Here is a 140,523-nt window from a genome sequence, read left to right as displayed (position 1 = left end):
CCCATGGTTCCCTACACGAGCTTTTACACTCCAGGTACTAGCCTCATGAATCGATCCCCACATACATACATACGTACGTACGTACATAAATACATGCGTATATACATACATACGTACGCGGTACGCACATACATACATAGTTGCTTTGACTTTTTAACGATCACATTATTTAGTCATGCTGTACGTAATACTACTATGGTGTCATAGATATTATTTTCACACAAATGTATGGATTATTATGATACATGCGATTAAGAAAATTAAATGTAGGAATAATAAAAGACTGAAATCTCATATTCAGCTTGTTGTTCCAACTAGCTTTAATTATTGTTGTTTGAGTAAAATATCGGACGATCCATAAACTTGTGCGGCGGTGCCACCTAGATCCTTGAAGTCTAAATCGTAGTTTTAGGCACCTAAACTTTTGAACTAGTTCGCGAGATGTCCAAACCAGGCTAGTCAGCATCCACATGCCTGTGTGGCATGCTGACTATGTGACAATATATATGAAACAAGTCCACATGTCGGTTCTCATTTAGCTGATGTTATTATTTTTAATATTTGTGGTTTTTTTTTCTGCAGCACTGGAAGCAGTCTTCAAGGTGTGAGACCAGTCGGTAATGCTTCAAGTGCTTGAAAGACTCAAGTTGCTGATGCAAGGTCTTTGGCCTTGAAGCTTTCTGCAGCAATCTTTGGTATAAGCAATAGCTAGTCTCTTAGCTCTATAATTAGTAGCTTCCTAGTTAGTGTAAATCTTTCTTGGGCTTGTCGGTAAGATGGTAACCGCAGTGCTATCCTACTCTCCGGCCGTGTGCTTTTCCGAACTTCAGCTTGCAATGGGATCTGGGAATGAATATGTTTCCTCTCGTCTGAAATCACTGGTGCTCAGGATAAGGAGAATACGAAATTGAAACTAAAACATTGCGATTTGAAACGCGCCATTTACTCCAATAGTTTGCTTCACTTTCCTGTGGCCTCAAATTGGTTGGATTACTACTGAAACTTATTTATTGAATCCGCACTGTGTTGCGGAAATTTTATCAACTTCGTGTACTTTTAGCATAAGTTACTAGTTTTTTTTGTCACATTTGTATTGTATATATCTATCTATCCTTTTCTGACCAATGAATCCGTGTGAGTAAGCTTCAGGCTCTGTTTGGATAGGTTGTGGCTTCGGAGCATCTGACTAGTTAAGGAAGTGACTGTAACTGTTGAATTTTAGTTGTTGGTTTTTATAATAAACTTTTAGCTTCTCAGCACACCAAAAGCCAGAAAAGCTTATCTTAGCCTGCTTCTCAGCTTTTAGTTTATTTCAACCACAACTGCTTTCTCAGTTAGTCAAAAGCCACCAGAAACCAGAGCTAAAAGCCAGCCGCTTAGATAGCTTCCGACTTTTTTCAGAGAAAAGCCAATTTTAAGCCTATCCAAACGGGGTCAGTATCATTTCTAGAACATTTACTGTCGAATTTCTCAGTATTCATAAAGTATGAGACTCCACAAGTTCAGTCAGAATTTGAGCAAAACTCTCTAGCTCCTTGCATTCGCTCACCTAAGAGGAGGAAGAAAGCAGTTGTCGTGGGTTAATCACAGACAATGATTTTAGGGTGTACCGGAAAACGGGCTCGTGATCAACGTCTTAGACGGGTGTGTATCTGCTAGAATTCAAGAACACCAGGGGTTATCCAGGTTTAGACCTCCCGAAGGATAATAGCCCTATGTCATGTGTATTTTGTTATGAGTGTTTGTGAACTGATTACAGATGAGCTTCTGTCGACATCCACCACTCCCTCCCCCCTGTTCCCCTCTTCTCTCCTCGCGTTATATACTAGACTAGAAAGAAGGAGAACCTACAAATGGGCTCAAAAGCAATAGCCCCATGCCTAGTTAAACCTTCTACCCATATGCTATTATAACGGATGGTGCAATCACCCCTCTTGCCCTAATGACCCTGCCGAGCCCGTCCCATCCGTTGGATTCCTTCACGCTTACCTCACCCCGGTCAGTCGGTCTGCCCTGTCCTATCACCGGTCTCGCACGCGCGCTTGTGAAGCAGCCTGACACGTCTGCGAGCCCATCTCGTAGCATTTAATGCTATGTGACGAGACATGACACCTCTGCGCTGGCCATAACCTGACCGTCGGGGAGGAGTGAGTGTCCCACGACCAGCGAAGGCTGGTCGCAGGATTTCCTTATGTGGTAAGGATCCTGGTCGCAAAGGCGTAGAGTGGTCGCGTGGTGGGACCCTGGTCTGGGAAAAAATCTTCTGCCAACTGGTATTGATCGGTGTGGGCCCTCCGAACAAGGGACCCCCTATTCTATACACTGACAGCAGTAGAAACCACAACTGAGCTCAACATTGTGGTTGCATCTAATAATTCTGCACCAACAATGACTTTTTCACCAAGGTAATTGCATACGCTACTTTGGGTTTACCTTTTCTTGCATTGAGTCTAACTACTTATCACCATCACACAGCATTGGCACTTCTCCTAAGTCAAAGAAAAGGGAGTCACAGAGAACTTAGATTCTGCTAGAACAGTGAGGAACTTATATTTTGCACTGTCCATGCATGCAGTACAACAGAATTGGTCATTCACGCTAGGACATCAGTGCTGACTAGATTAGAACCGGTACTAGTGAAGTATCAGTACCGGTTCGTAACATCCCGCGCTTGATCAATGATTGAGTTGGAGTGAACCAACACTGACACTTAGTATTAGTGCCAGCTCTTGGAAAAAACCGGCATTGATACTTCAGTGCCAGCTAGTAATCTTGTATCGGACCCAAAAATTAATTTTACTCTAATTTTGGCTCATGTTTGAGGTCCGGCTCCATCCATCTCTCCCTTATCCATTCCGCACCGTTCCTCTCTCTCTCTTATCTCCTCCACACCTTATCTAAGTATAGGATGAGCTGGGAAAGTATCCAGCATTCTAACAGGATTTTCGGAGGCTTGAGCCATCGGTGTCATCATGCTTGCGGAGCCTAGCTTGCCACTCTTCTTCAATGAGAAGTAGGCATCCGTTGGCATCCACTCGGCCACCAGCGCTGGAGTTCGAGTTGAGCTTATACTGCTGCTCTACTACGCGAAGCTGTACGATGACTTCTTCGATACTGAACGTGTTCAGGTCGAGTAAAGTTTCAATGGAGATTTCCACATGTGAGAGACGATCGGTGATGACCTGCAAAAGCTTCTTGATGATCTTGGTGTCAGAGATGTTATCGCCGAGAATGCGAAGATTGTTTACGAGGCTTGAGATCCTGATCGATTGACTCACTATCCTTGAACGCGATCTCGTTGAGCTAGTGTCGGAGTTGCTGAGCGTTTGCCTCTCGGACATGCTCGACGCCGACACGTATAGTTTTGATAGCGTCCCAAGTAGCCTTGCTGGTATCTTTGATGCCAAGGGATGATAACATGTTTGGCGGCATGGCGTGAAGGATGGCGTCCAGTGCCAACAGATCATCACGAAAGTCCCCATCGTCGTGCTGGATGGCCTCCCAGAGCCCTTGTGCCTGCAAGTTAACGCATCCCCGTCTGTGTAGACTACGAAGCTTGCCGCCTCCTTGATGACGCATTGCACAACTAATTCATGACCACCATCATCACGGTGTCACGGAGGTGACGACGATCCGCGGCGGCCATGGTGTGGCGACCTCCTTGAGTGCGTGCCCGTTGGAACCGAGGTCATTTCAGATTCGACAACAAAGCTCTGATGCCAAATGTTGGATCTCAGCTATCACTAGATGAACTCACATTTTCACTCGATCTCATGATTTTAATCTGACAGAGGTACAAACTTAGGCGCTCAACTCACCCTCTCTATCTAAACTGACGGAAATTAGGATTTTGTTGGACAGGCTCCAGTCGAATGACAGAGTTCAGAAATTGAACTTCAGCAGGGACTTTGTGTTTTTTGGTGTCACTGCTATTGCGACTTTTCCATTTATTTGAGCAGCTATTTAAAGACGAATACAAGCTAACTACCAGGCCATGATGGCCGAACAAAATGTAGCATGAAGGATGATCGTGTGCCATCCCACATGGCCATTAGCTCCTGTCATGCCACCACTAACTAACTGAACTACCTAAACATGTGCTAAATTGAAGTAACAACCTAACTAACACGGCCTCTAGCTAACAGAACGGGCCCAACTTCTGAACACGCAGGAATTATTCAACAGATTCCGGTGTACTTGGAAGACCTTCATAGCTGGAACGCAGTGGTGCTCTGCGCCAGCAGTAGCGATGCCTGTGGCCACATCTCGACTTCCTCGTTATCATCGTAGGCAACAACCATATTGAGATTTCATCAGAGGCTGGTGTGTGGAGTGTGCCGACTTCTATTCTTCTTCCTCAGCAATACTTCGTGTTATGGATAGGATCCTCAAGTACGATTTGGGCACACAGCAGATGTGTGTGTGCGACTTGCCTACCAAAGGAATGCTTCGATGAACGCATTATTTTCATGACTATGGAGGGCCGTGGACTGGGATTCACCACTGTCGTGGACTCTAGATTATACCTGTGTGAGAAATCAAGTTAAAATGTATCTTAATTTTCTTGTGATGAGTGATTGATATTGTCATTTATTTAGTTTGATGATCTTCGGTTTTGCATGAGCTTTGATATGATTTGAATTGATTTGAGATTTAATTTGAGCATATTGATTATGGACTAATTGGAATTGGAGTTGGAGATATGTGTTTGCTTGTTTCATGGTGTGCAGGTGATGGATGCAACTTGGCTGTCAATGGCGGGATGATCGGGGTCAAGCGGAGTGCTTGGTGCCAGACGATGAAGGGAATCGGGCGGAGTCAAGGGTGATCCTAGCTGAAAACGTGGAGGTCAAGCAAAACATTGAAGGCGGATAGAGACGGCGTGTTGATAAAGTCAAGCGAAGGGGATGCAGGTGCAAGTGATAAGGCGGTCCGAGAGATCAGGAGCGGGAGAGACTTACCAGTGGTCAGGATCGCATGACGGAGTACACGCGTCGACATCGAAGCGCTTGCTTAAGGTGTAAGCAAGGCGGTGAGTCACGCTTTGAGAAGCGTGCAGTTGGTTTCGCGATTTGGCCTCAAAACCGTAGGAGGACTGGTGTGGCACCATCGCGAAGCTTGTATCGAGGCGAAGCTAAGTCATGAAGGCGCCATGGCCGTCCGATGAATAGAGGAGAAAATGGACCAAAATACCCTCGGTGGTAGGTAGAAGTGCACTACAAGAGAGGAGTATTTTGGAGAAAAGCTAGGAAACTTAAGGGCCAAGTTTCCTAGGCCTATAAATAGAGGGGTAGGGCTAGAGAGAGATTTAAACCAGCCATTTAAGCCCCCTTGTGTCACCATTTTGAGAGCCTTAGAGCTAAGATTTTAGATGAGAGAAGGATGAGTACTTAGCCTATGTAATAGGTGAGAGTTTTGAGAGATAAATCTTTGTAATCCGTTTAAAATAGGGCTGACCTCTTTGAGTAATTTAGTTTATGTTTTTGCATGTGCTTGAATTCCCCTCCTTCTAATTTCCCTCTATTGGTTCTCTTGCAAGTTCGTAAGTTTTTCGGTTTTTGGTTTTGATTGTCGTTTTGGTTTTTGGGCTGAAATTTTAGCACCTTGTGAGATCATTCTTCTTGTTGCTAGAGGCATAAAAACTCATATACGAGTGTATGCTCATGGGTCTTGAGTACCCTTACCTCTAGATCATCAACTTGGAGAGTGTGAGGAACCGTCCAAATAGTATTCTAATTAATCATCAGGAGGATCATTATTCATAATCACAACCTCGACGATTAACCAGAATACCATTCCGGTAGTCCCGGCACGTGTTTTGTGCCCAGGATCGGAACACATGCCTTCCAACTCAAATATCACAACACAGTTTAATAGAGAGCAAATAAGTAAACTGGATTACCATTATTAAACATGCAACTGCTTCCACAATTTACAACAAAAGAGGAACAACAACAACTATGCAGCGGAAGAAAAACCTATACAACAAAAGAGTATGGAGCCGTATGCCCTTAGGCTCCATACCAAAAGCGCCGGAGTTCGGAGTAGAAGGTGCTACTCCTGCCCGCCACCCTGATCGGCAGGCACAAAGTAGCCGAACACCGCCTCTAACTCGCCAACCTGCGGACCTGAAAACAACTTAAGGGCAGCACCCTTAGTACGAAGGTACTAGCAAGTCTTACACAGTATGAGTATATATATTCTCGACTCCAAGGATCATGCATTTAAAGCTGTAGCAAGGATTAAGACATGTTTAAGTTCATTAAGCGGTAAGCAACCTAGACTCTAGGTGTAAGCAACTGACTTAACCAACCACCGACTCAAACCCTGCCAACCAACTGATCAAAACAGATATATAACAACAAGTGTATAAAAGCAAACCATTCCCACCAAACCACCAACCACATACCGACCAAGCCACCCCAATCCAACCATGCCACAACCCACATCGAAACTCTACGACCAAAACATGGTCGCTCGGTGGAGATAAGCGATAGCGATGCTCATGACCGAGAGCGCGGCAGTTCGAACTGATTATACACCCTGCAGGGGATACTCCTGGACCCACACGACACAGGGACCATACGGCTTGTGCCACCCGCTAAGATGCGCACAAGGGGGTACCCGTGACAACCTTTCCCAACCAGGCCCAACCATGTGGATCAACCATAGCTCGGCGAGGCGGTATTAGAACTACTCCCCGAGCAAACTAATACCGCTAAAAGCCCGGACTCAAACCGGACTCACACCGTCTATGACGAGGCCCACATGACCACGTCTGCGAAGGTAATCAGCTCGCCTACCATTATATCAGCATGTGGTGAGTAAGGTATGTGCTAAAGCCGACTACACCGATGATCGGTGCTTAACCGGTGCAAGCGGTCTACGGTGTCCGGGTTCCCTCCCCGAACTGCCTGAGGACTCCTCGTGAGCAGATGACACCCCTAACACCGCCCACACCTCGTCTCAACTCACCACTCACCAAACCGACTCATCATCAACACAACCATAAGTGTGAACAAGTAATAAATCCTAGGCTCGCAACAACGGTGGACGCCGTCGTCGACTTCTACCGAAAAGCTTAAGTACCACTAAGCATAGCGAACTAAAATTAGACCTCGATGACACCACTAGGCTCCTAGGAACAACACATGACATGTGACCGAAATGGGATAATGCATCGGCATAGGTTCTACCCAACTCAGTACCCGACACATGCAATGTATACATAAGCGTAGATAACATATTAAATTTTCAAGTAGACACGGTGCAATATGAACGATGCTTGCCTTGCTGCCCTTAATCAGAAAGGTGGGACGCCTCACGATCGCCCACGGCCTCCGGGATCGACGGATCGGCATTCACTACAGAGAGCAACGCGTGCAATGTAATGAGCATGTATGAAATGCGATCATGTAAGAAAAATATGCTCCACAATACATGACAACATTATTCCAAGATCGTACTGTCCAAACCAGAATTTTTCAAGTGGTCTCAAAAAGTTTGGAGTTCCTACGAATTAACTACGAATTTTACAAACTATCAGCTATCAGGAAAGCCTGATAAACCGTGCTCGGGGTGCCCGGGATGAACAGTACTCACGGGGTACCGGGGGTGAACAGTACCCGTGGTGCTCGGGGTGAACAGTACCGGGAGTCGTCGGGTGAACAGTACCCCGGGGTGCTCGGGGTGAACTTTACTCGTGCTCGGGTGAACAGTACCGGGTGCTCGGGTGAACAGTATCCGGGGGTCGTCAGGGTGACTGCGTGAACAGTACCCGGGGTGCTCGGGAGTGCTCGGGGTGACTGCGCTCGTGCTCGGGTGAACAGTACCCGGGGGTCGTCGGGTGAACAGTACCCGGGGTGCTCGGGAGTGCTCGGGGTGACTGCGCTCGTGCTCGGGTGAACAGTGCCCGGGGTGCTCGGATGAACAGTACTCGGCGCTACAGTAAAATCAGCCTCGCGTAGCTCCAGAACAGCAGCCATTACGAAGGGAAAAACTGGGCTAAACTAACCTGGGAGTCTCTCTAAATCAAAAGTAAAAATGCCTAGAAGGGTGTACAGGGTCTAGACTTTGCTCAACCGCCTAGCAACATGATTCCTAACTCAAATCCACATAAATCCTCATTTGTTCCCAGACTGCAGAACTTTAAGAACTTTGCAACCCTAGTCCAGATTTAAGATCTATCCAACCAAAAATGGGCATACTTACCATGGGAGCCTAGCAGACTCACCCAAGGTCCTTTGCTGAGATTGGTGACCGCCAGTTGAAGGAGGAAACGACGGAAAATGGCTTGGAGAAGAGTGGAAAAACTGCTGCTTCCTTGCTTCACCCAAAGAACACCAAACAAGTTCAGAACCAGCTCGAATTCCTTCGGGGAAACTGAAAATGAATCGGATGGACGAGTAGTCCCTGAGCTGGTGGTCACGTGAGTACCACATACGTACCTTGATCTTGCTCCCAGAGGTAGGGATCTAAAAGGGGAAAAAGGGAGCCTAAGAGAGAGAGTGAGAGACAGCCAACTCCAACTTGCTTCCTCAAAAAGCCTTATCTGGTGGAGTGGGTGAGTAGTACGTATGGGCAAGCTTTTTAGGGGGAGAGAGAGTGTTGTTGCCCACCTATAGAGAGATATTTTCCACCCAAGTGGGCCCCATTTACCTAGAGGAAAGTCCAGACTTGCTTCTAGCTCTTTTATTTCTCTTAGTTTTTCCTTCTCCCACCTCATTGATTCAAAGTGAGGTGCTCCAGTGACCCAAACTGGAACATGAAGCTGAAATTGCATGTTTTAGGATTAAAACACACAATTACGGATTTTAGGACGTGACAGAGAGGTTCCTTGCCTGTAGATCTTTTCTTTGAGCTGCAGTTTTTCACCTTTGCAGGATTGTTTTTCTTGATGCTAGTGGCTTAAACACTCACATACTCATGTATTTGAGTGGGTCTTGAGTCCCCTTGCCACTAGACTATCATCTTGGAGGATAACCTTGTCCGGTGTCCATCTTATCTAGTTTCTTTGGAAGTTACGAGTTTTTGTGCACAAAGACATATGAAATGATCTTGAATTGAACATATAGTTCATATTTCATCTGTGGAGTCATGTTGCCATGGAAGTAATCTTCTTGCTTTTTCTCTCTAATTCTTTTGCTTCCACTTGAACGTTTTGAAGTGCGTTGGGTGAAAAATAGGAAAAGATCATCTATTCTGAAAGAAATTTGTTGAGACACCTATTCATCTCCCTCTAATCACTATTTTCGTTCCTATACTGTGTTCGAGGGATGGAGTTGTAGGATGGGTACAATGCAGATCCCTGTTGGTGACGACTCAACCTCACTTGATGTGGTTGGATATGCGGATGGTATATTGGTGTCATTTTTGTGCACACGAATGATGGGCTCTTTTCCATTGATAAAGTCCGGCCGGGTCAGTAATGTATGCTTCGACAATGGCCTCTCCAGCATTTTTCCCTACACGAGCTTCTGCATTCCAGGTACTAGCCTCATGGCTCCTACATATCTTTAACCAGTACAACTATGTTTTTTTTATTTGCCCATGTTCAGATTGAGTACTAACACTACTACAGAAAATACTTTTACTATCAGCTCTAATACCAAATTCACTACCGGTTTTAGAGCCGGCAGTGAGAAACGAGAAGTGATAGTCCCTAATTATCTCTACCGGTCTCTGGACCGGTAGTGAAGTGGGATTATCACTGCTGGCTGTAGGCTTCAGCTGGTAGTGATAGTCGGTTCCCGATCAATATTTTTTGACTCGAAAAAAGCGAATTTTTTTGCCCCGACCAGGCACCTTGTGCCCACGTCGTCGCAAGTCACGCGATTTTTCACGCAAAATACTCATGCGTGCGGTTTGTGACACTCAAACTCGGGACCTCTCAGCTCACGCGATACGTCATTATCATCCCACCATAGAAGTACTAGTAATAACAATAACATATGCAATCCTTTTGATCTCTTCTGTCTGAAACTTTAAACGATTATTTTTAAATCTAAATTACTTCAAATGAAAATGTTTTCGATAACACAGTTGTAGATCTCGTCAAGGGATATAATTTTCATATAAAGTTTGTTCTTATCTGACTTGGTATGAAAAAATTATAATTTTTTTAAGATAAACTGTTATCCATTATCATTGCCAGTTCGTAACATGAACCGGTAGTGATATTTGATGAACTATCACTGTCAGCTCGTGGCTAGAGCCGGCAGTAATAGTCAAGCTATCACTGTCGGTCGTTAGCTTCAACCGGCAGTGAAGATAGAGCTGGACATCACTGCTGGCTCAAACCATCAGCCGGTAGTGATGATCCTTATCATTGCCGGTTCATAAACTATATTGGCTGATTCTTCCTGCGTGGCTTATGAAACGGCAGTGATACCCTATCACTACCGGTCCATTAGAAACCGACAGTGATGGGCCATCATATAAAGTTGTTTCTATAGTAGTGTAATTCAGTTAGTGACATGAAACTATAAGACGATGGTGTATATCCTCAAGAACAATGGATTTATGAAAAATGGAATGCCCCAATTTCATATAAAATTGTGATACTCCTATGTGAGTAATTTTTCTTATCTTGTGACATAAAAGTATGGATGATGGTATATGTGCTTGAGAAATGTGACTTTATGTAAGTGGAATATCGCAATCCCATGTAAAACTGCGTAAGTCCCGTTTATCATTAACTCAGTACAATTTTGCTTATTTGTGATTAAGAACAATGAGTTTATGAGAGTGGAATATGACAATCTAATAAAATAAACTGGCTAGGTGTTTCACCTGTTATATATGGACAGATGTTGGGGTCTTTTAAACAGATCTAAATTTAGGCTGGGTCAGTAAGGTAATGAACAGCAGAGAAATAATTAAAAAAAAAAGACCATGACCTACATGAGCTTATACACTTCAGTTGGCGCTGCAGATCAAGGAGGAGTTGATCTTATGGAGATTGGGGGCTGCAGGTTGCCTACTAATTTACTTTCAGTAGTCCTGGTAGTGGCTGTGCTAGTTTCCTATGTAATAACGCCCCCAAGAACTGGTTGTGTTTGTAATTCTAATTTCTTCGCTTAATGTATTGTTATGCATAGCTTATGCGTATCCTAGAAAATAAATCCACAAATCATATTTTCATGGTGATATATATTTAAGGGTCCTTCTAAATGTCTGTTTTTTTTATTTCTTGCTAAAAAAATCAGTTGAATTTCAGACCGTTGGGTTGAGATCCAAGAGCCTAGATTAACCTCGTATATCTATTTATAGACGCCTTCATCAACTGCGATCCATTTATTCACCATCCGCGCCGCCAGCGTCCTCCCCTTCCCCATCCCCACGCCGTCACCTACCTCCTCTCCTCCGACTCGAGCAGGTGCCCACCGCCGACCTTCCCCTTGTTGTTGCCATTTTCCCCACCTTCTCCATCTCTAGCTCCGGTGTCGTGGCGCTGCCCTCCTCCTTCGTGTCCGATGGCTTTCCTTTACGCCCAGGAGCTCCCCACCCTGAACTCTAACCCTCAGATCTGAACCCTAACCCCAATCTTAAACCTCACCGGAGAAGACTGGCCTGTCGGAGAAAAAGGGAGTACGACATTGAGGGTATGAAATTCAACTGATTCCCCTACCCCTCCTCTCCATAAAAAATCAAGTCACAATTATATAGCAAAATTCTATATTTAATCTACTATTTATGAATTGTAGATGAACTTTGTGTTGATATAGGAATTTGAGCCGCAGCAAGAGAAGTAAAATGGCGAGGAAGGAGATTTGCCCATCCATCGGGGGAAAAAATGGAAAAAGGAGATTCGCCTGAGTCACGCTGGTTCCCTGGCCCCACCTGGCAGAGCCGCACCTTAATCTGCTTCAATTGATAGATGGCGCCACCGCCATGCCAGCAGCCGGTGCTAATGGATGAGCTCATCGAGCAGTTCCTCCTCCGTCTCCCACCGGCTGAGCCCACGAACCTCGTCTGCGCCGCCCTCGTCTGCAAGCGTTGGTGCCGCCTCGTATCCGACCACGGCTTTCGCCGCAGATTCCGCGAGTTCCACCGCACGCCCCCCATGCTCGGCTTCCTCTGCAACCTCATCGACTGCAGCAGCGGCTTCATCGCGCGCTTCGTTCCCACATCCTCGTCCTGCACGCCCCACACCGACCACCGCGGCTGGCGAGCACGTGACTCTCGCCACGGCCGCGTCCTCCTCCACACCTACCCAACGGGGCACGTCTACGCATCCTTTCGCCTCGTCGTCTGGGACCCTACCACGGGCGAGTGGCTGGAGCTACCCAAGCCGCCGCGGGACCCATGCAGCTGGACCGCCGCCGTGCTCTGTGCTGCCGTCGGCGCATGCGACCACCTCAACTGTCACCGCGGACCCTTCGTCGTTGTTCTCGTGGGAACCGACGACAAGGAGATGTTCGCCTGCGTCTACTCGTCGGAGTCCGGCGCCTGGAGCGAGCCGACCTCTGCAAAGCACCCCGGCGATCGTGTCAGCTGGGCGCGCAGCGCCCTTGTGGGGAATGCACTCTACTTCGTGTTTGAGATGAACGATAGAATTCTTGAGTATGATTTGGGCACGCGGGAAATGCCTGTGATGCAATTACCTGCTGCCATCACAAGCCTAGTATCTACACCCTATGGTCCAATTGAGCTCATGGCTATGGAGGACGGTCGTCTGGGATTCGCAAGAGTGCAGGAGTCCAGACTTTGCATATGGTCCAAGGATGTTGAAGATGCGGGATGGACACTAAGCAAAGACATTGAGCTCGAGAAGCTGCTCCCCCTCAATAATGGCTCCCCGACCGCCGCGCATGATTTGGTTGGCTTTGCGGATGGCATTGGTCTCGTTTTCGTCAAGGTGGAAGATGGGATCTTTACTGTAGATCTGAAGTCTGGCCGGACGAGGAAGGTGTGTGAGGGCTCATACATCACCAGCGTGGTTCCCTATGTGAACTTCTGCACTCCAGGTACTAGTCTCTCTCAGACGTCTTGACAATAATGTTTAATTATCCCAGAACAACTTTTCTCTTGCTACTGTGCTCAACAACGTACGTTTGAAGACACACCATCACAGTTTCATAAAAATCTGTGTTATCCCTACCTGAAAGTGGTTTTGTTTTGGAACATTTTTTGATGTCGCTAGATATGCATGGGTTATTCATTACTTACTCCTCTTATGGACGGATGTCGTTGGGGTCGACAACCGATCTAAATTTGGGGCAATTGATCGAGAACGTAACACCCAATACATGTGGCAACTTCTTCTAGAAAGAAATTCACGTGGCAATTTAGGATTTGCCTCCCAATGTCTCGTTGATATGTAGCCCCTCAGGTTTGAGTGACAATATATAAATTATGTTTCTAAATTTAGGCTGGGATAGAATATGGCTTCTCTTTCATTGAGTAGCAAATGCACTACCTACATCAGCCTCTACAGTTCAAAAAACATCAACCTCATGCCTATCTGAAACCCTTCCCTTAGCTATGATTTGCTTATGATATGTCAATGTCACTTAACAACATAGAAATATGGATGATCATATCTATGCAAAACAAAGGATTGTGTTTCTCTAGAGTTATGAGTCCATCTTCTCTTATTGATCAAGTGTGTGGTTGTTACCTTTTAGATCCGTGATATGTTAATTACCTTTTTGGCTAGCCATTAGCGGCAACTTGCCGATCCTTGTGGTTGGTTAGAAACAAATGTTCAATTTGGGCAAGTCGATTCCTCATCCAGTTGATGTCACTTTCAAATTTTGTGTATTTCTGCAGTGTTGAGAGCTCCCTCTACAGATGATGAACCAAGAGTGGGTGCCTCAAGTGCTTGACAAACTAAGGGGGCTCATGCGCAGGCAACGGTTTTCTCAGTCAAGGTGAAATAGTGTAGTAGTGACTCTGATGAATGTCATGTGGTTTATACTGGGACAACTCTTTAGCATCAGTGCGATTGGTGCATGCTGGTTAATTTCAGTTTGTTTTCCTTTAGTGTTTCTGTGGTTTTTTTAGGGCCCGTTTCTTTTAAACTCTTAAGCTCGAGCAGTGGTGTCATACTGTCATGTTCTATTAGGCTTGTCTGTAAGCTGGTAAGCTCTGCAATAGCCTACTCGACATGTATTCCCGTACTCAAGATTGCAAGGAAAGCGTATGAAAAGAAAACATTGCCATTTCATATGCTCCGGTTTTACAGCTTAGTAAGTTTATATATTTGCAGAACTGCGCAGCCAATCAATTACTGTTAGAGCACCCACAGTGTGGGGCTGAACCGATGCCTGAAACCTATTTTCAGCTTTTGGCATCCGTGTTGGCTGCTGTGCCATGCGATGCCTAGGAAAAGATTCCTATCATCGATGTAAGTCTAAGCTTCGGTGCCTACTGATAAAGATGAGATGTAAGCTCACAAATAAGTGTAATAAGAGGGGGAGAACATGATGGAAAATAAAAAGATGATATTTAATTTAATTGTGGATCCTGATTAAGAAAGTAAGAGTGATGCCAAACATTATAGGAAAAAAAATCTATCACCGGTGTGATAGAGATGGCTAAATGAGCCGTGCTTATTGGGTCGGCCCGAAGCCCGGTACTATAGGCACGATCATATTTTGTATTTTTTATATATTTTTAAATTTTGCAGCTATTTTTATCTATTTTCTATATTTTATCTTATGTTTATCTATTTTCTATATATTTTTTAAATTTTATAGCTATTTTTTATTTTTATTTTTTCGGACCGCCAGTAGCACCGTGCCCGTCTTGCCCACCGGACCGACCGTACCGTCAGACCGCAATAGTATCCAAACCGACCAGTATGGCACGATATATGACAAGCTATACCATGAACCGAGACGCGACACCCGAACTGACATAGCACCACCTGTTACACTAACCAAATCTATAGGACCGTACCTAACCGAGCCGTATCTAACTGGATCCGTGTCGAACCGGCCGACTAAGCTATTTAGCCATCTCTACGGTGTGATGCAGAGTGACATGAATTTTCAAACTTCATCCACACTGTGGCTGAGTGCAAATTTATCTGCTCAATCCAGTGGGTCACCAGTTTGTTAGACTGATCTCTCACTAATTAAGCCCAACGGCTTAATTAGAACCTTGACCCGCGCCCTGATCGGGGGCGTCCAGCCCATTATGGCTGGTGGGCCCCCGTCGCCAGCGCTATAAAAAGAGGTGGAGGCCGGGGCGCTCGGTACGAGGTTCATCGCGCCGCTAGTCACCCCACCGACACCTAAACCCTAACCGATCTAGAGGAGGGGGCGCTGTGCCGACGGGAAGCTCCACCTGGCCCTCTGCGTCACGCCCTGGACTACGTGCGCCTACGTCACCATCGTCGGACGCCGGCGAGCCCTTCTGCCCCGACCGTCGCTGCCCTAGCGCAGAGCTCCACCGACGAAGCAGAGATGGCGGGTTCTAGCAACCTTACTCCAACCACTGGAGTCTCAGGTATGAACCCATCCATCTCCCCCCTCTCTCCCTTCTACTCTCGGTAGTGCGGTCATCAGATTGTTGAAGATGAACATCACATGTTTTAACAATGGCATCAGAGCCCACAACCAAACCCTAACCCTAACAGTTCATCTTCGACTCAGGGGGGGGGATCTCTCACCTCTTCTGGCCGTAGATCACCGCCGTGGGCGGCAGAGAACTCGCACCGCCGCTCGACGGCGTGCGGCACAGAGCCGAGCCCCGAGCGCCTCCTCCGCGGGCTCAAGGGGTCAGGCACCACCGTGAAGCCACTCGACGGCGGCGCGCTCACCCCTAGGGGAGCGCGCACGCCGGCGAGGAGCCTCGCGGCGGCACCGTCTCTCCTCTCCGGCGCCGGTCGCCGCGGAGCGCCCCGGCCACCGTGTCGCCGCTCGGTCTCGCGAGAGAGAGAGAGGAGATTGAATAGGTTAGGGTTAGGGCGAGGGGCGCGGCGACGTCGGGTTTTGTTCGGCCGAGATCGCCGCTGCGCCGTCCGATCCAAATGAATGGCTGAGATCGACGCGGGCGGGCGGGGGGGCGCGCTGATGGGCCGAATTGGCGACCCAGGCCCAGGTTGCGGCCTGGGCGCGCGTCGGCCGTCGCGGGCGCGTCCGCCGCGGGCCGCTAGCGGGCCAAATCTCCGGCTGGGCCCAACAGTACCGGGCCGAAAGTGAAATGGATGGGCTGTCAAGGCCGAAATGGCGTTTTCAACAGTATAAAAGTATCTATACTGTTTAGCATTTTCCAGAAAGTATTTAAATTGAATTATTGGTGTGATTTTTATGCAAAAAAAATTATCCAACGATAATTTTGCCCAGAAAATTATAAAGTCTAGAAATAATTCTGGAAAAATAGTATAAAGTATTTAAAATTGTTTTCCGCTGCGTATTTTCATTATTAAATTCAAACCAACGGGAGAATTTAATTCTGGAAATGAAAATGATGATTATTATTATAATTTTGTTATTATTCTGACCAACGTTGATTAATAGCAATATTATAATAATATTAATGTATAATCTCATGTATTAATTCTATTTTGCCCAACGGTGATATAGAATTAGTGCAGGGAACAGTTGTATGTTTTGATTTTAACCAACGTTGCAATCAAGGCATGCAATTGTGGTGTCATTTCATGTTCTCACATTATTTGAATTGTATTTTCAGGAGGGTACAACTTGATGGGTTGTATCAATGAGATTCCAACTCTGAAAGGTGACAACTATTCAGAGTGGAAAAAGAAAATCGACCTAGCCTTCATCTTGGCTGAGGTTGATTGGGTAGTCACCACACCGTGTCCTACAGATCCTGTGGCACCGGTGAGGGAGACAAACGAGGCTGATGCCGCTTGGGCAACCAGAGATAGGGATTATCAATCCCAAAAGATGGCCTATGACCTTGAGCATAGGAAGTGGGTCACTGCCAACAAGAAATGTTTGGCAGTGATAAAGAACACGATTGAGCCTGCTATTGTGGGTTCGATCTCAGAGTGTGACACTGTCACTGAGTACCTGAACAGAATAAAGAGTCAGTTTACTGGCTCTTCAAAGACTTATGCTACCCAGCTGATAAAGCAGCTGGTAACAGAAAGATACTCAGGTGGAGGCAGTGGCATAAGAGAGCACATACTGAGGATGAGCAACTTGGCATCCAAGCTCAAACCAATGGATCTGGCTCTAAAGGATGAGTTCCTTATCCATTTGATTTTTGCTTCTTTGCCAAAAGAGTTTGATACATTTGTTGTAAACTACAACATACAGCCCGAGAAGTGGGATTTAGAGAAGCTCATTGCTATGTGTGTGCAAGAAGAGGAAAGGATAAAAGCTTCACATGGTGGTTTCATCAACTATGTGAAAGAGAATAACAAGAAAAAGAATTTCGATGCCAACTCTCCAAAGGGCAAGGGCAAAGGCCCCATGCAGCATCAACAAAAGAAATTCACAGTGGAGAAAGATCAGTGTCTTCATTGCAAGAAGACGGGGCATTACAAGAAAGACTGTCCTGAATTCTTGAAAATGATAATGGCAAAGAAAGGTGAGAACATTATTACGTTCATAAATGAAATCCTGTATGTGAGTTATTCGAAATCTACATGGTGGATTGACTCAGGAGCAACTGTTCATGTTGCAAACTCATTACAGGGATTCCGTTCGACGAGGACTACGCAAAGAAGCGAAAGACACGTTAAAGTCGCAAATGGAGTCCAAGCAGATGTTGAAGCCATTGGCGACCTTCCTCTGGAGCTTGCTGATGGATTCACATTAATTCTTAGAGATGTGCTTTATGTTCCCTCTTTACAGAGGAATTTGATTAGTGTTTCATGTTTGGACAATGATGGATATGATTGCCATTTTGGAAATGGCAAATGTAAGATAACATTCAATAATGCATGTGTTGGGATTGCTATCTTACAAAATGAGTTATATTTGTTATCACTACGTGATGAAGTAAATGTTATATGTGATAGTGAAAACGTATCCTCGTCTGCGGATGTAAACAGAAAACGAAAGCGAACTCAAGATGCGTCGTCGAAATTATGGCACTGTCGTTTAGGCCATATTTCGAGGGGGAGAATAGAGAGACTAGTAAAGAATGATATTCTTCCTCCATTAGAGTTCGCAGACTTAGAGCAATGCAGAGATTGCATAAAAGGAAAATATGTAAAGAAAATTAAGAAAAATGCCAAACGAAGCACAGGAATATTAGAAATAATCCACACAGACATATGTGGTCCATTTCCTGTGAAAAGTGTGGATGGTTTTGACTCGTTCATAACATTCACAGATGATTACTCCCGTTTTGGCTATATTTATCCAATTAAAGAAAGAACAGAAGTATTGGATAAATTTAAGATATTCAAAGCAGAAGTTGAGAACCAACACAGTTTAAAGATTAAGATAGTCAGATCTGACCGTGGAGGGGAGTACTACGGTCGTCATACCCCGTATGGACAGATTCCTGGACCTTTTGCAAGGTTCTTACAAGAAAATGGAATAGTAGCCCAGTATTCGACACCGGGCGAGCCTCAGCAAAATGGAGTAGCTGAAAGGCGTAACCGTACCCTGATGGATATGGTGCGTAGTATGATGAGTTACTCATCCCTACCATTGGGTCTATGGATAGAAGCATTAAAGACAGCAATCCATATTCTCAATAGAGTACCAAGTAAATCGGTGCCCAAGACACCGTATGAGTTGTGGACAGGGAGAGTACCCTCACTAAAGCATTTACGTGTGTGGGGGAGCCCAGCTGAGGCCAAGGTGTTTAACCCAAACATTGGGAAGCTAGATCCCAAAACAGTTAGTTGCCATTTCATTGGCTATCCTGAAAGATCGAAAGGTTATCGTTTCTACTGCCCTGAAAGACATACAAAGTTTGTGGAAACGAGACACGCAATCTTCCTAGAAGATGAGATGATGAGGGGGAGCGTGGTAGCTCGAGAGTTTGACCTTGAGGAGAAGCGGGAATATGTGCCCACTCCGTTGACTCATGAGCCATTCTTCTCACTACCCGTTGTAGCTGCACCGACAGTGGAAGACACTGTGATGCAAGCACCTGTGGTTGTCCCTCCTGTGGCAACAACGAATGAAGATGTGGAACCTGTGCTTCAGGAACCCATGGAAGCTATTGCCACAGATCAAGGGGAGCAACAACAGCCTCAACTTGAAAATGTTCCAAATGTAGAGGCTCCTAGAAGGTCTCAAAGAGTGAGAAGATCAGCTATCCCTGACGATTATAAAGTGTATAACATTGAAGAGTTTCAAATGGAAGGTGATCCTACCTCGTTTGAAGAAGCCATGAGAAGCGAACACTCATCCAAGTGGCTTGAGGCCATGGAAGATGAGATAAGATCAATGAGTGCCAACGAGGTTTGGGACTTAGAGGTAATTCCTAAAGGAGCCAAAACAGTGGGCTGCAAATGGGTCTACAAAATAAAATATGACTCCCAAGGGAATATAGAAAAGTATAAAGCGCGACTTGTGGCAAAAGGCTTTACGCAAAGAGAAGGGATTGATTACAATGAGACATTTTCTCCAGTCTCATGTAAAGATTCCTTCAGAATCATAATGGCGCTGGTAGCCCACTATGATTTAGACTTGCATCAAATGGATGTAAAGACAGCATTCCTTAACGGGGATTTAGACGAGAGTGTCTATATGGCACAACCGAAAGGCTTTGTCGTAAAAGGAAAAGAACGTCTGGGATGCCGCTTAAAGAAATCCATTTATGGGTTGAAACAGGCTTCAAGGCAGTGGTACTTGAAGTTTGATAAGACAATAAGACAGTTTGGGTTCAAAGAAAATGTAGAGGACAATTGTGTATATTCAAAGTTTAAAAGTGGAAAGTATATCTTTCTGATCTTATATGTGGATGACATCTTGCTTGCGAGTAGTGATGTCAGCCTAATGAAAGAAACAAAGAAGTTCTTGTCCTCGAACTTTGATATGAAAGATCTCGGTGAAGCTGCATATGTTCTGGGAATTGAGATACACCGAGATAGAAGCAAAGGGGTATTAGGACTGTCACAAAAGGCATACATAGAAAAGGTCTTGAAAAAGTTCAGTATGCATAAGTGTAGTGCCTCACCTGCACCCATAGTCAAGGGCGATAGATATGGGGATTTTCAATGCCCAAAGAATCAATACGAGATCGATCAAATGAAAGTGGTACCATATGCTTCAGCTGTCGGGAGCTTACAGTATGCGCAAGTTTGTACACGCCCTGACATAGCTTTTGTCACCGGGTTACTTGGTAGATTTCAAAGTAATCCAGGACCAGAACACTGGAAATTGGTAAAGAAGGTCTTGCGTTATTTGCAAGGCACAAAAGGCCTCATGCTAACGTACAGAAAATCAGATTCCTTGCACATAGTAGGGTACTCGGATTCTGATTATGCGGGAGATGATAGAAAGTCCACGTCAGGGTACGTGTTTACTCTCGCAGGAGGAGCAATATCATGGAAAAGCTCCAAACAAACCGTCACTACATCGTCCACAATGTATGCCGAGTTTGTAGCATGTTACGAGGCAACGGGGCAGGTGAACTGGCTAAAGAAGTTCGTACCCGGTTTAAAGGTGGTTGACGACATCAATAGACCACTAAAGTTATACTGCGATAATTATCCGGCAGTACAGTACGCTCACAACAATAAGTCAAGTGGTGCTGCCAAACACATTGACATAAAGTATTACGTTGTGAAGGATAAAGTCCGGGATCAAATCATAAGTCTCGAGCATATAAGTACAGCAAGGATGCTCGCGGATCCGCTAACGAAAGGCTTACCACCCAACGTGTTCAAGGAACATGTAGCCGGCATGGGGTTAAGGGATAGCCTGTGATTCCTGGACTTCTAGGGCCCAAAAGTCAAAGAATCTGTTTCAAAACAGAGACGTGCTTGTAGCTACCAAATCTATCGGCGATTGACCGTGACGATGAAGTATGCTCTATGCAACTATCTGTGATGGAATGGGATAAAAGTAAAAGTTTAAAAGTAAAAGTGTAGAGTGAGATCAAGGGGGAGAATGTTAGACTGATCTCTCACTAATTAAGCCCAACGGCTTAATTAGAACCTTGACCCGCGCCCTGATCGGGGGCGTCCAGCCCATTATGGCTGGTGGGCCCCCGTCGCCAGCGCTATAAAAAGAGGTGGAGGCCGGGGCGCTCGGTACGAGGTTCATCGCGCCGCTAGTCACCCCACCGACACCTAAACCCTAACCGATCTAGAGGAGGGGGCGCTGTGCCGACGGGAAGCTCCACCTGGCCCTCTGCGTCACGCCCTGGACTACGTGCGCCTACGTCACCATCGTCGGACGCCGGCGAGCCCTTCTGCCCCGACCGTCGCTGCCCTAGCGCAGAGCTCCACCGACGAAGCAGAGATGGCGGGTTCTAGCAACCTTACTCCAACCACTGGAGTCTCAGGTATGAACCCATCCATCTCCCCCCTCTCTCCCTTCTACTCTCGGTAGTGCGGTCATCAGATTGTTGAAGATGAACATCACATGTTTTAACACAGTTGGCACTAGTACTGAAGTCATGTTTGTAGATATCGAAAATACCCTAGTCCCAAGGACGGTAGCTACGCACTCGGAGGACAACGTCAGATCAGAGCCATCAAGATATGCGCTAATCAGACACAGGCAAAGGGAACAAGAGGCTACTCCTGCAAAATCAACTGCAAAAACTCTACGATACAAGTCAGTTGTCAGGATCATGCCAGCACTGGATACGACATTTTTTATCTAATGGAGTAAAATATCCCAGCCGCCACAGCAACGGATGCGACATGTTGCGTTGTATTTGGTGATCGAATCACATGTGAATTTGGTTTACTCAAGAGTTTTGGCGGACGCTATTTGGTTCACAAGCGCATGAAGCTACGTACTGTGTTCAGCTGATGCATTTGGCCAGGCTTTGGCATGACGCGATTCCTTTAACTCACAACACGGGTCCTTTCTTATTGCCTGCAAGTCTGCAACAATAATACAATTGGACTGTTCTTTTTTGGTTGTCGACTGTATATTGATACATCTAGACTAGATACATCTCCTTGGACTCAGAGACATCACATCTCATCCCATTCCACCACAGCTGCATTATCTTCCTGAGGAGACAGTCCCCAAATGGAGATGCTCCTTTCTGCAGTTCTGGGTGAGCTGACCGCTCGATCCATAAATTTCTTCATCAGCAAAAACTCCAAACCAATGGCGCTGGACGTGGAGGACCGCCTCCGCAGGGTCCTAGTCCAGGAGCAGATCACCGTGGACGAGGCCATGGGGCGGCGCATCACAAACCAGGCTATGCTCCAGCAGCTGGATATGCTGAGAGACTCCATGCACCGAGGCTATTACACGCTCGACACCTTCAGGTGCCAATCTCACGATGAGGAGGACGCCAAAGATCACGTCGCGAGTCACTCTTCGTCTATGTCCAAAGTAAATTCTCTGAAAGGCTTCTGCTTCTCCAGTAGAAACACGCACATTTTGAAACAACTGCAAGAGGCAATTGACGATTTGAGCTCCATGATCCATGATGCGAAAGAGTTGGTCGTGTTCTTGACAAGGTACCCTCCTGTACCGCCAACCTTATAGCATGCATCTCCTGCTGGGAAACTGCATGTTTGGTGTCAGGGACTTGAGCGGTTCTGTTCAGCTGGCGGAAGGTCTGCGCGGGAGGCGTCGAGTGGTTGAGCTTTTTTTTTTATATATATTTTCTAACATAAATATTTAATAAATAGAGCCCAGAAGGATGAGTTGGAGACAGGGTTCACGTTACCGACCGGAGGTCGGTTACCGACCTTCGGCGGTAACCGCGATTACCGGTCAAAAATTTAAAAAAATCAGAGAAAATTCATTCGGCAAATTTTGAATTTTTGCGAAAAAATCGTGTTTTTGCCCTCTCGGTAACCGAGCGGTTTGGGTCGGTTACCAAGCGGTTTGGGTCGGTTACCGAGCGATTTTCTCGCATTTTTTATTTGGTCGGTTACCGAGCGGTTTGGGTCGGTAACCGCTCGATTTTCTCGATTTATCGAGCGGTTTTATCGAATTTCAGCGCAGTTCAACAAAAAACCTAAAAAAGGGTTCAATCTTGTAAAATCAATAACTAATTCATCTGAGCTTCAAATCAAGTGAAACCAATTTTGTTGGCTTTCTTGTAACATGATCTACATGATAAAAGTATTTATACTCATAAAAAAGTTCAAAATTTGCTGTGAGAAATTTTATTTGTTAAACCAAGGTAAATGCATAGTTTACTCTTTGCTAATCCAAAAATCATGAAACTAATTTTGTTAGTCTTATTACATGATCATATATCTTTTAAAAATATATAAACTCATGAATTAGTTATTGTAACATGCATGATTGTGTAAATGTGTTGCGACTAAATTAATTCATAACTGACCCATCACACCTCAAAAATTAGTGAAACCACTTTCATTAGCTTATTTATATTATGATTTACGTAGAAAAAATAATATTAGACATGAAAAAGTTAATTACAGTGATGTTTCTTAACATATTCACTTTAAGCTTGTGAACTTTGTAAAAATCATAGAGAATTTAATAAAACTCTAAATAAAGTGAAATCAATTTTAAAGATTCTCTTAAAATACGTTTTATACAAGAAAAATATGTGTTTGCATGTTACACTTTTTCTTAACGTGAGTTAATAATTGAGCCGCACGCTTCAATTTTTTTCAAACTTTATCCCTATAGAATATGATGCAAACGACATTATTTTTGAAATTTTTTTCACAGAAGGTCTTAGAATTGTGTCTAGTTTTTTTAAAGATTTTTTCTGTTTTTTTTAATTTTTTTATTTTTTCGAATTTTTTGAATTCAAATTTCGGTTACCGTTCGGTTTTTGAAACCGGACCGGACCGGGAAGGTCGGTAACCCCGATTTTTGGACGGTTACCGACGGTTTTTTGAACCCTGGTTGGAGATAGACAAGAATGAACATTCGAACACTACTCTGTATCTTCTTCCTCTTCAATTCTCTCTCCCACGACGCTCTTCTCCTCCAATTCTTCTCCGTATCGCCAGAATCGGTCTTACCGGCGAGGTTGGCCGTCGGTCACGTGACATTTGGCAGCCAGATGGAAGCAGAACTTGTCATCAACTTCCTGTTGCGCACACAACATCATGGACCTGAAGAATTGGAGGTCCTGCCAATTGTTGGTCCCGGCAAAATCGACAAGAGCACCCTTGTCACTAATGTTTGCAATGATGAAAGAGTCTGTGATCATTTCTCAGAAATCTTATTCTTGCATGGCTATGATTTTATAGATGATGAGCTAGATACTTTCAGAGAATGATGTATAAAGAAACATCAAAATCATGTGTCCAACTCGAACAAAGACGGTAGAATGCTAGTTATTGTTGAGTTAGAACCTATTCCATGCATCTTCACTGAGATCCCTAACTAAAATATATGTGTTGGGATAGGTTCATGGAATAGGTTGTGTTCTGCACGTAAATGGTGTGTTCCAAGCAGTCATAAAATCATAGTCACAAGCCGATCCGACAAGATCGTAAAGCTTGGTACAACGTGGGCAGTAACACTAAAATATCTGTCCCATGAAGCGTACTGGTAGAAACCAAAATATCCTATATATCCATCACTGTCCGCTGATCGGGACCTAAATGCGACCTCGATGCACCTCGCCCCCAACCTCAGAGCCGATCAGCCATGGTGGTCGTGGAGCTTCGACGCCGATTCAAACAGCGCCACATACTTCGCAAGGGCGAAGCTTGAGCAGCGAGATATCCTCAGATCTCTCCAGCAACCGGGACCGCTGCCTCCAAAACCAAAGTGGTTGATCGACGAGGAGAGAAAAGCCATGGCGTTCGAAATCCATGTTCGCCTCAAGGTCCAAGGAGGACGATTCTGAATCCATGGAGAGCGATCTCGTGCAGTGTCGGGAGGCGCCCCCTTCCTCTCCGACTCAGGCGGCGCCGCCACGGCGATCATTGGGGACGAGTTCCCCAGCAATTTCAAAAATCACCCAGACGAACAGTGCTCTGGACATAGGTTGGTTCGGGCCTAGAATTGGCCCACGGGATGGGGACGAGCCAAAGCCCAATCTCAACACGAAGGGCATGTGGGACTCTGGCTTATCCATCAAAAATATCTACGACCACTCAACCCGGTCGATTCCTGAGCCATGGGTCTGGATCTCTAAGCACAGCGTGTTGCTTGGGGTTGGATTCCTGACGATGCGGTGGAGATTCGGAGGCTTAGTTCGAGGGCGTGGCGAGTGAAGAAGCTTGGTGAGCCACCCCCACTTGAGAAAATCTTCGTGCAAGTGGTCCTGCAGGGCGCGATGAGCCGGAAGAACGTCATCGGCCAACACAACCCCCACGGGGAGAAGAGAAGAAAGGAGGAAGATTGGATGGAGGAGGATGATTTGCTGGAGCTGGACCTCAGGCGCGAACAAGATCTCCGAGCTAAGCTACAACGAGGCTTCAATCGATCCGGAGATCGCTCCTTCCGTCCGCTATCGCTCAGATCTGGAGGCCAAGGAGGCTGGCACTAGCTCCCAAATCAAGGTGGCGACCGCGCCGGCCAAGGGAGCCGTGGGAGTGGTCCCACCAGTCAAGGTGGCCGTGGCGGCGATCCATCTGGATAGAGCGGCCGTGGACGAGGCGACCTGCTCGGGCAAGGAGGCCATGGCGGAATGCTCGCTGGTCAAGGAGGCCAGGGGCTGGTCAACCGGACCGTGGCAGCATAAGGCAAATAGCTCGGCGGCAAGTGATCCCAGGTGCTTCACGGGAAGGGTGGACCAATTAGGCAGAGAACGAACCCCTGCCCCCCCCCCCCCCCCCCGCCAAGACAACAAAGGTAAATCCACCAAACCTATCACTCCTGAAGAAGACATGCTATGTTTTCGATGTCAAATAGTGGGTCACCATCAGTTACACTGCAACAACTAGCCTGTGTGTTACAAATGCAAAAAGCCCGGACATATGGCTGTTGATTGCCTAAAAAACAATAGAAAGCTCAAAATGTTTGGCTTTGGAGTTGAGCAAGGCTTCTACTCCATCAAAATTGGGAAGGATAAGAAGGGCGTCATCTTTAACTCTAGCTTGGTCATGGTACTTCAAGGGGGAAGCTACAGTGAACAAATTAGAGGAGGAACTGAAAGTTGTGATTGATTCCAAATGGGATTGGAACGTTAGGAAGTTGGACACAAGTGATTATGTGGTCGTGTTTCCCAGCAAAGATGCTTTGAACACAATGACTAGAATGAACTCTATGGAATTGAGGTCTCTAAAGGTTAAATTCTCGAAATATGATAAAGATCTCGCCGTGGTAAACATGCTACAGACAGTGTGGATTAAGGTCTATGGAATACCTACATGTACGAAGGAAGAAGATGTGGTCAAGGAGATCACTTCAATTGTGGTTGAACCGCTGGTGGTTGATGAATTGAGTCTAATTAGGAAGGATCTTGCCCGTGTCAAAGTGAATTGTCTAGACCCCCACAAAATTTGACACTTTGTCAGGGTGTACTTTGATAGGGACGGTCACGACATCAGATTTGTCACCGAGGGCTTGTTTGGGAAAGGACCCAAGGAGGGGCCTAAACCAGACGGACCCAAAGATGAGGATTTCGATGATGATGAAAACGAGTTTGATGACTCTTCTAACTGGGAAGGTGCTGAGGCTGGCATAAACAAGACTCCCAAGAAAGCTACCAAACAGAAGGAACACAAACGAATGGAAAAGAAGGACAACCAGGAAGCAATTCAAGCAATGCATCTAGCCATGTTTGACCCTATGGTGGGGATCACTATTTCTTGGGAATGTCAGGGGCCTCTTGAAAACAAAAACATGTCAGATCTTGCTATCAAAGAGAACTCTACTTCTTTGTACAACTTGAACCTGATGGGAGGTGGTGACGACCTACTGCCCTTCGTAGAGGAAATCAACACTACCTTATGCACTATACCTACTCCGAGCAGTAGGCCCCAAGATGAGCTTCTTGATCCTACCTCTGCGATGTTGGTGCTCGACATGGTGGAAGATAATCCTGCGAAGAATGTTAGCGTATCTATAGTGGGCAAGGAACCCCCCTTAGACTCTCTTCTCCATCCTGCCACACCACAGTCAGGGGATGAGTCTACTCAGGGAAAGGAAGCTGAACAGGAGACATAGAAGGTGCCAGCTGGTCATATGTTGGTGCACGGCAGTGAGGGGCCTTACTGTATGGAGACCAATAGGTGGCCAGCACTGCTAAACCCTGAAGAAAGAAACAATTCTGGGGATAATGTTCTAGCTATCCGCGACAGGGAGGGCAGCAAAGCAGATGCCTCCATGGAGGAGGCTCTCCTTGACAATTATGATAAAGGCACAGGCCAGGCCTTGTTCTCTGAATCTGAAAAAGATGATGAACTAGGGCCCGAGGGGGTAGACTAACTATTGCCACCAGATTCAGCAAGAGGGTCCCTAGAGATGGGATCCCCATTAAAGAGAAGGCCATGAATAGAATTAGGGTTAAGAACTTGGAGGAAAAAGGTAATTCCTCTACTAACCCCTTTACCATTCTGCATAATGCTTCTGATATCTATATATTTGAGGTCATTAATAATCTTGACTTAGAAGTAGATAATCCGAAAGAATTGATTTCAGCTTTCAAAGTTGAGGAAATAGCAAGAGCAGCTATAGCGGAAGCTAATTACCAGGAGTATTTAGCCAAGCTAGTGGATAAGACCTCCCCTCATGGTGAAGGGGACTCCTCAGTTGAGTCTATGGAGGTGATCGATAACAATGCTAGAGGCTACGAGAAGCTTTGGGACAAAGCATCCCAGTCGGGTAAGCAAGCCCCTAAAGCCTGCACTAGATAGGAAGAAAGATGAGGACCTTATTCTGGAATGTCAGGGGGTTGGGTAACCCATCTAGAAGAAAACAAATTAGAGAATTTATTTCCCAAGAGCATTTGGATGCAGTGGGACTGCAAGAGACCATCAAGAAGGATTTCTCTAGCAAGGAGCTAGCTGAAATCTCAGGACACACCCCTTTTTCTCTGGCAATGGCTGCCGGCAAAGGGGCACTCCTGGGGCATCCTCATGGGTGTGAGGGATGAAACTATTGAGATTGAGGACTCCCATATTGGCAATTACTCCATCGAGTTACTTCTGAGGAACAAAGATACTAACTTGAGGTGGAACCTAGTTACTGTGCATGGGCCAATAGATCATAGTTGGCTGGATCACTTCCTCCAGGAACTAAGTTCTTACTGTGAAAATGAGCCCCTGCCCATTGTTATGGGGGGTGACTTCAACTTTATTAGGTCCGCTAAAGATAAGAACAACGAAAACGTGAATTATCACTTGATGAAAATGTTTAACGCCATCATCGGTAACGAGCAGCTAAGGGAGATACACAGATCTGGGGTCCAATTTACTATGACTAATAAACAAGAAACCCCCGTGATGGCTAACCTTGACAGAATTCTGATCACCACGGATTGGGAAGAAAGATTCCTGCTCTGTAGTGCATGGAGTACTACCAGGGTTGGTTCAGAACATAGTCCTATCATCTTGGACTCAGGGGAGCCCAAAGTGAAAGGCTCCAAATATTTCTTCTTTGAGAAGCAATGGATGCTACAACCTGGTTTTAAGGACATGTTTGAAGGAAAATGAGCTTCCTTTAAAGAAAGAATGCCTGAGGCTATCTACTCCCTAGACTCCTGGCATGGGTGCTTGGTTAGAAGCAGGAAATTCCTTGTTGGCTGGAGTAGATAGATACATGGCACTAATAAAACTCAGAAGAATCTCCTCATTCAAGAACTGTAGGCCCTTGATTTCAAAGCAGATAGAGAAGGTCTGGGTGCTGGTGAATGGAAGAACAGATACCAAATTGAGCGAGACTTGAAAAATCAACACCTCATGGAAGAGATATATTGGCAAAGGAGAGGTGGGCAAGACTGGATTCTCCACGGCAATTCTAATGCAAAATTCTTCCACCTTTGTGCTAACGGAAGAAAAAGGAAAAACCAAATCAGACATTTGGAGACTGAATCAGGGGTAATAAAGTAACAAGTGGAGATCATGAAACACATTGTAGAGTTCTACAAAGACCTTTTTGGCTCACAACCAGAGGCATGCATCTAAAACAAAACTTCTAGAACTAGGGTGAGCAGTTGTCCCTTCTTGATAAAGAATCTCTGGAAAATCCTTTCGAGGGTGAGGAGTTAGACATGGCAATCCAAACCATGGAGGCGGATTGTGCTCCTGGGCCTAATGGGTTCAGTGTCTCCTTCTTTCAGAATTTTTGGCATATTACCATGGGGGATATGTATGCCATGTTGAAAGACTTTAATATAGGTAATTTGGATATCAAGAGAATTAACTATGGAGTTATTACTTTGATTCCAAAGACAAAGGAGACTAACAATATTAAACAATATAGACTCATATGTCTGTTAAATGTGGATTACAAAGCCTTCACAAAGATGATGACAGACAGAGTAAGTCCAGTGGCAGGCCGGACTATCGATGAGTGTCAGTTAGCTTTTATCAAGGGGAGAAACATCCTGAAAGGGGTGGTGATTGTTCATGAAACTATTCACGAACTAAGACACTCTAAGCAGGATCTCCTCCTCAAGATTGACTTTGAAAAGGCGTATGATAAAGTTAGATGGGGGTTTCTCAAGGAAGCCATGACTACGAAAGGCTACCCCAAGAGGTGGGTTAACTGGGTGATGCAAACCGTCCAAGGAGGACATGTGTGCATCAATGTGAATGGCCAAAGGGGCTCTTATTTCAGAACTTACCAAGGACTAAGACAGGGGGACCCTTTGTCCCTCATTCTATTCAATATTGTGGCAGAGACTTTGGGTGCAATGATGAACAAAGCTAAGGATAGAGGCCTAGTTAAAGGTTTGATGGATCATCTCATCCCAGGGGGATCACCCATGTGCAGTATGCTGATGATACAGTGATCATGATTGATTGCTCCGAGTCCAGCATTCTAAACTTGAAGATCATTATGTATAGTTTTGAATGGTTATCCGAGCTTAAAATCAATTTCAACAAAAGCGAGACTTTTGTTTTTGGGATGGATCAAGCCTCTAAAGAGAAGTGTGCCAACATGCTCAACTGCAAATTTAGGGTCCTCCCCATTAAGTACCTTGGCATTCCCATTGATGATCAGTGCCTTGGTCTGGCTGCTTTTGTTCCTCTAGTTCAGAAAAGGTTGGACCCTTGGAAAGGGAAAAATATGTCTTCAGGGGGAAGACTAGTTTTGACCAATACCTATTTAAGCAGCCTCCCCATATATATTATGGGCTTTTATCTCCTTCATGCTGGCACCCACGATAAGATGGACACTATCCGGTCCAAATTCTTCTGGAGAAGGACCCAGGATAAATTTAAATATCACATGATTAAATGGGATGCCAAAAGACCAAGGAGGTCTTGGGATTATTAACACACTAATTATGAATCAATGCCTAATGGTGAAGTGGATTTGGAAAATCCTTAAGGATGAGGATGCTCTGTGGTGCAAGCTCCTAAAAGCAAAGTACATGAGAGATGGGGATTTTTTTGGCTCTAAGTCCAAAGTCAAGCATCTTTTTCAATGGGGAGTTGTCTACAAGGTTCACAATGGAAAATGGGTTAGGTTTTGGACTAACACCTGGATATAGAATACCCCCCTTAAGATTCAATTCCCGTAGCTTTTCAAAATGGTTTCTAATACCTCGGCCAAGGTGGCTGATTGTTTCAAGGGCGGCGCTTTCGAAATCAACTTCAAAAGAGTCCTAATTCCCTCAGAGCTAGGGAGCTACGAGGAACTGAAGTCTTTGATGATTCCCGTTAATCTATACAACTTTGCCGATGAAGCTCATTGGGCCCTGGAGCTATCCAAGAATTTCACCACCAAATCTCTCTATCGCTTTATTATGGATGGAGGGATAAGAAGTAAGATTAGTGGAAACATTTGGAAATGCAAGATCCCTCAGAAAATTAAGGTCTTTCTATGGCAAATGTTCAATGATAGACTTCAAACGGCAATTTCTCTAAAACGGAGAGGCTGGAAGGGTAGCGAATTATGTTGTCTTTGCGGTAAACAGGAAACCGTTGATCACATTTTCTTCCAGTGTGTCCTAGCTAACTTCACTTGGAGTGTTATTAGAGAGTGCTTTGGTTGGGTGGGCCAACCCAGGAACCTAGAGGATCTTGCTCTTGGATGGGTGAAACAAAACCTAAATATGCTTGTGAAATTGTGTCTCTTCTTTTTTGCACGACTCAGCTAAGCTATATGGTGTAATCGCAAAAAGATGGCGATTGAAAAGGTCTTTCCCAGAAAGCCGATTGCCAATCTTCTTAAAGGCCTTTCTTATTTGCAGAACTGAAAAATCTTGCTTAAGGAGGGCGACAAGTAGTTGATTGACCCGGCTATGGACCAACTTGCGGAGCGGTGCAACAATTTTCAGTCAAGTCTGCGTGCTGTGTCTGATGTTGTGGAGCTGTAAAATGCGTGATGGTACTTGTTTAGCTAGCTTGGCGTCCGTGACTTTGGTACCTCCCTCATATGTGCTGTTTTGTGGAGCTGTAAAATGCCTGATGCTGTTCCGATGTATATTACTGTCATGCATGTTCCTTTCAATAGAATCAGAGATCGTTTCTCCTGTCAAAAAAAAAAAATGAAGCGTACTGGTATTTCTTCAAGACACTCACATTTGGAATCACGGATCCCAAGATGCACCCGAGGCTTGCATACTTGACCATGGAGATAGCCTGGGCGCTGAACGGGACCCTCATTAGTGCAACCATCACCGCCTGTTTGATGAGGTATAACTTTGACATCCACTTTTGGTGCAAGCTTCTGGCCTTCTTGAAGCACCTCTCCAGATTTGATGAGCCTCCATTTGATCTTGTGGACAAAAATAGGCCTACACATCTTGGGAGAATGGCTACACGTTCTGAAGATTTGGTGGCTTATCATCAGTATCAACGCTCTTCAGAAGAAGAAGTCCCGAAGATAAGAATCCAAGATGTGTTGTATGGAAGTGCTAAGCCTCATGGTAAATTTGAAGTCCTAGCATGGAGGTCTCAGATACCGCCCTTCTATAGCTATGGCTATACCTGTGAGATTCGGGAGCTAAAATATACAGCTGCGAAGAGGAAGCATTCTATGAAAAGCGAAGTCACATTTTGTTAATTTTGTAATTATCAGGCTTAAGTAGGAGGATATCTGAACATCTTTGATAGAGTGTCTTATAGCATAGTCATTTTAGGATATCAAAAGTTACAACATTGTGAAACTGTACTACTACCTTGTCATGTGTAAAGTGTTTACTATTAACAGAATAATGCGTGATCATTGCGGCATAGATTTTCATGAGATGTAACGAATTGCCTGTCATTGGTTTTACTCCAGATAACAGCCCCAGAATCTGGGTTTTGAGACTTGCATTTTCTTTATGTTTTCAAGTGCCTGGTTTGCTTCAAGATGATGCTTTCTCTGTTGTCATGTGTATACTTGCATGAAAGCACTGGGATTTTATGGACTTCGTTCATCTGAAGTGTAATTTCACTGTCTTCGTTTTCACAGCCAACAGATGCTATATCACAGTAATCTAAAGGTATGCATTGCAAGATGCTAAATTTAATAATTACAAGTGTGAATTTCCCAGTGTTAATTTTAAGTATGTGCAACTTTCTCTGGAATGATTATATCCACCCTTATTCAATCATAATAGTTGAATTGTTACAGCAGAATTAGATGATCTGCTCTGTTGGGAGTATGATCCACTGTAGTCAACTTCTTTTAAAAGAGAGTTTGGCAACTCAACTGAATTACCCTTTTATGGCGGAGATAATTGAAGAGTAATGGTCAATCTTGTAATTCGGCATGCCAGGCCGCTTAGTTAATTAGGCAGCATGTTCAGGACTCAGATTTTCCAAACGTGTGTTAGGGAGTACCTAGTATGTTGGGGGTCGTCATCGAGGACCCCATCACCTCTTGATTCCGCCCTCTTAAGACCGAAGACTATCAAACTCAAGACTCCTTCGAAGCCCGGAGTGGTCCCGGCGACCCAAACCTTCGGAGCTTGGAGGCCTGGAGGTTACTAACCACTGGAAACTTGGAGAAGGGTGAGGGCCCCTCAGTGAGGCCAGCAGGGTCGGGCTCAACAACCACGTGGTATCTTCTGTGATATGACTGGCATTTAATGCCCGTCAAGTGACGGCCGACTTGACACACCGGTGCAAGTTGTGACCGCCCTAACACACTGGTGCAAGTGGCGGCCGCCTTGATACGCCGGACAAGACTGACGCCGTATTTGGCGATTGACCAAGCACAATGGTTGCTCACCGCGGCCGTGACTGCCACGGTCGAGTGATGTCATCAACGTGTCGATATTTTGACCTCTGGCCTGAATGATCTAGTACAAAACTGGCCATGTAACCCGGTTGTACTAGTAGTATCTCGTGTCTCTACCACTGAGGGGGTATGTTTGTAACCTTACTCTCAGAGAAGCAATATAAATACTGATTAGGGGCACATAGTGCCAGAGACGAAATTTTTTGAGAACTATTATAGGTATCCTCATTCTCTACTACTTCTTCAAGCTTGAGCTGCTCTAGTAAAAATGATTCTCACCGCATCTTGTTTGTGAAAGACAGTTTCTTTCACAATATAGTACACTTGTCTACGTATGATAATGTACATGTGCATCTACCTTGTAATTTCGAAAGATTATGCAGTACCCAACTAGGTCAAATGGTCCTGCAAGTAGTTTTCGTAAAGAAAAGGGGGAAACGGCGCAGATCGGGTCGAAGTATTATAAAAAATGAATGAGGGAAATGTTCTTGAATAAAAATTGTGTTTGAATATATATTAATATCTTCATTCTTTCGTGATATGAAAGAATGAGTCTGGACAAAATTAGGACCGGCAATTTTGACTTCGATGGCAGCACACCACAATGGTCCTTGTCAAACTCAACGCCCTTTACCAACAAAATCAAATAAGACTGTCTGTCGTCCTGCTGAGCCAGCAATTCTGGCTTCTTCTTGCAAGTATTTTGTACACATGCATTGCTCCTCTGAACAAGCTGCCTATATGTGTTGTAGCTCCATCTCCCATCATCACACAAACACTTCACCACTCTCGAGAGCAGCTACTACTCACTACTACTGCTCTTGCTTGCTTGGCTCTACACACAGCTCGTGCTGCACAACAGATAGTAAGGTGAACCATGGCGTCCCAGGCCATTGAGAGCCACCGCTCCGCCGCGGAGGTTGTCACCGGAGACGCCATCTGCAGGAAGAAGTCCATCGAGTTGCTCGAAGAGCTCAGCCTCCCCAAGGGCCTCCTGCCGCTCGAGGATATCGAGGAGTTCGGGTACAACCGCTCCACGGGGTTCATGTGGCTGGTGCAGAGGAAGAAGAAGGTCGAGCACACCTTCAAAAAGATCAAGCAGACCGTGTCCTACGGCAGCGAGGTGACGGCGTTTGCTGAGAAGGGCAAGCTGAGGAAGATCACTGGCGTCAAGACCAAGGAACTATGCTATGGCTTAGCGTCGTGGAGGTGTATGTTCCTGAGGCCTCACCGGAGAAGGTCACGTTCAAGACTGGCACCGGCCTCTCCGATAGCTTCGATGCCACCACCTTTGCGCTCGGAGAGTAATTAAGGAGTCACCAATAAGTTGATTAGCCAGAAATGATGCCTAGTGCATGCTTTATCTATCGCACTATATGTTAAGGCCCTTCATATAGTATCAATATTGTGTATTATAACATGCATGTACGGTTTTTTTATTATTTATCGGGATCACCGATAAACAAGATATATCGGATTTAAACAAATAAAAAAATTTAAAAATTCAAAAGGGGTGTCTAGTAGAACTCGCGGAATCTGCTGTGGAAGCCGAGGCCGGAGACGATGTGGCACCAGCGCTTGCAGACCAGGGCGGCGCGGAGGAGGCTTGCGGGGTCATCGTTGCGGGAACCGGAGGAGGATCTCTTCGACGAGCTCGTCCATCAGCTGTGGCAGACAGCGGCGCCATGACAATTGCTAGCTTGGTCGGACCTCTGGCGGCGGAGCGAGGGTTTGGTTACGTCGGAGGAAGAGAAGAGGTGACGTCGTGGCGATCTGCATCTGCTTGCCTTGCTTCATGAGGGGCTGCTCTGCCAGGTAGGGCCAGGGAAGCAGCCAGAATCGAAGATGGCCATACATGCAGACGTATTGTAATGCCTTAAAATTCAAATAGTTATTTTCCGAGTGATAGTTTTGTTTTTCAATTTTTTAAGCGAATCATGGAAAATAAAAATATCTTGATAAAATATTTAAAATAGAAACAAATAATATTTAGACTAGTTGACCCCTTTTTCCTATTTAAACCCAACCTAAATCCAAAACCGCTGCCCCACTTTAGGCTGAAGACCCAAACCAATCTCTTTTTCCTATGTTGTCTCTCCCTCCCTCCCTCCCAACCTGGCCAACACATCTGCTACAGTACTTGTAACCGCAAGGTATAGTACTTCTGCGCTCCGGTGCTACAGTATCGACAAGGAAGTGAGGAGGATTAGAGGGGAAGGAGGAGGTGGAAGATTAGAGAGAGGAGTTTCTCGTCTCTAATTTGCTGTCTAGGTCTTTGGGAAATCCAAGGTAAGATGAAATTCAATTTTTCTCCTGCAATTAGATATTTTGTGATGGTTTTAAGTCGTCGAGATTAGAGGATTTGTGTGGAGAAACCTCGTTAGAGTTTGATTGTTGAGTTCCAGAGATTTCAAATTGTGCAGTCGTGGTTGAAGCCTATGTTAGACGACCTTAACAATTTCTTTTCTGAAAAAATAAAACTAGAAAGTTGTATAGGATTTAGAGATCTATCTACTATAAACGTTTCATAAATTTTGGCTGTGTGACTTATGAGCAATGGATGTCCAAAGTCGATTGTTTTGCAGACTCTATCAGTTTTAGCAGCAGATGATCAAGTCTTTATATGTGCACCTTCAAAGAAAAACCACATTTAACCACTGCATAGGTTCTTGTAGAGATCGTCAATATCTTTCCATAAAGGCTTAGTTTCAATATTTTTTGGCCAAGTGGTTTATCAGATATCATCCTCTAAATTTTATTATTTGAAATTTTAGGAAAATTCTTATGTGAGTTTTTAACTGCCAATTAGCCCTATTTAACATCAAGAATAAAATAGTGTGTCTGCATGAAAGTAGTAGGTCTCGTTTTTTAGTTTCCATAAGTGCTATTGTTTGTTATCATAGCTTATGTATTTTAAAAGATACGAAAAAGACAAGTAATGTTGTTGCGTTTAAGCGAACAAGTTGCTTACTGTTTTATTTGTTCAATGGGTTGCCGAGCGTAGGACCGCGTTCGATTCTATTCGTATATTGTTTGGTGTGTAGTGGTGCTAATGTATGAGTGCTTGAGCAGGTGGTGTTGCGCCAAGGTGTGTATATCTTGTCTTCGTCTTCGGTAAAGGTAAGTGAATGTAGCGGTTGTTGCTATAACTTTAACTTATTATTTTTACTATCTCCACTCATAAATGCAGTATATATATTTGGACTTAATAATATGAAAGATGAATTTAAGTGATGTTTTAATTGTGTTAAGATGGTTGAGTATGTTCTATATGGTTATTTTCTATATGATGGCTTTTGTGGTTCAGATCGTGGTTGATTTTTATTATACACATACATGGCATATGCATATGTAGATTATTTTTTGATATGGCCTACTTTTGTTATATTTATGAAGATGACATAATAATATTTATTAGTTATATAGATGGTGGAATTTAATGTAGGGGCAATAATACTTATTTGTGAGTTTTAGTCATTTTAGAACATCCATACATTATGTCTTTCAATGGCTAGAATACGTGATGATAATAATATGGGTTATGCATAAGCTTACAGAAGTGGTTATACTATGACTTTTAATAGGGTAGTGAAATAGGTTAAAAAACCATACTAAATGGAAGATAAAATGGACATACTGTCTCACTCGTATCTAAATAAAGGTTGTACATGTGTCCTTAAAGCATGAAGGTAAGTGTCCAAGTGAAGTTCATGACTTGGATTGTTTTATATGGCCATAAGTAGTATTGATAATATAGTCTTACTGTTTTATATATGATGTAAAAGATGGAATGGGTGAATCATGAGTTAGCATAAGTGTAGTACTTATCTTGTTGATGTTTTTTATAGAAATAAATTTTTTTATATGAGATCTTGCAGTGGAGTAGTCTATTGACCAATTTTGAAGTCTGTTATATCTATGTTGCTACATATAAAAAATCATAACTTATGTTATTTACCTTTATGTATGCTTTATATGTCGATATATGGAGGATGTTGAACTATGTGGTTATCTTTTTTGCAATTGTAATATATCATCTACATCGCATTACGTTTGAGTTAGGTTAGTGAGAAAGTCATATAACTATTCCAGAGTGCATAAGATAAGTCGTTGAGAAAGTTATATGACTATTTTGAAGTACTCTTAAAGTTATGTCATGATCTTATGGTTGCGACCGTACCGATACAATATCGTATATTGTTGTAATACGATGCAGCTTCATACCTTGTTCAGTATGAAGGCAGTGGACATATGCATTGAACTGCATACATGTGCATTTTATTTACAATCATTGAAGATTATTCATGTGAAAGTCCTATGGAAATGAATATGGGAAGTAATGCTTCTCATAAGTTTATATGCAATGTAGTTTAAATTGTGGATTTGAAAATAATGTGAAGTTATATGTTGATCTGCATTGCATAGCATTCACATGCACCATACTATACTGTAGAAGCTTTTACATTGATTTTGGTTGTGATGGATCGTATACATTTATTTAAGTAATACTATTACTTGTGGATAGTATGGGGTTATAAGTGGATGATCTTTATGGAGTTGGTATACATTGTTCCATATGATATTAATTTTTTTTTATGATGTCCTTGCTAGGTGATCCTTACGTCATACTTATTTAAGTCTTAGAAGTTTGAATTTTCATTTATGTGGTTCATACCATATCATATGTCATGAGTGCTACTTCTAGTATATTATATTGTAGTTGTTTTACTATAATCACCTAATGCTTATATACGACGAAGTACTCCTTTACACTTATATAGAATGAACCTACTAAATAATGTAAATAATGATCATATCATGTATTATCTTGTATACTTGCTAAAATATTAAATTAATATTTTAATAATTATGATTTAAATACATGTTAAAGTAGTTCACTTGCTGAGATTTTTCAATCTTACTCTTGCAATCCCCCCCCCCCCCCGGTGTTCTTCTTGAAGCTAGCATGAAGGGAAAGAATTAGCAGCATTTCATTCACTTTTATATTACCCCAAATCCTTTAATGTTGTGTTATACTGAAAACTTAGATGATAAAGTCATTTGTTTAATAGGATCATAGTGATGTTAAACATATGGTTTTGTTGTTTAATTTGACTTACTCGTATCATTCAACTTGAACAATATTATGTTCTTAACATATTTTTATGTTGTTACTTCTGTGTTGTTTTGTATATATGCTGCTGAAATTTTATAGTTCGGCTTCTTAGTTTAGTGCTATCATAGGATTTTATAGTTACTCGGGTGTTACACGTACTAACCAAGTTCAGTTCAGCTTCTGATGAAATGTGCACATGACACAACAAGTTCTGATCATGCCACACCACAGTACGTATTGGCTGGGCAGCCAGAGAATCCACACAACGGCAACCTTAGAACTGGGCAGCCAGAGATGACCGGCCGGCCTTCTTGACCAGCCAGCCAGCCAGCACTGCTCCGGCACCACTCACCGAAACCAAGTCAAAAGTTTCAGGCATTTCCTTGCGGTACCTGTATGACTGTATCTCATGGAGTTGTAAGTTTCAATCCGCATCGATCGACCATTACAAATCTGCCGCGACTCAGGTTCTTTGTGGTGCAACGACAGTCCTCACAAGTGTCTGCGCTACCTCGGCGTGTTCCAGAAACTCGTTGGGGAAGGCTCTGCTCTGGATGTAGCTCAAATCCTGAATCAACAGAGAATAATAATTCAGTGTAGGTGAGATAAAAATCCCTGAATCAAACCTCCTAATCAATGCTTGGAAAAGTACATGTTTGAACAGATGCATCAGGCTACTGATTCTTTTCTTTTGCAGTTTAAGCCACAGATTAAAGCTCCAGAACAATCACGGTGCTCAGTGTTCATGTTTCCAATGTGCTGACACAGGGGCTCCTCAGTTCTTCTTGATGCTACAGCAATCATCCACATGGCACAGTGTTCTAATGTCAATTGTTAGACCCGTTTTCTGAGTTCTCACCTGCCGCGTGTATCAGTCCTCGGATCTTAGTAATCGATACGCATATATTATAATAAAATAATATCATAGTCGTACTTTAGGCAAAATATATTACATGAATAAAATAATACACACGTCTCACAGCTTAGGATTCTAGGATTCCTGGCATACATAGCTAACCAATCAAACAAATGAGAAAGTCTATTTGTCCACTAAAGAAGAAATCCAGTTGTTTATCTTTCCACAACATAACAATTTGTAGGTGACCTTGCAGGATCAAAGTCTATTCGTCTACTGAAGAGAAAATCCACAAGATCAAACAAATGAGAAAGTGTGACTAGCACGCAATTGCGCAAGACAAATTGTTTATCTACTAACCATGTGAACAATGGCAAAAAAAGCAATTACGGAAGGAAAAGCGTTTACAGAAGGAAGATAGAGAGACTCAAGATTCATACATAATTGTATTAGCGTTAACATAGTATAGTTATGCGCCTGGCATTATTTCTATCCTGCTCGGTGACTCCTTACTCCCCGAGAGCAAATGCAGTGGCATCGAAGCTATCGGAGAGGCCAGTGCCGGTTTTGAAGGTGACCTTCTCCGGTGAGGACTCGGCAATATAGACCTCGACAACACTAAGCCACAGCATCAACTCCTTGGTCTTGACGCCGGCGATCTTCTTCAGCTTACCCTTCTCGACGAACGCCGTCACCTCATTGGCGTATGACACGGTCTGCTTGATCTTCTTGAAGGTGTGCTCGACCTTCTTCTTCCTCTGCACCAGCCACATGAACCCCGTCGCGCGGTTGTACCCGAACTCCTCGATATCCTCGAGCGGCAGGAGGCCCTTGGGGAGGCCTAGCACTTCCAGCAGCTCGACAGACTTCTTCCTGCAGATGGCGTCTCCGTTGACGACCTCTGCGCCGACGCGGTGGCTTTCAATTTGGGATGCCATTGGATTCTACTTTGCTACCAAAGTAGTGTTAATCTGGGAACGTGTTGAGTGCAAATGAACTGGGCTTGTTGTGATGGGACATGAGATACGAGGCCAGAATTATATAGACGTCTGAAGGCATGTTCATGCGTTAGTTGGTCCTGACAGTGACTAGAATTCAAAGGCAAAGGTCATGGACTCATGACCACGGTAGCACAGCCGCACAGGTAGCCATGCCTGACTTTCTAGCCATGCATGCATATTCTGACGCACGAAGTCATTGACCAAGTCCTTGATGCACAAGTAGTTCTTGTTTTGTTGTTCAGCGTCTCAGAGTGCAAGTGACAGAAAAAGGTCTCAGACTCTCAGTGTGCATGATCAGTTAGCCCGACAAAATTGAAAACCTTGATTATACGGCCAGCCAGAGATGACTTGGTTGCCTGACCAACCAGTTTCTCTGAAACCGAGTCAGAAGTTTCACACTCATGCACTGGGCTGGCTCCCTAAGTTTCACTGGTCAGGCAACAGCAGCTCGATCTCTGAAACCAAGTCGAAAGTTTCAGACTTGTTCGTGTGCTGTGTCCTCTGGAAGTGCAAATTCCTCAATACTAGACTATCCATTTCAAGCATTACGCCCTGTATTTTCCCTAAAAAACAGGTTCCCTGTCTGAATCATCCATTGTAAATTAGCAGCAACTGGCTGCAGAATGGATTTAGCTCAAAAGGAATATTAATATTTCCTGATAAAGAATTAAAATGCTCCCGCTTCCAGAAGCTGTTCCTTGTCACAATATATGCATGAATAACAGGGCAGCTTTACAGCATTTAGATCATATCTGACTCCCAGAAATTTTTGAAGTATTATTCAGTTCATTCACCACATGAGCAACCTGGTCTCGTAAAATTTTGAACCTGAACTAAACTTGAATGCTTCCAGTTCCAAGTGCGTGCCTGAAAAGGCTGAACCTAGCGCAGGGCAACTGTTCAAGTAATTGCAATATTTTTCAGTTACTAGAGTATGCCTGAAAAAGGCTTAAACCAGTAATCTGAAAATATTTTTCAAGTGTCCAATATAATTTCGTCTCCAATTGGACGTGCCAAGCATGATCTGAACAGTAACTCCAATAAGCCGAAGCGTAAACCTGAAACATAGTCCATGATTAAGATTAAAACGAATTTTACGCGAAGAACCATAATTAACAACGATGAATTACATCTCGAGCAACCTGGTTAATCTCTGACAGAAAATGAACCTGTGTACCATACTGAATTATTGATCCATTTTTCAGGAAAGAGAAACAAAGAGATATATTCGGTTCCAAGTGGCTGTGTTAATCATGAGCTGGAAAATAACTTGGGACGAAATATTAAACAGAACTATAGTTTCTGATACAAGATCACGTCGAATTCGACAGGAAGAAGGATAATTTGACCAGCATAAGTATTGTTCTTACTTAAACTGCCCGACATAAAGTAACCCCATGACGCATTTGTTCAGCTGATATCGCTATTCACATGTCAAAAAATTATTCAGTTTATGCAGCACTTGAGCAAAACATGTGCACACAAACTGAAACTCTTACAGCATAACTGTTCAAGAGAGAATTCTTATCTACTGTTCTGTGTGTAGGTTTGGGAGAGGAAAATTGTAACATAACTAGCAATGAATGGCAGAGATGCATCCATCTTCCACTAACAAAGCAATTCCCACCCCCACCTCTCCCGATGGATTTAAAATGGAGGGAGTTAGCCTCCCAAATTCCCTTGTTCATCCCATTGAAATTCCCATATCTACAAACCGATCAAGAGATTTAAAGTTCCCATCTCTAAACGCTCATTCCCTTCTATCAATTTCCTCCAACAAAATGCATGTGTACTGGTAGGAATATAAGTTAAAACTACATGGGAGGGAGGCGCTAGCTCGGCCAACTACTAAAAATGATCTATAGCTCCCACTGGATCCTATGTTTGATGAAGACGTAACGTTGGGACTTGTGATTAACTATCCGGAGCCCGTCTAGTTTATTATCACCGCCGCCATCGCTGGTAACCAGCTCGACGCCGGTGAGCCCATGTGTGTATATTTGTTAAATAATGTTTGCTTGTTGGTACTCTCATGGAAGGCAACATACCACCATATAGTATTTTTGTTCCTTTCTTTAGAAAAAAACTGACATGATTGTAAAGATGAAACAAAGTAACATGAGGAAAGCCGTTTGGCTTGATTTGTGTCCTTGAAAAATTCTGCTCTGTCTGTCTCTGGTATCTACTTGTTTATCTGTCTATTTCTCTTTTGAGAAAATGCGACTAGCATCTTAATTACACATGATAGCTTATTGGCTACTTCTTCTTTAATAATAACAGTATCAATGTGAATTGAATTGACTATCAAGATGCAAAACACTCGGATGAGCAGAGCCAAACAAGCAATTACAGAAAGTATTTCTACAAAGATAGATATACCCACTAGATAATTAAGCGCAATATAGTAATGCGCATGGCATCATTTCATTCAGTGACTCCTTGTTACTCTCCGAGAGCAAAGGCAACAGCATCGAAGCTGTCAGAGAGGCCAGTGCCCGTCTTGAAGGTGACCTTCTCTGGCGAGGCCTCGGCGACGTAGACCTCAACGACGTTGAGCCAGAGCATCAACTCCTTGGTCTTGACACCAGTGATCTTTTTCAGCTTGCCCTTCTCAACGAATGCCGTCACCCCGCTGGCATACGACACGGTCTGCTTGATCTTCTTGAAGGTGTGCTCCACCTTCTTCTTCCCCTGCACCAACCACATGAACCCCGTGGCTCGGTTGTACCGAACTCCTGGATGTCCTCGAGCAGAGATCTCGGAGGTGATGGTAATCTTTTATGTTCTGTTCAACAGGAAGATCGACCCATCTCATGTAGCGGCAGTTGTCATCATCGAAGTCAGAGTCCTGCAAATATGTACAAATTTATTACTAATTTGTTTTAAAATATGATCTTGAAATTGTTAGAGCTCTCACCCTCCCAAGAGGATATCGGAAGAATGGATGCCATCTGTTGATGCTACCATCATACATCTGGATAATGCAATCATATCTATGGGAGCACTTGGACCACTTCTCATTCGGCTGGTCATTAATTCTAAGATGAAGTGGTGGGCGAAACTCACTCTTTCCCTGCAAAGGAAAGTTATCAAGTGGCGTGTCATAGGCACTATGACCAAAGGAAACCGGCCATCTCACCAGTGCCCTCCCCAAAGCCCTTGACCTTCTGTCTCTCCCACCTCTAGTCATCATTGAATCTGGCTTCGGTAGGAAGTGAGGGGAGGCTTTTATAGATGCATGGGGAGGGAGAGCTCTGTCCCAGTGAAAAGATAAATCATACATGGTACGCTAATCCTAACCAAGCGGCATGGTGATGATTCCATCAACTAGAAGCGGACGAGAGGAGAGAGGCTGAATGCAAACGCATACAGGAGGAGGAGCAAAAGCTAAGAGAGGAGGTGACCCGCCGAAAAGAGGAGGCACGTGAGGCGGAGAGGGAGATGAAGCACGAGAGAGCACGGCGGGCGTGTTAAGCAGTACCAGAGGTTGTGAGGAAGGGAAAGTACTCTCGCTGCACTCAATAGCATAATGGTAGTAATTGGCTTGTTTACATTCCCTAAGGCAGGTTAAGTTTAGCGGCGGTACATGACTAAGTTAGTATGAAAGTGTACTATATATGTCATCGTGTCTATTGTTTGTGTGAACACAAATGTCATATTCAACTGTTCTTGTTGGGTGATTCCACTTCAAATTGTTTTCTCCTCGACTAAATCCTTTTGTCTTGTGGGTATGTATGAAAACTCCTCTTGCATTCAAAATAGTCTAGAATGCTTTACCGAGGAAGGAGTATCTAAAGAATACAAGCGCCGTTGGACATAACTTTGTTGCGAGTACTTGAATGAGAGCTCTTCATTTTGTAAGAAAGGGAACCAGGAAGAAAAAAACATCAAAGTTCCGGGAACACTACCACGCCTGTAGGAGAACAATGAAAAAAAGAACATCAAGTTGTTAAAAAAGTCAATGTGTCTAAAAAGGTTGTTAAAAAAAGTAAAAAAACAAAGAATTTTCAGCATGTGGTTTGCCGACCGGAATCTATCGGCATGGCAGACAAGCTTGTCAGTCCAGCAAATGCATGCCAACAAGTCATGTCGGTAAGAGCCCATACCGACAAAAGGTTTAATCGGTATGCATGGTACCAGTCGGCATTTCGGTTGCCGACAAGGTGCTATTTTGGCAATTATCTATAGATATTGTTTTTTAATTTTTTTAATAAAATAATATTATTTAAAAAGGACCGACGGCAACTGGCAAAGTGGCAAAGGGCGCGGGCCATCTTGTTCGAAAGTGAAATCGACCCAGGCCGGCCTGGCCCGGCCCAGCCCGGCGCATCGCCGCCTGGAAAGACGGGGGTTGGGGCAGGGAGACTGGAGGAGCGGCGGGAGGATACGGCCGAGTGGGGGATGGGAGGCAGGGGCCGCCGGGTGCGACGGCGTGGAAGAGGAGGAGGGCGACTGGCCGGAGATGTGGGCCGAGGCGCCGCCCATTCCCACCAGTCTACCCCGCGCAGGCGCAGTCGAGGTACGCTGGATGTAGATCCCTGTCTCATAAACCGTGTTGCAGTCGAGGTACGCTGGACATCACTTTTTTCTTCTTTAGTTGTCATCTTGCCTCGCAAAGTTAACCTCCAAGATTTATGTATACTCAGGAAGTCAGGATAGCTGTTCACCACTTCCATTCAATTCAATCCAGGGTGGATTCTTACAGCTGGTTGTAAGAATCAAAATCTTTGCTTGTGATCCAAAATTGCTTCGTTCAAATTCAGTTCAGCAGGTTGATATTTCTCATCCACTAGTACTTTCAAGGTGTGTATCTTTCATGTGGCGAACGCAGAGACTTCTCTGACTTCTGAGTTCCTTGTACAGTGCTGCATTGATGAAAGATCGTGCCATTTTGCTCTCCGGTCTTTGAAAGTTACAACACCACCTTCCGTATGATTTCTCACGCTACTTAACCTCTTTAACTTTTCACCACTTGATTCATGCTGTATATATTCAGACACGTAATTAGGTCAAATAATCCTTCTCGAGTCAACATTTTGCCCTTGTGGAGATCAATTCTTCCACACCCCTCTCTATCAGTCTTGGACCCCAGACCCCTCCATGTTAGTGACCTGTCTGCCTCTTTTTGCCCCCACAGTCTTCGGCCACGTTATCTTCTTCGTAAATTCTCATCTTACTTCACAGTTCAATTTTAACATCCACAATATATCTCTATATACACAGGATGGCTGTCCACAGTTTTCATGCAATTCGGTCGAGGCTAAGCTAAATCGTTGCTTGTGATCCAAAGTTCATATATCTAATCTCTTATGCATACTGTGTTATATATTGGTTTTGCTGAGCAGGGACGGGATGCTACAGATGCTTGAATCCTAATGGCGGAGATGGTCAGTTCTGCAGTTGTCCAGGAGACAGTTAGCCAAATCCTATCTGGTCTGGTTCAAAAATATGAGGAGAAAGAGGAATCAAATGCGAACAGGAACTTGGAGAGGCTAGAGATGGCGAACATCAAGTTAGAGGCTGCTCTCGAAACATCTGAAAAGTGGCAGATCACTGATGCATCCTTGCTGCGTTGGCGCAGGAAGCTGAAGCGTGCTGCGCTTTTTTTCAGGAAATATTTTTGCAGGAAAGAAGCTACAACATAAAATTGATCAGGGAAACGAGTGCACTTTTTTTCTACTGGTACCCTTCAGTACTGCAGAGCATGGAATAGAGGCTAGCCTATTCTTTATCCAGAAAGGTGGTAATGCACCAAAAGATAATTTTTACTTTAGTGTCATGCTACAACTTTCAGAGAGTACGGACATACTTGGAATTGCAATTAAGTGTTTGCAGTTGTTTACCCCTCTTTTCAAGTCTACAGTTGAAATTATTAGGAACAAACTTATCCAACTGCCTACACAAGACCTCTCATGGGTGCCACATGTTGATTCCCGCCAGAAAGAACATTGGGACAATCTTCACAGCTTTCGCACTCAATGGTTTCGCCCAAACCCATTATGTTGCAAGCATCTTGATCAGCATGAGCTTCGTTGTAGTAGCAACATAGACACATCAAAATTACCAGATGTTTCTCTAGAACCAGTCATTGAAGTGAATTTGCAGTGCCATGTCTCACTGTCAGGAGGCAATATTTCTGCGCAAGGTTCTAAACATCTGATAGCTGGACTCCTCTTTATGCCCCATGGCTCTTCAGAGGATCTGCTGCCTGCAGATAAAAGTTCTGCAATAGCGGTGATTGACGGTGAGGAGAAACGATGCTTGCATACAGTCATTACCTTGGAACAGCTGGAAGAGATCATGCTACGAAAGGCAATTGATCACTTCCGCCAGAACGCCGAAGCGACAGTCTACCAGATGCTTTGGAAGTCTAAACATAATACTGCATACATTCAGGTTGAGAAGGCAAGCACAAAGATGCAAAGCACAGGAAAATTGATTCGGGGAGCTAGGAACGGAAATATGTCGCGACAATATGTTCAAGCATGTGTGATCCCTCACTTCCTCAACATGTGGGTTGCACAGGCACCCATCTGGCTGCAAGGTTCGATTGTAAAGTGGGTTCAGAGAGAAGCGCCTGAAATTCTAGATCATCATGTAACATGGATCAATGATGGAAAGAGGGAGAAATAGAAGAACGGAAATGGAATTTTCTAGGGAATAAATCGAATATCGGGAGTTACTCTTCGTAACTGAGGACAGACCAGTCAAAACATGAAAGTACACACAGTCTCAGAGCTAAAATTAGGACTAAATGCTCCAAATGCAGGGTCAAGACTCGAAACTCAAGAGGAGCAATGCTGTCGTCACAAAGGTTGTCGAGTTGCTTATTACTAACAATCAGTGTTCTGTTGGTCCTAGCTAATAAGAATGTTCTACTCTAGGAACTTATGTAAGTGCCGTGCTGTGCGTCACTCGTTTTGAGGTTCGAAATGTACGTTTCATATGGTGTTGTTTGCTTCTCACCAGCCACCTCATCACATGCTGGGAACTACATACATCGAAGTGCAACGCATTTGCATGTGTAGACTGCAGTTACTTTCTATGTGAATTTTGAGTGTGTTGCTATAATGCTATGTACCTGTAGAGAACAAGAGAGATTAGGCAATACCATGCCCAATCAAGGGGGTGACCATCTGTATTTATATAGCTGGTTAGGCTAGGATTAGGAAGGTACAACAATCCTCAAATGGAGGAGCTAATCTAGGCATATACAACTACACAATATCTCTAATACCCGTCCGTAGTTGCATCGGGAGGATCTTGGACACAAAGACTGGACCGAAAGTCAGTGAACAACTGCACAGGCAGGCCTTTGGTCATGATGTTCGTTAACTGGTGTGAAGACGGCACATGGAGCACCTGAACCTGGTCAAGGGCCACCTTTTCAGGGACGAAGTGGATGTTGATCTCAATATGCTTCGTGCGGCGGTGTTGGACTGGGTTGGACGACATGTAGATGGCACTGACATTATCACAATAGACAACAGTCGCATAAACAATCGAGACGTGGAGGTCTTGAAGTAGATGACGTAGCCAACAACACTCGATGACGGCATGGGCAACAGCACGATACTCAGCTTCAGCATTGGAGTGAGAAACCGTGGTTTGGCGCTTGGAGGACCAAGAAACCATATTATCGCCGAGGAATATGCAGTAGCCGGACGTAGAGCGTCTGGAGTAGGGGCAGCCGGCCCAATTTGCGTCAGAGTACGCGGTAAGAGAGCAAACTGGAGCAGTGCCAATGTGGAGGCCGATGGAGAGAGTACCCTTCACATGGCGGAGTATGCGCTTGACCAGTGCAAGATGACGCTCGCGAGGATCATGCATGAAGAGGCACACCTGCTGAACTGCATACGCCAATTCCGGACGAGTCAACGTAAGGTACCGAAGAGCACCAGCGAGACTCCGGTACTCCGAGGGATCAGCGACAGACACTCCCTCGGTTGCAGACAACTCGGCATGAGTGTCCACTGGTGTCGCAGTAGAGTGGCACTCTGCCATGCCTACACGCTGAAGGAGATCCAGCGCGTACTGGCACTGAGATAGGAACGACCCATCGGGAGACCGCGTGACGGAGATGCCGAGGAAGAAGTGAAGGTCGTCGAGGTCCGTCATTGCGAACTCAGAGTGTAGTAGCTCGGTGATGCGCCGTAGTAGAGCCACCGAGGAGGTCGTGAGAATAATGTTGTCGACGTACAGCAGGAGTTAGGCGACACGATCTCCATCTTTGAGGACAAAGAGAGACATGTCAGAAGTCGAGGCGACAAAGCCAAGGCGGCGTATGTACATGGCGAACCGTTGGTACCATGCCTGAGGTGCCTGTTTGAGGTCATACAAAGATTTCTGCAATAAGCAAACATGGTTAGGTGTAGAAGGATCGACGAAGCCGGACGGTTGCTGGCAGTAGACGGTCTCCTCAATATGGCCATGAAGAAAGGCGTTCTTCACGTCAAGCTGACAAATGGGCTAGGTGCTGGAGGTGGCGATGCTAAGGATAACCCGGATGGTCGATGGCTTGACGACCGGGCTGAACGTCTCGTCATAGTTGATGTCGTGCTGCTGCGAGTAGCCACGGGCCACCCACCAGGCCTTGTGGAGAGCTAGAGTGTCGTCAGAGTAGAATTTATGCGTGTATATCCACTTGCCTATCACAACATTGGCACCGGGGGGTCGAGGAACAAGGCTCCACGTGTCGTTGTTGACTAAGGCATGGAATTCGTCTGCCATGGCCGCACGCCAGTTGGGATTAGCCAGCGCGTTACGGTAGTTCCCGGGAATCGGTGAGATCGAAGTGTGACTGGCGAAGAGGTTCATCATGGTGAGTGCTTGACGATGCCGTTGCGCACTCGAGTGATCATCTGATGCGGCTCCGAGCCAGGATGCGGCGTCGGACCAGAAGCCGCAAGAGCCTCGATCACGAGAGCAGAAAGTACAACCACGGGAGGCGGATCCGCATGGCGCGTCACGGCTGCATGAGGAGAGAGACCAGGCCGTCCAGGCGTTGCCGATCGACCTGCTGGTTGTGCTGGGTCGGCAGAGGAGGCGGCCCAGGTGTGGGCGGCCCACTCGTTCGTCGTGGCTGCTGGATTGGCACGGGAGACGGCCACAGGGGCGCGAGGGCCGGCCTGCCTGAACGAAGTGGCAAAGAAGTCGGTGAAGATTGTTGTCGCTCAATGTCTTGCGACAGAGTTGCCGTGGGTGGAGGCGATTGCTCAACGTTTGTGAGAGACGGAGCTAGCGTTGGACGCGTCGTTGGCATCGGCGCAATGCTATCGTCGAGGAGAAAATCAAATAACGAGTCTAGAGAGGAGGTGTCCAGCGAGGAGGCAAACAGAAAGGTGGACTCATAAAAAATGACATGGCGCGAGATGATAATACAACGAGTGGATAGGTCTAGGCAACGATAACCTTTGTGGGAGCTCGGGTAACCAAGGAAAACACATGCAGTGGATCATGGAGCTAATTTGTTAGGAGAGGTGGCAATGAGGTTAGGGTAGCAAAGACAACCAAAGACATGTAAGTGGGTGTAGTCGGGGGTTTTACGATGCAGGAGCTCAAAGGGAATAGCATGATTAATGGAAGAAGAGGGACGCCGATTGAGCAAATAGGTGGCGGTAGCAAGTGCTTTTGCCCAATAAGCCGGTGGCATATGAGCATGAATGAGAAGTGTGCGAATTGAGTTGTTCAGTGTGCGGAGAATAAGTTCAGCCTTGCCATTTTGCGGGGAAGTATACGGGCAGGACATGCAAAGGTGAATTTCATGTGCAGCGAGGAAGGCACTAGTGGTCCTGTTAACAAACTCAGCGCCATTATCAGCTTGTAGGCATTTGAGGGGAAGACTGAACTGGTTATGCACGTATGGGAGAAAATCAACAAGATGCTGGTGAACATCAGATTTGCGGCAAAGGGGAAAAGTCCAACAAAAATGAGTTAAATCATCAAGTAGGACTAAATAGTATAAATAGCCAGAAGTGCTAGCAACCGGGGATGTCCATACATTGCAGTGAACTGACTCAAAAGGTGCTGAGGTGAATGAAGCAGAATTAGTGAACGGTAGACGCACATGTTTTCCTAACTGACAAGAGGGACAAAGAGTGCGGGCTACTTTATTACATGAAATATGAGCTTTATTGTGGAGGGTGTTGAGGACGGCAGGACTAGGATGACCAAGACGTTGATGCCACAAGGCGGACGAGACGACGAGGTTGGTGTGGGTGGTAGCAGTGGTGGCGACTGGTGGAAAAGTGTAGAGGTTGCCGCTGCTATTGCAGCAAAGAATTTCGCGCCTGGTTAGGAGGTCCTTCACAGAAAAACCCAAAGCGTCAAATTCAATGGAACAACGGTTGTCACGAGTAAACTATCGAACAGAAAGAAGGTTGCGAATAAGAGATGGAACGGCAAGGACGTTGTTTAAGGAAAAATTAGATACTGAAGTGGGTAGGATGGAATGACCTCTAGCAGTGACAGGAATAGTGGAACCGTTGCTGACGATAATAGAAGAATAAGAAGGATGTAGGCAGGAAAGTTGTATACCATCCATGGACGACATGTGGGAGGTGGTGCCAGTATCCATCACCCATAGACCAGACCCCTGCAGGGACATCTAGTTCAGCGCCGCAATGAGTCCGGTCTGGTCCCATGATTGGCCAGGTGGCAGGGAGACCTGCGAAGGGGCGAAGGCGGTATGAGCCTGCGGATACAGGCCGAGAATACCCGCTGTAGGCACCGGCGCACACCAAGCTGGGGCACCGAAGGACCAGTAGGTTGTGGCCCACCCCGAGGAGGGTCGGCCTGCTATTGCTGCTGGTCGCGGTTGCCGCCAAATCGGCCACGGCCCTTGCCGTGCCTGTTGTCGCCGCGAGTCGATGCAGAAGAGTCGTCGCCACCGGATGGTGCTGTGAAGGACGTAGAGGAGCAGCAGACACCCGAGCTGCATGAAGAAGTAGAAGAACCGGCGGGCCGCCGCTCCTTGAGGACGAGCATGTTACGTGCCGTGACGAAGGAGGGCAGATCGGGTGAGTTGGCGATGTCGTCTGCGGTGTTGGGGAAGTGGGGGTTGAGGCTGCGCAGAAGATTGAGGATGAGCTGAGACTCGGAGATGGTGTGGCCGACATCGCAGAGAGAGTTGGCGACAATCTTCATGTGTTGGCAGTACTCCGAAGCAGAGCGATCACCTTGAGTCATGGAGTGGAACTTGTGGCTCACGAAGATGGCGCGCAGCATCTTGTTCGCTTGGAATAGGTTCTCGATGGCAACACAGAGATCACGCGCAGTCTGGTCCAGTTCCATGGCGAGGTCGAGGATGTCATCAGCGATAGAGCCGAACAGCCAACTGTGGACGCAGCAGTCCACCTGCTCCCAGGCGGGATCGGTCAATCGCGCAGGAACGGAGCTGTCGATGTGTGACTTGAGGCCGAACTTGCCGCACATGGAGTGGAAGAAGGATACCCACTTGTTGTAGTTAGGGTTCTTTAGCTCCAACGTCATGGAAACGTGGGACTTGATTGCGGTCGTGGCGAAGGGGTTGACGGCGACTGGTGCTGCATGATCAGGAGGAAGACCGCTGACTGGTCCGGAGATCGCTACAGGGGCGGTGGCAGCCGAGGTAGCCGAGGACATCGTGGAGATCGTCGACATGCTCGCAGCGTTGAGCCAGAGAAAGAAGTGCGAGATTTGGAAGAAGAGCAGCAGAAGAAAAAGATCAATCTGATACCATGTAAAGAACAAGAGAGATTAGGCAACACCATGCCCAATCAAGGGGGTGAACATCTGTATTTATATAGCCGGTTAGGCTAGGATTAGGAAGGTACAAAATCCTCAAATGGAGGAGCTAATCTAGGCATATACAGCTACACAATATCTCTAATAGTACCATGAATAACTGGAATTGAAGACCAGATTATAAAACCTCGTGCTATCGTGTGCGTTTTCATGTACACCACTTCTCTTTAGTTGAACTTTATTTGGATGGAAATTCTCAGCTTGATTTCTATTGAATGAAATTATCAGTTTGATATCCTCTGGGTGGTATGAACTTGTTTGCCAAAACAAGTCTTGGAAAGGCCTGTGCTTTTTCAACAGCGCGTATGACATCGTGTCTCCTCTCGCAGGGAGAACGAAGAGGGAAACCAAACTTCGAGATCGCCATCGTCTTTGGACTCCATCTCGACAACCCCTACCAGGTTGTTGGTGCGATGTCGAGCGTGGTCTGGCATCTGGTCGTCGGCGCTAGAGAGGATCGGACTGGGACGGGACAGGGTCCTCCAGGTCTTCGCTCATTCTCAGCGGCCTCAACCGCGCAGGAAGAGCGAGGCGTCCGAGCGGCAGCTGTGCCGCCGCGTCACACGTCATCAGAGAACAACATGTCGTCGGCTGTTGCACGTTCAAGCAGGAGACCCAACACGGGGGCGGGTGGCTGTGGCTTGCCAGGTGATGCTGACGCGGTTGCAGCCGGCGCATTGCGTGCCGGGTCTGAGCGCGGAGACGGCTCAATTCGTCTGACATGGACGAGCAAGATGACGCCGGCACGCCGCATGCGGCATGCGATCCCCGGAGCACATGCCATGCGAGGGGAGTACACCATGGTTGCTGGCTCACTGGCCACCCGAAGGACCTCCTAGTGCACCCCCACGCCCGGGCGGCACTGCCCATGGGCAGCGGGGAAGACAGAGGCAACGATGCCTGGTGTCATCGTCGACGGAGGCGGGGTGCACCGCCGGGGCTCTCAGCGTCCAGGTCAGGGCGATCACTTCTTCATGGCTTCGCTCGCCCACGTATTTTCTATCTGCTGAAGGGTTAAATGAAAAAAACATAAGATATGTAAAAGAATCTATAGATGGATAAGAGAGATGAACTGTCGAGATAGAGATTACGTGAGCATCTTATGAAGTTACAATTCACGCCCGCTAAACACTGCGACAGCCGACATAAGTGGTTGTTATTTCATTTACCGACCACCTATCGGTATTTCGTTACCGTCCATCCTTGGTTAGCTCAGAACCGACCGATCCATCTATAGATTCTTTTACATATCTCATGGTCAGGATTAAGCATGCGACACCCCAGACGGACGTGTTGTGAAGTCAACTAAGCGCTTCCGCGCCCTCTCATCATCCCGCGGCACTGCTTCGCCGGTCTCGCCGCCAGTCCCCGGCGAGCTCCCAAGTCTTTCATGCACGCGCTGGTGCTCTTCGATCCAGTTGGAATGTCTCGTCTGCTTCTTTTAGCATGGCAAATTGGATGAATTTTCTTCTCTTGGACCTCCCAAACTAATCTCGGTTCTGCGTCCACGGCCGATGGATCAGGTATTGGATGCGCCGGCGCCGCCATGGCGTGAAAGAACTGGAGATGCATCGGAGACGTTGCGCGTCGGAGAAGGAGAAGATGCATCTGCTCCCAACAACTGAGAGTGCATAAAATGGTTCCTTATATGGCACAACAATAGGGGACGTTGCTACTGTTGCATAAAAAAAGTGATCTTCTGTTGGAATATGTGTCGAATATGTGTACATGGTAGGTTACAGATAGACTTGAGTTGTAATTGGGTGGGACTAGGATTAGAGTTGTAGTCAAACTCCTAATTCCGGGCCTTTAAATAGAAGGCACCACCGTTGTAACCATGGTAAGACGAAACAGTTGGGGAGGAGCGCCCGTAGTCATGCCCCGAGGATGTAGGCATTTGGCCGAACCTCGTTAAAAAAGATCGTGTCTTATGTGTTGATCTTATGCTTGGCTTGATGATCCTGGTGATACTTCCGCTAAATTCCTAACAAGTGGTACCAGAGCCAGGTTGGAAGATCAAGAGAAGACACGAGGATATGTTCCACACCGCGCAAGGCTTGCACGGGTCCGAGGAAGGATGGCGCAAGGTGGAGCATGGCGGCGATCGACAACTCGATCGGTGGATTCGGACACTTCGAGCGTGGCGGCTTGAACCGTCCGATGGGCTGCATCAACAGGGATCCGTCCAGACATGGAGATCGGGTTGATGGCGGCCGGTGGCTGTTGTTTGATAGGGGTCGGTCAGACGTGACGGCCAAATTCGACGGTGCGGCTGGAAGACGTTGCAGATCGGAGCGACGGCTTTGACTCAAGCTATGGTGGACTTGGAGGTTGATGGAGGTATTCTACGTGGAGCTGGAGTTGCTGTGCGTGCCCTGCGTTGCGGCGGAACGACAACGGTTGGAGAGTCTCGATCTGAAATCGGCGTGACAACTGCGGTTGGACCAGAAGCAAAAGGAAGAGGCAGGTCTGGATGGTCCTGCTAGCTTCTGGAGACGTGTCCTGGTAGGACATGGCAACAGGACGTCGGCTCATGAGGCAGGCTAGCACGTGGGCAGCTGGAGTCGATCCTCCCTACGTTACAGGTGGACCACACGCGCGGGCAATTGGCTCAGTCCGGTGTCCGGCTTGGACTCGCGTGCGGTCTGGCGCTCCAGTGGTCATGCCAAATTTGCATGTTGCATGTGAGAGTATCTCATGGGAGGTGAGGTGCGTGGGCCCCAATGGACATGCATGCATGCAGATGGATTTGCATGTGAGGGGTTTCACGGGCCCAGGTGGACATGCATGCATGCAGATGGGGTGCATGTGGCCGAATAAAAAAAGGAGCTGCTTTGCTGAATAAAGAAAAGAGCTACGTTTGTTCAGGAGGCAGCAGCTTTGCCAAATAAAAAAAGGGGGATGCTTTGATTGTCTGTCCTGTCATGCATGCACAAGGTGACGGAAGAGTGTAGGAAGAGGCCAATAGTAGAGCGCTGAGGCGGCTGGCCAGGTGCGGTCTCCCTGGCGGACTCGACTAGGAGACGCGTGGAGGCGAGTGGGCCGGTCAGGAGACTGCGCGGGTTGGCTCGATTTATGAGGTTGTGTACGCGATGGAGTTGGATTCGGATCCAACTACTGTGAATAGGATCCGACTCGGTTTTCTATGGCGACGGCTGGGGCAATAAATACGAGATCAAACCGAGGGACCGCGCAACAGAAGCAGAACGCAAGGCAATCAGAGAAGGAAGTCCACGAGATTGCAAAAATTGCAATCAGACTGTTCATGAACCGTTGCTTGTGGCAGTTGACGGTGAACAGCGGGCGGCGATCGAGCGGGTCGATTTCGTCGTGTGCAAGCGACGTGGTTGTCGACAGGGCTTGAGAGCGGCAGATCGTGCACGAGCGGTGTACGAGGCGGGCGTACGCGCGGTTCAGCGTGTGCGTGGCTGTGCGTCCACGCGGGGCGCACGTACAAGTGTGCGGAGGCGCGTTCAGCACACGTGAGGTACACGTGAGCGGGATTCGGCGATCTGCGGCAACAGGTAGATGGCGTCGATGGCATCCAAATTCGAGGTGATGAGATTTGACGGGACTGGCAACTTCGGGCTTTGGCAAACAAGAGTGAAGGACTTGCTGGCGCAGCAGGGGATCCTGAAGGCTCTTAGCGACAAGAAGCCAGTCACGGTAGATGATGACAAGTGGGAAGAGATGCAAGCACAAGCGGCGGCGACAATAAGGTTGTGTCTCTCCGATCAGATCATGTACCATGTCATGGATGAAACATCACCTAAGAAGATTTGGGATAAATTAGATGATCAATTCATGTCCAAGACATTGACTCGGAAGCTGTATCTGAAGCAAAAACTGTATAGGCTGAAGATGCAGGAGGGGTCAGATCTTGCTGAGCATGTAAACGTCTTTAATCAAGTTGTCGCTGATCTTATGAAGGTGGATGTGACAATTGATGATGAAGATAAGGCGATTATTCTTCTGTGTTCCTTGCCAAGGTCTTATGAGCACTTGGTCACAACATTGACGTATGGTAAAGAGGCAGTCAAAGTGGATGATATTCTTGCGGCGTTGTTTGCTCATGAACAAAGGAGGAAGAACAATGCTGATGAGAGTTCATCTGGAGATGCTTTTTTCGTCAAAGGTGATCGAGGCAGGGAGACTAACAAGAAAAAGAAGAAGAAGGGGCCACAGTGCTATAAATGCAAGGATTGGGGACATGTAAGGAAAGATTGTCCAGAACTGAAGAAGGGCGTGGAAAATATTGTGGTTTCCAAGAAAGATGACTCGGATAGCGATGGTGATCTTCTCGTACTATCAAGTGAAAAGTCTTGTGGTGAAGCATGGCTGTTAGATTCGGCGAGTTCATATCATGCAACATCAAACAAGGAGTGGTTCTCTTCATACTCTGAAGGTGATTTTGGTCTTGCTCGCTTGGGAGATGACACGGGTTACCGTGTTATGGGAGTCGGCAATATCAAATTGAAGATGTATGATGGACAAGAAGTGCTACTTGAGGGTGTGCGGCATGTGCCGGGACTTACGAAAAATCTAATATCGCTTGGATTTCTGCATGGAGAAGGTTGGCTATATCAGGCGATGCCAGATAAGAAGACCTTGAATGTGATACAGGATGGCAAGACTGTGATGATAGGTGAGAAGATGGAAGGTCATCAATACAAGTTGAAAGGTGAAGTCATGAAGGTGGGAGCTGCAAATTTTGCGGAATACGTTCCTAACGGCGAGGCATCCTCGTCGGACTGTTCAGGATGAGCAGTAGAGATAAACGGCTCAAGTCTAGGTACACGGAGGTTCACACATGGCAGACTCAAGTTGGCGTGCATATTCGTCAAGGTGGAGTTTGTTGGAATATGTGTCGAATATGTGTACATGGTAGGTTACAGATAGACTTGAGTTGTAATTGGGTGGGACTAGGATTAGAGTTATAGTCGAACTCCTAATTCCGGGCCTTTAAATAGAAGGCACCACCGTTGTAACTATGGTAAGACGAAACAGTTGGGGAGGAGCGCCCGTAGTCATGCCCCGAGGATGTAGGCATTTGGCCGAACCTCGTTAAAAAAGATCGTGTCTTATGTGTTGATCTTATGCTTGACTTGATGATCCTGGTGATACTTCCGCTAAATTCCTAACATCTTCTACCATGGAAGTGGGAACAATTCTTCTTTTCCTTCGATGGCATTATGATCTATCATTGTACTTGTAATCTAGCATGTGCAGATGTTATCTTTTTTAGAACAATCCGGCTTCTGTAGTTTGTTGCATCAGATATAGTCCTCTCTTTCTTTCTATTTTTTCCGTCAACAGTCCGTTAAACTAAATTACACGTGCTGAAGTGCAGATTCTCATGTTGCTATTAAGTCGAAAATAAAATGCTTGAGGCGAAGTTAAGTCAAAAAACGATACTTCTTTGTTCAAGTCAAAAAACTATACTTCTTTATTCAACTTTCTTTTCCTTCTAGAGACCAATTTCTCTCCACCCCTCACTATCAGACCCCTCTTAGTGACTTGTCTATTTCCTTTTGCTCTCAAAATATTGGACATCACCATCTTCTTCTTAAGTTGTCATCTTACCTTGCAACCGTACCCTCCAAAATTTCTCTGTACTCATTCGTGAAGTCAGGAAAGCTGTTCGCCACTTCTATGCAATTCAATCAAGGGTAGATTCTCACAGCCGGTAAGCTAAATCTTTGCTTTTGATCCACAATTCCTTCGTACTGCAGATTCAATTCACTGTCCAGAGATTTCTCATACACTAACACCACGTCGACCAAGAACAATTCATCCGTATATCCAGCCCCATGCTTATATTTCATTTCCTGAGCAGGTAAGGGATGCTATAAATGCTTGAATCCTCCTGATGATGGAGATGGTCAGCTCTGCGGTAGTCCAGGAGACAGTTAGCCAAATCTTATCTGGTCTGGTTCATGGGTTTGAGGGGAAAGAGAAACTAGATGCAAATGAAAACTTGGAGAGGCTAGAGATGGCGCACATCAAGTTGGAGGCTGCTCTCGAGACATCTGATAAGTGGCTGATTACTGATGCATCATTGTTGCGTTGGCGCAAGAAGCTGAAGCGTGCTGCTCAAGAGTGTGATGACACACTGCACAAATACAAGCAGGGGATCATCGAAGACGAACTGATGGAACAAGAGGTAAGGAATTCCTCCCTTCCTAAGCAGATTGTGCATGCCACCAAGTCTTTCATTTCCTCCGTCTTTTACCGCAACAACAATCAGTTGAGCAGATCCATTGTTCGAAGATTTGAATGGTTTGCAGATGGTGCTAGTGAGTTTCTGAGATTCATAGAGCTTGGCGGCACACCATACCGTCACATGCCCTTCGGCTCCCTTATCAAGCATCTTTTTGCAGGCAAGGAACTGCAGCATAAAATTGTTCAGGGAAACGAGTACCCTTTGTTTGTACTATGGTTGGTACCCTTCAGAGCAGAGCATGGAATAGAGGCTGGTCTGATATTTACCCGGAAAGACGGTAATGCACCGGAGGATAACTTTTTCCTTAGTGTCGTGCTACAACTTTCAGAAAGTACAGACATAGTTGGGATCGTAATTAAGTGCTTGCAGTTGTTTCCCCCACATTTCAAGTCTACAGTTGAAATTATTAAGAAAGAACTTACTCAACTAACTACACAGGACTTCTCATGGGTGCCATACGTTGATTCATGCCAGAAAAAACACTGGGACAACGTTCATAGCTTTAGCTCTCAATGGTTTCGCCCAAACCCATTATGTTGCAAGCAGCATGATCAGCACAAGTTTTGTCATGGTAGCAAGTTCGACAAGTCAGGATTACCAGATGTTTCTCTAGAACCAGTTATTGAAGTAAATCTGCAGTGCCAAGTCTCGCTATCTGAATGCAAAAGTTATCTACAAGATTCTCCACGTCTGAAAGCTGGACTAGTCTTTACGCCCCATGGCTCTTCAAATGACTTGCTGCCTGCAAATAAAAGTTCTCCAATAGCAGCGATCTACAGTGAGGAGCAACATTGCTTGCATACAGACATTACCTTGGAACAGCTGGAAGAGATCATGTTGCCAAAGGCGATAGATTACTTCCGCCAGAACGCGGAAGCGACAGTCTACCAAATGCTTTGGAAGTCTAAACATGGCACTGCATACATTCAGGTTGAGAAGGGAAGCATCTTCGTGCCAAGCACACAGAGAACGTTTCCTGGAGCTAGGAAAAGAAAGCTGTTGCAAGGACAGGATGAGGAGTTGTGGAGTTGGGCACATGTGATCGCTCACTTCATCAGCTTATGGGCTACATATGCGCCCATCCGGCTGCAAGGCCGGATCATGGACTGGATTCAGAAAGAAAAGGAAATGCAGTTATCACCACCACCGCTACGCCTGAAATTCTAAATCATGTATCATCGATCGATCAGGGGAACAGGGAGAAATGAAAGAACGAAAATGGAATGTTCTAGGGAAAGGGTCATGAACAACAAAGTATAAAAATTCTCAGGGTCAAGAAGAGAAGCAGAGCTACGGCGCCAAGTCTGCAGGTTTACATATCACTAACAACTTGTGTTCTTTTGGTCTTAGTTAAGAAGTATGTTCTACATTAGGAACTTATGTACGTGCGGCACATCACTTGTTTTTAGGTTCAAAATGTGTGTTAGTATGGTGATGTTTGCTTCTCACCGGCTGATGTTATGGTGGCAATTACATGGTTATAGTATTATGCCTCAAGTTGCAACTTACCTGAAGCTCCAGTTATTTTTCTATTGCAAATTTGAGCGTGTAGTTATTTATCATTAGCAACTAATAATCAGTGTTTGGCTAAGAAATACATAGCTCAGCTCGTATCTTAACTATCATGTTAACTTTGACTAATAAATCTAATCATCATGATTATATCTACTAGCTAGTTGTCTAATCGTGAACTAGATGAAGAATAAAGAACACGCATGATAATCAGGACCGACTGCGAATACAAGATCGCAGATCTTTGATATAAAAGCTATTGATACTTCATAAAGTATAAGATACAATTAACATCGTGGCATACCTTGATAGCGGCAAATCCAACTCTAACTAATTAAAGCCTCATGACCTAATTAGATCATCTAAACTTAGCTTAAACTAGTATAAATAACTAAATCTAAAGTTGAAGGCGATTCATCGAGATTGACTCTAGACTTGGGATCTTCCATGGTGTAAACATCGAGAGGGTCGTCTATATATAGGGCAGGGAGTTAATAGCCACGAAATAGAACAAATCCCTAGGTTGTCACGCAGCACAAGGGGAGGGGATGCCGCACGGCACTAGGGCTCTCCTGCCATGTCGGCTACGGCCAACTCACAAGTTGGTTGTCTTCCTTCTAGAAGATTTTCAGCGGTTTCCATGTGTCCTCAATGCGCGTAGATTTTTCGAGATGGACTTATAAAGATAAGTCCAAATCTTTGATGATTCAATTTTCATATTTAACACTTGGGAATTTTCCCAGCAATGCCAGTGGTAGCTTCTGGAAGAATTATGCGAGGGGAAAGTACCTCGACCTTAGATGGGCTGAGGTGGGCTTCAAACTGGTAGTGTTGCGTGGCACCATGGACTATGCAACGCGGCATCACCAAGTTTTGGGCCGCAAATGGCCTACTTCATGGTGGATTGATGCATGTCTTTCTATATGATCCATTTGTGTCTAATTTCATCGTCTTTTCTATGAATTTCTGCAAGTCATAACCAAATAGGCCTAACAACAGGGTGGGTCGGGGCCGGAAGCAATGAGAATGCACCTGAACCAAAATTTGACCTGCCCCCGAAACATATAACGGGTGAAAAATCTCGCCCAATCCTGAACCTGGTGGGGACCCGAAACCCGACAGGGACCTGCGGGTGGGAGCTGGAGCTATGAGCGATGGTGGCCAGGGCGCTCCTCCAACGTCGCCGCTCCCCGACACCATCCCTTCCCCACCTTCGATCCTCCTGCACACCACCTCCACTGATGACTAAGAGGAGGACCACCAAGCCCATCGCCGCCGTCGACGCTAACGATGGCTTCTTCCCTGACGAATTCAACGATGGGTCTCCCTGGGAGGGCGCGCTCGTCTACCGCCGTAGTGCCGCCATACACCACCTCTAATGCGCCATAAAGAGCAAGTAATAAATATTTATATTACAATTATTAAGCATGCAACTGATTCCAACAATTTATAACAAAAGCGAGCTAGGAGGAGACAAAACCTCTCAACTTCTAACTATCCAAAGATCTACGCAGCGGAAGAAGACTATACAACAAAAGGATATGAAGCCACATGCCCTTCGGCTCCATACCAAAACACTGAGTTCGGAGTAGAGTGTGCTACTTCTGCCCACCACCCTGATCGGCAGGCACAAAGTAGCCAAACACCGCCTCTTCCTCGCTAACCTGCTAACCTGCATCAATTTCTCATACACTCGTACTGCACCGACCAAGAATTAAATTTCCTGAGCAAGGAAGGGATGCCACAAATGCTTGAATCCTCCTAAATGGCAGATATTGTCGGTTCTGCGGTTTTCCAGGAGACATTTGGCCAGATCCTATCTGGTCTGGTTCACAGGTTTGAGGGGAAAGAGAAACTAAACTCAAATGAAAGCTTGGAGAGGCTAGAGATGGCGCACATCAGGTTGGTGGCTGCTCTCGAGACATCCGATAGGTGGCTGATCTCTGATGTATCATTGTTGCGTTGGCGCAAGAAGCTGAAGCGTGCTGCTCAAGAGTGCGATGACACACTGCACAAATACAAGCAGAAAATCATACAAGACGAACTGATGGAACAAGAGGTAAGGAATTCCTCCCTTCCTAAACAGATTGCGCATGCTACCAAGTCATTTATTTCCTCCACCTTGAGCCGCAACAACAATGAGTTGAGCAGATCGGTTGTTCAAAGATTTGAGTGGTTTGCAGATGGTGCTAGTGAGTTTCTAAGGTTTATAGAGCTTGGTGGAACACCACGGCGTCACATGCCCTTTGGCCTCCTTATCAAGCACCTTTTTGCAGGCAAGGAACTACATCATAAAATTGTTCAGGGAAACGAGTACCCTTCGTTTCTACTATGGTTGGTGCCCTTCACTGCAGAGCATGGAATTGAGGCTGGTCTGATATTTATCCAGAAAGATGACAATGCACCGGAGGACGATTTTTTCCTTAGTGTAATATTACAACTTTCAGAAAGTACAGACATAGTTGGGATCATAACTAAGTGCTTGCAGTTGTTTCCCCCCCCCCCCACCCCCCCGCCCCCCCACCCCCCATTTCACGTCTATAGGTGACGGGCAATATTACGACCCGTCACCTATTACCTGGTCCCGACCTGAGGCGACATAAGTGACGGATCGTGTAATAACCCGTCACTTATGTCTGTCTCTTTTATCCATTTTTCAGTAGTGAGTTTTTTCATCGTAGGAGATATTAGTTATGCTTTTGTTAAAGCTCAAGTAGGACAGAAGTTTGTATCAGGTTAGGTTCTTGGCTTACACATCCTTATACAAAGGTTGGCCATGGAGTTGGTTGAAGGAAAACAATGGAATAACTAGAAAACTAGCGTGCCGTTGGCGCGCATATGTGAGTGCACTATGTAGACGACCCGTGATGAAATAAAGCTATTGTCTACGACCCGTGATGAAATAAAGCTATTGTCTATGTGCTTTGTAATCCATGGTTTAGACGTGAGCATTTGGAGTAATTGCATTTTCCAAAGAAAGTTTATTTGTTTTGAAAGGCATTTCAGGAACTGGTATACTTATAATTATAATTAAGCAGATTTGAAGGTAGTTGGATGGATATCCAGTCTATGAGATATAGCACCAGCAAAGCGGTAGCGATACATAAGAACACCGTTTGAGATAATTTGATAACCTTGTATAACTGATATTGTAATCAAATGACTTAAAAAATGGCAAAGATATGTCTTATAATTTGAAACGTGGGAAATTGCTGAATCAGCAGGGCTAAAAAATTGTGCACAAAGAAATATCTGTATTGCTCAAACTACACCAGTGCAAGGGAAAAAGTGAAATTAATCTTGAAGAGTATTTCTTTTAATTGAACATGATACGTTATACTGTAGTATACTCCATAAAATAGCTCTCAGGAAAGTATATGAAAAGAGGAGCAGAAGAAGATATATTTGTATTTATTACCTTCTATAAAAAGCTGTGATTCTATCAATTTCATCTAAATTTATGTACCAACGGCAAGCTGAAGTTCCGCTTAAGAAAGGAGGCCTGCCACTATATGACTTCATGGAAGTCCCAATAAAGATAGCTATAATGTGTTTTTTTGTCCAATTTGATAAACTGATTCTCCATTGAATTCCAATGCTCTTGCTCCCCAAAGCGAGAGTTCAACTCTGTTGCCACTGTAACAGTATCACAAACTTTAGGATACCTGCAATTATACTTGAAAGTAGGATGTATGTAATTATGAGAAGCCTATTAACCTGAGATCCTGTAGGTTGATAATCCTTCTTTGTCTGTAATTCCCCTTGACTGGTTAACACTCTTGCTGCATTGGAAACATAAGTGATCTGACCTATGATATCTGTAAATGAGGAGGGATTATATAAGAGATCAAATTAAGGAATTTTGTTGAAACTTGAGAAGATATTATAAATATGTGCATACCAAGAAATTGATCAGTTTTGTTCGTGTGCTGATATAAATCTGGAAATATTGTAAGAGGAAGTGTATTTTGGAAACTCAGGAGGCAGATTATGCACTTCAGCTATTTCAGTTTTCCTATTTACCCTGATCATATAAGGATTTCGGACCACTTTGAATCCAGGTTGTGCTCTCAACTGTTATCTTCCTCATGAGAACTATTTTTTCCTTCTTTCAGTCGAGGCTCAAGCAGCGGCATTGCATCTGGTGGTATTTCAGCGTACATAGAATAACCCTGCAAGTATAGTCATATTCTGTTTAATCTCATTTACTAGTGTCAAACAAGGTTATTATTGTTTTGGGAAGAGTTGTAGAAAAAGCAGGTATACTCATATGCTGTTTGCAATTATTGTTTGAATCACATTGATATTAATTTATGAAAATATTTCTCCTGAAATAGCGAAATTCAAGTGGTTTAGTTTGTATCTTTAGGTTATACCTCCTATTTGTAGCGTCTGGGTTTCCAGGGAATATTCTGTACTTGGACGATACTGTCAAAAAAAATTTGCTCTAACCTGTATAATATTTTCTTTGGATCTGAGGCCTCGTGACTGTGTACGGGTACTATCAATCAAATTAATGTAGTAGGACGATGACACGTGAGGAGCTAGATAGCTGAAACTGGTGTCATAAGATAGTAGTCAGTGTGGTAGTTTTTTAATTTGCTAGCAGAAATTCCGCTATGTATTGTCTAATTGTTTTTATGGCCAATTTACATGTGAGAACTGGAATATGGTCTAGGGTGCACTCGAATGGAATCCCAGTCTAACTGTTTGGCCTGGTCCAGCTGTTTGGCCCGGTTTGTATGATTTCAGATTTACGAGTAGGAAGACAAATGTGTGCAGGACAGGACCTTTGATTTGGCAATTTGATCATGAATTTAAATCTAGGTGCAACCTATAATTATAAGAATCAAATGATTGAAGATATACAAAAAAGGAAAGAAATGTGCACAGAACAATTGTATGATTTTGTAATTTGTATGATTGACACCATGAGTTTCGGCAAGGGCAATGCATTTGAAAATTTCGTCATGCACGTAGTTGGATATACATAAGATTCTGCAGGCATGTAGTAAGTAAAGTTGTCAAATTCAATCATGATTCAAAAGTTGACAAATTCAATCACACTAAGTAAAGTTTCTGTTATCCATTGCAGCCGTGCAAACAGGGTACTGGTTCAGGAAGCTAACATCTTTGTTGGCAACGTTCAGTGCAGTAGATCATTGAATGAAATACTTATTGTTGACATTCTATTAAACGCAATGCACACAGACAGAATATATTGCTTCATTAATATCGTTGCAATTAGAAAAAATAAATAATATGTGTAATTGGGACACTCTGGGTTATTACCTTTGGATTCTCCTTGCTTTTTTTTTCGCTTCGTTGATCTTGTCTTTGCTTTAGGTGATTGAGAGGTAGTCCTGAAATTAGATAAATAGACGCAAGATCAGATATCTTTTCTTTACTTATAACTTATGTAATGATTCGTTTCAGTTTAATTGAACTAATTTATTTGATTTCCTAGATTATTGATATCACAGCCCAGTTTTAGTATACAGAAAAAACTTATGAAAATAGCTGTTACTTTGAAACACACTATATGTATATATTGAAAATTTTATGACTGATCTACATTACAAGTTTCAACCTTCATATAGATCCAAAGTTATTTTTAAGCCGGATTACATGTCAACATGAGAAGATGCTTTATACATTGAGCTACAGATCTGATGATCTTAAATAGCTGTTGGTGATAGAATATATAAGATGCATAGCTACAGCTAGGTTGTCCAAGATTATCTTCAGTAATAGCCATTTCATCTTCATGTGCTTGGAGGGCGATCACAGGAAGAGATAGTGTACCAGTTATTATAACTAATATTCCCTGCATGCATTTCATTGAGCATGTGAGGAGTAGCTATGGTTCAAGGTAGAATATTAGAGCAGAGAAAGTAGCAACTGCTTGTGACCAGCAGTTATATATGGTTGGAGGGCGAAAATAAGAGAAGAGAGAGGGGAACTCACATGAGATCAAATGGTTTGTGAGAGATATATTTGGCTGCAAGCATGCTCAAATATTAAATTATGACAGACTCATGGCAGAAAGCGCATATATGGTCAACATATGTGAAGACAGCCCTTATGAAGGCACCAGGCATTGACCCACTAACCAGCATATGTGACAATGGAGAGGATAACGCAGATACAATTATTTGCATCTAATACAGGCAGCAATATTAGAACAGAACTACATAAAACACTGATGCAAGCAGTAATGCAGCCATTGAACTTCAGATAAACCTGATGCAAACCATCAATCATTGGAATATTTTGACAGTTCAATTGGGATTGTCAGATTTTCGATTGTAATTCTTGATGTTACATCGTGTTTCAAATCTACTTGATACTGCTTCCAGTTTGCTGTTAGTGTATCAATATACTTGATATAGCAGCACCATTGTTTCCGCCAAATCTTAGCAACCTAGTGAGCTACAAGGCCTCGCTCGATGTTGCAAGCTACTGAGTTGTGCCATCGCAGGAGAGGAGGAGGGAACAGGTAATCGGTGTTTCTCGAAGGATCTTGATGCAAACGTCGCACGTGAGAGATCGGACGGATGATTTTCCTCAAAGGATTGATCGGACGCTCTGTCTTTTATAGATGACGTGGCTCGATCTCGTGGTGAGAAAGTGTAGCACTTTAATAAGATATAAGATAAGATTACTCGTCCTAATACAAATAAGTTCGACAACGTGGTGACTCGATCCGCCTTCATACAGACATGATGCCTCTTCAACTTCGTACAAAAAAATCAATTGAATAGCTCGACACTGTTACAGTCTGGAAGATATGATGACCTTACAATAAGGGAAGATATCGGCAGATTAGGCATCTCGTCGTTAACTTCTTGTTTGATGGCTCACCAACCATCTTTCTACTTTAATCGATGCCATCCCATTCACATCTTGCTCCTTATGATTTCATTGTTCCGTTCCACCCACTACATGGCAATGTACTTGTTTTTTTTTTAAAAAAACGAGATATACTCAGTTTTTATTGAAAGCCAATAAAATCATACAGTGGACCACAAGCTGAGGAGACCAGCAAACAAGTCATCGATCCAAAATAACCATCAAATAGATCGAACAACTCACCCATGAGCAAAGTAGCAAAATAGGATCAGCACACCCTAACAGCAACCGGCTAGCCGATTATAGAAGAAACTAGAGTTCCACCATGTCGGAGAGTGAACTCCTGTCGCAGGGATCCCGAGAGACCCCTTTTTAGAGATTCGGCCGGGGGGATGATCCTAGAAAAGCTTGCACGGGAAATGAGCGGAAAAGGAAATAAAATGCGATGGCTTGCGGGGACACCGGGTTTTTGAACAGGTTCGGGCCGCGCGGAGGCGTAACACCCTACTCCTGTATGAGTGTTATATCTATCCTTGAAGGAGATCCTTCAAGGGTATATCTGGTTCTCGAGGGAGAGCTGTTTACAAAGAGCAGGAGGCTCTTATGTTCTAGCTGGCTGGTTTCTTGATTGTCTTGTGATCGGGGGTGGTGATTTCTTGTTCTTTGACTGACCTCTTGTTTTTCTCTTGTCCTCCTCTTTTTCGTTGTTCGTCTCTCCGTCTCCTCTAGCGTCCTCCTTCCTTTCCTTTTATAGATGCGCCGACCTCGACATATCCTGAATGGGAAAGAGGGGATGCCAATGCCCAGGTGCCACGGAGAAAGGCCTAATCATCTCATTTTGGTGAAGTGACAGGGGCGGTGGAGGAAGGCGGCGCGCATTCGACCACTAGCCGCTGCGGAAGCTTCGGGGTGCCACAAAAAAAGGCCCACCGGACAGCCTCAGAGGTGCCCGGTGCGCCCACTCTGTCTTGTTCTCCTGCCAGGGCAGGGTGGCAGGCCGAGTGCTTCGATTCTGGTAACGTTATCCCGAGGTGCGCAAGTGGAAACGGGACGGGACCCGTGCATTTAATGAACCCACGCCCCCCAGCCAGGGCATGGCCGGGTCTGACACTGGGGCGTGGGCAGCCGAGAATGTCAGGATGTCAGAATGCCAGGCCACGCGCGCCTATTAAATGCGGCATCGGGCCCTTGACTGGATGACACTCTGGCGACGGGGCCCTTTGAGTCTTTGAACGATCTTGCGCGAACCTTCTGGGGACCGAGTCCCCGCGGGCTGCCACGCGCAGCCCCGAGCACCCTCTCCCGAGTACTTGAGTGAGACCTTCGGGGCACCGAGTCCTCGGGGGCTGCCACGCGCAGCCCCAAGCACCCTCTCCCGAGTACTTGAGTGAGACCTTCGGGGCACCGAGTCCTCGCGGGCTGCCACGTGCAGCCCCGAGCACCCTCTCCCGAGTACTTGAGTGAGACCTTCGGGGCACCGAGTCCTCGCGGGCTGCCACGTGCAGCCCCGAGCACCCTCTCCCGAGTACTTGAGTGAGACCTTCGGGGCACCGAGTCCTCGCGGGCTGCCACGTGCAGCCCCGAGCACCCTCTCCCGAGTACTTGAGTGAGACCTTCGGGGCACCGAGTCCTCGCGGGCTGCCACGTGCAGCCCCGAGCACCCTCTCCCGAGTCTCTGCTTTTACCTTGCAGGGTGGTGATATGTGGTGGGCGGCCGGTTTGGCCTCGGGACTTAGGGACCCCTGGTTCTAAATACACCGACACACCACATCTGACATGAGCTGTTGATTCATAGCAAAGGATGAAATCCACCGAGGAGTAGTGGACACAGAAGCCTCAGGACCTTCCTATCCTCCGGTTTAAACAGGATCTTCCATTTCTGCAAATAGAAAATTTTAGAAAAAAGGATATCAATGGGGAGTGCGAGAAATTTCCTTTCTATCATCATCTTATTACGAGTTCTCCAAATTACCCAGGCTAGACCAATAAAAAGAAAGACACCCAGTTTTTATGAGCCTTTAAAATTCAAACTAATCCAGTTAGACAGCAAATCCTCTATAGACTTTGGCTGGATCGACCAGCCAAAGCACTCCATGAGACAACACCAAGTAAAACGGGCTAAAGGACATCTAAACAAAATATGATCAGTTGTTTCAGCATACCCACATAAATAGCAAAGTTCACTTCCTTCCCAACCCTTCTTCTTCATAGAAGCAACAGATTGCACTCTATCATGAGAAGCTTGTCAGAGAAAAATCTTAATTTTTAGGGGTAACTTGCTCTCCCAAATCTTACTAGCACCCTTGCTAATAATGCCCCCAAAGGTGAGAAATCTATAAAGAGATCTGGTTGAAAAAAATTTAGACTTATCTAAAGCCCAGAACACCTCATCCTCGTTGCCATTCAAGGTCACTTCCTGAAGCTTCCTATACAACTCTTGTAGCTTTTCTTGCTCAAACTGATTCGAGTTCTTCTTAATGCAATCTTCCAATTATTATTCATGACACAATCCTTCACAAGAGCATCAGGATCACCACTGAGTTTGAACAGCTCAGAATATTGGACATAAATAGGAACATCTCCAAGCCAAGTATCTTTCCAAAAGACCACCTTATCCCCCCTAATAACCTTGTAGTAAGCCCCTATTTGAAAAATATGCTTAACCTTATGTAAATCTTGCCAGAATTGAGAAGAGCCTCTTTTCTTAGAATTGAAGAACTGACCATCAGACTTGGCTCCTGTGATTTTACACCAAGTTTCCTCACTGTTCTTGACAATCTTACAGATCCACTTCACCAACAAACACTTATTCAAGGCTTAGTATTATCAATGCCTAAACCCCAAACTCCTTAGATCTGCACAATACTTCCCATTTAACCATATGGTATTTAAAATTATCTTCAGCACCTTACCAGGCAATAATGTACTTGTTTACAGAGTCCGAAACATATGGAGTACCATGTAAGTACAGATCACGCTCACATGCAGTCACGTAGCCCTGCGAACACATTGACCGTTAAATGCCATTAAAATGACCACATCCACATGCATGTAAATATTAGTTTTCGTTAGCTGAAGGGATTAACTAATGTTGTCTCCATCCTTTGATATTTAACGTTTTTTTAATTTTTTACAGGCTCCGATGTACAACAACTTCCGCCATCACTTTTTGAAAATCCAGATCACTATAATTTGTAAGAAAAACGAGGTGCAATATTATAAATTTATCTTATGGTGACAAGTCTAGGAAAATCGGTTTTCATATATTCACTTTGTTCACAAATATTTACATTGTATTGGTAAACGTTCAGCCAAACTTCTCCAACCTTAACACCATGCTTCTCCAACCTTAACACCATGAAAACATTATAAATTAAACTACTCACACTAATCATGTGAAAATTATATCATTAGATTTGGAGCCTTTTTACCATTCTTGGGAGGTACCAAAAAGTATAACTTGGGAGGTACCAAATTTCGGTACCTAGGTACCTAATTTTACTACCTCAGAAGGTATTATTTAGTGATACCTCAGGGTAAAAACACTATTAGATTTGTCATGGTATATACACTACAAGATCTTCCGAGTGTTTTTTTGTGAATGACCGATGGTAATTGTTCCTCTTTAGAAATTTTCTCAAATGGTTGAGGGTGTGCTAGCCTTTTTGGACATTTCTCGAGTGTTATTTAAATGGCCAATGGTTATTTCTCTTGGGAATTACTTGTCGGTGATTTGTTTTTGCTAATTTATTTTCACCTCAGGAAATGTTAAAATTGGATTAGAAAATCCTCGGCAATTTGAGCAAATTTTATAAAGGAGAACAAAAAACGTTGGTCGTTCGCAAAAAATCCTTGGGAAATCATGAAGATGTTGTAGTCATATATCTCCAATATATATATATATATATATATATATATATATATCAATTGCGTAGTTTGTACTAAAAGTATTTACAATGTACGATATTGCATATCATGTAAATGTCCAAAAGACAACATGTTTTAGAACAAAGACGTTATCCAACTTTTGAAATCTAACACATGGCTATGTTCAATATTAGAATGTTAATTTGACCACATAGATTTGTTCTAGAGCGTCAAGTAAAAAACTGAGGGTTAGTACGTTTCATATGGACGATACCACACTTATATATCCTTGCTGGCTTGAGAACATAGCTACTCAAGCAACATAACAAATGAGAGATTGATCTGTCCAAATGAATCTATTTAGCCTCCCCTAAACTACATAGCATACGCTCTAGGAATATTTGAAGTGACAGCCGCTGATAGATCGCACCTTTTTTTTGTTTGGAATTGGTCAAGCACTCTTTTACCTTGAAAGGAGAGCTAGGGAAGTCGTATTGATTGCTGATTTTCTCGGGACGCCTGGAATAGCAGAAAAATTTGTCTTGATTGGAAGTTGTAATTCATCGAGTGGCGCTGGTATGTATCTATTCAGCCTCATTCTGACATATCGCTCCACTTAATTTTATCCTCTTGTTTTACCATCCAAATGCTAGATGTCTATGTATGTTGTAAATTGATGACTTCGTTCTTTAACTCTCGTTTCACTTGACTTGATTTGGTCCTGTACGTGCGGCCATGCATGCGTGTAGATGTGCTATGCATATACATGTATTATTAAGTTGTAAATTAGCGCGATATATATTTAATGCCGATCAGCACGATGCATTCTATGAATAGATGAAATATATTTATGCAATCTTAATTTTGGTGCAGGAGCAACAATGGCTGGACTGTTAACCCGCATGACTGAATGGCTGATCCGGGCAATGGTCCTTTCGAGCTTTGTTGCTCATGTGGTTCTCTTCCTCTTCGCCGATATCCGTCGGCATAGGGCCTTCGACTGGCGGACGCTCCTCCTCTGGTTGGCGTACCAGATGTCTGATTCCATTGTGAACTACGCCCTGAGCCACCTGTCGCTTGGCAGCACCTCACACGAGCAGCAGCTCATCGCGTTCTGGGCCGCGTTGCTGCTGCTGTATCTGGGTGGCACGGACAACATCACCGCATATTCTCTGGAAGACAGCAAGCTCTGGAAGCGCAAAGCGCTGGATGTCTTCTTCAAGGTCGGGGGATCCATCTATGTCCTATACAAGCACGTATACATCGGCGGTGGAGGGACCTTGATCCCAGCATCGGCCATCATGTTCGCCGTCGGTATTGCCAAGTATGTAGAGAAGGTGTTGGCGCTTCGGGGAGGCGACTTGAGCAGCATCCAGAGTACAAGAAAGAGGCAGCCGGGTGCAACAAGAAGACAGAAGCTGAATGATGAGCAAGCCTTGCTTGTTGCTCACGACCTGTTTGACATCTGCAAGGGCGCATTCGCCGATTTTTGGGTCGTCAATGATGCGCGTGAACCCAGCAGAACAATATTCTCTTCGGAGTCTCTGACTCTGAAGGACAAGTGCAAGGTGGTCGAGATGGAGCTCTCTCTAATGTACGACACACTGTACACCAAGGCAAGCGTCATCTACACCTGGCGTGGTTATGGCGTCCGGGTCGCCTCGCCTGTCGCCACTGCAGCCGCCATCTTGCTGTTCTGGTTGTACAGTAAAGATGGCCACAGGTTAGCAGATGTCGTTATCACCTACATCTTGCTGGTTTTCACCTTCCTCCTGGATGTCAGATGGCTGCTGGGAGCACTAGCTTCGACTTGGACGTATGCATTCCTGACAGACAGACCAGGGCCGCTTCACCATAAACTGGTGTGCTCTGGGAGGTGGCAAAGGCTCCGTCGCGCCGTCATGCCTATGGATCCGCGCTGGCTGCTGCTTTACAGGTTGCCAAGTAGTAGCTACAGACGGTGGTCGGGCACCATTGGGCAGTACAACTTGTTGCGCGAGTGCACCCATGGTAACACGCGGAGTGGATTCTTCAGCAGACAGTTGAAGAAGTTTGCCTCGGATGATATTTGGAAGGAATACCAGTACTCGAGGGGCTTTGAGGTTCCAGAACAGGAGTTGGTGTTCGAACGGGTATGGGAGCTACTAATGACACCATCCCGGAAGGAGAAGGAAGAGGAGGAGAAAAAGAAGGAGGCGAAGCCCGAAGCACTTGTTCTCGGTCATGAGGATCGTAGGTTGTTAGACCACGCTCTGGATTTCGGTCCTGAATTACAAGAGCTCGTCCTTATCTGGCACATTGCCACGGACGTCTTCTTCTTGCACATCGATGAAGAGGCAGCATCGTCCCCAGATGGGAAGGTGATCAAGACGCTGTCAGACTACATGGTGTTCCTCGTCGCTGTACGCCAAGAAATGCTACCTGGGCTGAAGCTCCACAGCCTTTACACAGAAACCCGCGTTGCTTTGGAAACAATATGGAAGGTTAATGCCAAGAAATCTTCCAGCTGCAGGCCGAGAACAAGTCCCAGAGGTAGAGCAAGAGAAAAGAAGCTTGCCAGCGCCCTACAATGCATGGAGGGCAAGCTAGTTGATTCTAACAAAAGTTGTCTTTACAAAAAAAGTATTATTCTCTCAGATGGAACTTACTGCGCAGAGTTGCTGCTAGGACGCCTAGAACCTTCGGATTGGAAGACAAATCCGACGAAGGAAAAATCCTTGAAACTACTTCAGTTTTTCTTCTCGGGGCCGTGGTGGGAGGAGTACTGGAAGCATGTTGAACTACAGTCGAATATGCCACGACTGTTGAAATTCATATTAAAGGTTTGGGTTCGCATGCTCATCTTTGGATCCGTCCGATGCAGCAGGGATTCCCATGCCAGGCAGCTTAGCCGCGGTGGTGATCTCACAACCATCGTTTGGATGCTAGCAGTACACGCTGGACATTGTCGAACCGACAGGAATGCTTAGGCCAGTGTCAGCGAATCGTAGCATGCATCGTTTCCCATATCAGAGGGAAAAAAACTGTCCTCTTACATTTGTCTGTAAGGATCGATGCCTCTCATCTCTGTACCTCTACTTATATTATCGCTCGTGTTCATTCTTCAGTTTGGGATTACAAGCCCTCACGTCGGGAGGGCGGAGGCTATTTCAAGCTTTTAATTAAACAACAATAATAATGGATCATGTTGTTGAATCAGTAGCCTTTGATGGCAATGGCATCCTAACCAAGATGTCTGTCGGTGGATACCAAGTTCAGCGACTGATTTGAGAGACCTTGCGCGCGAACCTAGAAGGGTGGATAATAACGACATCACTCCTTCGGATATAAGCAATACAAATATTCATCCGATGGTTTCACCATTACAAACTCCAATAACAAGAGTTTGTGCCCATCGCTTAAATCATGAGGTGAGCTCGTTTCTAGCTATCCATGTTAATATTTGTAAGAAAGAAAAAATCTATTTTTTATCCCTCAACTATGAAGTTGGTTTAAAAATCGTCCATTATCTCAAAAACCAGAAATCTTAGATCCCTCCGGTCACAATCGTGTTCCATACTCGTGTCTCATAACATTTCAAGTGGTTTTCACTGTTAACTGGGACTTTTTCCTTGTGAGAATGAGATGCTACTAAATTCAAAAGATGTTTTGTTACTCTCTTTGATCCTAAATTCACGAGATGTTGTCTACCAAAGTTGCCACCTCCACTCGACCACAACTCCACTTGAACGTCACCCCCTTCCACACCAAGCCGGACTCTAATTCGCCCTCAATTCATACTCAAAGTTCGGTTCGGAGTCAGAAGATAACACCCCATTCAAACTAACATATCTCCCTCATACAGAATCCAATTGCGGCATGCTTATACTCATTGGAAAGCTTAGGATGAGTAATTGGAAAGGGCTCTGGTCCCATTGCTAGATTTGTCAAGGTTTCAGTCGGAGTCATCAAAATAAAGTGTTGCATCACTGTTTTAGACTATGTCGGGACTTGTAAGCATGTCGGGGTCCAGTCAGGTTGTGTGCCCTCCCCCCCCCCCCCCCCCCTCCACCCTGGCCAATCCTATGACCACACACAACCTTAGCACATCCCTCCTTCTCAGATACTCAGTAGCCACCATTGTAGATTATTTGGGTTTTACTTAGATTACATCTACATATTGTCATGAGGTACTCGCTCTTGTACCAGACCTAAGTTGCCAAAAAAATAGAGAAAAAACAAAGAAAGGAAAAAGAAAAGAAAAAAGCAATCAATTAGATTGTGCTAGCATCCTTTGTTCTTTGTGCTTGGTTCTTTGTTTCAGCATATTGTGCTAGGAACTATAGGCTAACAACTGTGACTAGTAATTTGGATATTTATTTAGTTTTACTAATATGATTATAATTTTTATTAATCCTTGCTACTATATTGTGCCTTCTGAGCTCTATATTCTCTTGATTAGAACATATTTCCTCTTGCAATCAACCCACCCTCCACAAGGCTTCACGAACAAGCCATCGGTTGTACAGCCTTGTTGCGTTGGTAAGAACACTTGAGATTGTATGATTCCACCTTCCACCACTATTTGCTGCGTTGGTAAAAACACTTGAGAGTGTGTGACTCTATCTTTCATCATCTAATAGTTGATAGGGATAATAGCAATAGATTTCTTCCATCAGAATGCCGAAGCAACGGTCTACCAAATGCTTTGGAAGTCTAAACATGGCACTGCATACATTCAGGTTGAGAAGGGAAACATCTTCATGCCAAGCACATGGCGAACGTTTCCTGGAGCTAGGAAAAGAAAGCTGTTGCAACGACAAGATGAGGATTTGTGGAATTGGGCACATCTGATCGCTCACTTCATCAACTTATGGGTTACACATGCGCACATCCGACTGCAAGGCCAGATCATGGACTGGATTCAGAAAGAAAAGGAAATGCAGTTAGCACCACCACCACTCCGCCTGAAATTCTAAATCATGTATCATCGATCGATCAGGGGAACAGGGAGAAACAAAAGAATGGAAATGGAATATTCTATGAAAAAAGGATTAAAGGTTGGAGTTACGATTCATAACTGAGAACAGATCTATTAGAACATCAGACTATAAAATTCTTAGGGCAAAATGCTCCGAAAATAGGGTCAAGAAGAGAAGCGCAGCTACATCACGAAGGCTGTAGATTTTCATATTACTACCAACTTGTGTTCTTTTGGTCTTAGTTAAAAAGTATTGTTGGCATAAAAATATGGATCCTCGTTTCAATACACGAGCATCTCGTGTGCAATACGTAGCACCACGCTCAGGGCGTTCAGCAACGGAGATAACTATTGCGCTTTCACAGCAATGAGCGATCGATTTACGAGCAAACTGGCAAAGGATAACTAACCCGACGAGCAGCACCTAACTAAACTGTAAAGATTCATAAAATGGCATGCAAGTATCACACCAAAACCAAGAAGAATAATCAAACATACCTGGGCATAGTTTTCACGATGAGGACATCGCTGAAACAGGTAATGAACACAGATGATATGGCTGCCAAAGGTTTTGATGATCAAGTGCAAATTTGCCTCTGGTGTAGTTCTAGCAATGGATGCTTGAACACTACCCTTAGTCTGAACTTGTGTGCTACCTTTAGGAACTCACATCTTATTCTTGTAACTAACCACATCAAGGCCATGCTTTCGATTAGTCACATCAATTGCCTTCTCACTTTCTTGCTTTGAATCTAAACTGGAACACATGCATTCGGTTGCATCATTTACCATTGAGCTGCTGGACCTTTCCTTTTTGCTAAGCCTGACATCAATAATTCTTCTTCTATGTGTTGATTTTCCTTGTCGTATACTAATGCAGGAGCCCGAACCAGATGTGTGTTTGGCTTGATCACATGAAGCATGTGCATGTTTATCAGTTACCGACATAGCTCTTTCAAATGAATTCACACTTATCAGCTCCTTGGGTACAATAGTCAGCTTCTCATCTCTTGAAGGAAAATCTGAACTCTTATCCTTTTTACCATCCCTTTTAACACGATAAACTTGTTTGATTTCCGGACTGATTCCTTAGATCAAAACGGTCATTTCTAGGATGAGATAGTCTATCAAACACTGGTGGTCGGAGGTGGTATCCATGAACCATATCAGCCCCATGGCGGACAATAAGGAAATATCATAGGAAGAGGCCTCAACGGCATGGGCATTAGTGGCCCAAAAGGAGGATACGGTGCTACTGCATAAAATCCTTCCCATTGTCAATCTTGACCACTAAACTCATACTTTGGAGGTGCTCTCAGCTGCTTAAAATTATCAAACTGACCAGCAGCATTCGGGCCGGTTTTCTCCCTCTCATACTTAGCCAGAAGTTGTTTGAATATCACCTTCGACTTTGCATTTGGTACAGCTCTAGCAGTTGATGCTTGAACCTTAACCTTAGCTTTAACATTCTGACTACCTTTAGGGACCCAAACCATCTTTTTATTATTGCCTATAATATTGCTAGCTTTACTAGTTCTATCATTATTAATCTTGTTAACTATTGCGACCTCCTTGCCTTTTGTTGTATGAGCCTGTTTTGGTCGAATCGATACTTTCTTGTTTTCACTACCAGACATACTTACAGGGAGAGATTTCTTATCTACTTTATGCCCCCCCCCCCTGTCTCTAGATTGTTTGCAAACTTTTATCAACCTTCACTAATGTCGATTGTACTTGCCGACGAAACACATTGCAATCATTAGTAGAATGAGTAAATAAATTATGCCATTTGCAATATATACGCTATCCTAATTCTTCACATGAAGGTATAACATGATGACCAAGTAATCTAATATATTTTTCTTGTAATAAACTATCAAAAATCTGGTCACACATGTTAAAATCAAATGTATAGTTTTTCTTTCTTAGCCGATTCTTTTGTGGAGATGGTTTCAAAGCTAAACAAATAAGTAGTTCAGATTTGATATTAACCCACTCAGCTACACATTTACTTGTATTCATCTTGTCCGATATCTTAGAGTTATCTTCTACTATATTAATATCGGTCTCTTCAAATTTCAGCCTCGGTCTTGTATCACAAAACTTATGATCCATTTGTGACCAAGTGTAGACCGAGTGTCGAACAAGTAAAGCAATCCATATAAATATACTACCTAGCAAAGATGATGATAGAAATAATCCTAACTTGAATGTATTACCATTATCGGTCTTCCTATATGACACAATAACTTGGCCGACGAATCCCCTGGTGATTCTACTATCTTTACCCGTGAATTTTGCAAGTTCTTGCACTTTAAAACCCCGCGGGTATGGAACCGTATTACTATAATCACAACCATTGGTATCCAATAGTAATCGGCTTTTTGATATTCATACTCGAACCTAATTGTTTGCTTATATTATCCTCTTTACCCAATCTTTCAGAATCATAAAGCATAGAGTCTATAATATCATATTAGGAAGCAGATAACGTAATTTCATATCGTACCTCTTTTAGCAGGTCATCAATGGATTAATAGCACGGAAGCAGCTCCTTCCGATGTTCTTGCAATTCCGCTTCAATCGCGCTATTATCTTCTTAAGATAATTCTTTAAGCGTAGATTTATTGCCACTATTTACATCAGTTATGACCGAAACAATTTTATTTTGATCTTGATCATCTATTGTTTTAGCACGAAATTCAGATGGTAGCACCATAGCTTCCTTTATCTCAAACATAGCCGTCAATTCAACAGTAGCCGGCTTTTGTTCTTTACTTTCAATTACAACCGGCTTTTCTTTTTCTAAAACCGACTCTGACTCCACATTTGAATTATAGGAACTCACAATCTTCTACACTAAATTAATTAATTCTTTGTTACCTTTAGACCCCAAAAATATTTCACATATCCTACGTGCTTCATCTCTGTTCATGTCAGGTTGCCCCCCGATACTTTTAGGTCCTATATGTTGCTCGGCTGTGAGCTGAGTAGACACAGAATCAGCTTGTTATTCTAGGCTAAAAATATATGGCTTTAGAGTATCACAAGAATATGACGTTGTGGACTGCACATATGATATATCTTGTTGGGGAACATTGAAATAAATTTCCGGCAATGAATTACATGGAATACCGGAAATTTGGGGTAGTGTGGAAGATACACTATATGTTACAGTGTTGTATAGAGGTACATGCATACTTGATAAATTATCATCTATTCGGCCATAATCATAAGTGACGTATGGAACCAAATTATACGCATTAAGTGTTGCATATGGTGCTGGAAAAGCATAGAGTGTAACCTCCGTTCTAGTGATATATGGTGTAGCATATGGTGATTCAATATAATTGACTGAATGATCAACATTATTGCGGCCATACATCTTATTCATCGGCATAGCTTGTTGTGTAAGCATAAACGGTGAAACACTTGCTGATGAATCAAGAGGTCCAATTTCTTGTTGTACACTACTAAAATTATTAACATGTGATGGCTCATAATTATTGACCGAACCCATCATATCAATTCGACCGTAATAACTATTCATCGATATGCTAGTTTGTGACACACTAGGTAATGCAAATATTGCCGATGAATTAGGAGGTACAAATTATTGTTGTATGCTACTAATATTATTAAAATTTGATATATTGGCATTATTAAACATGGTATATTGTATACCATTACCACCATATAATCCTTGTACAGTACTTTCATGACTATAGAACACAGGCATAATAGCATTAACAGATCTATTTAATGTACATGCAAATTGTACCACAGGCATGGCATAGATGGATGGTGTGATAAAGTTGTTGGAGTTGATCTCGAGTCCATATTGCGCCATAGCTGAAGAAGTCGATTCCCTAGCGAAGTCACCAAATGTGTTGGCACAAAAATATGGATCCTCGCGCCAACACACGAGCACCTCGTGTGCAATCCGCAGCACCACACGCAGGGCGTTCAACAACGAAGATAACTATTGCACTTTTGCAGCAACGAGCGACCGATTTACGAGCAAACCGGCAAAGATAACTAACCCAGCGAGCAGCACCTGGGAAACTCAGTCTGGCAATGTGGCGACGGATCTTCGTCAGCAAATCGCACCCGGGTTGTTCATCTGGTCGCGTTATTGTTCATCCGGTCATGTTACTGTTCACCTGATCGTGATATTGTTCATATAGTCACCCATCGCTATAATAACTACTATAAATACCAAATTTTATTATCAACAAGTATGTTCTGCTTGAGGAACTTATCTTAGTGTGGCACACGTTTTTAGGTTCGAAATGTGTGTTTCGTATGGTGTTGTCTGCTTCTCACCAGCTCATCTTGTGGTGGCAATTACATGGATGTAGTATTAGTCAGCAAATTGCAACTTTTTTGAAGCTGCAGTTTTTTATATATAATGTGATTTTTTAGCGCGTAGTTATGTATTATTAGCTATTAAAACTGAAGAGGAAACTGTAAAATCTTATGCTTATTGCCTGTTACTTGATGCACTTCTCTTTAATCGATGATTGCATCAAGCATATTTACTTCCCTGGAAAACTGTCGATTTGACATCCTCTGGTAGGGTATGAACTTCATTTGCTCGGGTGATTTCAGGAAGATGAAAATACATGCTGTGTTTTTCTTAGAAGATACATGTGTATAGATTGATAACGAAAATACATGCTACTTTTTTCTTAGAAAAAACATGCAGATATAGATTGATAACGAAAATACACCTCGAAGAGCACACATTTCATTGCACATATCAGACACAACTCACCATAGTTGATAAACTTCTCAGTAATTTAACCTTACAAGTTACAAAGTTCAAGATGAGTCGAGGGCTCATGCAGTCCCTTCTCAAATATTAAAATAGCTTCGCTAAAAAGGGCCACGCAGCAGGTCACATTAAGCGAACTAACAGGTTCCAGCAAGCTACTAAAAGAGGTAGGGCTAGGGAAAATGTACTCTACTTCGATACTGAATCATCGCCACTCTGTGTCGTAGGGTGAGCCTCCGAGTTGTTGCTGATATCGCCTTTTACAGATGGTGAATCCACTGCAGGTTTCTTGGCAGAAGGTTCAGCAGAGATCGGCTTGATGTTAGCTCGCTTGACGCCTCTACCTACAACCCCAAGGTCAGTTACAGTACTTCCAGTGCTTCCGGTTGTCGCTGCTGTGGACAGAATTGAGGAATCAAAGCCGTTGCTGGATGCAGCCATCTGTGAAGATGTAAAAGATGCAGCTCTTGGCATCGCATCGGCAACTTTCTGCTCAGCATCTGCTCTTGATGCAATCGTCCTCATGATCTCAGCTATAGCAGAACTTGGGGTTGACATTGCTTGCTCCAGGTCTTCAAGCTGGATGCAGAATAATTCAGAGATGTCATTATTCCTTAGAAGCAAGAAAAATCATCTTCATCATTGATACAGACATACAGTACAAGGCACAAGGCTTATGAAGCAAAACAAATTGGCAACATTAAATGTTTATATTCATATGAACAGAGCTGATCTTATTACCTTCTTTTCGAGTTCAGTAAGTATGCCAGTCAGCAACTCTATCTCATCTTCCAGAGCAGATTTTTGCAAGCCTCCTTCAGCAGCAGATACATTATCATCTTTACCAGCCAACAAAGCATCCTTGGAAGTTTTCAGGCTCTGTATACGTGACTTGCATAGTGAAATTGCCTTCGCACAGTATGGGATTGCATCTGCAATCTTGGCCGCCAGCTCGAAAACCAAACATATGCGGAAGTTTCTATGACAGAATTAAGGCAATTGACAAAGGAAGAGCAACCAAAATATACAGAATGTTGGGATGCCACCATATCATTTACACTAACATGTGCATTCATGCAAATGAAGTTAACCGTGCAAGATTTCAGTCAACTCAAATCAACTGAAATAATATATGGATTATAAAATGAAAGGCGCACCTTTAGCCACCTAAACCTTCAGTTTAACAGCCTACAATGTACCCATAAAACCAAAGAGATACACCCAAAGAAGGATGTAAGCACCGTAGCACTTGGGTTACAAATGATGCATTTACATAATAATACTGCTATATGGCACACAATATGCTGCTATTATCACAAAGAGGATACAGTTCCACGATTCGACGATGATCAGGCTCAACCAATTGCTCCAAAATAGCTAAAGCTTTGAAGTAGTCACCAAGTGAGTTGTCTATGTCCTCTGCGAATCAAATATGAGCCATGAGTATCAAGATCATTTGCCAATCAAATACAGGAGAATAACATAAGAAAGCTGAGACTACCTCTTTCCAAGGAGACTTCACCCAGGGCAGAAAAGATTTTTACTTTCTCCATAGTGTTGTCTGGGCTCTTCTCAACTATTGCCCTTGCAATGTCCAACATTTTCCAGGAAAGATCCAAATCAGAATCATCTTCATCTCCCGCCTTCTCATCGTCGCTGTCGCCATCATCATCATCAACATCCTTGTCATCTTCGCCATTCCCATCCTCCTGATCTTTGCCATTTGAGTTTTCACCTAATAAACAACTAATATCAATACCGTAGCAGGAAGAAAAGAACATGGAAAATAACCATCAATTTACTCATGATTAGTTCAGCTTGAGTATCGATAGTATTATTTGATAAAAAAAAACAGCCATCAACAAAGCAATTAGATGCGTATCTAAATCTTATAACCCATAACTGGAAACTGGAAAAGGAAAATTTTATCTTTGTAAATGCTGGCACATACAAGCACACTGGTTAGACAGCTAGTTGCATGAGAACCAAATGAAGCAGGATCTCAAGTGATACATATCTGTTTAATCTAATGCCACCATTCCAAGTATACAAGTTAAGAACGTCAGCATTAAATATAGATATCTAGAAGGCAAATAGCTGGCATGCATCCAGTTTGAAACATGGTCACCGCATATTCAAGCTTACATATGAGCATTCAAAGCACTTTTTGTTGTCTCCTAAATCAATTACTACCAAGAGCACAGACTACAGCTTACGAAAAACGAAACAACCTCGATGAAATGGAATTCAAACAGGATGGTGTGGGAAATTCAATAGATTAGTTCTAACACTTCCAGGTTCCAAACGAGACCATTACTTTGCAAACAAGCTGGAGTGCATTATTAACTAGGAGTTTATTCTATACAGTCTTCAGCAGGTATGAGAAGCGTAAGAGAAAATGTTACACTCAGTAGATTGTTCTAAATTATAAAGATATGCACAATAATAGTGTGTTTCAGTGTACATTGTTATCTGGGGTAAATGGTATACCTTCTTCAGCATCAACTTTCTCTGAAGATGCAGCATCCTCAACATTGCTACAAGAGGCCTTTGAGCTTCCACTATCATCTTTACCAGTTGTACTCTTCACTGATTCTTCCTTTGGTGCACTCTTGGGAACATTGCCCAAAGGATCAGTCTCCTCCTGGGCTTTGTACAGCAAGGCACATCCATACTTATAGTACGTGCTGGCACATTCTGGAGCAAGCTCTCCATAATGTGCAGTCCTAGATGGCAACAAAGGCATAAATTTGTCAGCATGTCATAATGTCACTGTTAAGGTTATAAACATAATTACATAAGACCATGAAAGGCAATGTAGACTGAGGTAGAATGTCACAATCAAAACTGATTGTTATAATGATTTATCCACTGCATCGACGATACAAGGTCCTAGCTTTGTTCACTGTTGATTGACTTCTGTAACAAATGACAAGTGCGCTATAAATGAAATATTTGCGACACACCAGTATAGGAGAAGCAAGCATGCATATTTCTCAAACAGGGTAACACCTATCCCTGAAGTATGACATTTTGATTTCATGACCATCGCAATCAGCACATCAAAACAACGGACGACCAAATATTGCCACAAAGTAACAACAGGCTAATAGCAAAAGCATTCGATCCTTCAGAACACCTCCCTCCCTCAACCGCACTCACAGTTAACAAACCAAACCTAAACACCACTCTTGGTAGTTGGTAACAAGCTTGCTGCAGAACCCCTAAAACCCTAGTGCCTGACTCCCCAAACTACACAAGCCAAACAACTAACAAGCGTCAAAACCAGCAGATCCTCAGGGCAATGCACCGTACATGCGGAATCACTTCAACACGCGGAATCACTTCTTCCAAAATCCACCAACACGCGGAATCACTTCAACCAGGAGGTCGGGACCAAGTGTGAGGAGGAGATGCGGGGTGGGGGAAAGGGAGGGAACCCTAACCTGATCTCGAGCGCGCGGCTGAGGCAGTCGACGGCTTCGACGAAGCCCCCGTCCTCGATGGCCTTGGACCCCTCGTCGAACAGCTCCTGCGCCCGCTCTAGGGTTTTCGGCTCCTCCGCCTCGCCGGGCGCCTCCTCGCTAGGGTTCGGCGGTGGCGGCGGGACATGGAGCTCCTCCATCGGTGCGTCCGTGTTCTCAGTGGAGGAGGCCATGGGCAGCGTGCGCGGCGGCGGCTTCCCTTCGCGGCGCCGGAAGTGGAGGTGGAGGAAATGGGGAAATTTGGGGGACGAAGCGCGAAATCTCGGGGGATATTGCCGCCAAGGGGTACGAGTTTGGGCCCAAATGGGCTTCTAGAATAATTATGGGCTATAATGGGTTGCTTTCTGGGCCGGAGAGCCCATTAGGAGCCCACCTATGGGATAGTCCACGTGGGCCCAATGGACTATGGGTGCTTTTGTTCCCCGGACAATGAATTATGGGCCATAATGGGTGTATGGGCTGGATTAGATTGTGATTGTTATTCGCATAAAAATAATTTTATGACACTGACAAGTGTGTCCATCCGTCTATATGCGTTACAGAGTGAAGCTTGATATATTTACACCTATAAAACCAGACTGTAATAGTGGATGCAGGCAACAAAACGAATTCTTTTTGGATTATATGCATCTATTTGGTCAGAATAGGGGAGATGAGATGAACCAAACACACCCTATGTGTTATTCAGAGTTGGGGTCTACGATTGGCTGGTGGTTATGGTTTTTTAGAATTTTTCTTTTTCTTAGAGGATGTTTGAATATTCACATGGTAAACAAATCGATGAAAAGAGTTTATTCTTCCTCACCAATGAAATACAATCTAATTATTCCACTACTTTAATATAGTAGTAGAACACAAAAAGTAATTATTGGTATCTGAAAAATATGTACCCAATTCATAAATATTCTCAGGAGGTTCATAACATTTTTCAGGAATAAATGGTGGCATTATTTATATTTAAAAAATAATTATCCATTATCCTGAAATTCACACACGAGCATTTTATTAATGTAAGCATATATCTCTGTATTAGGTGATTTGTTTGAGAAGGTTTCAATAGATTAGATATGTTAATTTTTAAATAAGATTGCTAGAAAGAAAAGGAAAATGCTTGCGTCTCCAAATGTGAGGTATCCAGACCATTGATTTTTGTGAGTACTGTTGCAGCCCTTTCCCGTGCATGCTTTACAGGCAAAATCCATTCATTGCTGAGTCGATTTTCTTTCTTTTTTTGTTAATGTGCTCCTTTTTATATATCTTTTGGATCTTGAAATTGTTGTTTGCAGAAATTATTGCATCACACATGATCAGGTTTTCTAAATTCTTGTTCTACAATTCAGTTTGTCTTTCCTCAGCTACGTATGCAACCATGCCTTCGCCGGCGTGCCGCTGCATCTCGGCCAGCGCGTCAAGCTCGCCGTGGGTGTCGTGTGGACGGTGCTCCTCGCGTTTCCGTGTGCTCGCGCGCCATGCATGCCAGAATCGCCCCGGTAGCTCGCAGGACTGCCAAGGACGCCGCCTCCGCGTCGTGCATGGACTCGCTCGAGCGACGCCGCGCGCGTTCAGACCATGCTCGTGGCGCAGGCCGGCAGGGCCGGTGCGTCTGGATGAGTCGAGCTGCTCGCCCGGCCATCGCCGACGGTCCGCTGGATCCTCTCGGCAGTGTCCCCTCGCTGCAGCTCTTCCAGCAGCAAGACAAGACACCATGCCATGGCGCACGGCCGCGGCCACCGCTCCTGCCTGCGCGCGCACGCCGCGACGCCAGAGTGCCAGATGCGTAGCGCCGGGACATGTTCGCCTTCGCCTGGCGCCACTCTCGCCTCCATGACAACCGCATAGACTACCTCTCCGGACGTCGCGGCGGCACGATCGTCGGCCGTCTAGCTTTAACGACCGCGCTAGGGAGGCGCTCTCCACGAACGCCGCCTCGGCTCCGGGGTCGCCGCCACGTTTACTTGCGTCCCTCTCCTTCCTCCCAGAGGCCGGCCTCCATGACGCCCACGCTTGCACCGGCCATGAACACCAAGGGCATCGATCTGTCTTCACCTTCACCTCCAGCAATACGCAGAACAGTGGATGCATCGATCTGTCTTCCATTTGGGGATCGTCCAAAAACAGAGCTCACCAGCAGCAGATGATGTTTTGAGAATCGAACAAGAACAGAAAATGTGTCATTTGTCTTCAGATTGTCCACCCTGCACGTGCTTGGACTCACCTTCTGGTAGTTCCTCGAACTAGTTACTGATTAAACTCAGAAATCAGGCTGTAGGAAAAGCTTGTGTTTAGTGGATTGTTATTGGTTGCCAACAAGTCCCTTGTTAGACTAAGGATAGTAGTTTAACCCGATTACTTATTTATCCGTTAGTAAATATCGCAATAGGATTGGGTATGGGTCGTATTTGTTACACATCGGTACGGTCATGTGACGCCCGTTTCCTTTCTCCGCCAGGCCGGCCCAGTTTCTCCGCGCACGTGGCTTAGCCCAATCCGCTACTCCCGTTCCCCTCTTCTTCTCGCTGATGCGTGGGCCCCACCTGCCATCCCCCTCCTCCCGTCACATGCGCAACCGTCGGCCGAAACTGCCGCCCCCACGTCCACCGCACCCCATGACCCCGAATCTGCAACCGCCGCCCTCCCTCGTGCCTATAAAGCCACCCAACTCCGCTGCCTTCTCTTTTTCCCTCAACCTGCCGTCTGAGCTCATCGTCGCCAATCTACCATTGTTGCCGCCCAAAGCTCGGCTGCTCTAAGACCGTCGCAATCGAGTCCTCCCCGGCGCACCTGAGGCCGCCCTCGGCTTCGTAGGAGCACGAGGAGGCTTCCCTGGCCCCTAGATCCCTCCCTCCGTCGCCGGAACCACCTTTCTCGCTAAGCTCTGGTGAGTCTCGCCGCCATCTCTCAGTCGCCACCTCTCCCTGTTGCGCCCTGAGACCTGTTGACCACCCCTTTGGCACCGCAGGACCCCCAGCGAACTTTTCTAACACTCGGCTCTGCTTCTCAGTCGCCGTAGCCGAGCCCCATCAAACTCCGACCTCTTTGTCACCGTCTTGCTATCACTAGACACCCTCGAGCCCTCCTCGACGAGGCCCTCGGTGAGATCCTCGTTGCACCTTCTCTGTTTTGTGTAGTTTCCCGTCGTGTTTGGTAGCTCGTAGCGCGATCGCGCGTGATGTCAGCGATTCTCTAGCGAGACCTGAGGCAGCGCCACCATGTTTCAGTCGCCGTCAGCCGCTAATCCCGCTAATCTCCCTGAGTCATTCGATCTGTAGCTGTGGCCCTTCGTGAGCCAATAGGAAGCCGCCACATGTGCACATAATCCAAATCGGATTGTGCAGTCATAGTTAGCAGCCACGTAGACTCCACTCAGCACCCCGAGCCCGGTCAGTAGCCCTTGTCAGCAATGGCGTTAGCATTACACAATAATTAGGGTTTTCAATAAAAAGTAAATTCTATTATTCTCTGAAACTAGGTCTTTTTACAATTTAGCCCCTAGGCTTTTTTTCACAAAAAGAACCCTATCAGTACAGTTATTTTACATTAGCCCCCTAAAGTTTTATAGATTTACATATAGGTCTCTAAACTTCTACAAATAAGCTCCTGGACATTTCTGTTTTATCAAATAGTCCATGCTCTTTTACAGAAAGACCCCTGTAACTTTGAACCTTTATAACTTTTTCATATGAGCTCCACTTTAGTCGATTCTTTCGCTCACGCGATCGTAGTGACGAGTACTTTTTATTAGTAGGATTTTTATAGTGCTTTGCTACTGTTTGGTGTACTATTCCTAGATATTTGTACTAGGTTGTTTTTGGTTTTCGCGAATGCAATAGAAGACGAGCAGTTCATGAACCTGCAGGATCAGATTTTTGAAGAGTTTGAGAAACCCGCTACTGAAGGCAAGTGTCCTTGATCACATTGACCCTATTGTAGAAAAGAGTGTCTTTTACTTTTAGTTGCATGCTTGTCAATATGAATCTCATTGCTATGGTTTATTAGATTCTTCCATGATTATCCTTGTCGCTTGTGTTGTAATTTAGGTGTAAATGGTAGAAATGCTTAGTCATGTTGTAGAGTCGGATGGTTTAAATGTTAACTGTTAAATGGTCTATGCAATATGAACCGATTTGGGTAATCTTTTGTAGCAATATGGATCGTATGGATCTAGACATGTTGGTTTGGTTGGTATGGCTATTGTATGCGCATTGGGTGATATGCGAGTAACTGCTTTAGATCCTAAGGACTGGTTCATGGACATGTAACTTGGCACAACAGCGTGACCACGAGGCTTATATAGGTACGGCATGTCCAATTAATTAGATGTCCTCTTTATTCTGTACGCACCAATTGGTGGCTGAGTGGCACAAGATGGGGCTTCTGTAGTGGATGTGATCTCTGTTAGCGATGAAACCTTAGTGTATGTATATAGATTTAGAGGCACTTTGTAAAGGCCTTGTAGTGAGACCCTAGCTCTATATCTTGAAAGTGTGAAGCAATACGAGAATCACGACTCGTGGGTAAAGTATGCAACCTCTGCAGAGTGTAAAATTGATATATCAACCGTGCTCACGTTCATTAGCGGGCTTGGACTTCTTCATGATTAGTGGACGATCTTAGACAGTTGGTTCTGGTAGTTGGGTGGTGGTAATCCTATGAGTTGATAGCTGGATATGAATTATCTGATGAGTTTGGTAGTTAGATGGAATCCGATAAGCTCTATCTTGTAAAATCTTGGTGTCACACATAGTAAATAAGACTACTAAGTCTTTTTAAGTCCTAGATTAGGACAACATAAATACAGTAAACCTGAGTCAAGCCTTTTTTTTATCTTAAGCCCTCATGTCATACCTTCCCACACTTGCGGAGTACTCTGTGTACTCGCGCTAGCTTTCTCCCAACCACTTATTGTTAGTCAGAGGGTGAAGACTTTGAGGATCTTCTAGACGATGGAGCTGAGTTTTAAGAGGAGGAAGACTTCAACCCGGAGACGATGGTCTAGGCTGACGCTTCCCGGACAACGCCTGTGGATTGATGGAAGACCCACTACCGTTGGTTTACATTAGTGTTTTTTAAGGCCTACAGGTCCTTTTGTATTAAACCTTATCGTTATATAATTATATTGTAATGTTTCACTTATAATGTCACCGTATATATAGAAACTTGATCTTGATATACATATAGAATGTATCTGGTTTTGCTCTTTAAAAACCGGGCATGACAATTCATGGGTGAAAAATACTAATCGACGGGTACAGGTAAGGCATACCCGTGCATGTGAAATCCATTTACCTATATAACCAGCCTGACATGTGGGTCCAACACAATCCTACAAACCCTAAATCCCTAATCCCTTCCTAACAGACCCTTATCAGTACTCCCATTCCCACCGCCGCTCCCTGCTCCCAGGCTCCCAGCACGTGCCGCCGCCTAATCCTCGCCCTGTCGCCGCCTCCCATGTCCCAACCCCACCACCACCCAGCCCTCCCCACCCTGCGCCGTCCAACCTCTCTTAATTTATAAGATACTAATAAAATATAGGTGAGTAAAATTTAGAAAGTCAGTTAAAATATGTGAAGAAATAGAGATGCTCTCTATGAAAAAGAGTTCATGGAAGAGCTAGATTTAGAGAGTACGTTGGAAATGCTCTCACATCTGAAGCCGGCCTCAATTCAGTTGTTGCAAGCTGCAATCAAGCTCCTGGTCAGGACTCATGACTCGGAAGTCATGTTCCATCAGTCCTCAGTACCCTCAGTAAGTAAGGTATCTGTCTTCTCTTCTCTGCACTCAGAAAATTTTTGCATGGATTTCTCCATCTCTATTCTCTATGGCTGATGAGCATGATGAGCAGAGTAGTAAACCAACATTTTTTACAACCCTTTCAATCTTAATCACTTGGGAATGCATTTCCGTTATTTCCTGCTCTGTGATTAAGGAGCTGCAAATCCAACACAGATCCCCAAAACACACTCATCACAACAACTGTTCCCCATTGTTTAGTACCCATATGACCATTCACCACAGGCTAGGGCATGGACCATCTGCTGATCAGCTGAGGCTGGTTCTTGGAAAGCCCAACCCTACATCCACATATTTTCTTTTCTTTCTAGTGCTCTAGCTTCCTTATCTTTTTGCACCACGTGCAGACAACAAGAATAGGAAATGCAACACGTGGTTTTCCTTTCCATTCAACACAAAGAGGTCTATGGCTGGTAGAGCACCACCACTAGTGAAATCTGTTCGTCCGCATGCGTGCGTGCATCGGCATTTGGCGGTGTATGCTTGTGCTTTCCTTTCAATTAATTGCGTTGCGGCTGGCTCTGCTTTCCAGCCTGGGGGTGGCGCCCTCTCCCTGGATCGACGCACCCACCACTCACCAGCAGGCCACCAGAGACCAAAACCACGCAAGTTGCGGGGTACCTGCGCACTGGCGCGTACTACCGACACCATGGGCGGACCGGTCGTTCCCTCCAAATCTAAGCCATCAGAGCAAGCTCGGCGTAGCTCAGTTGGTTAAGATGTTTGGTGTAGTTTAATTGATTAAGATTTTTGCTGTAGCTCAGTTGGCTAGTGTTCGTATTTTTCTTGTAATTAATTCTTAGGATGTTTAGATGTATGATAGAACGCATCAACGTGAGTGTGTGGGCGTGAGTGACATACCATGATCGTTCCCTCCAAATCTAAGCCATCAGAGCAAGTTCGGCGTAGCTCAATTGATTAAGATACTTGGTGTAATTTAATTGGTTAAGATATTTGGTGTAGTCCAATTGATTAAGGTTCTTGGTGTAGCTTAGTTGACTAGTGTTCGTATTTTCTTTACAATTAATTCTTAGGATGTTAGACGAATGATAGAACGCATTAACGTGAGTGTGTGGGCGTGAGTGAATACGTGTGCGTATTCGAGCTTGTACCAATACTGTGCTCCATGGCTCAGGTGGTCTGTTTGAGATGGATATCATGTACTTCAGCCATTCCGGCATTTGGTAACAGCATCACGTACGCTTGAAGTTATAGCTTGATTAGTTCCTGTGAACTGATACACTTATTTGGGAATTAAGTGAACAATTCCTTTGTTTCAAAGAGTTGCGTAGAAAACTATATATGCTTAATTCAGAGTTGCTGTCACGCTGGAGGACTGCTAAAGCTGCCTTTTGTCTAAAATAAAACTTTATATGAGCTTCTCCTCCTAGAAAAGTCCTTCACTTGAAGAACTTTTCTGCATACATGTAACATGTTGGTGGAGCTAGCCTGCTCCTGTTCGCTCCACCAGCAATTGTTGGATCAGTAATCAGCACTAGTCGAAGCACTTTAAAAATATTTTCGTCCTTGTTTTGTTCGATCATGCAATGTATGATTGGAGAAGAAAACTCTGATGTACCAAACGAGCGAGACATCCTTAAAATAAAACACGAGCGAGACATCAACAGTGAGCCAAATTGGCGGCTAGTCCTATCCGTTTCCTCCTATATTTTGTATTCTAAATTATGAATAGTAGATTATAGAAACTCACTTTAAATATATTATGTCATAATTTAGACATATATTTAAAATCTAATCATTTATTTGTAAAATCTACGATCCAAAATACACCTTCTAAAAACAAACAAACAGGACTTAAGCGACTAATAATCAGTTGTGCAAAGGTTGCTCGGTGCTTAATTTGTCAGAGCGGCTTATCCACGTACACGTAACTAATCTACACGGGTATAATAGAATTAATCTTCCGTATGATTACTGATTAGAGGTTGCAACAATATAATGCTGGTTCTCTAGCTCAATGGATCGGATGTCCTTATTTGCACATTAGATATGCAACACTGGAAAATTATATGATTTCCCTGGGAGCTGGACTGAATCCGTAACCGTATCTATAATTTTCATGGGGAACTAATCCGGGGGATTGTAACACCCTAGGGCTACCAGAATTGTAGGATATCACTAAACTACGCAATCTACAACTAGTCATAATAAAAAAAATGGCAGCATCTCTTCTATGGAAAAAAAAAATATCGCAAAAGCATTAACATAGATAAACAAGATATGCGGATTCTCACAATAACGGATAGAAACATCATAACATGAACCAAAAGGAAAATATTAAGTTTAACTTTATCACCACACTTTAAACTTCAAACGTACGACTCTAAGGACTAAACTTTATTTATTATTACAGCACAATAATAAAAAAATATAGGCATAAAGTGCAAAACGTGCTGCTACATTCCCATCCCTTCACGACATGCATCAAATACATGGAAGGAGTAATGCAAGGGTGAGATATAAAATCCCAGCAAGCAAACTTGTTTTGACAAGTTATTTAAACCACAAGTTGATTAAGCATCAATTTAATACAGTTTTCTCAAGATATAAGACATATTAGGATAGTATTAACAACATTAAAGAATAATTTCAAATAAAGATCACAACCATATATGTAACTTCATATCCATAATAACATATAAATGTTATTAATTTTCAAGAATGCATATGAATGCAATGATATGTCTTCTTTTACATCGCACCCCTCTTCGGGCAACGTACGATATGTATCGGTACAGTCGTGATCTTTACGACATAACTTCCAATGCATATGCAAATGCAAGTGCACATGGTAAAAATATGCTGCAATTGCATTAAAGTATACTACCAATAATACTTCAACTTCATCCTCAAGTCAAATAACAATATAGCTCACAAGAATTGTAGCAACATAAGGATAGATATAAGTCAATGATTAAACATGCTTAAACATAAAGCGTAATATAAAGTTTAGATCACAGTTAAATTGATATGGTTCTGAAATAAAGGTGTAGGTGATGAAAATAACAAGTCAAAACGGTAGCAACAACATAGCTACGTTTACTTGCCTTCTACCAACGATAATGGCCAACTTCAAGTGTGAGACGAAGAACCACCACCTAAACATAACCATAACTCAGCACCAACACTCCTCATAACATGCAAATACATAAAACAAAGCGCTCCTATGTTCGAAACCCTCAATCAAGACATATCGACCAAAAACAGCACACACGCAATAGTTTGACAGGAGCAGCAGTATTTATCTTTTTTGTAACTATTTTTGTACCACAGATATAATAGCAAACGAATACATTTTCGAAAACTACAGAACAAGGGCTACAACTTTCGTTGAGATGACACAATTTTCTCATACCTCTAAGGTTTCCTAAATAACATAGCAAAACAGCCCTAGAAACCTGTCGTCAATTTCAGACAGCAGCCACCCAAACTTGTTTATCTCCAGAAATACGCAACTAAAAATTCTAAAATTCTGTGGACATGTAGATCATAACACAAGCTTCAACTTTTGTATCATTCGGATCTACATAAAACATATCTAACAAGGCCTAATCAAGTTCTGAACTTCGACAACAAAATTTGTCAACCATTAATTGCAGAAAAGTTCAGAACAGCGTAACTAGAGCTACAATCAATGAAAAATTGCATTGTTCACACAATTGGAAAGCTTAATGAATCCTCTACAACCTTCTAGCATTCTGAACAATTGTCTCGGCAACTAAGATGCCCAAAAACAGAATAGATCTAACACTGATAGAAATTCGATAGAGGTACAATAGTCAGATTCAGACAGCAATATCTCCTAAACCACATGGTCAAAAATTCTGAAATTTCACTGGTAGCTAGGTTTCGACGTTAGCTACAACTTTCTAGTTGATCACTTCCACAAGAAAAATCATCTATGTCACCAAAACATCAAGAAAACACACACTACTCAATCTGCCTGCGCGCATAACACTCAGATCGACCCCAAACCACAAATTCCCCTAACCAAAACCTCTCAAACCAAGATCTACCGGCTATAATCATCAACTAAAACATGAAGAACAGTAGGGGAATTATTACCTTAGGGCACTACAGCAAGAAAACATCAAAATCCCCTAGCTCTAAACCTCCTCTTCCCCTCTTCTCCTTGCTTTCCTTGCTGCCCTTCCCTTCCCCTTCTTCTCCTCTTCCTTTCTCTTCTCTCTACTGCACAAGAGCAACAGTAGGGGGGTGGTGGCATAGAAGAGGGACGGCTAGAGTTTGGCGGGGTGGAGGGGGAAAAGAAGGGGGGGGGGGGGCGCATGGGTCTTTGGGGGGAGGGGCTAGGCTAACTGGTCCAAGCCCAGGTTGGCTCAGTCCACTCTCATGGTTAAAGCTTCTCTATTTTAAAAGAAATGCACTGCTGTAATTTGCCTTACTTTCTTCTCTTTTCTTTCCCGACGAGAGCGATTCAATAAAAAAACCGAAAACGACGACTTCCAATTTCCTTCTAAAATTTTAGGGCATTACAGGGATAAATGAATAATGACCGTTACTAGATATGAATTACTATCTCACTTCAATTTCAAATATAAGTTTATAGGACATCGACATAATTTTTAATGTGACACTTTAACTAATAATATCTATAAAAATATATTATTTAAAATAGAAAGAGATATATTATTGATGTATTTTTATGATAAATTTAATAACATCAATTTTATATTGTCAACCTTTACTTTTTTTAAGCTATCGATGGTCAAACTAAAATAGTTTGATTTAAAACAAACCTAAATAGACCTCTATTTAAGATGGCAGGAGTATATTATTTGGGACACTACATCACAAGCTCTCTGGAGTATGCAAGATTTCTCAAGAAACAATTCAAAGACAATCACTGTACATGCAGTGCAAACATATCATTGCAAGTCTGCAACTCCACGCATATACTAGCATATGTACAATATAATATGCGCACGAATGTAGAACCATCGCGGTATAGGTACGGATTGAATAAGCAGGAGTCTATATATATATATATATATATATGTATGTAAGCAGAGTAAAGCTTTGTTGTTTTCAGTTTGCAGATTGTGATCTAACTTTTAGATTATAACAATCTAATAATATATTTTCTATCAGTTTATATAAATAGTAAAATTTAATTTTTACAATTTAACATTTACAATCAAAATTATTATAATCTACTATCTACAATTAAGCGTAGAATGATGCAGGATATATCACATGCGTCGTGGAGAGAGCATCTGTTGACGGCCGGCCGGAGATTCCCATTGCCAGGACGCGGTCGACGAACCGAGCGACCGGATCCAGCTGCGCCTGCGCGTATGTGCCTGAGCGGGTGGGACCCAGCGGGCAGAGGCGATGATTATTTTATTTTTTATTTTAATAATTGTGTTTATGTTTAACTATAAGACGTTAGTATCAATTTTAAGAGGGAGAGTTGCACTCCATTTTAATTTACTTATCACTATTTTTTACTGTAGTAAATTTAACTAATCGTTTTTTAAAAATTATATATACATGAAAATATACAATATTAATAAAACTTATTTTATGATAAAACTAATAATATAAAAGTTTTAAATATCTATACTTTTTTTTAAAACACATGAGCAAATTTGTTATAGTAAAAATAAGTGAAAAGTAAGCTGAAACGGAGGGAGTAGAACTGAGTAGCAAAAGGAAAGAATAAATAGTAAAGAAAGAAGTAAAAAAGGACCGATGAGTCCACGCAGCTAAGCTGGCGTCTGGCCCCAGCGGCACGCCAGCCTGTCATGCCCCCCTCTCCAAGCCAGCTCCGCTACGCGACAAAGCTCCCTCCTCCTCCCCGCCCCACCTCCTATAAATGAGCCACCCGCCCGCCTCCGCCACCATCGCCGTCGCCGTCTCATCTCATCTCCCCCCCCCCCCACCCCCTCTCCTCTCCTCCGCTTCAAAGCCACGAAACCGCAAAAGCAACTCGAGCAAGTCATCACAAACGCAATCGAAACAGAGATGGGGCTCTGCATGTCAAGTGGCGGCGCGGTGAGCGAGGCGGCTCCGAAGGCCACGGCGCTGGTGCTGCTGCCGAACGGGGAGCTGCGGGAGTACCCGCGCCCCGCCACGGCGGCTCGGGTGCTCGAGGACTCCGCGTCGGCGGCGGCGACGGGGGAGAAGGGATGGTTCCTGTGTGACGCGGACGGGATGGGGTTCGAGGGCCCCGTAGCGGCCGTGGGCGGCGCCGAGGAGCTCCGCGCTGGGCAGATCTACTTCGTGCTCCCCGCCGAGGCCCGCCGCCGCGGGCTCCGGCGCGAGGAGGTCGCCGCGCTCGCCGTCAAGGCCTCCGCCGCGCTCGCTAAGACCGCTGCCGCCGCCGGATCAGGGGCCGGAAGGCGGAGGCGGGGCTCCGTGGCGCCGCTCGTCTTCTCCCCGCCGCCGGAGGAGGAGCCGGATGTGAAGACATTTGCTGCGCACAAAGCCGCGCCGGCGCCGTCCGTCGGGAAGAGGCGCCCTGTCCAGCGGTTCGCTTCGGATCTGACCGCGATTCCAGAATGCGAGATGAGCGAGTAGCTGGATGAAGAGAACAAGGACTCGATCGCGGGATGAACTCGAAGCAATGGCACGACTGCGACTGCGAATTCCTGATCCCGAATTGCCAAAAATTTCTTGAGCGAGCACTCTGGAACCAATCAGACGCGGATGGTCGAACGGACGGCGGTGGTTCGGCAGGGAATGAACCAGCGGTTGGGATGCGGCTGACTGAGAAACAGCTGCTGCTACTATTACTTGCTAGCATTTGTACGTGATTCTTGGGAATTTTGGCCTCTGTTAGCTGAGTTGGTGTTCGGAATTGAGAGGTTGCAGATGGACTGTGAATACAAACAAATTATTCGGCTCCTCTTCTTCTAGCTCGTGTGAAACAAGTGCGCATGTCTCTCTGCTCAAATTCTCCTCGAATCTTGAAACCTCGTTGAATCTGCATGATGCATATAATGACAGGCCACCACTCACGTGCATTTTCTTTTTAGATTTCCAAATTAAACGTAGTACAAATGCACTGTAACTGAGCTAAGCTGGGACGTGGCATCTGTGCCACTACATTTTGATGCAAGCAACATATGATCCATAACAAATTAAAAAGCAGATCTATTTGCAAGTTTTGAACGTAAAGCTTTTGTTGGCTGAACGATGATCATATCATGACAAGATTCATCAGTTTTCGAGGGCAGACGACTTGGGCAATGGCGAATGATGCGACAACTCTCCGCGGTGGCCGCGAACCGAGGCGATCGCTTTCGTGTTGGAGCTGGACAGTGCGTGCAGCGGAGCCCTGTCTCGTCTGTCCCGTCCCTTCTCGCATGCAAGATCCAAAGCAGAGCTAGCTCGCCCGCTCGCAGCTGGTTGCCGTGTGCGTCGTCAATCCGTTCACCTGTCGGTTTCCATGAGCACATGGCGACTGTTGGCTCATGCATCAGGCTCGTGTGGAATCGCCCGGCACGAATATCTATCGCTGTTGGCTGCAGCCGTACGTGGAGCACCGGTGCCAGTGGTGCCAACAAAGCAAAAGCGATGGAGCTAGTAGTTACTACCTACCTGCCTACCTCTGAAGCAGCTTCTTCGAAGTTGTCACAGGTCGACTGGAGCGGAAAAGTAGCCGTTCGGAAATAAATTTTATAGTATCTTATTATATAAAAGATCGATCTTTTATAATATATATATATATATTTTAATAACTATTAGATCACGAGATGAATTACGTCAATAAAATGTCATGAGATTTTTTAAAATATATCCTAAAGAATTTGCTTATATCCGCCCGTGCGAGCGCAGGGGGTTAGCGTGCCGCGAACAGACCACGCGCGAGCTCCATCGCTAGCGTAGCTTCATCTTTTGCCCCACGGGCTACCTACACCTACCATCGATCTAGCCATGGCAGGCAGCTGTAATGCCAACCTGCTTTCCAATGCAGAGCAAGGCAGGACAGGGCAGGGTAGGGGCACTTATTCACACAAGAAAAGGCAAAAGCATATTCTGGCGCCAAAGTAAAAGTTGTAGATGCGCTCACGACCACCGACTGAAGTCGTCGTCGTTCCATAGGTAGCTAACCCATCTCTTCTCTCGAGTGTGGAGTCTGGAGACGAGCTGTAGCGTAGCTACCATGCACCGGCCGGCTCTGCACTCTGCAGGTACGAACGCCGGAAATCTACTCGAGCCGTATATTTGATGGATTCCAGTGACGCGTCTAGAGAGGTTGTTGCTGCATCTAGGGACTTGTACATGCAGAGGAGGGGAAGGCAAATTACAGCTGCTCCTGTAGATAGCTATCATGCCTCACTGTTCCAATCATCTCGATTCATCTGGAAGCCGCATGCTGGCTTTTCTGTACCTGATTCACACAGCGAGCGAGCCTAGCGAGAAGCTGACAGCAGCGAACGAAATTCCTCGGCAGGCTCGTCTTCCCTTCGTCAACATCAGCACCTGGTGTCTCGTCTGTTGTTTCAGCTGGCCGGCAACCTGCGTTGGATTCAGATTCTTGCTCTCAACAGTTGCAAAGCCTGCAGGCCGGCACTTCTCTTCTGCTACTCCAATGCTTGAGTAGTAAGAAAACAATGCCTTCAGATGTTAGTATAAAAAATACATGAATTATACCAGCAACATGCAGGTACCATTTGTGCGTTCACCAATCAGCAACAAATTCAGGACCTTGGGTTCTTTATTGCCGATTGGTAAAGGCACAGCTGACCTCGTGTTGCTCTGTAACCTCCTAGGGTCCAGTACTCCGTTTGTGCTCTGCTCTGAAACAACAGTGAACAACATATTGCTCGGAGGAGAGAACAAACAACATGTGGAAACAAGATCAATGATATATCATAGTGGTAGAAGTGGGGCAGCGCAGTCAAAGAAAATAGTTCACCATAACAACAATGAACAAGAAAGCCGTGATTTTAACATGGGGCACAATACACAAGCTTGAAGACCTCAATGAGCATGTTCAGCGCCAAATGAAGAAATAAAAGAAACAATTGAAGTGATGGGCCGATTTACAAAACTCAAGTCACAATTCCTCCAGAACCCCTCAGGGACGAGCTAGATCCTAATATCCACATTGGCCGATTTCAGCCTAAACCATAGCTTGCATTCGGGGATGCCAGGTTGGCATCGAAGGGTATCTCAACTCTTTCCTTCACAACACAGTGAGCCCTGCCATCCTCGAGCACCATCACTTTACCTGGAGGGCAATGCAAAGTACTCCGCCGCTCTTCTCTGCTGGTTGCCTCTTTACTGAACAGCCCCACGATGTCCAACTTGATGCTATTTCTAGCTATCACAGGCTCGTAGCCAGCAGCCTTCATGATAGATACAGCGCCTACAACCATGACTGCCGTTTTAGCCATCCATCCAATGAAGGACCCAATCCCTCCTCGCAAACTGCGGTTTGAGGTGCTAGTATTTCTGCTCTCTAGCCCGTTTGTTATTGTATCGTCTTGAGCCGTGCCATCAGAGTCCAGTCCGTTATGCAAGCGCTTGGACTTGGACACGTAGTCTAGAGGATACAGATCGTTGAGCACAAACGAATTGGTGACATGGTTTGAGTAAGGAGGAAGGATTAGACCATCGTCATGTTCAATTTTTTCACCGGCAAAAGCGGCAGCCTCATGTATTACCTCACAGTCCTGCCCCTTGTATTCTTTGAGCTTGTTAAGTAGGAATCTCCGACTACGGTCGATCTGGATCAAGATGGTTTCTCGTTCATATCTTTGCTGGTGCTGGAGGTCCTGGCAGTGACACTTAAGGTGTTAACGAATTTAATTTGTGAAAAACAAAGAAACAAATAGCCGACAATGCATGTGCTAATTTCAGAAACAGTCTGAGCCCTAGCCATTTGATGTGATGGAACATTAGAGAGCATAATGTAAACCCTTCTGAAATAAAGTAACAATACAAGAACTTGTTGTCAACTATGATACCAAAATATTGAGAGAGCCCATACAGCCACTAACTTAATGCATGAGAGGTATCCAAACGAAACACTTGCTTAGTGAGATAAGAAGCATCCAACCAAGTACAATGAGTGCTGCCCTAATTTGTTAGTGAGCAATTGACTAACATGTAAAAATAGTAATCACCAGTCAAAGAGCGCTTTTTTTTTTTTATGGCCTTCTCTGTATTTTGCTCAAATGTGTTTCGCTCAAAAATGTTATCGTCTTGAAGTATCCTTTTCGTGCAAGAGAACAATTGAAGTGGACTCAACTACCAAGACAGTGACAAAAACTAACTGAATCTCACAATTCTCAGTCAGGCGATTGCATCTATTAGCAGCACCACACTTCTCCGCCAAATGCAGGAAAATTTTGAACCAGAACATACCAGCTCATGCAAATTGGAATGCAATGGAACTTCCCATAAGCTAAGGAAGACGATGACGACTATGTTCAATTTGTGCACCTTACACCTAGATTTGGTATCTACTTATCCTCGTTCACCCGTCATGACATTTCTACCAATACTTGCACCTACAATTCGTAAGACAGCATCCTGAAGCACCGATGGGTGCCGTACATATATGCCAACGACCGTGGTACAACTTCTAGTCCTGATAGCACTCTGCAAGCCAGCAACGAGACAGAATTTGGACCCAGGCACCAGGCAATCAGAATGTAAGCAAAAGATTAAGTTTGTTCTCTCGCTGTGGCATCACGTTATGCAAGCCTTGATTTGTTTCTTTACTAGTATGTTTTAAGGGGAAAGAGGAGTGGTTTCCAAATAGAGAAGGCACTACCAAATCAACCGCAAGTTGCCATATAAATCCAAAGCAAAGATTAATCCAAAGAATGCATCTTTGACCACTGATGAACAAAGTTAACCCCATCACGAGACGAGAGCCCCAAGAACCGGACCTGCAGAGTGGCGAGCTGCCGCTCGAGGGACTCGAGCGCGTCGCTGATGCCGACTAGGCTCTCCATCTCCTCGTCCTCCCCCGGGGCGCCCAACCGCTTCAGCGCCGCCTCCTCGGCGTCGCCCCGCTGCGACCCCACCGCGGATATCCTGGAGCGGAGGTCGGAGGCGCGGGCGAGGACGAGGCCTATCTCCTCCGCCTCCATCGCCGCCGCCGCGGGGTAAAGCCCTAGCAAAACCCAGGGCTAGCAGCAGCGACCAGTGGTGGCCAGCTCCGCCTTCGTCGTGGTGCGCGTGGCTCGGCTGTGGTGGAGAGACGCCGAGGCGTATCCGTAGCGGGTGGGGCCCGGCGCGATCTCGGCCGTCGAATCAGCAGTCCCATATTTGGGCTCCGATTGGATTTGGGCTTGTCAACCTTGTTCAGGACAAGCAGGCTGGGCTGCCCTAGGAAGTTGTGGTGGACCGCTGATATATACAATTTAGGCTAAGAGGGGTGTGTGTGTGTATACACACATACAAAGCTAGTGTAAGAGCATCTTCAAGATATGCCTAAAAATACACGTCTAATATCACAATATAGGGAGTCTTTCTAATAAAATTCACTCTGTAAATCTCCTCCATCTCCAATAGATTTCCTACACCCAATCCCTATATTCCAACAAACTCCTCTCTCTCCCCTCTCCTGTATCGCCGACGTGTGGACCCCACCCTTCATCTCCCTCCTTCATCCCTTTGCTTTTCTCTCTCTCCCTTTTCGGCAAAGAACGGGTGCCGCTTTATCTCGGCGATGCCGCGTGCGATGCCCATGTGACGTTGCGGGTCCCGCTCGAGTAGCCTCCTAACGAGGTCTCGAAGCTGGGTCGCGTTGACCTCACTATCGAGCTACGGGTAACTGACCTGCTTGACCTCCTTGATGTAACCCTTGAATGGCATGCGACCGTATATGAGCTCATAGAGGAAGACGTTGAAGGCCCACCAGTCAACATCGTTGCTATGGCCGCTCACGCTCACGAGCTCAGGCATGAGGTACTCATGCATGCCCATGCAATCCTTGGAGCTCGCGGTAGTAGGCTTGGCCACGAACTCGAATCGCTCCTTTGCGCCGATCTCCTCCTCATCATCACTGCCGCCATTGCTAGAGAAGCAAGATGGCAACGGGATGCTCCTCCTGCGGCGGCTCTGTTTTCACACATGGTGGCACCGGACGGTGGGCTCCACGGACGCGGGGAACGTGAGGTCAAAGTTGGAGAGCACGACATGCCCGTCCCCCCGGAGCAGGGCGTTCTTCGGCTTGAGGTTGCAGTACACGAAGTCGAGCGTGTGGAGGTACTCGAGTGCGAGCGGCACCTCTACGACGTAGAACCTTGCCACGGTGACGGGCAGGTGGCCGCTAGGGTGGCGCCAGAGCACAAAGTGGAGGTCTCCCCCAGAGCAGTAGTCCATGAGGAAGCACGCGTAGCGGCCAGCATTGAGGCGCGCGTAGAACGTGGGCATGAAGGGGTGGTCGAGTGAGGAGAGGACGCACGACTCGACGAGGACGTGGGAGACCCGAGAGGGGTCACCATTGCGGAGGCAACGACCTTGAGCACGAAGAGCGGGGACACTAGCGGGGAACTCTTGAGGCGGCAGAGGAATATGCGTGCGAGGTGGCTATGGCCAAGCTCGTGGATGAGGTGGAGGTGCGCAAGGCGGAGGATGTCATCGGGCTAGTGGGAGAAGGAGGCTCGGGAGGAGCAGGAGGCGCTGGCGGGTGGGAGTAGGTAGGTGGGCCTAGGTGGGATTAAGAGTCTGGCTGGTTCCCTACTTCTAGTTAGGATGGAGGAGGATATTAGGAACATCTAAATATTGGTAAACATATATGACATCTGTTGGAGAGGAATTTTAGAGATAAAATTCTTAAATTTAACTATAAGGAGTTATACTAGGTTTCTCTTGGAGATGCTCTAACTCACAGTAAATCATACTCTAATAAAATGCACGAGTTGTAATAGATCTGGTCGATCTTCATCGTCCACTTGAATTGATCAAACGGTCACGTGCTGCAACATCGTGTTTCTCTAGAGAGTGTGCCGTCTCCCGCACACTAGCTTTCTGGAGAGGGTGCGCCGTCGCTTGCACATCGTTTCCACCGTCGTCTACCATGGAGGTTATCTCTATCACATTATCTTTACACTAAGTACTATACGTGAATTATTTTTATCTCCTCATAAATCAGTCACCATCTTAATACTTCTCACAGTGTTGCTACAAACAACCAACTTTAAACAATGAATCCCTCCAACCTCCTATCTAGATACTCGTCATTCTTCTACATTCTGGAATTACATGATCATGCTGTGAATTTTATATATTTAAATCTCTTTTGTTATATTTTTTACTTATTGCTGTATCTTGTATTAATTCAACATGTGTGAAACACAGTTACTAGTGTGGTATTAAGGGCGAGGAGTTGCAAGAACTTAGGGCATATGCCCTTAATTTGTCATCTTTTTCATTTGTGTTGCTATGTACAAAATCTCTTTACAGAGCACAGATTACATACTGCACGCCTTGTTACACACACGATGTAACAATCCTGCCGAGATGGATGTAATCATCCTAGAACCAAATCTATCAACTACAGCTAATCACCGAATCAATTTCACTAAATGCAGTTGAATTAGCAGCCGTAATGGAGGCTGTTGTGTTCATTTCAGCTGAGGTGCGGGAACGCGAGGTCCCTGGCGAGCAGGTACCGGAAGCTCTGCCGGTGCGGCACCCACTCGACGACCTTGCCCGACGACCTGCCCCCTCGCCGGCACCGCTGCACCGCCGTCCGCAGGCTCTCCGGCAGGCACCGCTGCACCGCGTCGACGAGCCGCTCCGGCGAGAGCTTGGCGTCCCTGGCGTACGCCTCCACGAGCTTGGGCAGCAGCACCCGGTGCTCCTTCCACACGCCCACCGTCGCCCGGATGTACTCCTCCCTCGCCGCCTCCAGCTGCTGCGACAGCCGCTTCGGCGTGTACACCCGAACCTGCATCCATGCAGAAACACAAGCTCGATCAAAGGGTGAGCAAAAGGAGTGGCAATGATGTGTGTAGTACTTTGATGAACAAAGTGCATGCACGAACAGCATCAGTAACATTCTTGCATCATACATTCATACTCCACAGGCCCATACCAAGGAAACAAAAGTAGATACTTGTCAAGCTTCTTTTTATCATTGTGTTCATGTCAGGGGGGATGCATGCAGCTTTATCACTTTCGGAAACATCTCTACATTACTACTCCAATGTGTGATTATCATGTTTACTTATGTTTTAGAGTTCCAAGAATCACATTATCTTTGTGTTTTGCCAGCTGAGAGGAGGAGCAAATTCAGACTCTGACGATGAGTCCGTGTTCTCACCGCGGGATCGGAGTGGCTCCCTGAACAAAGCGCAAAGCGCAAAAGAGGCTCAGATTGATGAACGGCAAAGGCTTGCCACTCGCTTCCGGCTTTGCTCGCTCTGCTTTTGATCCTTGGCTGCAGCAAAGTCCTCAGCCACTGCGCGCGTTAAAAGGATCAAACAATCGGGTTCGATTAGCGACGCGGGTAGCTGTCCAAATGACATCTCATAATGTCTGTAGGAACACCGTAAGTTTTGACCAAATGATGCTGCCACTGACATACGTACATGTCCGGAACAGTGAGTGCTGCATCCGAGAACCAGCCCCTGGATTACTGCTGCGTTGATGGTGCGCCCGGCAATCTTGCATTCAGCCTGTGGAGAAGCATTGTGTCAGTCATTGCCAACTCTCACGAAATTGTTTGTCTTCTTCGAGACGGTTTCGATGATCGACGGAGAGCGAGGCTCTACTTTACCTTGACCAGTAGTGATGTCTTCTTCAGATGGTTCTGTGGGACGCCATACTTGAGGTAGGCCTGTGGAAGTTAGTGCCAAGGATCATCAACATTCGGAGAAATGAGTACACTGAACAGTTTAAGTCAGCAGGTGCTAATCTGCTTAGTAGTAGAGAATTGACAATGGGAGTAACATTACATGCATCAACAATGCATTGTGTATGTTGATCCAGAAAGCGAGCTTCTCTTCGTTCGTCATCCTTCTCAGATCGGCAGTCTCCAACCGATAAAGGATCAACCTGAAACACCAATGCATAAGTATACAAATGTCACAGTACTGAACAGAAAAACTAAACATTTCCATCCATTTCAGTGTAGAAAGCATTAACAAAAACTCACTTGTAAGTTTGGAGCAAATCTTCAGCTTCTCTTTGCCTCCGACGGTCACGGGAAATCAACGGAACCTCAACCATGGTACTGTACGGTCCACTGAATTCCTTGAGGCCCTCGACATGGAACGGGTTGATCAACCGGGCGTCGAGAGTTGCTTCCCTCCTGCAATTGGGGCTCCACATGTCCCCAAGGTACTGTGGGGAGACCACACTTGTTGAGGAGAGCGACGAGGTCGGCGACGATGATGCGCCGTGGTGAACTAGAGGAGGATCAGCAAGCTTGCAGTACACCCCTGCCATGCACCTGACCATCTCCTCAGAAAGGTTGTTGGGAGTTTCAGGGATGTGGTCAGCTACATTAGTCCCCAGGTAGTCAGCCAAGCTTACCACTCCTGATGTAGCAGTCTCCCCTTCCTGCTCATCAACAAAATCTTGAGTTCAGAACAAATGAACTTAGAGAATCATATAGCAGTTTATAGAGGTAAACGAAACATGCTACTAAATTACCATAACACAAAAGTAGGTTCTTCTGAATATCAGCACACATGTTCAATTTAAGTGTATGTTTCTGTTGGTTATCGATGTACTTCTGATCAATATACTGTAATATCCTTTTGTAACAACTAAAGTGTGGCGTGGACTTAACTGTAACTGCAAAATGAACCGATTTCAGTACTCCTAGAAATAGCAAATTCCTATATGTAACAATCACCTCCAAGAATGAGAAAGGTTGGGAGTGGCACGACCGAAGAGCCCTCGCAAGACTGTCCTCTGTGGGTGATATCCTGGATGAACAAACTCCGCGGAACGACAGCGCAGACTGGCTTCGGAGGCCATGGTCAGAATCCATAGTCCTCCTGGGGCATGTCGACGGCGAGCAATCATCCGCTGCGCCATTCCTCCCCTTACTAAGTGGAGGGCAGCTGCAGTGCAGCATTGGATCACCTCCACTCCTGAGACTGAGAGGGGCCTTCGTCTTCGGCGTTTCTTCGAGCTGCGCAGACCGTGAGCTCACCGACAGCTTCGGCGCCTCCCGCTGAGCATCTGAAGATGGCAATGTGGGTGCTTGCTGCTGCTGCTGCTCAAATGCTTTCCTGTAGAGTGTTAGCAGGTACTGCTCCAAGTGCTTGATCTCCAGCTCCAACGCGGCGACCTCCCTTATCAGTTGAATAGCCGGCTGATTGGAAGCATATTAGTGTGAGTGATCTCGTGAACATAGTATTCATGAAAAATGAGAAAACTAAACAAGAACAGATCAGGTAAAGGAGGCACCTTTAGGACTGAGCTCTCATTTGGAAGAGTGACAGGAGCAGGGTCAGGCCCCAGTGCTTTCTCCAGTGCGCCGCGCACCACCTGCTGATCCTTGAGGTGCATCTCCAGTTGCAGAATCTGCATGTGAGCATCACACCAGAGATCAGGCCCAAAAAAAAGCATTTGGGAATTCATCATGTTATTTACAATCCTTGTAATATTTAGGCTAAATTTTTCTGAGTTATTTTTCCAAAAAAAAAATTCTGTGAGTAAGTACTGGACGACAGAAAAAAAAAGTACAAGAAGGAACAGTTTTAATATGTGAGTACAACAAAAGATCAATGAAGAACAGCAGCAAATTTCAGGTCCTTGCCTCTTTCTTCAGGGAGTTCTGTGCCTCACTCCTAGGCTGAATTCCCTTATCGGCTTCACTTTTCATGTGACTGTTTGAGTTTCTGCCTTGCTGGGAAGAACAAATTAAACCATAGAAATTAATCAGATTTTCAGAACTCGATGCCATATAAAACCATACACAGAAGAGCATAGTACAAGGAAATTTAAGAAGTTACCAACTTAGGTTGATTAGATGCTTTCTGTGAAGAACGCAGTGCGCCCTTAGCATCTTTGTCCTCGAAATCACTGCCATTCCACAAACAAAAGAATTTCCTCATGAACATTGCAAAAAGGTAACAAAACCGAAGAAATCTGCAGAAGCAAGCTCATGCATCCAACCTCTTAGAACGCTTGTGCCTTGCAGAGGCATTCGAAGGCTTCATTGCTTTGGAAAAGGGTGCGTGACCTTTCTTCTCCATTACCTCCATTTCTGTTATTCACACACCTTGTCTGAACCAATCAAGAACTGAAAGGGACATGGAACAATCAAACCAATCAAGAACTGAGAGCAAGAACTATGCTGTGCAAGATAGAGAAAGAAAGAAACTTGCAGAACATAGAACAAAAGAACTCACACAATTTGCTGGTGCTCAGAACTGGGGCTCAAACAGAAGAGAATCAAGAGAGAGAGAGAGAGAGAGCTCCCAATGATGCAAGTGAGCAGAATGGTGCCTTCAGAAGGCAGAAGCCACACTAGACTCCAACAAGCTCTGCACTGTGGATATCCACCAGCAGCCAATGTGCCATCTACCGCCAACAACAACTCTTCAGGTCAAAGACCTAACTAAGTGGACATTTTGCAATGGGAAAGGCCCCTTTAACTGCAGAAACCCCCAAATGAATCGCACACAACAGCAGCCACCACAGACTGATAATAGGAGATTAGGAGTAGTGTTTATGTGTGTGAGCCATCCTGCGAAAGGGCATTGACCATGACACCTCATGAAAAAAAAAAATTCCACAGGCAGCTTTTGCCTTGTTTCTTTCCTTGTTGTGAGCAGTAGATGATACTGCATTAACTACTACTGCACCTTTTGTCCAAGGTCACTAGGTCAGAGAAATTTATTCCTGCCTGCCTCTAGCAGTTCTTGATTCACAGCACAGCACAGCTCTGGTATGGAAAACTAGGGAAAGTTTGCAACTTTTTAAACCTGCTTGGTTATTTGTGTATCGGTTTTCCCTTCTCTCTCTCTCTACAGTGACCCTGATGGAATAATAATTTCAGGTACTGTGGGTCTGAAACAGGTTAGAGATTGTAGCAATAGATTAATGCAAAATCATTGTCTCCTAATAGAGCCAAGGTTTCCTACCAAATGCCAACGGAAACGTTAGAGTTTTTAGTTTCTACCCTGCCCAACTATCTGCAAGACTTCAACCATACAATGGTAAGAATCACTATTATGAGCACATCCAACTATGAAAAATACAAGCCGGAAATGTTAGTTAAAGCAGATAATTTAAGTCATGTCACTGCTTATCCTGGTAAACAGTTGGACTGCTAGGTTTTCAGATGTGACAGCAAGAACTCATTCAAAATCCCTAATAATATTTTGCTTTCGCTTTCAGATGGAGATCTTCGTGACATTGATGCACAAGTGAAGCATACGAATGCAAGAGATATGCTAGTACATCATTTACAGCAGCTCACAATGATCGGATCTTTGACTGGGAATTTAAGCAGCATAACTCTGAATTTCGCTCATGTGGCTGATGCAAAAAGACTGGCGAGCTGTCCATCAGCTCAATTATATTCATATCGAGTTACTTTAGGGAAATCTTCATATGAAGTTTCAAATTAAATTACAAGTGCGCTGCATTATTTTCCTTTATAAAAAAGGTGTGCCGCGCTACCTATTAATTTTGCGGAATTTTAGTATTTCATCCGAAAGTAGTAACAAAGTATCTACTAGTATGTGATCAGTATATCCCCAATCTCTTTTCCCTTTTAGAAGCATGTATCCCAAAGATCCTACCCCAATAGCAGCTTAGTGGTAAAGCCTCCCTCTAGAACTGTGAGCACAACAAAAAAAAGATTCCACAAGATGAAATTGGTAGACCCTACACTAAAAGAAGAGATCAACCAGTCATTAGAGACAAACCATGTTTTGTCCGAAGAATGTTTAAACCTTCTTGAGGTGTACAAAGCTAAAAGAATGGAAGGGAAAGGTGCAGGGGTGGCCTCAAAAGTGGAGAAAGTGGGGATAAAAGGGGTCTGAGGCTGTGCCCCAAGGAAAACAAACCTTGCTCTATTGGGTGCTTCCTCTTGTTTCTCTAGTCTCTCTACTACCTTTTTTTTTTCCTTTTCTCAAAAGGAAGCCCATTACAACTAAGTACTACTTGTCCTCTGCTCTAAGGGAGCTTCTTGCTTGTCACAGGAATAATTCTTGTTGTGGAATGTTGCCTCTGTATGTCTTGTATGGATATGGTGTGGGGCTCTTTGCATGCATTTGAAACATGGGCTTAAAGAAAGTTAGGAAGCAACATAGAAGAACAGAACAAAAAGGACGAGGTCTAGATGAATATTGTTTTAACATATCAAGCCAAATTATGGGTTCCAATTAATCATCTTAATCTGTTTCTAACAATTCATGTCCATCACAAATCAAAATCATATTATTATGTAAGATCAATTATGCACAAAATACCTAATGAGAGGGGGTGAAAGGTGAATGATTGCGGAGGCTAAATTCAAATTTTAAATCACTCCAATCAAATATTCAATTTAATCTCAAAATCAATTCTTGACAGACTGTTATCACGACATTTAAAGCGATGTCAGAAAAATCCAACTGGACGTTGGATTGTCCTTAAATTTTTATTGTATAAACTAGAAAATTATACGAAGCTATTTTAATAAGAATCATGTCAATCAAATCTTTGGGTCTAAAGATATAAAATTCACAAATTTTACCCACGTTAATCTATACAACACCACTCACACAAGCGTATTGCACATATCAAAACCACAAATACTATTATGCTACCACGAGCATCATCATCGCATGCATATCATCACATGCACATCATCTATAATTATGCTACCACGAGTATCATCGTCACATGCAATGTTAAATTACTGTGTTTTTGCTAATTTTACAATAAAGCCAATTTTGTGTTTGCTAATTTTTCAAAACATGATCTCACATATTCATATTGTGTCAGCCTCCTATCAAATTCTCTCTTTTTTTAAGATAAGGGAATGTTTTATTATTCCATCATCTGCACAAGGCATGCACACAACCATTCATTATTACATCATCTCAGGCATGGACTGCAAATAAAAATCCAACAAATAGCAAAAACTATTATAAAATCAATCATAAACATAATGGAAATCCAACTTTGAGTCTCCTAAGTAAACATCCACTCATATTTGATAAATATCTTCATTATTGTAGTCTTTAGGACGGTCACACCCACTTTATTTGATTTCTTGCCTCCTCCTTTTACAGTAGAGACCAATATCGAATCCAATACACTCCCCTGAAGATCACCTACGTGTAAGGGTTTAATTTTGATTTATCAAAAATAATTTCATTACTAATTAGCCAAATGACCCAACATAAAGTGCTTGTCCTAACAACGATTAGGGATTTCAACTTAGGATCCGTACTGCCTAACCAATCATCAAAAACATGTGAAACGCTTTTTGGAGGACTAAAACCGAAAGCGATCTGCACTGCTCTTCAAATGAACTTAGTAAACTGACAATAAAAAATTAAATGGCACTATGCAGTTTCTAAAGGAATTGTAGCTCCATTATTATTTTCCAATTTGAAAATAATACAATAAATATTAAAATAAAATCAGCTCGATCGACAGAATAGGCCCAAAAACTCGAGTCCGCATTCACGTTACTGGTTGTGTCTATTAGCACTGCAGTGTCCTTCAATTGCCCTGATGATCATAAGATGATGCAAAATTTATTATTTATTCGCCAACATCAACAACCACAGGAAGATAACAAGATTGAAAGACAGCAAGACAGCCGGACATGCTCGCAGTCTGATGAGGCTTGGAATCTCTGCACAATTTATAAATCTCCACCACTGCAAATCTCACATAGATCTTCTCGTATCTGAACTGAAGAGATTTACTCCCTCAATTAAAAAATAGTAGACATATATTTTTTTTAAATAAATTTTATATACTTTGACTAATATTTAATCAAATTATAGAAATATCTAATATATAAATTATACAATTAGGTTCGTAATTTAAAATAATTTTACACTATATAGATTTTATACTTCGAAGATTGAGTTAAAAAATACGCCTATTATTTTTTAAACCAAGACGGAGGGTGTACTATCATCCAATTCTTAAACTTATGATCAGAACAGATGACCACCAATCCTAAACATGTTGCAGGATACCGATCTTAAATATTAACTTGATTTCAGTGACTAACATAAGGACAATTGATCTGATATGCATGTTGCCAAATTCAAGCTTGAGATGACGTTTTTTTACAGAACTCAGAACACCAAATCTCGCGTAACATTTAATGTTCAAGGACTGATACGCTACTTAACTCGTCCTTGATCTTATCTAAATGTGCCTACGTCCAAGTGTGCAATGTTTAGTCTCCACCTAGGTTATTACGCCCTTTTCTTCTTGTTGATTGCAAGGTCAAAGGACAGGAGAATCCAATGTCTTCTACCAAAGTCCACACAGTTTCCATCTAAGCAAAGTTGTAAGCTAGTAACTTCAAGCTAGTTACCATTCTAATCCTCTTTTTTAATGTAAAAAAAATCGTACCGACAAATTAAAAGGAGAGGTATTTGTACTATTTTTTCTCCACTTTGCAGTGGCAGTTACAAGTGGAAATAATACTCCACCAATGGGTAAATAAAAAAATGTTTGTCACCACATACAACAAAGTGGTAATGCTAATTGATTAACTCTTGGTCCTATAAAAACTTTTTGCACTCAGTCATATCCTTGGTCTCCAAATAAATCATACTCCCTCCGATTATAAATGTAGGTTATTTTAGACTTGTGCACAAGGATTAAAAAAATAGATCAAATGACCTTGTTACCTTTTATTTATTCTGTATTGGAAAAGATAACTTATTTAATTGTAAGAGTGGTAGTATTTATTAAACAAGGATAAGACGAGAATAAAAGAGAAAAAAATATATAGAAGTTTGAGAATAACTGATATTTAGAGAATAGTTGAGGAGACTAAAACAACTTACATTTGTAACCAGAGAGAGTACTACCATGTAAAGGATCAGTTTGCAGTTACTGTGCTACCCAGTAAAACTTCAACTAACTTCGTCGTTCAAAATAGATGTATAAGTGCATTTGAAAGCCACCGCAATATCAAACGGAAGAGTTGAAGGACCTTGGAAGTTGGAAGCTTCTCAATTACCAACACAACAAAACAACACTAGTACAATACCTATTTTGGTTATTTAGTAGGTCTAAACCAAACGAGCTAAACAAACAGACTTCACCGGGAATCGTGCGCCTCAGTCTTCATGCATGCATGCACCTAAAAGCAGAAAAGGTCAATGATATGTGGGCCTAAGCTTTACTAACTCTATTTTTATTTAGCAATTTTAACCTTGCATTCTTTTCTATGAAAAAATTATAAATACTTAAAAATATATAATACTAATGAAGTATATTTCTCGATGTACCTAATGCTACGAAAGTTTTAGATATCTATAATTTTTTCATAGGAAAAATATAAAGTCAATATTGCTACAGTAAAAATTGATAAATGAAAACGGAGGTAGTACTATTTTTCTAGGTGCACACACAGAGATATCAAAGAACACAAGGGGCAAAAACTCAAAACGAAAGGCCATGCAACAAAAGCCAAAAGCGGATCAACAAGACGAAGGGAGGCAAACAAAAGGGCCTCAACACACACGGTGGACAGGAAAGAAAATTTTGCAAAAAGGCAAAAAGAAGAAACAATGTGAGGAAAGCAAGCCAGGTTTTCCAATCATCTTTTCACCAAAAGATGAGACATACTGCGCACAATAGTACTCCATTAGCGAGAGAGGATTGCATAATTGCATGGAGCATTTCAAAAGGTTCAATTAATTGATCTGGCGGTGCAAGATATGATTTGATACCAAATATGTGCATGTGTTAAACATGAGAGAGTGGGCTATAATTCTGTGTGAAATTATGCAGGAGGTTTTTGTTAAAATATGAATGCAATGGAACTTGTCACCTTTTAGTAGCAACTAGCAACCTACCTGTCGTTGCAAGTGATCGAATGAACTGGTTGGTGCATGAAACTTGTGTCGCATTAGATACTGCAACTCTTTACATATGTTGTGTCAGATCCCAACCGCCGCAATTCTGCTGTCTCTGGTCCATGGAAAAATTGCTCTACGAAACCTTACGAAAATTTGGTCATAAATTAATTTGACCGCCTAGTAATTGACCATGTTTTTTCGAGAAAATGAACTACAACGCCAATGGAAGGACAACCTTACCAAATTTCTGGAGAGGCAAACATTGGCATCCATATCCTTGGTTCACCATCCATAACTTTGGACGCTTTGCTTTGCTTGTCGTCGTCAGTTCTGTTGCAAGTTACAGTATGGTCGGTATCCCGGTGAGGTAACTGCCCGAGAACTCAAAAGACAGGGGCGTGCCACTACTCATCACCGTTGCTGTTTCCCCCGTTTCTTTCTCAAGTGCTTGGAATTGGGCTGTGCAAGTACTAAGCAAGGGACCCTTCACTTCAGGTCATCACTCAATTCTATGCTTTTGCTGCTCACCAAAATGTTGACATGGTGGTACAAGACACACGTTTCAGTTTGACTGTTCAGGAAGTACAGCATTCATCAAAGAGCAATGCAAAGCAGAAAGGAAAATGGCGATGCAACTGGTGGTAAACAGCGTACCTTTCAGTTTCAGACTATGAACAGTACTCACTACCCATTGTGCTACCTATAAGAGCATCTTCAACCGAACCCTCTTCCCACCCATATCTATATTTGAGGAAAAAACGATGAAAATCGACCTCCAACTGACTCCCTATCCGGCCCCCTTTCTTTGAGGAACCCTCAAATCTCCTCCCTCACCCATACATCTAGGGGCTCCTCATCTGGCCGCTCACCCGCGTTGCTGCTCCCGCGCACGGCCCCTCCCGCGTGGCCGCACTGCCCTGCACCTGCCCACCCGCGCTTCCCCGCCCACGCTGCGCCGTCGCCCCCTCACCCGCCCACCCGTGCCGTGGAGAGAGGGAGCTCGATCGAGGAGAGGGAGGTCGGGGAGAGAGAAGGAGCGAGGAGAGAGAGGGAGCTCTGACCGGCGTTAGGAGAGATGCTCTGGAGAGAGAGGAGAGAGAGGAGAGAGAGGAGAGAGAGTTACTAGATATTAATAAAATAGAGGTGATTCGAATATAAGGTCAAATATGAGGTTTCGATTGGAACACGTTAAAAAGTAGAGAATAAAATCTGAATGAAGAGCTCCTAAATAAGAGATGCTCTAACAATTGCCTGCACAGATGAAACATCTCATGCAGAAATACATAAATAATGCTTAGCTACTGAACCACATTTAATCACTGAGACACTGACTTGCATGTATTGTAGCCTGACGAAACGACAGATGTGGCATCCTGTGAGCTGTGGGTGGTGTCTCTTCCAGACCTGCATCCAAGCTTAGCATGCACGCCTCGCCCGTGTCCATGCTGCAGGGGTGCACTAATGGAGGAAGCAGAGAGATCCCTGCATGGCAATTCATCCCGTTCATTTTCATCCTCACCAACCTCCTGGACGCGCTAAATTGAATGCGCGCAATGCAGGCAGATTTGCGACAGACTTGAATGCGTATCTGGGTAAAGAGAAGCTCTGACAGGGCCAATGCAAAGGTGCTGGACAGTGAGTGCATGCATGCCAACGGCCACTGGTCCCAGCTAACAACAACAGCTACTGTACAGTGTATGCATACATACATGCAGTGTATCTGTATCCATCCAATCCTGGCATGTCAAGCATGGTGACACAGATGTGATTGCTAATTTATGGGCACTGGATTGTAGTGCAGGTGTAGAAGTAGCTGTTCTTTGGGGGCAATGGCAACAGTCCAGTTATCACAGGAGGACGGTGTGCAAACTTGTACCAGTAGCTCCAATTGTTCTTGCTTGGAAAAGTGAGTATTCTATGGCCTATGACTATGAGGCATTTCAACCTGTTCATCCAAATCTTGGAGAACGCAGACATGCACCGCAGCAAAATCTTTACTCATAGCTTGACAAGACATGATGACCTATCACCTTCACACCTTTATAATGTTTATAGCGCGAGTCATAACTATGTCGTACATATATTAGTGTGACGAATACACACATAATATATATTGCATACATAAGCTCAATTTAAAAATGTAAGACGCAAAAGCACATAAAAGGAAACACACATGCAAAACCTATTTGAATGAGGGCCTTCAATTAAAATATTATTATATTACAAATAAATTTTAGCCTAACTCACTTTATCCGAATATTCTAATAGGCTTTCATCTCACCTTGTGCTCAAGGTGGTGCCAAATCAACCGTCCTAGAGCTATCTACCACTCCCGACCCCACAAGCTATGAATCTTTTCCTTCCGCTTACTTTCCCATCCCCTACTCTTCGACATCGCAACGAGAGCTTGGCACCCTGCCATTCTAGAAGCTTCCAGAAGCTCATGGAACAATGGCGAGGCTTCTCTTACTCCGCACGACGATGTACCATCACTCCCCACCTCTCTGCCATCACCCTCCTCATGCTCTCTCTATCCAAACACCGCTACTACGCCTCCTTCCCCTCCTCATCCCCCTCCACTGCATCCTGACGTCGCCCCTCCGCGTCCCAATCCACACCATCGAGTCCTCACTTGGTCCCACCAAGGAGGAGCAGTTTCTCGCAGTTGGTGGGCCAGCCAACTGACAACACATGTGGAGCTCGATGCGCTCACCATAGGACACCTTCTCACCGTCACGGAGACGCCACGCCAATATGACAGATGCTATATGCAATCTCATCGTGGTATCAGCGTGACGAGACCCAGATTTCCGCCACACCGATATGGCGATGAAAAGACAACGCCATGACAAATATTCTTGTAGTAAATCACATAGGATTGATTTCTGTGCCAAGAAATCAGATTTTTTTTTTGACATTACAAAGCATTACAACACAAGCACAACCAACACACACTCTCAGTTAAAGAAGCACCACTACTGACCCTACACTCTATTCTTCTCTCTTCAACATATCCTAAGTGAAACTAAGTTTCTTACTACCTTGTAGATAAACCATTATTACTAGGTACTTGCTACCTTGTAACCAACATCACACGCTACTTTCCTTAGCAATTTTCGATCACGATCAGTGCCGTCCTGATCGAGACGATGAACTCCCCTGCTGCTCGGCGTAAGGCCTGACGAAGGTCCTCCTCCACCACACCTCGAACGCCCTCTGAAGGTTCGGGCAGCTGTCCCCGACCTTCAAGAACCTACCCAGCCAGGCGAGCAGCACCGCCTGCTGGTCCTCCAATGGCAGCGTCAGGATGGTTTGCCCGATCCCGTCCTCGACAGCCTTCCGGTCGAAGGACCTGCATCCATGCTGTAACCACTTGTTATCATCCATGAGAGGCTGCAGCCAGACGTCTAACAGCAGCTGCCTCGTCTCCTTCGATGGCAGCACCTCCCCTTTGCCAATGGCCACGAAGAGCCTCGCGGTGACGCAGCTCACCAGGTGTCTGTGCATGACCGGTATCTTGCAGTGCAGTTTGGCCAGCTCGCCCTGGCTGGCCCAGATGACTGTCAGCTCATCGGCTGCATTCTTGTCTGATAAAATTTCAGTTAACCAGAGGAGGTTGTCAGCCTCCAGAGCGATCTTTCGGAAGACCGGTTCTTTGTTGTCCGAAGATTGCTCAGGGAACTCCGGATCAGAAGCTTGGCGAAACAAAGTCAATAAGGATTCCAGGCAATCTCGGCAAGAACTGTACAAGGTCATGACACAGGAGTCTGCTGAAGCATTTGTCAAGACGTTCTCCTTCAAGAGCTTCAGGACCAAAGATTTCATCTCGCGCCGCCCTCTGTCCTCGCTGCTCTTTAGAACCAATTCAATTATATGCGCAAGCGTGTCGTTTGGCGGATTTGTTATGTCAGATGTCACCCTTTTCAGCAAGGGGTTAACTATGTGGTTCTCATTGTGCAGTTGTCGTATGGATGACACGACATTTTCTTCCTCGTCGCCAACCCAAGGAACTGCTTCCAGGTAATCTAAGCATGACATGATGCATGCACGGAAGCCTAGTGATTCTGCAACCTGTACAGAGAACGAATACAAGAATTCATGCGCTACAAAACAAAAGAATAAGTACATTAAGAAGTAAAATTTGCTTTACAATATCTAGTTTATTGTTCCTAACTAGCCACGTAGTAAGACATAGGCAGGTTTTAGACAGTCATGCTCCAGATCAGATTCAGAGGACTTGTTTCACTGCTATTTGTTCCATAAAACACATATATGGCAGCCTAAAGAAATTGAGACTGATCAGCCTACCTACATTGAGATTGACCTGCCTACCTAAATCGGGACTGACGAACTATCAGTTGACAAAATTGTGACATGATTCTATCGAAAATGATTGTATCATAAGAATATGGCTACAGATGAGAAGAGTTCCTAAATGCAATAGCATGAAGTGGACATTGAGATAGAATCAGCTGCATCTATCATAATTCACATTTTTGTAAGAATAGAGTTCCACTCTAAAGACGTGTGAATTAGTAAATTTTCAATTGGCACAAGGGACATTACTTTTGGTTGTTTGGAATCACTCAAAAGCACCTAAAGTTAAACATTTGTAATACAAATAGTACAATTTTACAAAAAAAAGATATAATTTTTAGTTGATGCACCCAGATAATATCTATAAAATGCTCAATGTACCAAAGGTCTAAGCTGCTATATGGCCATATGGGACATGTTGCAGAATAAAGACAACTAAATTATCAAAGTAATGTCTAATTGACAAGACTAGCATTACCTAATGCCGATTATTTTTCTACAGCATCAATTGGAATATGCATAGATAATTTATATAGCATACGAAGAAATTGGCAAATCAAGTAACTGTCACAGGAGAAACCTTCAAGATTCGAAGAACTCGTGGAACATTTTGCTTGATAAGCCTCTGCTTGACATCCTTGCAGTACATCAACCCAACAGTCTCGACATAAATCTCAACATCCTCACAATCCGGTACCTCAATGCATGACACTGGAGATTGCCTCGAGAGCCTATCCATGAAAAAAGTACTATTTTCAGCAAGGATGTTCTTGTGAACAATCATCTTCACAGCAACCCCTTCCTTGCCATACAGCACAACCTTCAGATCACTCGTGCCGAGCTGCCCAAACCCGACTGAGATCTTATGTTGCTTTGGTCGCTTCTCGGGTGCTGATGCTACCTTCAGTGGATCAAGGGCAGCAGCAGCATCTGCTTGGGGGCATACTTGCTCATCCGAATTGGTTCTAGACCTAGTAGGAGTAGATTGTGCTCTCTTCTCCGAAGAAATGGTCGGCGCCCTCTGAACCAAGGAGGCCTTTGACACAGCAGGTGATGCTCCACCTCTAGGTCTGCCTTGCCGGTTTGGGTTCTTTGTTGTCTTCTGGAGCGCGGCCTGTGACGGGCAGCACCAGAATCCTTCCGGGGTGATGGCAATAGGGACATTTCTAATCCTTGGTGGCTGACCATCCAGCCTTCCAACCTTGAATTCTGCCATGTCTTTCTTAAGAACAAGGAGGCTTGTCAGGTGAAGACGAACACTTTTATAGCTTCAGATAAGGCTGATTCAGACGGTCTTTTTATTACCTTCTGAGATTCATTTATGAATAGCTCTCATGCGCACACCTGAAACACAAGAATTGAAATGCTAAGTTGTGATTTCGCCGGAATCACTAAGTTAGGATATGTAGCAAGAATTATAACCAAGCAAACAATAAAGCATGGCAATATTGAGGCATTATTGTTCTTTTTCTGCACCGGAAGAAGGCCCGAGAAAATGTGGATAATTTCATCTGATTCTCTCGTATATTTCCCATGAAATAGAGCTTGAACAAATGACGAGCACCAGCTCGTGACTGAAAGTGAGGGCAGAAAGCAAGAAACACATATGCATATTCAAAATAAAACTCCTACCTTGAAACCAAACTCTAATACCACATTCCACACGAATTGATTTCAGATTTCCTACATGCTAGAGCTCAGTTATGCGAATCTCGAACGCCTAATAGGAAACTGAAGAATGGCATCGCCATCCGAACGCTAGCAAGCCACCAGATTGGAAGCAAGAGCACCGAGAAAACCACCAAAATTTCCTAAACCCAATAGAAGTCTGCATGCAGAAGGGGGGCAAACAAGAGCAGGAACCAAGAAGAGCACACACAAATGCTCTCCCTAACTCTTCAGTTCCCGACTTCCCGTCACATCCAAATGCCCAATCTTTCATCAAACTGAGACAAACCTAAACCAAAACCACCCAAAATCCCCAACTCTCACCTACTCAAGAACTCGCATTTCAGCTCATGAAACAAAGATAACGTACAGTGAGGACGATCAAACAGGGGTACCTCACTCGCACGTCGCACCACAGCTCAGCTTAGCTCGTGCCGGCTGCCGCTCCAACCAATCATGAAGGGACTCGAGTTCTCACGCCATTCCTCTCCTCTTCCCAGAGTCGGCAAGGCAAACAAGCAAGAAAGGCAAAGGCAAACAGCACAAAGGCAGCTAGTACTAGTAGCTAGCTATCCATCCTTGTCCATCTTCTTTTGCCCATCACTAATCAGTAGTGTCCTCCCTTTAGCCCGCTAGCACACCACACATGCCATCATGGCGCCCTCCTCCTCTCCTCTCCTCCCCCTCAAGATCTCTTTTTTACGCTCTCTTTCTTGCTTGTTTCTTTCCTTCCTCCTCTGTCTCTCACTCGAGCCACAGACTCACAGTCACAGTTAGTGTTTACTACAGCCCGTTGTGTGTAGCAGCAGCTACTGGCTCCTGCTTGCCCCGTTGCATCGTAGCAGCTGCAGCTGCAGCAGAGCTCAAATCTAAGGAGGCTGTAGTGTGTCGCTTCCGGCGTTTTGCGCCTTTGATTGGGTTCAGACTTGAGATGCCACGGCGTTTGTCTGTCTGTCTGTCTGTCCTGGGCTAACTAGGATTCGTCTGTCCCCGGCCACGCCGGCGTTTGTTCAGACTTGAGATGCCACGGCGTTTTACCAAGCTTTCTCTACCAGAGGTCCTAGTTTACCGTGCTAATTCGCGGGCCCGCATGTCATAGTGAGATTTCTACCTGCAACCGCAGCACGATGTTACTGTGATCTGTGTGCGGCGCTGCAGGGTTGGTTTCTCGAATCTGGAGAGACATCGAATCTGGAGGTGTTTGACTGTTGCAGGAACCGTATGTCCTTTGTCCGGATAGAATTTTTTTTTTCAGAATTCATAATGCTTTTCAGAGTTGATTTTCAAACTTGAATTTGGAAGCTGTGAGCAACAGCATCCAAGGGCCAACTACCAAACATTAGCAAGCAGAAACTGAAACGGATACCAAATAATCCAAAATTTCTTCAGATTCGGAGAAGAGAAAGCATGCGCTTGGAGGTACTTGTTTGCCATCTTTTGGGCTTGGACACTCGAATGATGCATAGTTACTCTATAATTGCAATGATCAATTTTGAATGACCCAAAATTTTCTCTTCTGGCTCTTTCCAACCACCCTGTTGCTTCATTTGCAACGAGTGCCCGCGATGAGTGAGAATCTTTCTTGTTTAGACCACTTTGATTTGAATCTTGAATTGATCTACAGGGTCAAAAATTTTGCCAAAATTGAGGCGTTGGGGATGAGATGGTACATGCACGGTTGGATGTGTATATGGTCGTCGATTAAGAAAACAACTTGTTGGTTTGCCTTGATTAAACCAACTTGCGTGTACCTACGCATACTTGTGCGTAGTTTATGCTTTCAATTCAAAATCATCATCCGTTTGCCACGCCATCTACCTATGCGTAGTGTAAAGCATGAGTAAAGCATACGACGGTGATAGTTTCTTTCTTTCTTTCTTTCTTTCTTTTGATTTAAGCCTGATGTCACATTATGCGACTACTGCATCATTGTACGACCAGGGATTAGCGTACAAGAGTGTATGTTGGCTCTTTGACCAGAGGAGCTCTCTCTTTTCTGCCATTTTGTCGACTTGAACACATTTTCAGTCTCAGTCCGACCGAAGGACACAAAAAAAAAGTTGACGGGATTTATTCTCCTCTCTTTCCCTTTTTTCTGAAGAAACTTGGTCGTTGAAATGGCGAATCAAGTAGTAGCTTTTCGTTGCTTAGGATTTTGGTGATGCAAGGCCAAATTTTATTCTTTTTTGACCCAGAGGAGTATCGCTAAGACCCTGACCCACGTCGAGGTGACGAATGCTGCTGGTTTGGTGAGAAGGATGATTTGCAGAGTCACCAAAAGAACAATATTCTCGCAGGAAATGCCAGGGCCCATACTGACAGGCAAGTGGCAACTAGAGGACTGTTAATACCAGTGGAAAAAGAAGAGTAATATATATATGACACATTCTGATCACAAATCCATTGTCGTCTAGTCCGGTTAGGATACCTGGCTTTCACCCAGGCGACCCGGGTTCAAATCCCGGCAATGGAACATTATTTTTTGTTTTGAACCCTAATTTTTTACCCTTTTGAAGATAAGTTTATGGACTCTAGATATGTTTGATAAACAGATGAAATCGAAATTTTCATTTCGAATGCTGCACATCAGCTGATCATAGCAGGTCAATGCCCCCTTGCATACTTGAATGTCCAAAAGGTACCGATAAAGCATTCGAAGTAATTATTGTACCAACAAAAAAGTATAAAGGTAAATGAGTGAATCTGGTTTTCGCTGCTCCGGAAGACAGGTTACAGATTGCTCAAGGACACCAAAGATGCGCATCACTCGAGCCATATGACAGCAACATCTCAGAACAACCAGGTTTGAAAGAACTGGGACATGCTCTTGTTGATAGAAATGCAACTGTTAATGATCACGTGCACATAGGTGCATAAAGCTTTTGATCAGAGCAAATGAGATTCAGAATGCATGTCTTGCCCAGCTGTTCAGTTCAACTCACAAAAGCTAAACGCGAGCACCCCACAAATCCACACGTTCATGTTGATTACAAGGTGACAATGTTCATAACCTGAAGCGCTTCGGAAAGCCATGGTAGCTCCCCGAGTACTGCTGAACTACCTTGCCGCACCAAGCCCAGCTCCATGGTTAATGGTATGCACTATACTGCACAATGGCGCATCCAGTGAAGGGGAAACTATCCCCAACTCCCAGCAACCTCTTCTCATCTAGTTAGCAGCTCAATATCAGCTCCGACTTCAGCAATCTTTGGGTCCTTGGAAGCTTTTGCGCTATTCGCAACGCTCTTAACATCAAGGTCAAGAGCAATGGACTTCACAAGGCCATTTAGCATCTAGGGTTAAGCTAGGTTAAGGGCAACACGTGCCAAAGCATGGAACAATAAGAAACAATGCAAACTATAGAATCAAACCACTTAATATAAAGCACTGCATAATGGAATGTTGAAAAAAGGATACAAGAGAACCAATTGCAACAAGTGCCCGGTACTTTGAATCAACATCTTGAGTATCGTCTTCAGCAACCTGTAAATTTTAATAAGAAATGTAAACGTCAGAGAACTGTGAAAACTGCAATGACTACAGAGGTTGGTGGGTGGAAATCTCACTTCAAGGGCAGCAGAAAGAATTTGTGCCTGACTCTGTTCATCTTTTGATTCAATTGAAAGAACAGCATAGCTGGAAAAAAGAGAGGAGAAAGATCAACGTAGTGGACCTCAGCATTATCAAGAATGCATGCATATGAATTTACAATGTCAAGAAAGCAAAATTTCTAGGTAGAATACAATTTAGGACTCACTTAAGTAGAAGTGTAGCATATGCCAAGTGTGCATTCTTGCTAAAAGATGGCTTGCAACTGGTCACGGAATCAATGATCTGAAATTAGGAAACAATAATGTCAGTCCACAAATGTAAAACTGAATAACATGTAGAGACTTAGCAGACACATAATTTGCACACCAAACTCCACATGCCATTCTAAATATTTGTTCCAAAGCTAATTTTGTCTTATGCACTAATTGACCCATGATAAATAGATGCTGAGTAATCACAATACAATCAAGTAAATTAAAACAACGGGTACTTCCATGAAGAACATATAAAGAAGTCAAAAGAAAAATAAATATATGTAGTTTGAGAACTGACCTCAGCACAGTGGGTTCTCAACCATTGGTGTAAGCACGAGTAGTCAAATAAGTTCGTAACGGCTTTGAGGATTGTAAGCACATTTGCTGACTGCACAGGCGGTGCTACAGCCTTACGAAAAGTTTCCATAAATACATCTGATAGATAACATGAGGAAACAAGCTTTGTTCAGTACCAATAAATAATGTTGGATTTCTCATTTTGGTAAAAGAAAACGTTAGTTTCAGACAAGAAAGACTGAGGCACTGAGCATTAGCAGATAGAGAACATATGTACCATCTCCACTTTCCATGGTCTTGAGAAGTAAAGTAGCACCATCGGGATGCAACACAAACATCCTCAGAAAATCAATAACTGCAAGGTAGATGGACAAACTTATCAGATGGGCTGCAAACCATCTCCACAAAAAGAGAACAAAATGAAGCTTTACCATAACATACTAGTTGTCAACACATGCAGTTGCACAGGCTAATATGATAAAATTGTACTATTGTGTTGAGTATCTCTACTCGAATATTAGACATGGATCAAATGAGCTCAATATAAGAGAAGGAGCTCAGAATTCCTTTTTAAGTTGTATTCTGTTACCACATTCGGAAATATCAACCAGACAATATCAGCTAAGAACCTTGACCAAATATAGCTTTCTTTTATGTAATTTGTTTGACTGAAACCTCAAGAAGTAACATGAGACTCCCAATTTTGCTTCTTCCTAATAGTGACACGCTTAAAGTGTTGCTGCATTACAGACATCCAACTTAGACTATCCAGTTCAATCTTATGACTGCCAAAAAATTCTGTCATCAACAGACTATGATCAGATGCGGTGCAACCATAATAATAGGAATCGCACAGTTGCAACTCCAACCAGGAATTTCTAATGTTACGATTGGAGTGAACTAGATGGTAGAATTGCACGCTTGCAACCAAAAGGTTCTAAGAACAGTTCAAGTCCAATTAAAGTCTGCAGAAATTTAAAAGTGTACAAGAGTTTATAATAAATTCATACATAGTTTCTCTTTTTTCTTTTCTTTTGCTTATAGTGAAAATTCCTGCTTGATTTTTTAGCCTTTTTCAAATTAACATAGGAATTTCAAGAGACTGAGATAGTAATCATCAGTTGGGAAACCAATTATTGGTGCTTACTGTGTTTATGGGCCAAACATAGATATACCTGGAAACATCATCTGTGGAGGCCAAGACTTCAACATTTTCAGCAACAAGGCCATGTCAGCATCTGCAAGCTTGCTTGTGTGATAAAATGATGTATTTTTCAATACTTTCACTATGGCATCTAATCTTGACAACTCAGCCTTGGACAGGGATGATTGCTTCTGTTCCTGAACAGAGATAAGCTAACAATCATGCCTAAATAATAAATTAATTATCTGTCTGGACAAAGTAAAATCCCCTTGAAAGTGTGAAAGGTGTACGAAACCAAATCCCCTGAAGAACACCTTTGGAGAGGGTTATAATTCTAAAGATCCAATGTGGAGCTACCAGACTGTCAGTTAGCTGTGGTCAAGGTCAACAGAAGTCCATTCACTACATATAAATATGACAGCTTTGTGCTAGATGAACCATAGTCAAAGGGCTGATATCCCCTAAAGGTGTTTTTAACTCATTTCATAAAAATTGGTATAGTACACATTACACAAGATACCAAAAACATAAAAAAGCTAGTAATTTAGCTAGTTACTTCAAGTTATACTATTCATCCTTCATCATATACTTACGACATTGGCCTTCTATCCTAATCACAAAAATGGATGCAGCTTAGGCACACAGATTGAAGAACAGGTCAATTAGTGTGCCGGGGACAGGGCTGATCATACAACTTGCAGAAAAGTCAGTAACCTAATATATAAAGAACAAAAATAGTTTAAGTAGCACACAGTGATGTAAATAGAACTAATTTTTCTAGGTTCTGGAAGAAAATAATTGAATGCTAAATTTTTCGGAAGCAACAAAAGACACCAAGAAAAGATCTTAGAAATTACCGAGTCAGATGAAAGTGTTGCATTGAACTCCGAAAGCTTCTTTAGGATTCCCTCGAACTGAGCAGTCTCAAATGACAGCATTCCATGCTGCAAACCAAATAAGCAAATTTTGTGTGAAGTTGTAAAAAGGTTGTAAGACAACTGGGCAAGAATAAGTTTGACACGGACTTGTTTCTGGACAATGCTGAATTCAACCATTAATCATCAACCCATGTGATGCGAGCCATAATTTTTTTCAGAATTTCATGTGTGCATGCACTTACAAGATCTGGTACATGATTGTATTGGTAGATCAGAATGTCAATATGTACGGCCTGCATTGATATGTATAAGGCACCGTTTGACTCGGCAGACTTCAAAATTTTGACCATTACATTTTTGCAATATATTCTACATAATTAAGATTATTTTAAGTTCTATGAATCTAAAGGTATCTCTTTCATGTCACTAAACACGTCCCATTGGACTAATTGTTAGTAAAAAATTATGATGTTTTACTCTTTGATTGCACGAGCAACTTACAAAACAAAGGGAGAAAATAAGTATAAGATTATCACTACTATAAGCAGATGCAAATAAGGGGGCAATGAATACAGTGCAACAAGGCCACTAAACTAACGCATACTTGCAAGTAAGTTTCACCACATGACCAGTTCCATAAATCAGAGATGTCAGTGTTGTGTTTGCAAAATAACAGATCACAGATAAATGTAACAATAGTTAAGGTTGAGAGTACCTTTGGTATGTGCTTGAAAGTTTGTTTCGGAGCACTACCTGCAAATCAAGTATGGAACATTACGTCATGACTCAAGATAAGCCTAAAAAATGAAACAGAGGCATTGTCATTTAATATAAGGAAAAAAGAAGAACAAAAATAAGCTAGATTTCCAATATTTCAGGACTGAATATTGAATGCATACCATTTGATGAAGACGGCTGTCCAGGTACATACGCATTAGCTGATACATAGTCAACTTGACTGTCAACAGCAGCACTAAAGAAGCAAATACAGACAGTGGCGAAAAAAACATCACAAAAGAGACAGAAAAGCATGCTTACCCCCAGTATAGGGATCCCGAAAAGATGGATCTGGAACAAAGTTGTTCTGGCCAGAATTCTGCAGTATGAATTCTACCACCTGTTGGCGATACGTCAAAGGTAAATTTTCTTTCAGGAGCCACTTGTCCGCAACAACGTACGGATCATCTGCAAGTAAATGAACACAAGAGTGTAGCGGGTGCTTAAGATAACGTTATAGATAAGGAGTGTCTCAGCATGCATGCATATGCGGAAGAGTGAAGACTAGAAAGATTTCATATTGGATGGAAACTTAAATAATGAAAAGGATAAGAATCATAATACTAGTGAGCTCACTCTAGCGTCTAGAACCAAATGTAGAGAAGCATTAAAAAAATAGAATTGCACATGTCATATACCTGATCTATTATAGGGCAGCTTTCGTATAGGTTCTCCATCTCCAATGTCAACATTAAAAACTGCACAGAATTCAGAATATTGTCAGCAAACAGAAAATGGTTAACGCACAAACAGATCGAAGAGAGATCAACTTACCAAAATCATAGCGGACACCATCAAGAACTTGACCTGGTGCAGCATCCCCAGGTCCATCCACTACTTCACCAATCTAGCAATTTGGTTGGTAAAAAGATGGCATCAAGCAAACTCAAAATAGCGGCTATACAAGAAAGTAACAATACCAGTGCCAGATCAAGCAGGGCAGACAGATGTATGAAGATCATGGTGTTTAAACTACATCTTGATCTGATCAAGAGATCCCTAATTAATTTAGTGAAAAATCTATGGTATTATTGCATATTGACTTATTTAGTAAAGGACACATTACAAAAATCAATATTATGAGTTAGATTGTTCTAATATGGCACCCCGGTGAACCTAACACTTAATGCCTCAGATTAGGAAGTGGGCAAACATTTTTGGGTACCTATAGGTCTAAAGCATAACAGAAAAATATGGTGGTAGAAACTCCAGGCAGAATATGAAGGACTATGAAAAAATATCCAGAGTGCTGTGTAAGGCTCCTCTGGTTGCGCAGTTAATAAGTGTTGCCAATGATCCATTCTATTCTATTTTAGGTTTAATCGAACCACTACTGCCAGAGAGACAGGGTTATGCCTCGGGGGCAGATCAAAATGCAGAGCAGTGTCCTCAAAAAAATGCAGAGCAGCTTGCATTTAAGTTAACAACTCTATCGACATTAAGCAGCATATAATTGAAAGACATTAAATTATATCCTCGACTTTGCAGATTATCTCTTGCGACTGGGGCAGAAACTTGGGTGAATATAACTGGGACAGAAACTTGGGTGCTTACCTTGTCCCATTTTAACTCTCTTGAATTCCATGAATAGGCAACACCATTGTCCCCTTCTCTAACGATCAGTGTTTGACCATCGGAGTTTCCTGCTTAAACAAGAAGATAAAAAATATGAAGTAACATCGGAACACTACAACGTTAAGGACTCCATACAAAATTGTCTTTCATACAACTACTCCAAATTCTCACAAGACAAACTGCGAGGAAGGCAACAATTTATCAGAAAGCTCCGAATATTTAAAGAAGGGATTATTTTGCAGTACAATACAAAAGTCAATATTAAGCCCTAACCTATATAATATGTTCACATTATATTTGATAAACAGACAATCAACCTAAAGTATATAGCATTGGAACATCATGGTAATATCAACAATACAACCACACAGATGACTCAGGAAAATAAGATGTATAACCTGGAACTTGCAGTGCCTCAACTCCTGGTAGATCCATCAACTTAAGTCCACCAACGGTCTTTCTGTACAAGAAGAAAAAAATGTATCTTGCTTAAATTGAAACTTCTTGATGTATTGACAAGCCCAGGATTCCAATTTTCAGAAGATAGTAAGAAAAACATTATCTTACAGTTAGAAATAAACAGGCCACAGTCAATATCAATACAAGTAGGTGAGCAAATAATCCTAAGATTCCAATTTTCAGAAAAGAAAAGAGAGAATTACTGTTTTAACAGTTGACAGTAAACAGGCCACTGTCAATATCGATACAAACAGATGATACTAGGAAAAAATAGGTCACTTTGAACAGTAGAATGTGACAAAAAAATTGCATAAAACAAGGAAATAATTCAGGAAGAAGTAAATACCAACCTGCTAAGTGTGTATTGAGAAATAAGGTCTGAATAAGCTGCAAGTTCCTCATCACTGCAGAACCTGTTAGTATCGGTTGTCCATACCCTTGTGGTTCCATCAGAACAAGCAGCTACAATATCTCCATTTTCCAAAAATTTAGCATCCCATATGCATCCAGGGTGTTCAATGGTTTGAACACAAATCCCATCTGCACAAATTCAAACAAGTACTATCACATAACAGAATGGTTTTTGTTTTGAGCAAATACTGGCCTGAGAGAGAAGGGGGAGCGTTTAGATATTCAGTTAGCTACAGCTTCATATTTCCTTTGGTAAGACAGCAAATTAAATTTAGGGTTCATGTTCAGTAAAGATACTATAGGTATGAAATTATAAATCCTACACTAAGAAGAAGTACCATTCATGTGTGCTCTACATAAAATACAAAATAAATCACCTTTCCATATCTTTAAAGAGCGATCCTCACTGCCACTAGCAATTAGACCTGAAGAATGCGCATCCACAGAATATACAAGAGAAGTATGCCCAATCATATCCAACAGGGGCTGACCGGTTAATGCCCATAGCTTGATAGTGCTGCGACCAACCAAAATACCATGTGTGAACAAATAAACAGGCAGTGATTGCAAAGTAGAAGAAGCAAAGTGAATGCATTGATGCCACAAAATTCAAAAGATTGTGATGTGTGTGTGTTGGGGGTAGGGGGAGGGAAGAGTTAGGCAAGTATTTGTCACTCACCTGTCATGAGAGGCAGAAAGAATTCCCAAACCTGGCATTGGTGCTAAACATCTAACAGTATCTGCATTTGACATCAGATTAGGTTAAGTATGCATAAATTTGCTAATAATAACACCACAAAAACTGATTATACAAAAAAACAATCACATGCTACATATAGAATAATGTGGTTTAACAACAGATTAATTAATGATATGAACTCTATTTGAGTAAATAAAAATAGAACTTCTGCATCAGTGCAACCAGAATTTCAGTTGCCTGACTGAACATTACACGATACACTAAAATAAAGCACAATATGCCAAAGGCAGAAAAAGTAATATATATCGTAGTGTTCCACATGCCACGCTCACAAAAAGTGTTTTCTGCGGTAGTAATGAACCAAAAGGAACAAAAGAAAACCTGCATGTCCTGAGAATGTCTGTAAACAAGTCCTTCCTTTCCAAAGCTTGATAGTGGAATCACTTGAACCTATACAAGAGAGGAAAAGAAGTAATGAAATTTTCAATCATTTGAAAATTTTAGTCACAATATACAAGAAATCATCCTGTGAAACTCTGAAAAGCACTGAGAATAGGTTTGCTTTAGCCGTGCTTGTACCCCAATGACGTTATCATGGCAATAATGAGCCAAACTATTATTTGCAGTACACTGCTGTGGAATCTAGTTTAAGCTAATAGATTACAAGATGGCATTGCACCATCACAGAAAATAAGCATATACACCAAATGAAATGGAAAATGTAGAAAATATAAAAACTCTACCAGTAAAGAGTTCTCCAGAGGGTAGCTTTACAACAGTTTGCACTGCAACCTTGTGTGCTTCCCAGACCTCTATAGCATTGCCGTTTCTCCACCGTCGTAAAGTACTGCATGTACAATGTGTATGTCAAGGAAATAGTTCAGCATAACTATAATAGGAAAACTGGATCATATATTAGGATATCCTGTCATTCAAGAGAAAACTTCAAGCATAAAGTGATCAGTAAAAGTGCCCGGGTAAGAAATCAAGTACACTACAAGTGGCTTCAACCACCGAGCAACATTACCAGCATTTTTTTTAAGGAACCCAAAAGGAAAATGAATCGGAAGTGAGAAATGTGCATAAGTGCAAATGGAAGAATATAAATGGTCCAACCCACAAAAGGTAATGAAGGAATACAGGTAATTGTATATTATTTATACCAATATACACAACAGCAAGCATAATGGCAAGTATACAATATTTGCGCAATAATCAACTCATCAAAATATTTTACAATTGTTAAATTATTACCGAGATATAACCTTTAAGCAAGCAAAGCCAAGACAGGGTGCCATACTGACAAGTAGCATAAAAATTACACTTGTCTAATAAAGTTTACCAGTCCATGGATGAAGAGATGATGTCACCATTACTGTCTACAGCTAGTCCAGTAACTTGTGAAGTGTGCCCCTTCATTGTCTCAACAACTTCTCCTCTGTGCAAATCCCAGAGCAAAACAACTGTATCCATTCCACCAGAAACGATTCCTCCTTCAGGAAAGCGGTCTGAAGGAGGGATCCAAGCCAGTGGACCCACAAAACTGGAATGTCCCACGAGTGTCTTAGAGAGAACATATTCATTCTTCTTTTCTGGGTGCCGTGTCCAGAATTTCACAGTCCGGTCTCTTGATGATGTTGCAATCCCAGCATCACCACATATACAGATGCCGCGAACCTGTGGAAGAGTAAAGCATGGTAAGCCAACCATGAAAAAAGTGTCTACGATGTCAAATCAAAAGAACGACTTGACAATAATATGGACGATAATGATGAGCAGGGCGCATCAAATAATCTAATAATTGCAGAAAAGGCTCTAAGTTCTTTTTTTAGAAGTGGCAGGGGTTTCCCCTTCCGATTTCTATAATCAGAAACCACAGTTTTTACAGTCACATGTCTGAAACAAAAGATAACAGAAAGCACAGCGCCAGATGCGAGAAAAGGCTCTAAGTTCTAACTAGCTAAAGTCAGGCATAAATGCGGTGTGCACTTGAAAATACATTGCTGCCTGATTTAACACTGCACAAAACATTGTTTCACAGGGATCACAAAGACCTGTAGTTTCCTGAATGACTATATTTCGACACATAACTATTGCTGCCCAAAAATGCTATTTTTTTTTCTCTTTGATACTGTGCCCAAAGCCAAGTTAAAAATTATCATCAAATTGACTAGAACAGTACAATGTAGAATAGTACCCCAACTGTTTTCCCGAATTTTGGGGTAACAGCCTAGCCGGTGCACAGTCTGGATCAGTACTGGATCCGCTGATCCGCTAATGATCTAGATGGACCTTGAATCATCATAGTAGAATTGCACTTAGAGCAGAACACAGGAGGTCTCTGTTCTGATAACGTATAGGAGCGAAATTACAGTGAAACCAAGTAGCTGGTCACTAACAGATTCACCAATGTAATTGCAATAGCATGCCAACTCAACCCAAATTGCAGTAATAGTCAACAAACCCTCCAGGTTACTCCTCCACTAAACCCCCTAACTCCACAATCACAAACTGAATTCACACTAAGAATCCGGAAGTAAAGTACGGTCCGTCAATGCACGAGCAATTGAGATGTACAACTCCGGGGAGAGCACAATCCGAGAGAGAAGAGCAAGCCGAACCCGCGAACGCAACGAAGCTAGATCGAATCACACTACGCAAATCCACCGGGAGCCCAACAGATCGAAAGCGCCACCGCGTCCGCCGCGCGCAGGACCGAGCCCCAAAGGCAAGGTTTCGGAGTGGGCGGACCGAAGCCGAGGAATAGCGCAAGCTTGGAGAGGAAGCAAACGGAGACAGCGTAGGCGGTGGGGAAGGGAGAGGGGGGGGGGGCGTCTTACGTCGTCCTCGTGGCCGTGGAGCTGGACGCTGAGGCGGTACTCGGCCATGGCGGAGCAGGCGAGCGCGGAGATTGGTGAACGGAGACGACGAGTCTGTGGGGGGGGGGGGGGGGGGATGGGGATTTCACACGATGCTGGAGCAATTTATTTAGTTTGGAAATTTAGATATATACCATTATAAATATTACGGTTTTAAAATATAACATTACAAATTCAGTATTTAAAAATATATCATTATAAATTTCTTAAAATTATATCTATATTATTATAAATGTCCTAAAATTAGATATGTGCTATTACGAATCTTCTGAAATTAGATATATGCTATTACCAATCTCTTTAAATTGTATTCATGCAGTATCGGGAGACTAAAGTAATGACATGATCTAATTTTAAAAGATTTATGCTGGCATATTTTCCCAAATACAAGATTTGTAATGATATATATTCGAAACTGTAATATCTATAATAGTATATATCTAAGGACATGTTTAGCATAACTTCACTTTAGATTTTCTAGCTCTGCTCTAAAAATCCACGGTGAAGTAGAGTTATCATAAAGCTAAAGCTGATAATGAAGATGTTTGGCTAGCAGAATAGCTTCAGATTCATAAATGAGAGATTTTTAGAGACATTGTCAATAGTACCGTTTGTTCATGCATGCTTCTAAAGAAGGGCACATATTCCACATTTATTCATTCTTGTAATTACTCAAATGCCACCAGATTCTAAAATTTTGCTTTGCGATGAGTGTTTGTATCACCACATCTACATCCCTTAAACCTGACGAAGACATATCTTTTCTATAGCTCAAGACCATAAATTCCAGAGATTATATTGGGAAAAATGTAAAAACCCCCTAAAAGTCACTTAAATTTTGACTTCCTCCTAAAGTTATTTGGTTGAAAAAAAAAAACCCAAAGGTTCGGCTTTGTTGCAACCCAAAAAAATTAAAAAAATAAAACAAAATAAAAAAAATCTAAAAAAAACTAGACACAATTCTAAGACCTTATGTGAATTTTTTTTTCAAAAATAATATCCTTTGAATCATATTTCATCGAGAGGAAGTTTGAAAAAAAGAAAAACGTGTAGCTCATTTATTAATTCGAGTTAAATGCATAGTTAATTATTTACTAATTAAAAAATTATGAAACTAATTTTTTTAGTGTTATTACATGATCCTATATCTTCTAAAAATACATAAAATCTTGAAATAGTTACTGTAACGTGTAGGATTGAGTAATGTGTTACAGATAGATTAATTCATAACACCCAAAAATTAGTGAAACCACTTTTATTAGTTTACTTAAACAATGATTTGTGTAGGAAAAATAATGGTGGACATGACAAAGTTAAAATAACACGAGTTAATAAATGAGCTGCACGTTTTTCTTTTTTTCCAAACTTCTTCTCCATGAAATACGATGCAAAGAATATTATTTTTGAACAAAAAGTTCACAGAAGGTCTTATAATTGTCTCTAGTTTTTTAGAATTTTTTTTTTATTTTTTTTTGAATTTTTGGATTTTTTTCAACAAAACAACTTCTGGGGGAAAGTCGAAATTCAAGTGACTTTTGGGGGTTTTTTTTTTTGCATTTTTCCCAATTATGAAACCAGATAACATCCAAAAAAGTTCTCTGATAGTGAAGACCAATTCCATGAAGTTCAATACTAACGTAAACAATAGCATCATTGTTGCATCATACATATATAAATAAAATTTTGTCATTTTAATACATCAGGCAACATAATGGCATACTACATGCTCATCCAAGGAATTTCATTTCGAGAACATGTGCGAATGACAAATACGTTGATCATAGTTCAGGTGCTCTTATTCCAGAACATCTCAGGATGTTCAGATCGGTCTGTTGGTGACGGCAGGAGACGACACTTTTAGCCTTGGAGTTCAATGATGCCTGGAGTGATAATTAAATGTATGAGAAATCATCAAGTGTAACAGGAGGCTCTTTTTGTTGTTAGAAAGAACAAGAAGCCAATTTGGACGAGGGAAATGGGACTGAGGAACCAGTGAACATGCCAGGAGGAACTTGACCACCAGCATTTCCAGTGCTCTTGCTGAGCTCGTACCTACCTGAATATACAAACAGAAAACCAAGAATTGTCAACCTTACTATCTAATCTGAGCCACTCAATTGAATGGCTCCGAATAAAACTCATAAATTCAATGCAGATCGATCAATGACAAGCACCATACAGTAAACAAGCTTTAACAATGCAGCTATTATATATAATCCAAACAAGAATCAAGACGGGGTTGTGCAAAGCCAAAGTTCTCCTTCCAAAATGTGAAGATCACATGCTAGCCAAAAAGACGTCCAAGGTAAGACAATATGACCTAGGGTTGGACTCATTTAAAGTTCAATTATCCTATATCCTGACTGAAAAATACCAAAAGCACGACGTGATTGAGCTTGTTCATGTCATCCATAAACAGAAATGTATAGTCATCATAGGTTTATCTGAACTCAGAGCCAATGATTGAGCTTGGTCCAGTCAGTGGGATCTGCCAAAAAATCATTACCAATGTTAAAGATCAGGAGAAGGCTAGTAACATATACACGACATGTGAATGGAGTTACGGACTACAGCTACAAGATCACAGAAGCAACTCAGCTTCCTTAGCACAAGTATCATCCACTACATGGACGTGGAACAGCTCAGGAAAAAGAAGAGCAAGAGATCATTACCAACCGAAGAAAGCATTTCCTCCCCAGGGCCCGACGACCCTGGGCACCTGCCCGGGCTCCTCTCTGACCGTCTAGGCTATGAGAAAATTCGTGATTTGAACCGATCAAATTTTAAGTAAAATTTAGCCTGCATGGACACAGCCTGCACTCAGCCCAGGCTCCTGAAATCCTTGGATCCGTCACTGCGTTTGACCATGGAAATCTCAAATCTGGACAAAGTTTTCATCAAGAAAACATGCTAATACCTGGTGCTTGGTGACGGCGGGCGGAGCCGATTTGTCGTGAATCGCGGGCGGAGGTGGGCAGCACAGTGAAACAAATTAGATGAATCATGCCATGCCGAGAGGAACAGCGAATCAATCTGTTGCTCCTCAGAAACTTACATAAAATCCGTGGAAACAAATCGGTTGAAACAAAATCCGCGAATCAAATCCGTGAAACAAATTCAGATGACCCCGGTCTTCATCCTCCAACGGGCCAGGCCGTATGATAGATGGACTCTTTTGTTGGCCGAGTATCGATGGACAGGCCGTGGAAAGCAAACTCGGGCCGAAAGCAGGCTCACTGGGTCAAGGGCAAAATGGTCCAGTTTGGCACGTGCCACGATAGCAACCCTGTTCAGACATGAAACGGCAGACGGTTTGCCGGTGAAATAACGGACGGTTTTGTTAGAAAAAAGGAATTTTGATCTCCTATACTCCTTTCATTAAGAAATAGTAGACATAATTTTTTATAAAAGTTAAATTTGATATAATTATATTTACAGTTTAAAATGATTTTATAATATATAGGTTTTGTAACTATAAATGATCTTGCCAACTCTGTTTTTCCCCTCCCCTACTTTCCTAGTTTTTTAGGTTCATTTTGTAAATTGTGAATTGCATTTTCCGACACTTCGGTAATGGGAAAAGGTCACCCTTCTTTGAAAAAAAAAAATCACATCCTTCAAAGTTGATGACAAATTTCACTCTATCATAGATAAACAAAACTTTACTCTGTTTACCAGCGGCAGACCCTTACCCACCCTAGGAGCAAGCAGGGTGGTCACCTCGTGTCCCTAGGTAGTATCTAGGGTGCTCTGCCCATTGCCTAATCTAGTGTCTAGCCCGATCTGCACCTCGTGGGCTCCTCTGCAATCGGTGATAGCGCAGTGCGCTAGCACCCATCCGCGGTCCGCCCAAGCCCCGAGCACCTCCTGACTGTCTGAGCCCCGAGCTCGTCTAGTGTCCATGGTCTACCCGAGCAAGTGGCAATAGCGGCGGCACAGTGTTGAGCCACCAATTGATCAACGACGACGCCCCAAGCACCCAACAAATCGATGATGAAGAGGAGCTCAGACATTGTGCCACCCGATCAGCTGCACCTAATATCATGTCCTCCCCTACTGGCGTCAGAATTGGTAAGTTTTCCCTAAATTAGCAGCAATAGATGTAGACTAATGTTGTCGTACCACTTCACATAGGAAAATAGTTAGCATCTTTTCTAAGTCTTACCTGCTCTCAAATTCATAACTAATGTGGATACTATCAAATCATCCTACAAATTTTAGCCCCGAATGAACAAATAGATGATGCAAATCACAATCTATGAGTACTAATCTAGACAAATAGATTATGCAAATCACAATTTGTTGGACGGTGGACAATAATCAGGATTAGCCATACTAATTATGCATGTGTACGCTTCATTTGTCACAGGGGTTGAGATAGGCAACAACACCAGCGTCGGATCTGCACCAAACCACAAGAGGGCAACTAACAGAAGCGGCAATGGCAAGCAACAAGTAATTTCCCCAATTCTCCAAACCAATTTAAGCCCCAATTCCATGTCATCTTTGTGGCTAGCTAGTCCATGGTAGTACAATTTACTACTCACATCGTGTTCTATATTTTTGGTATTTTTTTATATAGATCCTGTGAAATTGAATGTGATTTGAACCATTACTTATATTGAACATCGAGTGCATCGTGGCATCCTAATTTCTAGTTAAAAGTTCACTTTGCTACCTAAATTACTGGGTCTGTCATTGTTGTTTACCTGATGCCAAACAAAACGAGAAAATGTTCTTCCTTTATTATTCGAAATGACAGCAGGAGTTCTATTGAATTTTTCATAGATCAAAAGAAAAACATAGTCAAAACAAAAACAAAATGATGCAGTAAACTACGACACACTCGCCTATCGGGTTGGGAACAACAGAGTAGAAACCCGAGGCACAAAAACAACAACGCACAGCACCAGAAAGACCCGAAAAAACAAAAGACTACTCGGCTCCTACTACACATGCAAAGTTACACGACGGTTGACTCTACTGCTTGATCCCTCCACGCAGCTCTCATTTAGTCTACGTCATCTTTGATTAGAGAGGCAACTCTATGTGCAAGCATCGATTGATTTTGGAAAAACTCTTCTATTGCGCTCGTTCCATATGTGCCACTAAAAATATATGGCAATACTATTAAACTCTCTTATGTGCTCTTGGTCGATCTTTTTATTGGAATGGTGCTACCGTGCTCAAATTGTTTGAAAGGAGGCCATACGAGGAAGATGCTCTAACCCGAACCAAATGTTGATCATCTGCCAAGTTTATTGAGTAAAAGAGCAATCCTTACACAAGTGAGTGGCTGTCTCGTCCTCCTGATCACACAAACGGCAAGTCACAATATCGCCTCATTCACGTTTGACCAAATTATCTCCCGTTAGTATCTTGTTCCGAAGGAGGATCCATAAAAAAGATTTGTATTTGGGTTCCGCTTTTGCTCTCCAAATATTTGCCATGTTGTGCCTAGTGAACTTTCCTTAAAATTGTATTTGATATGTACTTTTTTGAATAGTCACCGTTTTCAGTCTATTTCCAAATGATGGTGTCCTGGGAGCCAGTGATACTCTGGTCTTGCAAAGTTTACCAGAGAAGCACCAGTTCTTCCTTTATCATGTTTACACTTCCAGCACACAGCAGTAATCCAAATTCCACCAATGCAAATAGAAGAAGAACAGTAATCCAATTTCCACAGATGAAAATATAAGAAGAACAATAATCTCCAAGTAAACTAGAGCATAAACAACTGCACAAGAGAGGTGCAGAAACAATTGCATAACAAATTACAGAACAGAGCTGCAATTTCTGCAGCCTCCAAAAAAAGCAGAGAAAAGAATAGAGTTTGAACGCTGGTACGAATAATAATGTTCTGTTCATAAGGACCTCCATCTCCTTGTAGCCGCGCGCTGCACCGCAAGAATCAGGCGGCCAGAGCGGCCACCCTCCCCCTCCGCCCGGAGAGCCGGCCGGCCCCGGCGGCGCAGCTCTGGCTCCTGGGGAACAGCGCCGCCCCGGCGCCGAACTCGCACGGCCGGTCCTCGTCGATCCTCGTCATGGCCACGCTCTGGCTCCTGGGCACGGTCGCCGGCTGCGCCGCCGCCGCGGACTCTGCTGCCCGCCGCTGCGACGCGGCGCGTATGAGCTCCCGCAGGTCGTCGTCAACGTCACCCACGGAGCGGCGCGACGACGAGGCGAGGCTGTCGGCGCTGAAGGCGGGCACCCCTGCGAAGGACGGGTACCCGAAGGCGGCGTCCCCCGGGAGGTGGCCGGCGCAGCCGGTGAGGCTGCGCACGTACAAGTCCCGCGCGGCGCGCAGCGCGCGCCGCGGCACCCGCCACAGCCAGCTCACGTGGAGCTTGCCGCTGCCTCTGCTCATGGTAGCAACTAATCACTCCTCTGCTCAGTCACAGTTTAATCAGCAAGCTGATCACACAGGTTTCTCCTTTCTTCTCTTCTTGGCGAGGCCGAGACGATTAGCAAAAAGTAACAAGAGATGGACGGGTGATGCGAGGAAGAAGGCTTATATACAGGCTCGCATCATTACATGGTCTTTGTTTTCTCATTCTCTCTCTCTTCCCCTCCAAAAAGAATCACTGAAACAAAATATTCACAGGAAATGAAAACTGCGGCACATTACTGTTGACCGTTTCTTCGGTGTAATTCTACAATTGTTAGTGAGTTTAATTGGGGCCTATGGTAGATATAAGATCATCTCTAACTATATTCTTTTCATTTCGTTTTCTTACAGACTTCACTCCTCTTTTTTATTCCTTTTATTTTCTCTCATCTTCAATGGCTTCTCTTTGAAGAGATTCGTGAAGTGAAAGGAGAGAGAATCTCGTCCTGAAAAGAATGACCTTGAGAATCACTTCGTGACGGAAATCGTGAAGTGAAATCGTTGAAACGCTAAAGAGAACGAAAATTCCTTCGTGAAGAGATTCTGGACCCTGACGGAAATCTATTGGAGATGATCTAAAGATGGGGAACTTGTTTGGTGCATGCCAATTGCTAATTGCCAATTGATGAGCAATATGGTACAGGCAGTGGCAGGAGAGGAGTTGTGAAGTGTAATTCTTTTTTAACCCATCACAATATATTGACATACGCACTCACACAATGTTTATTAAAGACAGGATTTTGTTGACTAAGGAATCTTATTATCGATAGGTAGGTTACTAAAAAAATCCGCATCAGTGACACATACAATAAACAAACATGAGATTTGATCATCTATAGTTTAGAAGTACAATCAAGTCTACTAACCACTAGCCTAAACCAATGATTGGTTCTCAGTTGTGAAGCATTCAGTGCCCCTCTTTTTTTGGGAAAAGAAATAAGAAGTGCTCCCTTTTTGGCCATTATCATTTGTCTTGTCTGTGTTAGCCTTATCTGCTTAACCTTTATCATAGCTGACTTGGTCTGAAATGGATCGTCTAGTTAAGGTTTAGCACGCCGGGGTTCGAGTGGTTTTAGTAGTTGATCCACACTTTCAGCCGCAGCTGGTTCCCAGTGTGATGACCCAGCTACAAATCATCTATCCACAGGGGCGGATCAAGGGGACTCGGAGGGCGCCAGCCCTCTTCCTGCTTCACAGTCTGAGTCTTTCCTCTAACTGAAGGCATCTCTCGTGGTTTTCTTCCACTGCTATTTCTTATTTTTCTCATAACACTTTTTAAAAGATTTTACTTCTAATTTCTCATATGCTTAGAGTTATCTTTTATTTTTTTCTCCTTTAAAAACTAGCTCTTTAAAATTCCTCTCCACATGAGTAAGATTTTCCTTCACATCGGCTTCAATTTCACCCCATTCACTTCTGTTCTCTCTGAATACTACAGTAATAAGAAGTAGCTACTATCTACAACCACTAGAGTTGTTCTAATAATTTAAAGAAGATGAGGAAAAAAAGAAAGATAAAGAAGAAAGAGAGAAATAGGTGGATGAGCCCTCCACAATTTGAAAAAAAGAACAGTCTGTCCATCATGGTATTTACGGGGTTGTTTGGTTCGGTTCCCACGCGCGACTTACCAAACATTGGCGAGCCCACATATTTTGACCTGTATTTGATTCGATTCCAAAGTTTGATGCGCCTGCAAAATATTGGCAACGTCAAGCCATAGTCAATAGGAAAGCGAGGACGAACCGTGAGCGAGCAAATCTCACGTCCGTGTTTTCGCGGAGCCTGCAGCAGAAAAGAGCTGAGGTGGCAGCAGCCTGTTAGCTACACGAAGTATGAGAATTTAGAGATAACAAGGTTCTAATAACTATATTTTTCAAACTATAGTATTGATTCAGATAACAAGATTCAAACTAATTCAAAAATAGGGTCGAAAATAATTTTACTATTTTTCCATGTATTGTTGGTATCTCGTTTTTATTCCGGATTTTTCCGTTGGATCCTTTTTTCCATTATCAGCCAACTAAAACCCCGCCCGCGCGCACCAGCCATCCGCGCTGAGAGGAGCTCCGCGAATCGTGCCGCGCCGCTGAGCCCGACGCCGACGCCGACGCCGACGCCTGCCTGTCTGATCATTCGTGTGGGCATGTGATGCAAGGGTGGATGGGGTGCCGGAGTTCGTGTTCCTCGCGCACGTGGTCGACGTGATGCAGTCGCTGCACGTCCCGACGTGCCGTTCATGCTGTGGACGTTCGCGTCGACTGGTACCAGTGCGACGACGCGCTCCGCTGGCGTCGCGTCTCATCATGATCGGCTGCGGCTCCGCTCGAACGCAAACCTTTGCTGTCTCCTATCAGTTATGCCATGAATCTGGATTCACATTCGCTACCATTTGAGTATGCCATGAATCTTTATGCGAGATACTTGCCGGCATTGGGTGTTTTCAACCGAACTCGTAGTGTGAAAATCCCACTGAGTTGTTTGGCTAAGAAAAGACCTTTTAGTTGCTGTTGGAAACTCGGTTACCGAACACAGGAGGACTTTCTGCTTTTTAGAGGGAGTCGGAGTCTTTTCTATGTGGTATGTGTTTATGAGAAATTGTGCGATGTTAGTCATATCAACTGTCATTTCGGTATAGTGATGAGGTATTTTGTATTGTTATTCGATATTCCTTCGTATACCCATTCTCATTACTATTTTTCTAGTTGCGTGAGTAAATTTCTAGA

General features: G+C 43.8%; 15 protein-coding genes, 1 long non-coding RNA gene, 1 other non-coding gene and 4 pseudogenes across 20 annotated transcripts in view; 9 read left to right on the top strand and 12 right to left on the bottom strand.

Moving 5' to 3' along the window:
• LOC133892294 (uncharacterized) overlaps nucleotides 1-608 on the top strand; it is a 1,661-nt gene extending 1,053 nt beyond the window's left edge. Inside the window, exon 2 of the mRNA XM_062332978.1 lies at nucleotides 583-608. Within this exon, the coding sequence (XP_062188962.1) occupies nucleotides 583-608 (26 nt within the window). The remainder of the gene's footprint in view (nucleotides 1-582) is intronic.
• Nucleotides 609-11,878: 11,270 nt separating this feature from the next.
• LOC133892293 (uncharacterized) lies at nucleotides 11,879-12,994 on the top strand. The gene has a single exon (XM_062332977.1). The coding sequence runs from the start codon at nucleotides 11,879-11,881 to the stop codon at nucleotides 12,992-12,994; it is 1,116 nt and encodes a 371-aa protein (XP_062188961.1).
• A 9,502-nt stretch (nucleotides 12,995-22,496) lies between these two features.
• On the top strand, nucleotides 22,497-32,318 carry LOC133893385 (putative disease resistance protein RGA3; annotated as a pseudogene).
• A 1,780-nt stretch (nucleotides 32,319-34,098) lies between these two features.
• On the top strand, nucleotides 34,099-34,735 carry LOC133893407 (uncharacterized; annotated as a pseudogene).
• A 4,864-nt stretch (nucleotides 34,736-39,599) lies between these two features.
• LOC133893318 (uncharacterized) lies at nucleotides 39,600-40,273 on the bottom strand. Its single transcript, XM_062334317.1, has one exon. It carries the CDS (start codon nucleotides 40,216-40,218, stop codon nucleotides 39,790-39,792), a length of 429 nt encoding a protein of 142 aa, XP_062190301.1. The 5' UTR covers nucleotides 40,219-40,273; the 3' UTR covers nucleotides 39,600-39,789.
• Nucleotides 40,274-42,589: 2,316 nt separating this feature from the next.
• LOC133892292 (uncharacterized) lies at nucleotides 42,590-44,428 on the bottom strand (annotated as a pseudogene).
• A 205-nt stretch (nucleotides 44,429-44,633) lies between these two features.
• Nucleotides 44,634-47,292, top strand: LOC133892527 (uncharacterized). Of its 3 annotated transcripts, XR_009904385.1 has the most exons (4): nucleotides 44,634-44,800; nucleotides 44,928-45,052; nucleotides 45,145-45,441; nucleotides 45,627-47,292. XR_009904385.1 is itself a non-coding variant. In XM_062333365.1 (2 exons), exon 2 carries the CDS (start codon nucleotides 46,060-46,062, stop codon nucleotides 46,912-46,914), a length of 855 nt encoding a protein of 284 aa, XP_062189349.1. In that variant the 5' UTR covers nucleotides 44,659-44,800; nucleotides 45,627-46,059; the 3' UTR covers nucleotides 46,915-47,292. The 3 variants fall into 3 exon arrangements, 1 of the variants encoding a protein (XP_062189349.1); XR_009904384.1 differs by lacking the exon at nucleotides 44,634-44,800 and having other exon boundaries at nucleotides 44,810-45,052; XM_062333365.1 differs by lacking the exons at nucleotides 44,928-45,052; nucleotides 45,145-45,441 and having other exon boundaries at nucleotides 44,659-44,800.
• A 219-nt stretch (nucleotides 47,293-47,511) lies between these two features.
• LOC133892291 (uncharacterized mitochondrial protein AtMg00810-like) lies at nucleotides 47,512-48,399 on the bottom strand. Its single transcript, XM_062332976.1, has one exon. The coding sequence runs from the start codon at nucleotides 48,397-48,399 to the stop codon at nucleotides 47,512-47,514; it is 888 nt and encodes a 295-aa protein (XP_062188960.1).
• A 2,679-nt stretch (nucleotides 48,400-51,078) lies between these two features.
• On the bottom strand, nucleotides 51,079-51,903 carry LOC133892290 (uncharacterized). Its single transcript, XM_062332975.1, has one exon. The coding sequence runs from the start codon at nucleotides 51,901-51,903 to the stop codon at nucleotides 51,079-51,081; it is 825 nt and encodes a 274-aa protein (XP_062188959.1).
• Nucleotides 51,904-57,621: 5,718 nt separating this feature from the next.
• LOC133892526 (uncharacterized) lies at nucleotides 57,622-59,792 on the top strand. Its single transcript, XM_062333364.1, has 2 exons — nucleotides 57,622-57,751; nucleotides 57,902-59,792. Exon 2 carries the CDS (start codon nucleotides 57,935-57,937, stop codon nucleotides 59,453-59,455), a length of 1,521 nt encoding a protein of 506 aa, XP_062189348.1. The 5' UTR covers nucleotides 57,622-57,751; nucleotides 57,902-57,934; the 3' UTR covers nucleotides 59,456-59,792.
• Nucleotides 59,793-62,693: 2,901 nt separating this feature from the next.
• Nucleotides 62,694-66,275, bottom strand: LOC133892525 (uncharacterized). The gene is made up of 4 exons (XR_009904383.1): nucleotides 65,093-66,275; nucleotides 63,702-63,972; nucleotides 63,518-63,582; nucleotides 62,694-63,436 (listed from the first exon to the last, which is right to left on the bottom strand). It is a non-coding gene; the product is annotated as an uncharacterized LOC133892525 (long non-coding RNA).
• Nucleotides 66,276-70,726: 4,451 nt separating this feature from the next.
• Nucleotides 70,727-73,488, top strand: LOC133892289 (uncharacterized). The gene is made up of 2 exons (XM_062332974.1): nucleotides 70,727-71,095; nucleotides 71,393-73,488. The coding sequence occupies exon 2, from the start codon at nucleotides 71,401-71,403 to the stop codon at nucleotides 73,486-73,488; it is 2,088 nt and encodes a 695-aa protein (XP_062188958.1). The 5' UTR covers nucleotides 70,727-71,095; nucleotides 71,393-71,400.
• A 6,753-nt stretch (nucleotides 73,489-80,241) lies between these two features.
• Nucleotides 80,242-83,995, bottom strand: LOC133893070 (uncharacterized). Its single transcript, XM_062334041.1, has 6 exons — nucleotides 83,703-83,995; nucleotides 82,747-82,982; nucleotides 81,758-81,991; nucleotides 81,585-81,675; nucleotides 80,998-81,235; nucleotides 80,242-80,835 (listed from the first exon to the last, which is right to left on the bottom strand). The coding sequence occupies exons 1-6, from the start codon at nucleotides 83,912-83,914 to the stop codon at nucleotides 80,446-80,448; spliced, it is 1,401 nt and encodes a 466-aa protein (XP_062190025.1). The 5' UTR covers nucleotides 83,915-83,995; the 3' UTR covers nucleotides 80,242-80,445.
• An 11,455-nt stretch (nucleotides 83,996-95,450) lies between these two features.
• Nucleotides 95,451-96,433, top strand: LOC133892033 (uncharacterized). The gene has a single exon (XM_062332771.1). It carries the CDS (start codon nucleotides 95,541-95,543, stop codon nucleotides 96,093-96,095), a length of 555 nt encoding a protein of 184 aa, XP_062188755.1. The 5' UTR covers nucleotides 95,451-95,540; the 3' UTR covers nucleotides 96,096-96,433.
• A 2,017-nt stretch (nucleotides 96,434-98,450) lies between these two features.
• On the bottom strand, nucleotides 98,451-100,733 carry LOC133893525 (plastid division protein PDV2-like). Its single transcript, XM_062334556.1, has 2 exons — nucleotides 100,424-100,733; nucleotides 98,451-99,301 (listed from the first exon to the last, which is right to left on the bottom strand). The coding sequence occupies exons 1-2, from the start codon at nucleotides 100,625-100,627 to the stop codon at nucleotides 98,642-98,644; spliced, it is 864 nt and encodes a 287-aa protein (XP_062190540.1). The 5' UTR covers nucleotides 100,628-100,733; the 3' UTR covers nucleotides 98,451-98,641.
• A 399-nt stretch (nucleotides 100,734-101,132) lies between these two features.
• On the bottom strand, nucleotides 101,133-102,259 carry LOC133892288 (serine/threonine-protein kinase WAG1-like; annotated as a pseudogene).
• Nucleotides 102,260-102,899: 640 nt separating this feature from the next.
• Nucleotides 102,900-107,155, bottom strand: LOC133892053 (uncharacterized). Its single transcript, XM_062332797.1, has 12 exons — nucleotides 106,856-107,155; nucleotides 106,620-106,746; nucleotides 106,457-106,526; nucleotides 106,261-106,350; nucleotides 105,909-106,025; nucleotides 105,349-105,813; nucleotides 104,644-105,050; nucleotides 104,444-104,543; nucleotides 104,266-104,325; nucleotides 104,078-104,164; nucleotides 103,810-103,947; nucleotides 102,900-103,434 (listed from the first exon to the last, which is right to left on the bottom strand). The coding sequence occupies exons 2-12, from the start codon at nucleotides 106,706-106,708 to the stop codon at nucleotides 103,114-103,116; spliced, it is 1,944 nt and encodes a 647-aa protein (XP_062188781.1). The 5' UTR covers nucleotides 106,709-106,746; nucleotides 106,856-107,155; the 3' UTR covers nucleotides 102,900-103,113.
• An 8,228-nt stretch (nucleotides 107,156-115,383) lies between these two features.
• Nucleotides 115,384-119,465, bottom strand: LOC133893608 (BTB/POZ domain-containing protein At3g50780-like). 2 transcript variants are annotated; one of them, XM_062334673.1, is made up of 4 exons: nucleotides 118,882-119,465; nucleotides 118,124-118,162; nucleotides 117,399-118,036; nucleotides 115,384-116,572 (listed from the first exon to the last, which is right to left on the bottom strand). In XM_062334673.1, the coding sequence occupies exons 3-4, from the start codon at nucleotides 118,032-118,034 to the stop codon at nucleotides 115,628-115,630; spliced, it is 1,581 nt and encodes a 526-aa protein (XP_062190657.1). In that variant the 5' UTR covers nucleotides 118,035-118,036; nucleotides 118,124-118,162; nucleotides 118,882-119,465; the 3' UTR covers nucleotides 115,384-115,627. The 2 variants fall into 2 exon arrangements, with proteins under 2 accessions (XP_062190657.1, XP_062190659.1); XM_062334675.1 differs by lacking the exon at nucleotides 118,882-119,465 and adding an exon at nucleotides 118,811-118,829.
• A 1,420-nt stretch (nucleotides 119,466-120,885) lies between these two features.
• TRNAE-UUC (transfer RNA glutamic acid (anticodon UUC)) lies at nucleotides 120,886-120,959 on the top strand. Its single transcript has one exon. It is a non-coding gene; the product is annotated as a tRNA-Glu (tRNA).
• Nucleotides 120,960-121,114: 155 nt separating this feature from the next.
• On the bottom strand, nucleotides 121,115-131,465 carry LOC133892777 (uncharacterized). Its single transcript, XM_062333727.1, has 22 exons — nucleotides 131,374-131,465; nucleotides 129,876-130,210; nucleotides 129,277-129,380; nucleotides 128,915-128,983; nucleotides 128,513-128,573; nucleotides 128,211-128,350; nucleotides 127,773-127,962; nucleotides 127,362-127,423; nucleotides 126,943-127,031; nucleotides 126,163-126,235; nucleotides 126,027-126,086; nucleotides 125,650-125,796; nucleotides 125,511-125,549; nucleotides 125,327-125,364; nucleotides 124,591-124,677; nucleotides 123,765-123,930; nucleotides 122,867-122,944; nucleotides 122,591-122,727; nucleotides 122,244-122,320; nucleotides 122,053-122,122; nucleotides 121,904-121,969; nucleotides 121,115-121,779 (listed from the first exon to the last, which is right to left on the bottom strand). Exons 1-22 carry the CDS (start codon nucleotides 131,419-131,421, stop codon nucleotides 121,651-121,653), a joined length of 2,265 nt encoding a protein of 754 aa, XP_062189711.1. The 5' UTR covers nucleotides 131,422-131,465; the 3' UTR covers nucleotides 121,115-121,650.
• Nucleotides 131,466-137,072: 5,607 nt separating this feature from the next.
• On the bottom strand, nucleotides 137,073-137,877 carry LOC133893169 (uncharacterized). Its single transcript, XM_062334141.1, has one exon. The coding sequence runs from the start codon at nucleotides 137,777-137,779 to the stop codon at nucleotides 137,324-137,326; it is 456 nt and encodes a 151-aa protein (XP_062190125.1). The 5' UTR covers nucleotides 137,780-137,877; the 3' UTR covers nucleotides 137,073-137,323.
• Between the last annotated feature and the right edge of the window lie 2,646 nt (nucleotides 137,878-140,523).

Source organism: Phragmites australis, chromosome 15 (genome assembly GCF_958298935.1).
Source record: "Phragmites australis chromosome 15, lpPhrAust1.1, whole genome shotgun sequence".
Classification (NCBI taxonomy): domain Eukaryota; kingdom Viridiplantae; phylum Streptophyta; class Magnoliopsida; order Poales; family Poaceae; genus Phragmites; species Phragmites australis.
The sequence above is the reverse complement of the archived record's forward strand: the minus strand, read 5'-3'. Positions and strand labels throughout refer to the sequence as shown.

What these genes read in the sequence shown, in the direction of transcription:
- LOC133892293 (XM_062332977.1), top strand. Translation starts at nt 11,879, where the DNA reads ATGGCGCCACCGCCATGCCAGCAGCCGGTGCTAATGGATGAGCTCATC.
- LOC133893169 (XM_062334141.1), bottom strand. Translation starts at nt 137,779, where the DNA reads ATGAGCAGAGGCAGCGGCAAGCTCCACGTGAGCTGGCTGTGGCGGGTG.
- LOC133892526 (XM_062333364.1), top strand. Translation starts at nt 57,935, where the DNA reads ATGATGGAGATGGTCAGCTCTGCGGTAGTCCAGGAGACAGTTAGCCAA.
- LOC133892291 (XM_062332976.1), bottom strand. Translation starts at nt 48,399, where the DNA reads ATGACGGACCTCGACGACCTTCACTTCTTCCTCGGCATCTCCGTCACG.
- LOC133893525 (XM_062334556.1), bottom strand. Translation starts at nt 100,627, where the DNA reads ATGGAGGCGGAGGAGATAGGCCTCGTCCTCGCCCGCGCCTCCGACCTC. An exon ending in GGCAGCTCGCCACTCTGCAG is followed by an intron (nt 99,302 to 100,423) that starts GTCCGGTTCTTG and finishes TGTCACTGCCAG; the next exon opens with GACCTCCAGCACCAGCAAAG.
- LOC133892033 (XM_062332771.1), top strand. Translation starts at nt 95,541, where the DNA reads ATGGGGCTCTGCATGTCAAGTGGCGGCGCGGTGAGCGAGGCGGCTCCG.
- LOC133893608 (XM_062334673.1), bottom strand. Translation starts at nt 118,034, where the DNA reads ATGGCAGAATTCAAGGTTGGAAGGCTGGATGGTCAGCCACCAAGGATT. An exon ending in GAGTTCTTCGAATCTTGAAG is followed by an intron (nt 116,573 to 117,398) that starts GTTTCTCCTGTG and finishes TTCTCTGTACAG; the next exon opens with GTTGCAGAATCACTAGGCTT.
- LOC133893070 (XM_062334041.1), bottom strand. Translation starts at nt 83,914, where the DNA reads ATGGCCTCCTCCACTGAGAACACGGACGCACCGATGGAGGAGCTCCAT. An exon ending in TGAAGTCTCCTTGGAAAGAG is followed by an intron (nt 81,676 to 81,757) that starts GTAGTCTCAGCT and finishes TTTGATTCGCAG; the next exon opens with AGGACATAGACAACTCACTT. An exon ending in CATCGTCGAATCGTGGAACT is followed by an intron (nt 81,236 to 81,584) that starts GTATCCTCTTTG and finishes ATTCTGTCATAG; the next exon opens with AAACTTCCGCATATGTTTGG.
- LOC133892289 (XM_062332974.1), top strand. Translation starts at nt 71,401, where the DNA reads ATGGCTGGACTGTTAACCCGCATGACTGAATGGCTGATCCGGGCAATG.
- LOC133893318 (XM_062334317.1), bottom strand. Translation starts at nt 40,218, where the DNA reads ATGGCATCCCAAATTGAAAGCCACCGCGTCGGCGCAGAGGTCGTCAAC.
- LOC133892527 (XM_062333365.1), top strand. Translation starts at nt 46,060, where the DNA reads ATGCTACAACTTTCAGAGAGTACGGACATACTTGGAATTGCAATTAAG.
- LOC133892777 (XM_062333727.1), bottom strand. Translation starts at nt 131,421, where the DNA reads ATGGCCGAGTACCGCCTCAGCGTCCAGCTCCACGGCCACGAGGACGAC. An exon ending in CTCTGGAGAACTCTTTACTG is followed by an intron (nt 128,984 to 129,276) that starts GTAGAGTTTTTA and finishes TCTCTTGTATAG; the next exon opens with GTTCAAGTGATTCCACTATC. An exon ending in CTCTTTAAAGATATGGAAAG is followed by an intron (nt 127,963 to 128,210) that starts GTGATTTATTTT and finishes GAATTTGTGCAG; the next exon opens with ATGGGATTTGTGTTCAAACC.
- LOC133892053 (XM_062332797.1), bottom strand. Translation starts at nt 106,708, where the DNA reads ATGGAGGTAATGGAGAAGAAAGGTCACGCACCCTTTTCCAAAGCAATG. An exon ending in AGGCACAAGCGTTCTAAGAG is followed by an intron (nt 106,527 to 106,619) that starts GTTGGATGCATG and finishes GTGGAATGGCAG; the next exon opens with TGATTTCGAGGACAAAGATG. An exon ending in AGAACTCCCTGAAGAAAGAG is followed by an intron (nt 106,026 to 106,260) that starts GCAAGGACCTGA and finishes GCTCACATGCAG; the next exon opens with ATTCTGCAACTGGAGATGCA.
- LOC133892290 (XM_062332975.1), bottom strand. Translation starts at nt 51,903, where the DNA reads ATGTCCTCGGCTACCTCGGCTGCCACCGCCCCTGTAGCGATCTCCGGA.